This window comes from Vipera ursinii (genome assembly GCF_947247035.1).
Source record: "Vipera ursinii genome assembly, chromosome: 6".
NCBI classification, from domain to species: Eukaryota; Metazoa; Chordata; class Lepidosauria; order Squamata; family Viperidae; genus Vipera; species Vipera ursinii.
This window is the reverse complement of record NC_139515.1, coordinates 25,025,552-25,147,447: the sequence shown is the minus strand read 5'-3', so window position 1 is coordinate 25,147,447 and position 121,896 is coordinate 25,025,552. Positions and strand designations below refer to the sequence as shown.

General features: G+C 40.1%; 1 protein-coding gene across 1 annotated transcript; it reads left to right on the top strand.

Moving 5' to 3' along the window:
• Nucleotides 1-20,131: 20,131 nt before the first annotated feature.
• On the top strand, nt 20,132-79,125 carry LOC310642791 (ankyrin repeat domain-containing protein 26-like). Its single transcript, XM_083366717.1, has 12 exons — nt 20,132-20,144; nt 22,356-22,416; nt 22,517-22,707; nt 25,574-25,667; nt 26,393-26,460; nt 32,251-32,353; nt 38,274-38,326; nt 43,710-43,862; nt 55,456-55,673; nt 57,642-57,864; nt 77,269-77,314; nt 78,744-79,125. Exons 5-12 carry the CDS (start codon nt 26,410-26,412, stop codon nt 78,794-78,796), a joined length of 900 nt encoding a protein of 299 aa, XP_083222843.1. The 5' UTR covers nt 20,132-20,144; nt 22,356-22,416; nt 22,517-22,707; nt 25,574-25,667; nt 26,393-26,409; the 3' UTR covers nt 78,797-79,125.
• Nucleotides 79,126-121,896: the final 42,771 nt, after the last annotated feature.

The window sequence follows — 121,896 nt, the reverse complement described above, 5'->3', positions numbered from 1 at the left end:
AGAGACCTAGGTGTCCACATAATATACCAACAGGATAATTTGAGCCAAGGTTGGTTTGATAGTTTGATTATTTGAGCCGGTTAGTCTAGGTTTATTTGTTTGATGATCCATTAGCTTTGTTTTCTTGTCTGGTATTGGAGGCTTCTCCAATACCAAAGTTAAAAAGTGTCATTACTTTTCTTATCTTGCTTCTTAATAGAGTCGGAATGGATGTTGGAAGTCTTCCAGTCCAAGCACCTGCTTGAGCAGGAGATCCTATATCATTCCAGATAAATGATTGTCGAGCTTCTTTCTGAAATCCTTCAGTGATAGAGCACCCACAACTGTTCTTCAACTTATGAAAGCAGGCTCTTCAAAGTCCAACTTTTACTTCCATAGTAAGTCACAGGAAATACTATGGCTTGCATGATTCTGATTGATATACAGACATTATGGCATTTGAATCTCTTTTCCAAGGCATTCATGGCTGTTTTATCAAGTAGCAAATTTTTTAACTGCTTGTTCCTTTACCACTGCTGGTTAATCAACTATCAACTACTTTTATATCTTTAATGATTCCATGTCTGTGAATCACTGACTGTAAATTACACAAATGATAAAAAAATAAATAAAAGAGCTGATGAATTTGGGTACCCTAGCAGAATGTTTAGTTAAAAGGGGGAAAATATATATTTTTTAAGATGTACCAATGCTGGAAGAAAAATAGTACATGATCTGCTGTGAGGAATGTTATAGAAAAAGCTACCTAGGCAATTTTCGTTCTTTGCCTCACTTCAGTCCTATGGGAAAAAATGCTAGACAGACAAGTGAAGGATGAGTGTCCAAACTCTTATTGTTTAGTTTAACAGCTTGGATACAATATTCAATTATATATCTCATAAAATATCTCTTTATTTTTTGTAAAGAGCCATAGTTCAATAATGAGAAGGAACAAGCTGGACCTACTTATGGACTCTACTGATAAATCCAAGCGAACAGATAATATGGTAGCCCTTCAGAACCAGCTGATCACATGACCCTGGGACACTGCAACTGTCATAAATATGATCCAGTTGCCCAGCATCTGAATTTTGATCACGTGACCACAGGAGTCACGCAATGGTCGTGTGAAAAATGGTAACTATGTGAATGGCTATAAGTCAAGGACTATGTACCTGGGATCCGTAGAAGTTAAAAATATGAAAATCTGAGTTCTTAATTGATAATGATTTCAAAATACTGAAGACAATTATTATATCCTGTGAAACCTAAACTAAGACTTTAAAAGAAAATAAATAATCTCATGAAAAACTTACAGTATTACAGATCTGCAAATTAAAGTACATAGGCAACTCACCAGAAACAATAAAAGGTAAAAGAAAGAAAAACTGCAAGAAAATAAAAATATAAGAATTCCCCTTTAAGAAGATGAATTCCCACACTCACTGTGACAAGTATAAACAATTTCAATCTCTTCACCTCATTTTAATTAATAAATTATAAACTTTTCACCCATAACTCATCTGTTATAAATAGGCAAATCAAAGAAGTAACATCTTTTCCTTATCCAATTATCAGTAAAAGTCCAAACTATTTTATGTGCCCCAATTTTTTAACATCTAATGATTTGTATCCAATTCTGGGAACTAGGCCATTTTTAAAGAGAAACTCTTTTTTATATATTAAACTTTAGTTTTTATTTATATTCAGATGCCATGATTACTTTATAAATGTGAATATTTTAGAGTTGAGATATAGAGTGGGATAAAGTGGTTCTCTCTGAAATTGCTACCATTAGGAATGGAAGAAATGTGTATAGTTTACATTACAAAGCTGACTTTGTAATAATGCCGCTTGGGGTGTGTGTGAAAGCCCTAACAAGCAGGCATATACATAGAATGAAGGCTACTGCTAAGCTTGTAAGCCGCCCTGAGTCTTCGGAGAAGGGCGGGATATAAATGTAATAAAAATAAAATAAAATAAAATAAATTTTGTTTATTAACAGTAGGATATTGGAACCTTTTTATGCTTCGTCTCAATCCTGCCAACTGAGTGGCTGTGCATACCGGCATCTCGGGTTAACCAATCTATTCCATCGTTAACGATGGGGGGTGGGGTGTTACCCCCCGTTGATAGGGCTCGCAACTTGGGCGTCCTCCTGGATTCACGGCTCAGTTTTGAAGACCACATAGGAGCCGTGACCAGAGAGGCTTTTGCCCAGGTTCGCCTGGTGTGCCAGTTGCGACCCTACCTGGACCGAGATGCCCTACGCACAGTCACTCATGCACTGGTGACCTCCCGGTTAGACTACTGCAATGCTCTCTACATGGGGCTGCCCTTGAGGACCGCTCGGAGGCTTCAGCTGGTGCAGAATGCAGCTGCGCAAGTTGTGATGGGGGTTTCCCGATACTCCCATGTAACACCTCTGCTCCGTGAGCTGCATTGGCTTCCGGTTGCCCTCCAGGTGAGATTCAAGGTGCTGGTGATGACCTATAAAGCCCTAAATGGCTTGGGTCCGGGATATTTGAGGGAATACCTGCTGCCGGCATCAAGTTCTCTTCGTCCTGTGCGCTCCCACAGGGAGGGCCTTCTCAGGGTGCCGCCGGTAAAAGACTGCCGGCAGATAACACCCAGGGAGAGGGCCTTCTCTGTGGGTGCGCCTGCCCTTTGGAACCAGCTGCCCGTGGAGCTTAGGACTGCCCCCGACCTTCGCTCATTTCGCTGGGACCTGAAGACCTGGCTCTTCGAGCTTTCTGGCCCAGGCTGAGAGTTTTAATTGGGGTTTTTATATTTCTACTTCAGGGACTGAATTTAATCATTTTTAATTGTTTTTTAATTTTTGTATTGATGTTTTAAACACCTTGTAAACCGCCCTGAGTCCTACGGGAAAAGGGCGGTATATAAATCTAATAAAATCTAAATCTAAAAGGGGCTTGGTTTAGAGCAGGCATGTTAAACGTACGATGTCACATGACATCACGCAACGTATCATGACTTTTTGCGTTTTCAGTATGATGCATCCAGCCCGCGGGCCAGCAGTTTGACACACCTGGTTTACAGTTAAGAATTCTGTGTGGACAATTGAGTTTTAGATGTTAGTTAATGTTAATATTTTAGAGTTCTGTTTGGACTTTTACTGCTAATTAGATAAGGAGAAGATATTATTTCTTTGATTTGCCTATTTATAAGAGATGAGTTATGGATGAAAAGTTTTATAATTTGTTAATTAAAAGGTGAAGAGATTATGAAATTATTTATACTTGTTACAATGAGAGTGGGAATTCATCTTCTTAAAGGGGGATTTCTTTTTATATTTTTATTTTCTTGCATTTTTTTCCTTTTTCCTTTTATTGTTCTTTCTAAAAATCTTAAAATACTGAAAAAATGGAACAAGGAAGCTATTTTTTACGAATTCAGTAATCATCTACCTTTCTCTTGAACAGATCAAAGGATTCATAGACCCTTCTGATGCTACAGAATGAGAGGCTCTATCTTGCATTTTTTTTCTTTTTGTTTCATGTGATAATCTCTATTTTGTTTTTCTTCTGTTCAATTGTTGAAAGAAAAAAACTTCAGGGTCCAGTACAAGCTGGGAATAAGCAAAATGGAGGCTGTTTGGAAAGAAGAATCTGGTTTATTTAGTTGCAGAACCAGAGAGAAATGGTTCTGGGGCAGCTGACCACATGGAGATGGGAGTGATGGGTTTTTATACCTTCTTGAGCTTTTGTGTTTGGAGTTATTCCTATTCCTGTGGCATCAACTTTGACCTGAGTTTCAACGTGCCCTTTTGCTATCCTAATGGTGGTGGGCTAATCCTAATATGCCCTAAAGGTCATGTCCTTCTTCCCTGGGGCTGGGGACTATGTCCTGTGTTGGATTTTTGGGGTGAGGGGTTGCTAGTTCTAGGTGTCTTTGTCTTTCTAATCCCATCAGCTCCAAGTTTCCTGACTCTTTCTGATAGGATTATAAAATCTGCACTTTTTTTTAAATTCCACTTATATCCCGCCCTTCTCCGAAGACTCAGGGTGGCTTACAAGCTTAGCAGTCTTCTACAGACCTGCTTCTGCTTGGGGCAGAGAGATTTGCGATTGGGGGCTCTGTCTAAGATTTTCTATTACAGGGAGTGCAGAATTATTAGGCAAGTTGTATTTTTGAGGATTAATTTTATTATTGAACAACAACCATGTTCTCAATGAACCCAAAAAACTCATTAATATCAAAGCTGAATATTGTTGGAAGTAGTTTTTAGTTTGTTTTTAGTTATAGCTATTTTAGGGGGATATCTGTGTGTGCAGGTGACTATTACTGTGCATAATTATTAGGCAACTTAACAAAAAACAAATATATACCCATTTCAATTATTTATTTTTACCAGTGAAACCAATATAACATCTCAACATTCACAAATATACATTTCTGACATTCAAAAACATAACAAAAACAAATCAGTGACCAATATAGCCACCTTTCTTTGCAAGGACACTCAAAAGCCTGCCATCCATGGATTCTGTCAGTGTTTTGATCTGTTCACCATCAACATTGCGTGCAGCAGCAACCACAGCCTCCCAGACACTGTTCAGAGAGGTGTACTGTTTTCCCTCCTTGTAAATCTCACATTTGATGATGGACAACAGGTTCTCAATGGGGTTCAGATCAGGTGAACAAGGAGGCCATGTCATTAGATTTCCTGCTTTTATACCCTTTCTTGCCAGCCACGCTGTGGAGTACTTGGACGCGTGTGATGGAGCATTGTCCTGCATGCAAATCTTGTTTTTCTTGAAGGATGCAGACTTCTTCCTGTACCACTGCTTGAAGAAGGTGTCTTCCAGAAACTGGCAGTAGGACTGGGAGTTGAGCTTGACTCCATCCTCAACCCGAAAAGGCCCCACAAGCTCATCTTTGATGATACCAGCCCAAACCAGTACTCCACCTCCACCTTGCTGGCGTCTGAGTCGGACTGGAGCTCTCTGCCCTTTACCAATCCAGCCACGGGCCCATCCATCTGGCCCATCAAGACTCACTCTCATTTCATCAGTCCATAAAACCTTAGAAAAATCAGTCTTGAGATATTTCTTGGCCCAGTCTTGACGTTTCAGCTTGTGTGTCTTGTTCAGTGGTGGTCGTCTTTCAGCCTTTCTTACCTTGGCCATGTCTCTGAGTATTGCACACCTTGTGCTTTTGGGCACTCCAGTGATGTTGCAGCTCTGAAATATGGCCAAACTGGTGGCAAGTGGCATCTTGGCAGCTGCACGCTTGACTTTTCTCAGTTCATGGGCAGTTATTTTGCGCCTTGGTTTCTCCACACGCTTCTTGCGACCCTGTTGACTATTTTGAATGAAACGCTTGATTGTTAGATGATCACGCTTCAGAAGCTTTGCAATTTTAAGAGTGCTGCATCCCTCTGCAAGATATCTCACTATTTTTGACTTTTCTGAGCCTGTCAAGTCCTTCTTTTGACCGATTTTGCCAAAGGAAAGGAAGTTGCCTAATAATTATGCACACCTGATACAGGGTGTTGATGTCATTAGACCACACCCCTTCTCATTACAGAGATGCACATCACCTAATATGCTTAATTGGTAGTAGGCTTTCGAGCCTATACAGCTTGGAGTAAGACAACATGCATAAAGAGGATGATGTGGTCAAAATACTCATTTGCCTAATAATTCTGCACTCCCTGTATTCCTGTGGGGAAATATATTCTTTTATATATATATATATCCCCCAAACTATTTCCTTCTCTGGGGGAGCTGACTTCCCACACAATTATGTCTGAGTCTGAGACACTGCCTGGACAAATCCCTGCAGTTTTCTTGGCGAGATTTTTCTAAAGTGGTTTGCCACTGCCTTCTTTCTAGGGCTGAGAAAGACTAGCCCAAGGTCATCCAAATTAGCCTTATGCCTGAGACACGAACTTACAATCTCCTGGTATCTAGCCTGATGCCTTAACCTCTGCACTAATCTGGCTCTACTACACTAGCATAATTTTTATATCTTTATTTCAGAGTTGAAGGCAGCAGTACCCAAGCCAAACCAGTTTAAAATAAAAGTTTAAATTTTTATTTACTTTTTATGTTAGTAGTTAGGGATGGTATTTTCTATCAAATTTAACAATATATGTAATGTTTTTAGGTTAGAAAGGGTAGGAAGAACCTTCCAAAAGCAAAGTAAACAAAGGTATGTTTTGGAGAATTGGACTATTCGTTTTGGAGAACAATTCAAATTTGCAAACTTTATGATGCTAATTTGATTATTAATTCAACAATTATTAAGGAAAATGTTAGTTTTATACAGTACTTGCAAAACTGGATTTGGATAAAAGCGATTGATAGAACATTGAATGCTATGCTGCAACTCTCCCCACGGACAATCGGGCTCTGAGAAATAAACTTTTGGCACTGATCTCTACAAGCTTAGTTTTCTGAGCTGCATGTAAATAAGCTCGAGGACAAGAACGCCACGGGCCAAACTCTCGGGCGCAATCTATTTTAAATTCTCTTCACTAGTTTCACGGCCTAGTAGTTTCTTGCTGACTTTACAACTGCCATAATTACTTTCACCAAATTTCATCTGTGTTTCAGACCTCCGTCGCTGCCAACTTTCCCGGAAAATGAAATTCCAGGAAGCAGAAATGACGGAAGACTGCGCCTGCGCCTTCTTAAGCAACATAGTCCCGCCAAGCAAATATGTTTGAGCACGCATGCGCAATGCCGCCCCGGGAAGCCGTTGCCTTGGCTACCGAGCTCCAGCTTGCCGTCTGCTCTTTCCATGCTCTGACGTCGTCGAATCGATGCCCGCGACTGCTTGCGTGGGACGCCCCGTTTCAACCGTCGTCGCCCGGCTGGAGAGCGCGGCTGACTGGCTGCATCAGGCACGGCTGCTACTCCCCAGCGAGCTCCCGAGCGCAGGAGGAGTGACTTGGTGGCGGCAACTGCCGCGACGCACGTCGTGAGTCCCAAGTCTTCCTCTCCTTCCACCTCCTCGATCAGCAGGATGAAGACCCTGAAGAAAATCCTGGGAGTGGGGAGGAAGAAGAAGAAGGAGCAAGAAAAAGTTTTCAGTTCTGGTATAATCCATACATGGGAATAGGCTCCTGGAAATAATTTAGTTTCTTTTCCCACTTATACCAGACACTCTGTAATTAGGACGCACTGTAGAGGTAGTCATTTGGTGACCATTCAATTTATGTCAGTGAAAAAAAATGACTTATGACCATTTTTCACACTTACAACTGTTGCAGCATCCCAATAATCACGTGATCAAAATTCAGATGCTTGGCAACTGACTCATATTTATGATGGTTGCAGTGTCCTGGGATCATTAGATCACCTTTTGAGACCTTCTGACAACCAAAATCAACGGGGAAACCAGATTCACTTAACAACTGTTATTAACTGCAGTAATTCACTTAACTGTGGCAAGAAAGGTAGTAAAATGGGGCAAAACTCACTTAACAAATGTCTCGCTTAGCAACATAAATTTTGTCTTAGTTGTGGCCATAAGTCGAGTACTACCTGTAACTAGAAGCATATTATGCCTAATACTGTACCTTCAAATGCCTATCTTATAATATATCTCTAATAGAATGTCATACTTCCTGTTAACTCTACTGTTGAAGTATCATTTTTCATATATCACTTTTTTATATGTTGAACTCTGCAGCTAGTTCCTGTATAAGTATTCCTTGAGTTATGATCACAATTGAGTCCAAAATTTCTGTTGCTATAAGTGAAACAATTGTTAAGTGAATTTTGCCCCATTTTACGATCTTTCTTGCCACATGTATTAAGTGAACTGCTGCAGTTGTTAAGTTAGTAACACAGTTGTTAAGTGAATCTGGCTTCCCACTGACTTTATCAGAAGGTTGCAGAAGCTGATCACATGACCCCTGGAGACTGCAACCATCGTAAATATAAGTCAGTTACCAAATGTCTGAATGTTGATCACCTGATCACGGTGATATTGCAATGGTTGTGTGACAGCTGTCATAAGTCACTTTAATGCTGTTGTGGATGGTCAGCAAAAGATTATGCTATGATTAGTGATGATTCCATGTAAGCTGAAACTTTTGTCTTTCCATTGTCACATAACCAAGAAACAAAGCTATCCTATATAAAAATAAAAACCGTAAAACTGGATTAGGATTAGATAATATATTAGTAGGGTGTTAAAGTAGCAGGCAAACAACTAAGTTATTGCTTTTTAGTTGACACTGTTCTTCCAGGTTGAGATTAATTTTGCTTTATTAAAGTATCATCTCAATATTGAATAAAATATTTTTCCTCATAGCCTTAAGCAGTATGTTGCTAAATATTCCAGCTACAAAAATAGACAAGATGGCTCATTTGATGGTCAAAAAGTTTTGTCTATATTAAGCAGTCCAGAAAAAGATGGAGATACTGGTATTACACTTGGTGCTCCTGCTAAAAATGAAGAAGGTACAGTTTTATATAGTACAAATGGCTGGTCAATTAGTACAACTCTAGCTCTTCCCAAATGGAAGTAGACATTATTGCTGTTGTTTGTAAAAATGTTTCTTTTGTGCTATAGGTTTGCAGAATATTTCCAACCCAACAGAAAGGTGACAAGGATAAGAAGCAGGTTGAATTTACGCTGTCCCAAAAGTAAATTCCATGGAAGTTGCCACACTGTAGTGAAATTCTAGTGGCTTGTTATTTAAGAAACTGATTGAACGGAGTTGCTGGTGTATGACATAGCAAAGCAAACAGATGCATTTCCTTGATTGTTGGAAGCTCATGTCCAAAGCAGTTTTGGAATCTAAGCTAAACCTTATGAACACCAAGGAAATCATATTGAACAAGCTATTTTCTTAGAAAACTGGAAAATACTCAGGAGAGGATTTTAATGAAGGTTAAATTTTGGCAGAGTAATGTAAAGTTAGCATAATGCACATTCTAATTGAAGCACATATGTATTAAGAGCTTGTATGCTTCTAAGGGAAGCATCATCAGCACTGATATATCTATTGTGAATAAACTTGCTGGTTGCAAGTTAGTCTTGGCATAGGAGAAGTAACAGGTCACAGCCAGGAAAAAGAGGGTGGAATGTCAACCAGTAGCAACTGGAGTCCAATTCCAGCCATGGATTTTCCTTGGCAACAGGGATGCCAGTCTCCACTTGAGGAATTTTGTCAAGGAAATAGCTTAAATAATACTGAGAAATTCTACCAGCAAGGCAAACAAAGATAGATTTGCTCCTTTTGGGGGGAAGCCAATAACCACTTTTGGTCAGACCTACTAATGGTGATTTGTCACATTTGTATTCTAGTCAGTCTTCTGAGAAACAGGATATTACCTAGGATAGCTAATGTACTGACATCCTGCTGTTTATTTTTTCTTCATTTCTTGATGGAGCCGTGGTATTTTTCAAGACTAATGTCCCCATAATCAGTTTCTCAGCTTGTTCTTAGGAGTTGAATGCCCATTTCTTCCTTTTCAAGGCTATTCCCCTAACAAACATTTTATTGTTGATAAAGTTGCTACTCCTCATCTATCCTGAGGAATGGGCATAGACAAAAAAGCTTGATTTGATGTTGAGTTGGCCTACTCTACGCAATCAGTTGGCTGGATTTAGAAAAAGTCTGCTATCTACTTGGTCTGGAATTGTTGCTGTTTTTAATGTTTTGCTAAGAGAAAATTAAATGTCTTGAATTGTATATATACTGTATGGTCTGTGAGCTTTCTTTTATAGGGAGGCTGCTAAATACAAAAATTGGCTGAGAATCATTGATAAAATATTCTTTGAATTTTAAGTTGAAAATTCTAAAATCTATGTGAGTTGAATTTTTGAATCAGTATGCTCCCAGCTATGGATTCAGTTTTATAGACAAAGTTTGCAAACAAGAAGTGTAATTATTACTTTTGTTGTTAGGGATTATTATGGTTCATTTCACAGTCAGTCAGATGTTTAAACTGGATATGGCATTTTTATCCACCTATTGAATGCTTCTCAGGGATGTGGGATAGGGAGATGTTGTTTGATTGTCAAAAGATATAAGCTATTCCAAGTAAAGCTGCCTTTTACAATTGACTGATTATTATTGTTGTTGTTTTTAATATTTGGTGGCCTGTTTTTGTAGGGACTGAATGGCTGAATATACAAAATAGTACTTTTTTGCTGATTCAAGGAAGAAAAAAATGAGGGAGCAAGAGACGTCATAAATTTTTCCTTGAATTTTAAAAATCAAAATTGGAGGGGGGGGATTGGAAGGAAACAGTTTGAAATATTTCTATAGAATGTTCCAGGTGGACTATACACAGAATAAAACTGTTTTGCTTTTTACATATCTCTATTGCAAATATTAGAAACCAAAAAATGTATGGTTTACATATTTGTAGTAAGTCTAGGAATTTGCAGGAAATTTCTATTTTCTATGACAATTCTGAATATCTGTAGGTAGCCAGTTTGGGCATAAAAATGTGTTGAATCAAATTTGATTCAAAAAATTAGTTTGAATCAAAAGTCAAACAAATAATGATATTCCATGTAAGACTGGATTTGGAGATCTATTTGTTATAGTTCTTAATTTTCAAAGAACAAGGGGAAAATACCACTGGATAGAAAATTTAAATGTATTATTCTTTTTAATGTGATTGCTACAATTACCGTATTTTCCGGCGTATAAGACGACTTTTTAACCCATGAAAATGGTCTCAAAAGTTGGGGGTCGTCTTATACCTCGGAAAATACTATTCACCTCTCTGATCTGCAGTCCCCGGAAACGCGCTCTGAAGCCGCCTCCCAGCCAGCAGGTCACCACCAAACTTCCCATCCCACACCGCGTCTAGGCAATGCAGCCCAGATGGGTCCGGTCCCGGTCAAGGACGCCGCGGAGCCCGCTGGCACCGGGCAACACCCGGCAGAGTTGTCTTGCGCGTGTGCGCGCTGGCCAGCTGCTGGGCGTTGGTGTGTCAATCACTCATCGGATCGGGGGAGGGGACGGAACGGCTTGGAGCTGAGCTGCCGCTGTCGCCGTCGCCACCGGGGTTCGGATGGGAGGGAGAAGCCTCTTCGTGAGCCTCCCCTGCCTCCGAGGCAGGTCGGCGATCGCTGGAGGGACGGGCGCGGCGTTGGACGGTCAGAAGAAGCAGCCGATGCGCGGAAGGCAGGCTCACAATGAGTCGAGGTGGGCCTGCGTCTGTGACGTGCAGGGATGGCGGGGGTGGAACAGCGGTACTTGGTGCCCCTCTTGCCCGCAGACCATGCAGCGGCCGTCGCCAGCCGGCCTCGGCATGGCCGCCCCAAGCCCAGCTCTCTAGCACGTCTTTCAGGCCCGCCTGGCCAACCGTCTCCTAGGCGGGGCTTGGCTCCAGACGCGGTGGCTGCTCCGTCTGCAATTACTATCTCAAAGCCGAATCGCGCTTGGCTGTGCAGGCTGCCGAAAGGCGGGGACTCAGAGTTCCCGCGGTGGTTGCGGCTTCTGGCGTGCTGTGTGCAGAGTCTGGCCTGGAAGAGCACGTGGCTTTGCACCATTTGCATCAGATGGGGCTGAATCTGAATCGGGCTTGTGTCGGACACTTGGCAACTGGCATGTAAGTATTTTCCAGCGTATAAGACGAAAAATCTTGAAAATCTTCTCAAAAGTCAGGGGTCGTCTTATACGCCGGGTCGTCTTATACGCCGGAAAATATGGTAGTACTTTATAAGCTGATGCATGTTTACATTCTGAATTTTTATTATCCCTTACAGGCTTTGTGCTAAATAGAAAAATAGATAGAGAAGTGCAGGAATTGCTCAACAAGTCAGGAAGGGATTCGAGAAAAGGAGTAACAGTCTCTACAGGTCAAATTTGTAATAATTTATTTAAATGTTTAGTTTATAATCTGGATAGCCTGCTTGTTCTGTTCTTGCTGCTTTTAGAAAAGGTACTGATAGAGCAGAAGAATATTTGTAACCAGGGTTGAAATGAGAGGTGGGTACTCTTTCCGCTTGGTTGTTTTCTTGCAGATGTTTCATTACCCAGACTAGATAACATCATCAGTACTGGTAGGGAGTGGGTTTGCTCTCAATATATATGTGGCTTGCTCTGTTAATGTAGGTGGGAGTGATATTTGTAGTTACAGTATTTGGTTAGGTTGTTTACTACTACCTTGTTTGGCAAGACCTCGATTGGGATATTGTTTACTTCTTGATTTTTGATCTGGTGTTAATCTTGGTGTTAATCTCTGCTCATCTGGGTGTTGAATGCTGGTGGAACATTGGACTTTTTGTTGTCTTTTTGGCTTGTCGATTGTCCCTTGAATGGTATGTATATGTTGTTTATGTCTATGTGGGTACTAATGGTCGATTTGTTAGTGTCAAGCTTCCAGAAATTCTTTAGCATTTTTTGGACTTGGCTTGGTCTAGAATGGTCACAATTTCCCAATTAAAACTATAGTTAAGTCTGTCCATGTGTTGTGAAATTAAGGAGTTTTACTCATGTCTTCTGACTGCTAGTTAGTGTTCATGGATTCGTTCTGCTAGTCTTCTGTCTGTTTATCCTACGTAGTGCCTGTTGCAGTCATTACTGTATATTGTATGTTACAGATGACACCTGTTTTTTCTTCTGAGGCTGCTGGATCTTTTGCTTTACTTAGGATGTTTTGGAGGACTTTAGTTGATTACTATGCTATGCGGATGCCACGTAGTTGTAATATTCTGTTGGTGGTTTCTGAGATATTTTTGATGTAATTTATCTTTTTTACAACTTGGGTTGTGCTACATTGAGTTGAGTGGTCAGTTGTGTGGATATCCATTGTGTTAAAAGATATTGTATAGATGATAAGTTTCCTTTTTCAGATGTTCAGGGTTGCTGTAGTGTGATTGTGTTTGTCCAAATAGTGTTTGTTTGCTTCTTTGTTAAATTTATAGGCTGCCCATCTTACCTCAAGGTAATTCTGGGAGACTTACAATAAATAAAAGATAAAAACTATATAAACTATATAAAAACATCGACAGACTTAACCATAGTTTCAACTGGAGAGACTGTGACTATTCTAGACCAAACCAAGTCCAAAAATGATTAATATCAACAATGAAGAAGTAAACAATACCCCAATCAAGGAACTGCCAAAACAAACTGTCAGACTTGCCCTAGCTAGGTCCCTAGGAAAGAAAGGTCCTCGACTCCATTTGGTTGATGTGATAGGTTCTTTTACTAAGGATTAGTGATTGCAGTGAAAGCAGGCTAGAACTAAAGTTCCTTCACAAAAAGTTACAGTATTCCCCCTTCTCCCTGTCCTCCCCCTTAGCCGGTCTGTCTTTGTCCACTGGCGTGCTACTAGGTGTTTTGGGAACTGCTTGGATGTTTGCTGCCACTTGGTGTACTTCGTATTCCTTTCCCAGTCTTCGTGGATTTGAAGACTGGAACAGGCTGGTTCTCACATTTCTGGCTTCTGCCAAACCTGTTACCCACTCCTTTTTACCTCATCTCGACCATGCCAATTACATGCCAATTATCTATTTCCTCTTCCCCCCCAGCCCCCTAACAATTTATAGCAGGATGCCAGCAAAGCGCTAAGCTGAAGATGGCAGATCTGACATTCCCCCCCCCCTTTTCAGAGATGTCAGTTGTGTAGAGGAAAGCAAACGAGGGGAGAGAGAGAGAGAGAAATACAAATGCTAAATTAATTGATATTCAATGAGGTTTGTCCAGGTATTGTTCATGGAACTTTTAAAGTAATTTGGTAGCCCTTATATGTTGTGAATCTGCCCATTCTGTTTCGGAGGGTGGGAAGTCCTTCCACGCCACTAAGTATTGGGTTTTCCCCCAGTGTGTATGTGAATCCAGAATGTCTTTGACCTGAAATGTTGCTCCCCCTCAATCCTAATGAGATCAGTTTAATTGCTGGGCATTTAATAGAGGTGATGGCCGACTTTAGCAAACTGCAGTGGAACATTCGATGAACATGTCTGAAAGTTTTTGGCAATTCAAGTTCAACAGTTACTGGGTTGATGGGCCAATATATTTTGGACCCAACTTTTTTGAAGGTTGTCTGGACTATAAATATTTGGTGGATAGATAGACTTTGTCTCCAATTTTGAATTCTTTTGGTTTGGAGCATTTCTTGTCAGCTTGTTGTTTTTTTTTTGTATGATTCCTTTACCTCCTCGAGTGCTTACTAATTGCAGTTCAGGAATTTTGCAATTGTGTATTCAATTCTTTTAAAGAAGCTGTTTGAGGAGTGGCTGCCTGTAGCCACTTTGAATGGGGTTAATCCAGTGCTATTATGTACCACAATGTTATAAGCCATAGCAAAAGGGAAGAGGTGTGCCAATTGTTTTGCTGGTAATTAAAATAGCATCTGATGTATTGTTCCAGGACTCCATTCACACATTCACCCCCCATTCGTTTCTGGATTGTGGGAGGAGCTATAGTTCCAAGAAAAAGTATGTAAACCCTTTGGGATTACGTGGAGTTTTGCATGAATTGGCCATAAAAAGCGCTCTAAACATCATGTAAGTCACAATAATAGAAAAACACAGTCTGCTTAAAATAATACTATACAAACATTAGCTGTTGTCATGTTTTAATTGAACATAACATGTAAACATTCACAGTGCAGGGTGGAAAAAGTATGTGAACCCCTAGCCTAATGACTTCTCCAAGAGCTAATTGGAGCCAGGAGTGAGCCAACCTTGACTCCAACCAGTGTGATGATATTGGATGTCTTGCTGACAGCTGTCCTGCCCTTTAAAAACACACACCTGTTTTGGGTTTACTGGTCTCAAGAAGCACTGTCTGATGTGAACCATGCCTCGCAGAAAAGAGCTCTCAGAAGACCTACGATCAAGAATTGTTGACTTGCATGAAGCTGGAAAGGGTTACAAAAGTATCTCCAAAAGCCTTGATGTTCATGTGTCCACGGTAAGACAGACTGTCTACAAATGGAGAAAGTTTAGCACTGTTGCTACTCTCCCTAGGCGTGGTCGTCCTGTAAAAATGACTGCAAGAGCACAGCGCATAATGCTTAATGAGGTAAAGAAGAATCCTAGAGTGTCAGCTAAAGACCTACATAAATCTCTGGCACATGCTAACATTTTTGTTGACACATCTACAATAAGGAAAACATTAAACAAAATGGAGTACATGGGAGGACACCACGGAGGAAGCCATTGCTGTCCAAAAAAAATATTGTAGCACGTTTGAAGTTTGCAAAAGAGCACCTGGATGTTCCACAGCACTACTGGCAAAATATACTGTGGACAGATGAAACCAAAATTGAATTGTTTGGGAAAAACACACAACACTATGTGTGGAGAAAAAAAGGCACAGCACACCAACATCAAAACCTCATCCCCACTGTAAAACATGGCGGAGGGAGCATCATGGTTTGGGGCTGCTTTGCTGCCTCAGGGCCTGGACGGATTGTTGTCATTGATGGGAAAATGAATTCCAGAGTTTATCAGGACATTTTGCAGGAAAACGTACGACCATCTGTCAGCCAACTGAAGCTCCGCAGAGGATGGGTGATGCAACAGGACAATGACCCAAAGCGTACAAGTAATTCAACAAAACAGTGGCTTCAACAGAACAGAATACGCCTTCTGGAGTGGCCCAGTCAGAGTCCTGACCTCAACCCGATTGAAATGCTGTGGCATGACCTTAAGAGAGCGATTCACACCAGACATCCCAAGAATATTGCTACACTGAAACAGTTTTGTGCAGAGGAGTGGTCCAAAATTACTCCAGATCGTTGTGCAGGTCTGATCTGCAACTACAGGAAACGTTTGGTTGAGGTTATTGCTGCCAAAGGAGGGTCAGCCAGTTATTAAGTCCAAAGGTTCACATACTTTTTCCACCCTGCACTGTGAATATTTCCATCTTATGTTCAATTAAAACATGACAACAGCTAATGTTTGGGAAAGGAGTCCGGCAAGGCTGTATACTGTCACCCTGCCTATTTAACTTATATGCAGAGCACACCATGAGAAAGGCAGGGCTAGATGAATCAAAAGTTGGAATTACGGTAAGATTTCCGGAAGAAATATCAACAACCTAAGATAGGCAGATGATACCACTCTAATGGCAGAAAGTGAAGAAGAACTAAAGAGCCTCTTGTTGCAGGTGAGGAAGGAGAGTGCAAACCTTGGGTTGAAACTTAACATTAAGAAAACCAAGATCATGGCATCTGCCCCTCTCAATTCCTGGCAAATAGATGGGGAAGAAATGGAGGTAGTGACAGATTTTATTTTCCTGGGCTCCAAGATCACTGCAGATGGGGACTGTAGCCAAGAAATTAAAAGACGCTTGCTCCTTGGGAGGAAAGCCATGGCAAATCTAGACAGCACACTAAAAAGCAGAGACATCACCCTGTCAACAAAAGTGCGTATAGTCAAGGCTATGGTCTTCCCAGTTGCAATGTATGGCAGTGAAAGTTGGACCATAAGAAAGGCTGAGCGCCAAAGAATTGAGGCCTTTGAACTGTGGTGCTGGAGAAGACTCCTGCGAGTTCCTTGGACCGCAAGGCGATCAAACCGGTCAGTCCTAGAGGAGATCAATCCTGACTGCTCTTTAGAAGGCTAGATCCTGAAGCTAAAACTCAAGTACTTTGGCCACCTAATGAGAAGGAAGGACTCATTGGAGAAGAGCCTAATGCTGGGAAAGATCGAGGGCAATAGAAGAAGAGGACGACAGAGAATGAGGTGGCTGGATGGAGTCACTGAAGCAGTAGGCGTGAGCTTAAATGGACTCCAGAAGATGGTAGAGGACAGGAAGGCCTGGAGGAATGTTGTCCATGGGGTCGCGATGGGTCGGACACGACTTCGCAGCTAACAACAACAACAACAATGTTTGTGTAGTATTATTTTAAGCAGACTGTGTTTTTCTATTGTTGTGACTTACATGACGTTTAGAGTGCATTTTATGGCCAATTCATGCAAAACTCCACGTAATCCCAAAGGGTTTACATACTTTTTCTTGCAACTGTAAGTCCCTAGGTGATCCCCAACAGTTTCAAGAACTCTTGCCAGAACCACAATGTAAATTAAGTCCTGCAATCTGATATGATTCTCTCTGGCACCCCGTGAAGTCTCTAAATATGCTGTACGAATAGTTTAGCTAAGGAGTGAGCTCAGGGGACACCTTTTGGCACAGCACAAAGTGCACCTGTTTAGAGAAGAGGTCAGTTATCACCCAAATTATGGATTTCCCTGAATTAAAGTCCATTTAAATTTCTTTCCATGGAGCTTTAGACTCTAGCTTTAGACAGTGGCTGGAGGAGTCCCAGGGTTTTCCCTTGGCACCTTTTTGTGGAGGCATAAATGGGGCAGCTGGCTTCATAGCTCTCTATGTCCTTTTTTTGTGAAGGCAACCAGAATTGGTGCTTCACAAGGTGTAGGGTTTTTATGAAGCCAAAATGCCCAGTCAATTTTAAGTCGGGAATTTTTTGTAGGACCATTACCTGTTGACTCTCTGAGACATACAGTTTACATGCCAGTTGCCTATTTCCTCGTCCTCCCCAGCTCCCTAACAATTTATAGCAGGCTGCCAGAAAAGCACTAAGTTCATGACAGAACTGATGCTAAAAGTAAACAGCCCAATCAAAGAACCATCAAGACTTTCCCACCCACAATGGCAGGGCAAGCCACTAGGGCTTCCTACTAACACTGATGATGTTACCTAGTTAAATGTCTGCAAGAAAACAACTCCACTGAGAGAGCACCAAGGACCCCTCATTTTAGAAAAGGCTTAGTTGCAGATCTATAGCAATTTTTAGTATCTAGCAAGGCTAATTTGAAAATGAGAACCAGCATAATATTGAATCAGTGTGTGAGGACTAAAAATTCTAGATGCAGAATTTCTTTATTCCACAGCCCTAACAGAGCTGCTCCATCTAGTGATATAATTAAAAACAACAACTAGTAATTCTTCTTTCGAGGACTTTACTATATTTAACATGGCCCTGTTAGATCAGAAGGTGACTGATGAAGCTGGACTGATTTCAGAGAAAGGAATTTGGGGAGGGGGCATGAATCTGTTAGTTTGAGTGAAACCCTTAACTCCACTTGGAATTGGCTTGTGACGAGGGTCTTTGAATTGTTCCTATGGAGTATCTTGGTGTTTTTCATCCTATGGGATGAAATAAGATCTGGGGGATGAAATGACAGAAGAATTGCTTAGCCCACCATTGAAGAATGACGGAGAGTAAATCTGACCGAACACATTTAATAACCATATTAGCAATTATATCATGGTGATAAAAGCAGCAAAATATAACAATTTTTCTACTTTTGGGCATCCACAGATACAAACCAGCAGCTTGTTTTAAAATGATCAGTTCCCTCACGCAAGAATATTCATAGGGCTACTGTGAGGAATATTTTAGGCATCTGACAAATAAAGTATCTTGGATTTGCTTTGAGGTGAACTCTGGCTGGGCAGGCCTGAATTTGTTTATTGAGGCATGATCTTTCTTGATAACCTCTGATTGGTGGTTGTGCAACCATCCTAAGTGCTCCTTGGTTTCTTAGTAGCTTTCAATGCCATTGATAGCGATATAGTTCAGGATTGATAACAGGGACTGTGAAGCCTATGTTCTAGTGATACTCTTTTCTCCATGACCTGCTGATGCAAAGAGAGGGGTTGAGTCTGAAGCCTCTAGTTTGCATGGGGCCATAGAGCTCAGTATTCTTGCCCCTTCAGTTTAACATTTATATGAAGCTGTTGGGAAAGATCACTATCAGCTTCAGGTCAGGTATAATCAGTAGATGAATCATACTCAGCTGTATATATAAACCAGTGACTGAACGAGTGATACTGTTAAGGGCTTGTCCCAGTGCCTAGAGCTGTCAAGGCCTGGATGAGAGGAACAACCTTAAACATTAATAGAATCAAGTGACTATAAATTCAGGGTCCAACAGGTTCTAGGGTGTTTTTTAGTTATGGCAGCTGTGGCTAAGAAGGCCTTGCACAGATTTATCTTGTGCATAATATTACCATTTTGTGTGAAAAGAGACAGGTATTGGGGATTAGTACGCAAAGACAGCTGCTAAGAATGATTTGAAAACTATTATAATGTTCCTTCTATTTCTAAGTTCCTAATATTTAAGTCTTTTTAACAAATTCTCAATAAAATAATTCTATGCTCATGTATAACCCTAGACATATGTTTACAGAAATAAAATATTAAAAACAAATAATAACCACTATTGAAGCAGAAAATGATTCTGAATTAAATATATCAAATGTCAGCTTTCTTCTCAATATCTACTTCATAACTATACAGATGTTAGTTCAGAATTTTTCATTTTCTCTATAATCTGAAGAAGTTAGAACTAAATTGAAAGAAGCTTGGAGAGCAAACCACTGCCTAAATTTCATTCAGTCACAAATTGCATCCAATCCTAGGACCCTCTTTTTGAGCAGTTTTACATAAATTTAAGCATGTGATTTTATAAGCCATTACAAGATAGTCAAACATTTGTGCCTCAGTTATTATCACAAGTCAGCAGAGAGTACAGACATATAGTAATAAAGTTGTATATAGACTTTATAGAGTTTGGGTGAAAATTTATAGCAATGGCTGCATATAGTTTTTGATCCCAAGCCTCGGGAACCCTATTGGTTTTATTGTAAGAGTGAACTTGTTATTTATTTTTTATTTATATATCAAATTGGATGCTCTTGGATCACCATAGTAACTTTATGCAGTTTGTTAATCTAATCATATGCTTAGGTCTTATTAGTATAAAAATTGGTCTCATTCTATATGAGATTGCTGAATGCTTATGGGTTTTTTGTGCATACAAGCCCGTTTTCATATTTCACTCTTAGAATAACATATAATGTCATTCTTTTATTGAACCAAATAAAAAATTAATATTGAAATGGAAATTCCATAAAACAAGCAGTAAAATTGTTACATCATGAACTTCTATACAATCTAAGATGCGACGGAATACAAATATTTATACCAAATATAACTTCCAGTTTAAAAATTGGAAGGCCTCACAATAGATACAAAAATCTAGTTAAATAATGTTTGCTAACTGAGGAAGTTGTTTTTTATTTTTAAGGTATTTTTCTTCATTTAAACTGATGTAGTTTGAAGTACCTTAATATCAAATGTTTTTATAATTTTGTCACTTTATTTTCTGCATTTTTATTTTTCTTTGTTTGGGTTTTTTACAGTTATTGACAACCACTCTTCTGGAGATTCAGTAAGGTAGGATTTAAATTTCGATTTAAATTCAGGAAGTTCCAGAAAGAGATAGATTCTTATTTTTGTATATATATGCATTTCTGTTTAAGCAATTCTGAAAAAGCAGATGATGATAGCTGGCTTTCTTCAGAAGAAGAGGATCTAGGCTGCAGTCCCAAGGTAGGATTTTGTACAATGAATACTCAAAACCACTAACAATGACAGTCTTGTTATGATACTAATTAATACTTGTTTGGATGGAAAGAAAATATGAACTACAATTCAGATCCTAAGTTTAATGCAATACATACAGCTTGAGCCGTGGTGACGCAGTGGTTAGAATGCAGGACTACAGGCTACTTCTGCTGACGGCCGACTGCCTTCAGTTTGGCAGTTTGATTCTTACCAGCTCAAGGTTGACTCAGCCTTCCATCCTTTTGAGGTCGGTAAAATGAGGACCCAGATTGTCGGAAGCAATATGCTGACTTTGTGAACCACTTAGAAAGGGCTGTAAAGCACTATGAAACGTTATATAAATCTAAGTGCTATTGCTATTGATTGTTATAGCTAATCAGTATTCAGACTTTACAGATGAGATCCTAAATGAAATTATTGAAAAACTAAAGCAAAAGGTTTTAATCTGAAGAGTGAGTGCAGCCATAGAATAAGGGAACAAGTAGAGCAGTTTGAATACAGTATGCTATCCTAGTTTCAAGAATGTGGATACTACTGAAAAACGCCCAATAAGGGAGCACCTGAATCAGAAAACGTATTTTGACCTGCAATCAGAACAAAACAGATCCTTTTGGGATGGTTCCATCAGAAAGATTCATGTGCCTTGTTTATGATACAGCAACATTCAAAATACTTTTAACTATTTCATGTGAAAGAAAATAATTCATGATGTTCCACTGTGGAGAATGATGAGAATTTAAAACAAATGCTTTGTTTTTTGTTCTAGTTTCACAAAAATAGGAGGCAGAGCAGGCCATTCGAACTCCACTAATACCCATTCTACAGGAAAACAGATTAAAACGTTAAAAATAATTCCTATAGCAAACAATCTAAACAGCAATTAAGTCCATATTTTGCAACCTGGTAGACCTATGGAAGCAGCCACAGAACTGAGCCCAGAGAAGAAATAGACAACAGATGGTAGACTGGGTTCAATAGCAAAAACTTACTCACTTTGTTAAGTTCAATTAAAAAACCAAAGGTTGCATTTAGAACCTCGAAAGCTCAACATCACAGCAATATTTATAATGCAATTTCATACTTTTGCAGTTGGGAAATTGCTGGAAAAAAGGATAGAAATCTCATAAAGATAACATTACATTACCATCCATTAACTGGGACTTCTCTATAATCAATAATTCTGCAATTGTTTCTATTCTCTAAATTTAATTGTTCTTCAGCATTTCTGCCCTTTACTTCCAATGAATAGTAGCAAGAATAGGATGAACTTGCTATTTTATTGGTTGATAATTCTACAAGTCTTCATTATATGTAAGTATTTAAAACTAGCCAGTCACTGGACCTAAAATCGTATAGAACAGAGGTCCCCAACCTTTTGGGCACCAGGAACCATTTCCATGGAGAAAGATTTTTCTGTGGACCAGAGGGTGCGTGGTTTTGTGTGCTGCCTACATCTCATGGATGGGGGTTTGCTTGTTTGTGTGGACCAGTTGCTGGCATGCCGCAGCCCGGTACTAGTCTACGGACCGGGGTGGGGACCCCTGATATAGAACAAAATACCCCAAGCTTAGAACAAAAAGTTTGGTTCTGAATTTGGAACAAAAATATTGGAACAGGATTTTCTAAGCTGAAGCCATTTGAAAAAGCTGTGTTGAGCTCAGGAGTGAGTATGGTTTTGTACTAGTATTTGGATGACTGTCATTTGAAAAATATGCATAGAATCAGAATTGAAAGGGGCCATTTATTCATCAATTCTATCTCCTGCTTAATGCTGTATTCCAAATTAAAGCACCCTAGCCAGGTGGTTAAAATTAAAATAATATGATTTTGTCAGTGTGGGTAGAAGTTTGGACTAGACCAGGAAGACACACTGTTTTAAGTTTCACTTAGCTCATACGTTGGTTACAGAATAAAGTAGGAAAGGGGAGGGTTGATAACATTTATCAATCAAGGTTTTTTGGAAGAAGAGCAAAATGTAAAGATAGTATAGAAATGCTTGTTACAGTGAAAACTTCTGTCTGCTTCAACTTTCATTCTTAGAAACCAGAAAAAACAAGTTTGGCTCAGCTAATCAAAGGTGCACGGGACTTCTTGAAAAATTGTAAGTTGCTTGGAAAAATAAGTTATGATTATACTGCCTATCTACAGAAAACATTAAAAAATTTTTAATCGCTGTGTGTATTTGTATTTTGATGCAGTAGATGAGAAAGATTGCGCCATCCAAACAGAAGTCTTAGGCAGTTCACAGCAAAATAAAGCAGATTGTGAATTTGAAGAATGCAATGAATCCCTTCCTAAGCCTTTGTTCCAAGTCAAAACCTTTCCTCATTCTATCCATTCCTCTCCTGGCTCCTTTTCTAAATGTTCCCAGAGAACCTTGCATTCTAAACAGGTAATAAGTTTAAATTCATCCATTGTATTGTATTATTTATTGTATATTTTTATACCCACATGTGATTTTGTGAAGACAATGAAAACAAAAATCAGTCAAAAGAAATTATTAAAAGAAATATGCAAAAACCCTTCCATCCTTCCGAGGTAGGTAAAATGAGGACCCAGATTGTTTGGGGCAATAAGCTGACTTTGTAATAATGCCGCTGGGGGGGGGGGGGAAAGCCCTAATAATAAGCAGGCATATACATAGAATGAAGGCTACTGCTACGCTTGTAAGCCGCCCTGAGTTTTCGGAGAAGGGCGGGATATAAATGGAATTTTAAAAAAAAGATTAATCCCAATAAGCAAGAATTAAATGATTCTGACAGTTCTTTTGCAAGCAGTAAGGAAGAAGAATTTAATGGGAAGAGGAAAAAAGAGAAGAAAAATGAAAAAGAAGAGGAGGAGAACGAAGAAGAGGAGGAGGAGGAAAAAGTAAAAGAAATGGAGGAGCACTGCAATACAGAAGGGGAGGAAGAAAACATAAAACAAATTTGGAGCAAGGCAGAAAATAAGGAAGAAGAATATGTTGACACATCAGGAGGGAAAGAACATTCCAGAGAAAATGAACACGAGAGGGAAGCAAATCTTTTTAAGTGTAATAATGAAGAATGCAATGTACAAAATGACAAGATGCAAGGTGGTACTAATATTTGTGAAGCTTTTATTTCTGGTCATTCTGAATCTTCACGTGACCATGCAATTACTAACAAGGTAAATAGGAAACTGCCTGAACATTCAATTGAAAAAAGATCTAGTTATGAAAATCAAATTCAGAAGTTACAAAAACCCCAGGACACTGATAATAATAATAAATTGTCATATGAAAATCAAAAACGGTTTTGCAAAAATGTTTTTTCTTTGGAGAATGTTGGAAAAACTACACTCTTTACTTTCTCTACTAACTCCCATGAAAATGGCATGGATTCCCTTCTGGATGATATTGAAAATCGTAATTGTGGATCAGAAGCAGAACTTGGAAAAACCACGAATATACAACAGAATAGGAATCCTGATTTTGCAGGATATCAGAACCCTGGAGAAAAGGAATGTATGGATTCAAAAAAAAACGAAGAAGCAATATATGAGCCAACAATATATAAACATAGTGAGGATGAAAATCTGAAAACTTTCCAATCTGATTTGAAAGTAAGTGAATCTATTGCAAAGGGAAAATGTTTTTAATAAAATTGGATTTCATAAATAAAAAACTGTACTTTAACAAGTTTGTTCATTAATGATACTTTAATGGCACAGCAGAAATAAAATCCATTCCTAATCATTTAGACTAGGGCACACTAGCTCCCGGGCTGCAGCCTGTTCGAAACCGAACCATGGGAGAATGGGCAAGCACACGCATGAAGTTCCACTTTTGAGCAGAGGGCGCTTGGGCTCACATGTGAAGCTCCATTTGCAGGAGTGGAGCTTCATGAGCGCAAGTACTCTCCACTCACGTAAGTAGAGCTTTACTCACAAGCAGAAGTGTTTGCCGCTCACACAAGTGGAGTTTTGCACGTAAGTGCAAGCAACCTCCGCTTGTGCACAATCTCCATTTGTGCAAGTGGAGGGCACGCATATACACCACTGACACAAATGGAGCTGTGCATGTGCCTGCCATTCACAGCCCCCCCCCCATGCTAGGCTGGGCCACCATACTGAAAAGGTTGGGGACCGCTGATTTAGAGTAAAGAATCCAGATTAATGCAGAGATTTGATAATATTCAAATGAAGTGAAAATATCCAAACGGGCTTAATAGTTTAGTTCTACAGTATATACAATTCAAGGTGCTGATTTTATTCTATGAAGCCAAAATTACTTATGGCTAGAATACCCAATGTTCATTCATTCATTCATCAAACAAAAAATATAAATTTGAATAAGCAAAATGAAAAAGCTAAAATGTGACGGACAATAGGCATGTTAGTACACTTACACACACCCCCATACTGCATATCAGTCTTTAAGAATGGCTTCTAATTTTTTCTCAAAATTAATTTTATAATTTTAATTGTAAATTTTTTGGAAGATGCTACAAAGAAAACAAGGCATACAGATTCATACTATAACACAATTATATTTTTTATAGATTGATTAATACTGTAATTGTTTTATTGATTAATAAAATGATAGTAATAACCATTATTTTGTTGATGGTAATAATAACTACATAATATACACAATAAATAAATAAATGTATAATTTATGGTCTTGGTATTATAACATTTTTTTCTGGTATTATAACATGTCATACTTTACATTACACTGAGGATACTTTATAGACATGTCAAACTCGCGACGTCACGTGACGTCTCAAGATGTATCGGGACAGTTTTGCCATTGCCGACGGGTGGGCGTGGCTTCTGGTTGACATGTCCGGCCTGTGGGCCGGCAGTTTGACACCCCTGCTTTAGTAGTTCAGTGTTTCTTAAACTTTTTTCTCTCAGGACCCTTTCCCATTTGTAAAAATTATGGAGGTCCCCAAAAGAGCTTTTGTTTGCATGGGCTATACATATCTATATTTATCATATTAAAAATTAAATTGATGCATTTACTTCTCATGATTGTTTGATAGGAATTTAATATTGTATTTTTAAGCATAGGCTGTTAAATAATTTTAATATTTTGGAGTCCTGGGAGAGTCAGTACATTTGTGATTACCGTATATATTCTTGGCAATATCCCAGACAGTTTATGACTCCCTGATAAAATCACATAGATTAAAATTTTATTCATAAATTCTAAATACTTATTTAAAGTAATAAAAGAACATTACAATTTCCAACTGATATGTACAATAAATACTGAATGTTGTTCTTTCTGTTAGGAGAAATCTTCAAAAGATGATGAACGTGGTGAACAGGATATTGCCAATAAAAAAAGTATTGTTTGTAGGCAGTCTTGGAGTCTTTCACCAAAAGGTATAAGTTTTAGTTATCTTAAGTAATCTGCATCACATGCAAATTAGATCTAATAAAGTCACTTTATATGTTTATCCATTACAGTTTCATTAAGCTAATAGTTTAATAATTAAAATTCATAAAACAAATAATTAATTGGTTATTGCCATTATTTTTAATACAGTTTAATATTAAAAGATTAAAATATATAAACAAAATTGTTTTTGGAAATAGCCTGTTTGTAAGTAAATGCTTTATTATGAACTGGACATCTGTTGGGATGCTATCATGTTACATTTCATTTTTCATGCTCTATGTTTAAAAAATGCTGTGGCTGGTTTCTAAAAATCTGTGTCAGGAGAAGGTTGTTTTCTTTTGTGGAAACTTCTTTTTAATTTGGGGGCTGACCAAGAATACAATTAATTTTGCTTTAACTCCTCAGCAATATTTAGTAAAAGTAGTGTGCATAGCTAATGTCAGAACGACATAGCTATGAGAAACATTTAATTACCGTATTTAAATTAAATAATTGCACTATAATCTAGTTAACTCTTTTGTCTTGCTTTAGCAAGGTGTGACTATAAGAATAGGACTGAGGAATGATAAATTGGCACAACCAAACAAATACGGAGGTGGAGGAATGAACAGCATCTGACAATACTTTTCAAATCTGAATTGCCACAATCTCAGTTTTTGAATAATGAATACTAAGTGTTTTGTAAAGAATTTACTATTTTATTTTACAGCTAAATCAACTTTGGGCATGGACAAAGATGAAGAGGAGAACTGTACAGAATCTCCATGGGATTCAGAAGTAGGTTTTAAAAATTTTCTGTGCTCTATGAGTTCAAAGAAATACTTCCATTTTAAAATCTGTTTTGATATATTGTTTCTTGTATTAATCAGTTTTAGCTTCTAGTGTAAGGGTGTCAAACTGCCGTCCCACAGGCCGGACGCGTCATCAAGAAACTGCGCCCACCCCATTTCCGGCAATGGAGAAAAAGCTCCAATACATCACGTGACATCGCGAGTTTGACATGTCTGTTCTAGTGTTTATGGATATATATAGTTATTTTCCTAAGCACAGAACATTTCTTATTAAATCAGAATAATTTTTGAAGCTCCAAGGAGTTTAGTTTGAGTTCTTTTCCACACAATTACCCATAAGCTTTACCCATTTTGTATTTTGCATTCTCAAAGTGGCCAGTGACAAAAATATTTTTTCTAATTTCAAACCATTTATTTATATACAGAATTCTAGGAACTCATCTCCCTATATAGATATTATATAGGTAAAATTTTCCATGTATTGATCTCTCTCTCTCAATAGATGGAGAAATAGAGATAGATAGAAATTTAATAATAATAATAATAATCTGCAATGAATCAGTCAGTACCTGACAAGGAAGACACAGTGCAGTTCTGGAAGCAGATATGGGATAACCCAAAGAAACACAACAAGGATGCGGCTTTGTTAAAAGAGGTGGATGCAAATAAAACAGAAGTTGAAATGAAAGAACTAGTAATAACGACAAAAATGGTAGAAAAAAGAGCAAGGAATATCAAAAATTGGTCAGCACCAGGTGAAAATGAACTGCGTGGGTTTTGGCTGAAACAAAGTCATTACTAAAAGTCAATATGGGTTTGGCAAAAACAGATCATGACAGACAAATCTTATTGCATTCTTTGACCAAGTGACAAAATTAGTGGATCAGAGGAATGCTGTGGATATAATTTACTTGGACTTCAGTAAGGCATTTGATAAAGTAGATCACAACATACTACTTGATAAGATAGAAAAATGTGGGTTAAACAGCATCACCCCCAGATGGATTTGTAGCTGGCTGACCGGCCGTACCCAGCGTGTGGTCCTCAATGGAACCGCATCTACATGGAGGAAAGTGTGTAGTGGGGTGCCCCAGGGCTCTGTTCTGGGCCCAGTGCTCTTCAACATCTTCATCAACGATTTGGACAAAGGGATAGATGGGGAACTCATCAAATTTGCAGACAGCACCAAGCTGGCAGGAATAGCCAACACTCCAGAAGACAGGCTTAAGATACAGGAGGATCTGGACAGACTTGAACACTGGACGCTACCTAACAAAATGAAATTCAGTGGTGAAAAAAGTAAGGTTCTACATTTAGGCAAGAAAAACCAAATGTACAGGTATAGTATAGGTGGTACCTTGCTCAATAATAGTAACTGAGAGGGATCTCGGAGTCCTAGTGGACAATCACTTAAATATGAGCCAGCAGTGTGCTGCAGCTGCCAAAAAAGCCAACACAGTGCTAGGCTGCAGTAACAGGAATAGAATCAAAATCATGTGAAGTATTAATACCACTTTACAATGCCTTGATAAGGCCACACTTGGAATACTCCATCCAGTTTTGGTCACCACAATGTAAAAAAGATGTTGAGACTCTGGAAAGAGTACAGAGAAGAGCAACAAAAATGATTAGAGCACGGTTACTGGTGGGACCATACTGGAAGAAGGATAGTTTGCCTACTATAGAAGAATGGGTACTTAAAGTATCGAATCTTGCAGAAATGTCTAAGATTTCTGCTTATTTGAAGGATCACTCACAAGAAAGATATATTTCAGTTTGGAGAAGATGGATAGATTATATTCAGAATAAATATGGGACTAAAAAGTTCCACTTAGCTTATGAGTAGATTTTAGAGGGATATTGTTATTAATTTTAGTATTAGTATTGTTTATATTTTTGTTTAAGTTATTATGTTTTTAATAATTTGAATGTATCTATGTTAAAGGGGAGTTAAAGCACATTATGAATTTGGTTAATTTTATAATGGACACTTTTATTTAGAATATGATTATTATTATTATTAATATTATATCTATAACCTCTGGGAAGTGGGGGGAAGGGGGTGGTTTGGGGTGGGTGGGTTTTGGGGATATGTATTGTAAATTTTTTTTGTAAAACTCTTTAATAAAAAAAATGATTAGAGGTTTGGAGGCTAAAACATATAAGGAACGGCTGCTGGAATTGGGTATGTCTAGTTTAATGAAGAGAAGGACTAGGGGAGACATGATAGCAGTGTCCAATATCTCGGGCTGCCACAAAGAAGAGGGAGGCAAGCTATTCTTCAAAGCGCCCGAAGGCAGGAGAAGAAGCAACAGATGGAAACTAATCAAGGAGAGAAGCAACCTAGAACTAAGGAGAAACTTCATGAGAGTTAGAACAATTAACCAGTGGAGCAACCTGCCTCCAGAAGCTCTGAATGCTCCAACACTGGAAGTTTTTAAGAAGAGACTGGACAGCCATTTGCCTGAATTTTTTTAAAATCCCATTTATATCCCGCCCTTCTCCGAAGACTCAGGGCGGCTTACAATATAAAGCACAATGTGCTTAGCAATAGCCTTCATTCTGAGTATATACCTGCTTATTAGGGCTTTCGCCCCCCCCAAGCGGCATTTTTACAAAGTCAGCTTATTACCCCCAACAATCTGGGTCCTCATTTTACCTACCTCGGAAGGATGGAAGGCTGAGTCAACCTTGAGCCTGGTGGGACGCGAACCTGCACTAATTGCAGGCAGCTGGTGTTACTTAAGGAGGCATTAGCCCACTGCTCCACCAAGGGTTTCCTGCCTGAGCAGGGGGTTGGACTAGATGACCTCCAAGGTCCCTTCCAACTTTACTATTATGATTATGATTATATACCCACTCATTGCCAAGCAGTTCAACAATATACTACAAGGAGGAGAAATTGAAAAGTGGCTAACAACTGGGAAAACCTACCTAATAATGAAAAATCCAGCAAAAGGGGCAACGCCAGGCAACTGCAGGCCAATTACCTGCTTATCAACAACTTTCAAATTGCTAACTGGTGTGGTAGCTGATGCAGTACAACAGCATCTAGTTGAAAACAATCTCTTTCCACCCGAATAGAGAGGAAACCGCCCCAATAGCAGAGGAACAAAAGATCAACTCCTAATAGACAAAATGATCTTGGAAAACTGCAAGAAAAGGAAGACCAACCTGAATGTGGCATGGATTGACTACAAAAAGGCATTTGACTCTGCCACATGACTCCATAAACAAATGCCTAGAAATAACAGGAGTCAGTATAAACATCAGAAAATTTGTGCAAAAATTGATGGCACAATGGAAGACACAGTTGCCGGTCAATGGTGAAAGACTGGGAGAGGTTAATATCGAGAGGAATATTTCAAGGAGGTTCATTATCACCACTACTATTTGTTACTGCACTGTTTCCTCTGTCAACAATACTGTATAACTCAGGACATGGCTATCAAACATCAAAAACATATGCCAGACTATATCCCACCTCCTTTACATGGATGATCTGAAGCTGTATGGAAAAAAATCATCTGAAATAGAATCGCTGCTGAACACTGTCCGGATATATAGCCAAGATATTGCAATGGAGTTTGGCTTGGACAAATGTGCCACACTTACTATCAAACAAGAAAAAATAGTGAAAATTGAAGGAATCAAGATGCCCCACGAAAATAACATTAAGAGTCTGTATGAGGAAGATTACTACAAATACTTTGGTATCCTTCAAGCTGACAACATCAAGCACACTGAAGTCAAGAAAAAGATTAGACGTGAATACATCAAGAGAGTAAAGAAGATCTTGAAAGTCCAAACACAATGGGGGAAATACCGTGAAGGAAATTAACACCTGGGCAATTCCAGTCATTAGATACACAGCTGGAACAATGGACTGGACTCAACCAGAACTAAAAGCAATGAATAGGAAGACCAGAAAAATAATGACAATGAATCATGCCTTTCATCCACGCAGTGACATTGACAGACACTTTCTACCAAGGCAAATAGGTGGACGTGGAATGCTGCAAGTACATCAGATGGTTGAAGAAGAAAAAATGGCTTTGGAAGAATATCTGAAGGACAATGATGAAGATGCACTGAAATTATTATATCAGGAAGGCTTACTGACTACTGGAGAGATCAAACTGGCCTACGAGAAAGACTAAATGAAGAACAGAATAGAGGCATGGGAAGACAAAGCACTACATGGCCAGTACATTAAAAAAATAGCTGGGAAAGCAGATAATAACAAGACTTGGCAATGGCTAAGAGCAGGAAAGTTGAAGAAAGAGACCGAGGGACTAATTCTGGCTGCACAAGACCAAGCCTTAAGGACAAATGCATACAAAGTCTAAATTGAGAAGACAGCAACACACAGTAAGTGCCGCCTATGCAAAGAAGCTGAAGAAACAGTGGGCCACTTGGTAAGCTGCTGCAAGAAGATCGCACAGACTGACTACAAGCAGCAGCATGACAAAGTAGAACACCATTGGCATTGACAAATTCCCCATTAGTCGATTGCAAAAGGCAGCCTTACTGGGAACTGCTTCCATCCTGCGACAATATTTGTAATACCATCAAACATCCACATCTGCCTATCCCAGGTACTTGGTAAGGACTCGATAGGTAGACAAAAATGCCAAATCCAGTCTGAACATCTGGCTGACTGTGCGATGATCAATAATAATAATATAATTTACAATAGGTAATGAGAATAAGCCACTTTTTTGAAATACGTTATGTTTGAGGAAACATATAGACATGCTCTGTCTATACATTTGATTCTTAAAATCAAAATGAAATGAAGTCCTTCACTTCAATAAGGATTTAAGTAAATTATCGCTTAAACCTGTATGCATAGCTCTATAGCACCCTTATTATTAAAAGCAACGTGAACTTACTACTTCGCTTTCCTGCAAGTGCTGGTTGATTTAGATAAATCAGCTTAAAGTGCCTCCTTGAGACACATAATTCTGTCTCTTTGTCACCTCCATGATATTTCATTGCTGCGTTGAATTAAGGCTGCCCCACAAGGCACAGTAGGTACAAGTGTGGTCATAGAATTTACCAATGGTGTTTAATATTGCTTAGTTGAAATCCTGCCCACAGAGTTAAATAAAGGAGTAAGTTTCTAATTATATGAAATATAAATCAATATGGTATAGGGTCCATAGTTGGAGCTGTGTTAATATTGAAGGCTTGATCTAACATTCTATAGTTTAGCATTACGAATTGTCTTTATGGTTAAAGGTTACTTTAGTTATAAATACATTCTTTTTGTATTTATTAAAATGTTTTTCTTGTATGAGACTCTAATGGCTTCTCTTATATGGCACATAAGAATAGTGATAATTGATACTTATAATTTTGGAATACTAGCAGTTCACTTTGCTTTTGATCCTGAATTGTAACCAACTCATTCTAGAATGCATTCTTCATTAAACTAGGTGTGAGGTAGTTCAGAAGGGAGATTTGAAATTTAGTGCGTAGCACAGATCATATTTTTTGAATTTTGTTAAAAATGACTTTCCACTTATCTTTTCTACTTTTCTACTCTAATAATTTGAAATGAGAACATTTACAATCTATAATATGAATGTCTGTTCAAACATTTCTTAAAAGCTAAACTTAAACCTTAAATTGCTTTTATGTTCTCTGTAACTAAAAGCTTTCATAATATGTTCAGAAATATCTTTCTTTTCTGTAAAAATATAAAGATAAATAAAATGCGTATATGACTATATTTGTATGTATGTTTCTCACATATGTGTGTTTCCAATAGTGTACTTCAGAAAGCCCCAGGAAACTAACTGTTAATTCTTTGCCTACATCTCCTGCCAAAACTGGAATATACATGCACAGTATTATGGAAGAACCATTTAATGGTAAATTTGTCATAAATTATCTTTTTTGATATATTAACATATATAAATATTGTAAATGTTTTTCAGTCATTTAAATATAGAAAATATAATGGATATATTGCCAGCAAATTTCCATAACTGAGTAAAACTTTATCCTGGGTCTGCCTGATTCAAGTTATGCCTTATTGCACAAGTTACACACACACACACACACACACACACACACACACACACGAGTGTGTGTGTATATGTGTGTGTGTGTGTGTATAACTTTTGCAATAAGTGTGTGTGTGTATATATATATATATGTGTGTGTATGTACAGTCATGGCCGAAATTGTTGGCACCCCAGAAATTTTTCCAGAAAATCAAGTATTTCTCACAGAAAAGTATTACAGGAACACATGTTTTGCTATACACAGGTTTATTCCCTTTGTGTGTATTGGAACACAACAAAAAAAGGGAGGAAAAAAAGCAAATTGGACATAATGTCAAACAAAACTCCAAAAATGGGCCGGATAAAATTTTTGGCACCCTTTCAAAATTGTGGGTAAACAAGATTGTTTCAAGCATGTGATGCTCCTTTAAACACACCTGGGGCAAGTAACTGTTGTGGGCAATATAAAAATCACACCTGAAAGCAGATAAAAAGGAGAGAAGTTCACTTAGTCTTTGCATTGTGTGTCTGTGTGTGCCACACTAAGCATGGACAACAGAAAGGAGAAGAGAACTGTCTGAGGACTTGAGAACCAAAATTGTGGACAAATATCAACAATCTCAAGGTTACAAGTCCATCTCCAGAGATCTAGATTTGCCTTTGTCCACAGTGCGCAACATTATCAAGAAGTTTGCAACCCATGGCACTGTAGCAAATCTCCCTGGTCGTGGACAGAAGAGAAAAATTGATGAAAGGTTGCAACGCAGGATAGTCCGGATGGTGGATAAGCAGCCCCAAACAAGTTCCAAAGGAATGCAAGCTGTCCTGCAGGTTCAGGGAGCATCAGTGTCAGCGCGAACTATCCGTCAACATTTAAATGAAATGAAATGCTGTGGCAGGAGACCCAGGAGGACCCCACTGCTGACAAAGAGACATAAAAAAGCATGATTACAGTTTGCAAAAATGTACTTGAGTAAGCCAAAATCCTTCTGGGAAAACGTCTTGTGGACAGATGAGACCAAGATAGAGCTTTTTGGTAAAGCACATCATTCTCCTGTTTACCGAAAACAAAATGAGGCCTACAAAGAAAAGAACACAGTACCTACAGTGAAATGTGGTGGAGGTTCAATGATGTTTTGGGGTTGTTTTGCTGCCTCTGGTACTGGGTGCCTTGAATGTGTGCAAGGCATCATGAAATCTGAGGATTACCAAAGGATTTTGGGTCGCACTGTAGAGCCCAGTGTCAGAAAGCTGGGTTTGCGTCCGAGATCTTGGGTCTTCCAGCAGGACAATGACCCCAAACATACGTCAAAAAGCACCCAGAAATGGATGGCAAGAAAGCACTGGAGAGTTCTGAAGTGGCCAGCAATGAGTCCAGATCTGAATCCCATTGAACACCTGTGGAGAGATCTTAAAATTGCTGTTGGGAAAAGGCGCCCTTTCAATAAGAGAGACCTGGAGCAGTTTGCAAAGGAAGAGTGGTCCAAAATTCTTGGTGAGAGGTGTAAGAAGCTTATTGATGGTTATAGGAAGCGACTGATTTCAGTTATTTTTTCCAAAGGGTGTGCAACCAAATATTAAGTTAAGGGTGCCAGTAATTTTGTCCAGCCCATTTTTGGAGTTTTGTTTGACATTATGTCCAATTTGCTTTCTTTCCTCCCTTTTTTGTTGTGTTCCAATACACACAAAGGGAATAAACCTGTGTATAGCAAAACATGTGTTCGTGCAATGCTTTTTTGTGAGAAATACTTGATTTTCTGGAAAAAGTTCTGGGGTACCAACAATTTCGGCCATGACTCTGTGTGTGTGTGTGTGTGTGTGTGTGTGTGTGTGTGTGTGTGTATGTATATATATATATGTTAAATGTTTGTTAAGTATTTAGAATGCACTTGCTTAAGTCCCAAACACGGGACAGATCTTATTTCCGGTTTCAGCCTAACCCAGACATGTCAAACACAAGGCCCGGGGGGCGGATCCAGCCCGCGAAGTGGTTTCAGGTGGCCCGCGAAGCCATTCTGGAAACAATGAGGGAACGGCCCCTGCTGCCTTTGCCCTGGCCCAGGCCAGCTGGGAGCCAATGTACAATTTCATGGTGGTCATCTATGCTGAAATACATTCAGTCTTAGCTTCACAAGGCCATCTGGAAACAGTGAGGGACCTGCCCATGCCGCATCGGCACTGCCCCCTGGGCGCAAGCTGGGGAGGTATCACCCTTTGTGAGGAATGAAGAAATGCACCATCGCCTGGAAGTGGCCAACATGTGACCGTGCCTACTTTGGGCAGGCTAGGGCCTGGGCAGCGTTGTGCTTCTCTTCAGATTCGTGCCATTCGGCTCAGCCTCTCGGCACTGTCAGGAAAGTGCCCCACTGCCTGCCAAAACCGGGCAGGCTGGGGGCTGGGCAGCACTGTGCAGGTAACATCGACTCTCATGCTGCTCATGGCATCCCCTCCCCCAGAGCCCACCAAGATGGATATGTGAAGTAGGCGAGGGCCATGTGCTGGCCACTTCCAGGCAGTGGTGCATTTCTTCATTCCTCATGAAGGATGACACTTCCCCAGCTGCGTTTCTTGCCTGTTTTTCTCCCTGCCTCATCTCAAATAGGAAAAAATCAAAATTTTGTGCAAGAGGAGGGAGAATAATTCTGATCACAATTTAGATAACCCTAATCCGAAACAAATAATTCATTGTTTCTTCCACTCTTCTACTGGAAACATTCTGACATCCCGAAGTGACTCAGAATGATAGTTTATTATAATGTTTTGCTAATTAGAAAGCAAGTTTTTTTTCTTTTTCTGTAGAAAAAAAATTCCTTCCTAGAGAAGATTGAAATCTAATAAAGCCTTCCATTGCCTACAGATAGAGGATGAAATTTTATTGATTTTTTCTTCTTATATTTCATTAATACATTAGTCCACAGGCAATAGTAACTGAAAGAAAAAAACAAAGCAGTATGTCCTTTCCTGGGTAGAATTCTGCAGTTGTTTCAGTCATTTGTTTCTTCATTCCATAGTGAATGGATGACCCAGCACCCATAAGATTGTATAGCTAAAATCTAGTGACAAAATATTTATATTTGAATTTAATTTCAATAAAGGTTTAAGTGCAGGTTTCCTTTGAAGCTGCTTTCCAAATCAAGTGATCACCTCTGCATATCCTCTAATTTTTGTTCAGATGTACCAGTCAGATTTGGCATATGTTACTGGAAGACACTTCCTCCAGTAAGCTCACCAAAATTTTGGGAACTTGTGCCCAAGAATATACCTTTCTGTTTACTATCGCATACTCTCACAAAAAGCCACTTTGGGTTTTTCTTACCCAAAATTCTTGTGAATAAGATTCTTCTGACTTTGGCTTGTTACAGGGATACTTTTGTTTTAAAACAATACAAAGCAAATTCCATTGCATTTTTCCTTTGATGGGAAGATTCAACATTTGTCTTCATTCACAAATCTGTTTGTGAAGATTAATCTGAATTGCTTTGCATAAACCTAATGGATAACCATGTAAACCTGGAAGCTGTCTAAAAATGAAATCGGACCTTGTGCTCCATTAAGAAATAGAGAAATCAAAATTTGGGGTTTTGAATTGCTCGTAATTATATTCTAAGTTATAGATACTTTGACTGAAAAAAACTGCAATAATATTTAAAATACTCCATATTAAATTCCCTTATGTGTACAAAAGAATGGACCCAAATAGAATGAACTACAAGACCTCAGACTGAAAATGCATATCAGGAGCTACATACATGAAACTAAGTTGGTGAAACTGTCGTTTCTGCCTTTTTACATATCTATTTTTCAGTATCCTAAAATGATATTCAGAAGTACAGTGTATTCAGAAAGTATTCAGACCCTCTTGACTTTTGTCAATTTTGTTATGCTGCAGCCTGATTCCACAGTTGTTGAAATTCAATTCTTTTTTTAATCCGCACTGAGTACCCTATAATGACAAAGTAAAAACAAAATTTTAGAAATGTCTGGAAATTTATTAAAAAGAACTGAAATATCACATTGGCGTACGTATTCAGACTCTTCACTCATTACTTTGTTGAAGCAGCTTTGGTAGCAATTACAGTCTGGAGTCTTTTTGGATAACACACAACAATCTTTGCACACCTGGTTTGGGGGATTTTCTGCCATTCTTCCTTGCAAATCTTCTCAAGCTCTGTCAGGTTGGATGCTGACTGTTGGTGGACAGCCATTTTCAGGTCCCTCTAGAGATGTTCAATAGGGTTCAAGCCAGGGCTCTGGCAGGGCCACTCTAGGACATTCACAGAGTTGTTCCTCAGCTACTCCTGTGTTGTCTTGGCTATGTGCTAGGATCATTGTCATGTTGAAAAGTGAACCTTCAGCCCAGTCTGAGCTCCTGAGTGCTGTGGAACAGGTTTTCATTGAGGATATCCCTGTACTTTGCTCCATTCAGCTTTCCCTCAACCCTGACCAGTCTCCCAGTCCCTATTGCTGAAAAATACCCTCACAGTATGATGCTGCCACCACCATGCTTCGCTGTTGGGATGATATTAGGCAGGAGTTGAGCGATGCCTGGTTTCTTTCAGACATAACGTCAAGAATTGAGGCCAAACAGTTCAATCTTGGTTTAATCAGACCAGAGAATTTTGCTCCTTGTAGTCTGAAAATCCTTCAGGTGCTTTTTTGCAAGCTCCAAGCAGATTTTTGTGTGTTTTGCACTGAAGAATTCTAGCCATTCTGCCATAAAGCCAGATTGGTGGAGGGCTGCAGTGATGGTGGTTCTTCTAGAACTCTGTCCCATCTCCACACAGGATCTTTGGAGCTCAGTCAGAGTGACTATCAGGTTCTTTGGTCACCTCTCTTACCAAGACCCTTCTCCCATGATTGCTCAGTTTGACCAGGCAATCTGTTAGAAAAGTCCTGGTTGTGCCAAATTTCTTCCATTTGAGAATTATGTAGGCCACTGTGCTTTTAGGAATCTTCAGTGCAGCAGAAATTTTATTGTAGCCTTCCCTAGATCCATGCCTTGCAATAATCCTGACTCTGAGCTCTACAGGCAGTTCCTTTGACCTCATGGCTTTTGCTCTGCTACACTATGCCTTGTCAGCTGGGAGGCCTTCTATAGAGAGTTGTGTGCCTTTCCAAATCATATCCAATCAATTTAATTTACCTTAGGTCGACTCCAAGCAAGGTGTAGGAACATGTCAGCAATGATCAAGAGTTGTTGCAAAGGGTCTGAATACTTATGCCAATGTAATCTTTCAGGTTTTTTTCTTTTTAATAAATTTACCGGCATTTCTAAAATTCTGTTTTCACTTTGTCATTATGGGGTATTGAGTTTAATGAGTAAAAAATGAATTTCAACAACTGTAGAATCTGGTTGCAGTATAACAAATTGACAAAAGTGAAGGGGGTCTGAAACTTTCTGAATACACTGTATATATGAGAAGCTACTCATTTCTTATAAATATATACCGTATGCTCATGGTATATGAGGACAACATGGAATAGCAGAATTAGGCAAAAATAAGTTGTACTACATTTTATGCTTTTCTTTATAGAACAAACAAATTTGAGTAGGAAATTAACAGATAAAAGCTATTGAGTACAACTTTATTCTTTATGTACAAGGTTCACTTGCTATGCCTGGAATTTTTTATTTGGTAATATTCAAAATTCACCTTCACTGTGAAACAATTATCTATATTCAACCTCATCTTAAGACAAACATATCTCGGAAAGGTTTTCAGAGTGCAGTGCAACTAACAAATTATAATAATTACAAGTATGTTATCCAACATTTTTATTATAGGTCAGCAATATAGTGAACACAAAATCATCAAAGAATTTAAAAGTAAAGGCAAGGTAAGTATGCAAAGTTCATTTTAATATTGATATTTGTTTGTATTATATGGCTGAAACAAATTTTAACATTTAGTTCTGAAATTAAAGGCACGTTTAATACTAGCTAGCTATCATTAAAATGAAATGAAGGAATATTTATCCTGTATCATTAACTGTTTATTTTGTAGTTGTGAATTATGGAACTCAATGGTGTATACAGTCATGGCCGAAATTGTTGGCACCCCAGAAATTTTTCCAGAAAATCAAGTATTTCTCACAGAAAAGTATTGCAGGAACACATGTTTTACTATACACAGGTTTATTCCCTTTGTGTGTATTGGAACACAACAAAAAAAGGGAGGAAAAAAAGCAAATTGGACATAATGTCAAACAAAACTCCAAAAATGGGCCGGTTAAAATTATTGGCACCCTTTCAAAATTGTGGGTAAACAAGATTGTTTCAAGCATGTGATGCTCCTTTAAGCTCACCTGGGGCAAGTAACTGTTGTGGGCAATATAAAAAATACACCTGAAAGCAGATAAAAAGGAGAGAAGTTCACTTAGTCTTTGCATTGTGTGTCACACTAAGCATGGACAACAGAAAGAGGAGAAGAGAACTGTCTGAGGACTTGAGAACCAAAATTGTGGACAAATATCAACAATCTCAAGGTTACAAGTCCATCTCCAGAGATCTAGATTTGCCTTTGTCCACAGTGTGCAACATTATCAAGAAGTTTGCAACCCATGGCACTGTAGCAAATCTCCCTGGTCGTGGACAGAAGAGAAAAATTGATGAAAGGTTGCAACGCAGGATAGTCCGGATGGTGGATAAGCAGCCCCAAACAAGTTCCAAAGGAATGCAAGCTGTCCTGCAGGCTCAGGGAGCATCAGTGTCAGCGCGAACTATCCATCGACATTTAAATGAAATGAAACGCTATGGCAGGAGACCCAGGAGGACCCCACTGCTGACAAAGAGACATAAAAAAGCAAGATTACAGTTTGCAAAAATGTACTTGAGTAAGCCAAAATCCTTCTGGGAAAACGTCTTGTGGACAGATGAGACCAAGATAGAGCTTTTTGGTAAAGCACATCATTCTCCTGTTTACCGAAAACGAAATGAGGCCTACAAAGAAAAGAACACAGTACCTACAGTGAAATGTGGTGGAGGTTCAATGATGTTTTGGGGTTGTTTTGCTGCCTCTGGCACTGGGTGCCTTGAATGTGTGCAAGGCATCATGAAATCTGAGGATTACCAAAGGATTTTGGGTTGCACTGTAGAGCCCAGTGTCAGAAAGCTGGGTTTGCGTCCGAGATCTTGGGTCTTCCAGCAGGACAATGACCCCAAACATACATCAAAAAGCACCCAGAAATGGATGGCAAGAAAGCACTGGAGAGTTCTGAAGTGGCCAGCAATGAGTCCAGATCTGAATCCCATTGAACACCTGTGGAGAGATCTTAAAATTGCTGTTGGGAAAAGGCGCCCTTCCAATAAGAGAGACCTGGAGCAGTTTGCAAAGGAAGAGTGGTCCAAAATTCCGGGTGAGAGGTGTAAGAAGCTTATTGATGGTTATAGGAAGCGACTGATTTCAGTTATTTTTTCCAAAGGGTGTGCAACTAAATATTAAGTTACGGGTGCCAATAATTTTGTCCGGCCCATTTTTGGAGTTTTGTTTGACATTATGTCCAATTTGCTTTTTTTCCTCCCTTTTTTGTTGTGTTCCAATACACACAAAGGGAATAAACCTGTGTATAGCAAAACATGTGTTCCTGCAATACTTTTCTGTGAGAAATACGGTACTTGATTTTCTTGAAAAATTTCTGGGGTACCAACAATTTCGGCCATGACTGTATATAAAGGAAAAACTAAACGCTCTGTTTTTGGGACAAAAATGGTACCAGAAAGGCTTTCTGATTCTGTGTAGTAATTAAATTTATGGAGCTTTAACTCACATTTATATGATTCCCTGTAAGTTAAACCATCAAGACATACTATTTTCTTATATGTTTCCTGACATATATCTTGGCACCAAAGCACAAAGTTTTAATTTTGTTATTCTAATCTGTTTTTTCCAATCTATGATTCATTATATAAAAACAAATTTAATAAAATTTATTATACAAATAAGTATAAGATTACGGTATATATCTCTCCTGTCCTTTGTCTGTCCACACCCAATTTTAATATTAAAAATTCCTTCCTAGCATGATAGGTTGCCTTCCTCAGTCTTAATATTCCAAATTCATGGACTTAATTCTTAGATTCCTTAGCAATGGGGAATTGGTAAAATCCTGAGAGTGAAAGTCTATACATCTGTAGTGTATTCAAATTAGTAAATATTATAATGAACTGTTACTTGTTTAGAAATTATAGAATCTATTAGAACCAATGAATTGTTTTTAATCATGTACACATATTCTTGAGCTAACAGATACCTCTGGGAGCTTTATTCATAATGATGTTCCTGGAGAGAACCTGTTAGTCACGTGACCTGAAAATACCCTACTTAAACCAGGCAGATTGTAGCTTGCAGATTAAATTTAGGAGTTTCCACTGGAGCTGTTTCCATGGGGTAACTTTGCAACTGTGCAATTCAACTGAACTAACTTCTCTTCCAGCAGAACAACAGAATTGTGAAATTGGCACCTTGTAAGGTTTTTACAAATACTATGAAATTATATTAGATTAAGTTGTGCTTTGTTGTACTGTATAACAGCACTGCTAAAAGAAGTGTACCGTAGGTATCAATTTGACACCAGACTAGAATCAGAAATTAACAATTCCAAATTCAAAAATTTAAATAACTTATTGCATTGATACTTGAGAATGGTAATTGAAAGAAAATCATTGTTCCTGCTTGATCGGGTCACTACTATGGACATTAATTTGATACCAGCTTTGGAAAAAAAATTGTCATCCATTCTCTGGAGTACCTTCCTACCCCACTTCAGATGTGCTGTACCTTATTCAGTCTCAAAATAGTATTTTTATTTGTATCTGTATTTAAAGATTTGGTAGAATTATGGTCCTTTTAATCAGTAATGCTGATTATGACACATGATTATGCTTGGTATTTATGGTCCATATTGGTGATAGCGGTTTTGTTACACACTGGCAAGAAATAATAATGTATACCTGATAGGTCATATCAAAATAACTTGTAAATATAAATTTAATAAAATTTCTATGGGAGATATGTTCTGCAGTTGCAAAAGATGACTTTCATAAAGTTCTAGTAATTGGTACCACTTCTAGACCATTTGCACAGGATTGTTTTCAATTTGGGAGGGCCATCAGTGAGATATTGACTGAGTTGAGAAGAGGCTACGTATTATTGGACACTCCTATCCCATAGAGCACGGGTCGGCAACCCACGGCTCCGGAGCCGCATGCGGCTCTTTAAGCCATCTGCTGCGGCTCCCTGTCCTGCTCTGCCATTCTGGAAAAAAAGTGGGAGTAAAAAAGTCCCATTGAGAGAATGGGGTGGCGGAGGTTTGGGGAGCTGCGTGCGCGCAGCTCTCCAAACCACCGCCGTCCGTTTGGAGAGCTGATGCCTTCGTCCATGTTTGACAAGGCAACAGCTCTCCAAACGGGGCAGTGGAGGTTTGGAGAGCGACGGGTTGGAGAGCTGCAAGCGCAGCTCTCCAAACCTCCACTGCCCTGTTTAGAGAGCTGCTGCCTTCATCCATGTTTGACAAGGCAGCAGCTCTCCAAACAGGCGGCGACGGTTTGGAGAGCTGCGTGCGCAGCTCCACCGCCACCTCTGCAAGCCTCCACCGAGAGAATGGGGCGGTGGAGCACTCCACCGAGAGAATGGGGCGGTGGAGGCTTGCCACCCATTCTCTCGGCAGAGACTTCTTTCGGGGATCCAGCTTCTGCCGCGCCGCATCGAGAGAACAGCGCTCCACCGAGAGAATGGGGCGGTGGAGGCTTGCCACCCATTCTCTCGGCGGTGACTTCTTTTGGGGGATCCAGCCTCTGCCGCGCCGAGAACAGCAAGCCGCCCCATTCTCTTGGCGGAGCGCTCCATCGCCCCATTCTCGGCAGCTTGCCACCCCAAAAGAAGTCTCCACCAAGACGAGAGAACGGGGCGGCAAGCCGCCAAGAGAATGGGGCGGTGGAGCGCTCCGCCGAGAGAACGGGGCGGCTTGCTGTTCTCTCGGTGCGGTGCGGCAGAAGCTGGATCCCCCGAAAGAAGTCTCTGCCGAGAGAATGGGCGGCAAGCTTCCACCGCTCCATTCTCTCGTTTTGGCAGAGACTTCTTTCGGGGGATCCAGCCTCTGCCACCCCCTTCTCTCAGCTGCCTCCCAAATAAATGTATCAAAAACTGAGGTTGCAATGGTAGCATCCAAATTGGAACATATCAAGGAAAATAAAGAAAGATTGGGAATAGAACTTGATTCACTACGCTCTCGTTTGACTTCTGCTCTTCAGGAACTTGATCGTTGTCAGGTATCAAAAAGTGATCTTGAACGATTGCTTCAGCGAGAGAGGGATGAATGGCTCCACTTAAAAGACAAATTGAATCATGATGTATGTACTCTACGAGAAACAAACAGTAGCTTGTCTCAACAGTTAGGGAAAGCTGAAAGTAAAGCTAATAGTCTAGAAAATGAGCTTCACCATGCAACTCACAATCTCCGGGAAAAGAATTTGCTGTTAGATAGTATTCAAAGAGATGTAAACCAGTTACAGTGCCAAGTGAAAGAACTTGAAAATGCACAACAAGTTGCAAAGGATCAAATAAGCAAATTTGTAATAAAACAGGAATCTTTGCAAGAACGTTTAGCACAGGTCCAAAGTGAAAATCTCTTACTTCGACAACAGCTTGAAGATTTTCAGAACAAAGGCATTATCAAAGAAAAAGCAGTGACTGATGTTCAAGATAAATTCTGTGATATTTTTAATAAACTTAGAGCTGATACTGAAAAGCAAGTTCAGATGATGGAAGAGAGAAATAAAGAATTAATCACAAAATGTAATAATTTAAAGGACCAAGTCATTAAATATGAATCTGAGAAAATAGATAGAGAGGTAAGCATGATTTATGTTCTGTCAATTTCATAAATACAATCATTTTTCAGGATACAGATTTCTAAATTAAGCTTGATTTTTCTTCAGAGACACTATATTATTTGAATATGGTAATGATGGACTTTATTTTAAATAATTTATATTTGCCTTCCTTCTGCTAGTAAATGGTTGTTCATTGCTTCGGTTGATATTGGTCAGGAAGGAAAACTATACTTGCATATTGAGTACATATAAACATAGACATACATACACACACAAACTCAAAAATATATGTAATTGAACATTCTTGTACCTATTATAAATATTAGATGAATTAAAATGCAATCCTTTCAGTCTATTTTGTATTAATTATTTCATTAAAAATCTTTTTAGAGTACAATAAGGCAATTGCAGCAAGAGCTTGCAGATTCCCTCAAAAAGCAATCCATGACAGAAGCTTCATTGGAAGTTTCAACACGTTATCGTATTGACTTGGAGGAGGATAAACAGCAACTTCTGAAGGAAATAGAAAGGATGAAATGTAAGGTATGCTTGCAACAGTTTTTTAAATGCTTTATATCTTCTACTGTGGGAGCAGAAGAGATGACATCTAACACTTTCTGATGCATTAGGTTTTAAAATAGTTTTGCCATGATTCTGTTCCTACATTGAGAATACCTTCCAGAAAATAGAATACCATTCAGCTCTCTGGCATTTATACTGTGGGATGAATAAAGGTTATGGTGTCCCCCAGGCTACTCAACCTCTGTATGTAATCAGTGCAATAGTGACAAACCAGCAAAGTAATAGAATTGAGATACTTCAAAAAGACCTACAGGATAGTGTTTCTGTAAGTCAACCATAATATTTTGGGGAAATAAGATTTCATGTTTAATTGCTTTGCTGTATTTTATAATTTTTAAAAATGTAATATTTCAGACAACTAATATAGCATAGTGAATTAGTTTTCTTATTTTCAGAAGTCATAAATTAATTAAAATTATTGAAATCATGAATAACAATAGTAAGGAATATAAATAAAAAAATATTTTTAGAGAATTTTTGAAGACTGAAGACATTTGTAACTTGCATAATAACTCTCGATTTCTTTTGTGGAAATCTAGGTTCATAATCGTTTTGAGGAATTGATAACCAGCTTACAGGTAGCAAAAATTAGTTGGGAAAGCCCCGATAGATGCAGGCTTGGAGTAAGTTGTGGTCTAGCCCCTGATTGAAGTAATTGATCAACAATCATTCCGGCCACTGCCCCAGCCAACCAGCAACTCTTCTGAATTCACGAACTTGTTCCTTAGCGGAGCAGCCTTTTTGCTTCAGACAATGGATCTCCTTCTCGGCCAGCAGGGTTTGAGGTTCATCTTCAAAATGGCCTCTCAGTTGCTCCATGTATAGGTTAGCATCCTGCAGTTCAGGAGGCCTTTCATCATGGTTACCCAGTCGGCTGCTTCCCCCTCTAAATTGGCCGCCACAGCATTCACTATCATGGCATCATCCTGGTAGGCATAAGCATAGCGATCTAGATGAGTCCACACCTGATTTAGGAAGGTTAGATTCTTGGGGTCCCCATCAAAGGTGGGCTTGATGGGAGGCGGCTCAAACCTCGTCAGGGCTGCCTGCACCTGCTGCTGGGCTGCTTGTTGGTCTTGGGGACGGGGCGAACCACTCTGCATTTCCCTTTGCCAGGCTCCTGGACTGGCAGCCTGAGGTTGCGACAGTGGGCTTGGCTGGAATACAGGGCTTGACAGCACAGCTGGCTGGGGAACATGTGAGGGGGGGAAGATATGGGTAGCCCTTGGCATTCCCCCCCCCACAGCACACACATCCTGGCGACGGGACCCATCTCTTTTACCTGCAACCTGCCTAACTTCTCCTTCAGCTGCTTGAGCGAGAGGCTGTGGACTGCAGACTGGAACTTCCAGTCTCCAGAGTCGTCCCCTCTGATCGATCCCTTTCCCTTATGGCAGGGGTCAGCAACCCACGGCTCCGGAGCCACATGCTCCACCATGTGCAGTCCAAAAAAAAAGTGGGACGAAAAACGTTCAGCCAATCAATTCAAACTTCTCAGGGGGAAAAAAACTTGTGAAGTTTGAATTGATTGTTTGAAGTTCTTTGGTTTGTGGGACTGCCCACAAATCTCTTCTTCTTCAGACTACACATGGCGGCAGCAGAGGAAGAGACGGGAGGACTGCTGGAAAGGTTAGTGGGTCGGTCAGATGGGGCGTGCGGGTATGGTGATGGTGTTTCTGAGCAGCATATGGAGTCTCAGGTGCTGCCAGACCCCCTCCTTATTTTCCCCATTCCCACTCTCTGTCTCTCACTCCCTTTATGTCTGTGTGTGTGTGTCGGACCCGTGGGGAATGGCTGGTAGGCAGGCAGCAGTCTGGCATTTTTTCCCCCTCATTTGTGTGTGTGTGTTGGACCCGCGGGGAATGGCTGGTAGAGAGGCGGCAGTCTGACATGTTTTTCCCCTCGTTTATGTGTGTGTGTGTGTGTGTGTGTCAGACCCGTGGGGAACGGCTGGTAGGGAGGCGGCAGTCCGGCATTACCCCCCCCCTTGTGTGTGTGTGTGTGTGTGTGTGTGTGTCAGGCCTGTGGGGAACGGCTGGTAGGGAGGCGGGAGTCCAGCATTTTTCCCCCCTCTCCTTTGTGTGTGTGTGTGTGTGTGTGTGTGTGTGTGTGTGTGTGTGTCTGTCAGACCCACAGGAAATGGCTGGTAGGGAGGCGGGAGTCTGGCATTTTTCCCCCCTCTCGTTTGTGTGTGTGTGTGTGTGTGTGCGTGTCGGACCCACGGGAACAGCTTTTAGGGAGGTGGGAGTCTGGCCTTTTTTCCCCTCTTGTTTGTGTGTTTCGGACCCGTGGGGAATGGCAGGTAGGGAGGCGGCAGTCCAGCGCTTCCCCCCCTTCTGTGTGTGTGTGTCGGGCCCATGGGGCTCGACACACAGAGAGACGCAAACACCGGACTGCCGCCACCTCTACTAGCCGTTCCCCACGGGTCCGACACACACAGGAGGGAGGTAAACAATGCCGGACCACCGCCTCCCCTGCAGGATGTGCCGTCAGGAAGCCAGGCTGCCCAATGAGCGGACCGTGGCCCAACAGCCGAGGCTGGGCAAGCTCCAGCATGCCACCAGAATTTTGTTTACTTTGCCCAGACATACCGCTGGTCCTGCCGCCACAGCCGCCAAAGATGGCAAGTACGGTGGCTCCCCGCTGGGGGGGTTCCCATATTCTGTGATCTCTTGGCAGTCAGACATAATAGCATGCAAGCACGGCGCTACCAGTCCCGGTAGCAAGCCGGGAGGGACGGAAGCGGGGGCAGGGAAAGTTGCTAGCTGCGCCATGCAGTTCCCACTCGGCCCGGGAGTTTGTGTGGGACTGGCGGAGCCGGGAGCCGAGGCGCGAGAGATAGGTAAGCTGATGCCGTCTGGGCAAATGCAGCGCACGGTCCGGGACGAAGGGCTCTTGCATCCACGCCTTTCCTTGGCTGAACTTTGCAGGCTGAAGCCTCTCCTCAGAGTCCTTGCCCTCCCAGCCCAGAAGGCAGAGTGACGAGTCCGGTCTCCCGTCAAGTCCCAGGTTGAATCAGCTTCCCCCAGCTTACACCCGCTTGAAGGGGTGGGGAGGGATGCCTGGCCCGACGGTTCTACCGTGCGCAGCTTTCCCTGGAAATGCCATCCCTGGAGCTGGTGGGCTTCGCCTTCCTAATATGGAAAGTAGCCGGCATAGGGCGAAGTGGGGGGGGGAGTTTGGAAGCGTTGAAGCGCCAGAACCTAGGCATAGAGCTTGTTTTTAGGGTGTGGCGGGGAGCTGTTCGTTGGAAAAGTTGGAAGTGGAGAGGATGATTAAGGAAAACGAGGGCTTGCCATCTTTGGCGGCTTTGGTGGCAGGAGCAGCAACAGGAAGGCGGTGGCAGCTGCTGTTGGGGCAGCCTAGTGCCCTTCCTGTGCCCGGTAGGCAGTACTCGGCTAGCGGGCGTGGGTGATGCGCAGGCAGCTCCCACCCCTCCAAGTACCAGGCGGTGCTGCCCGGACACACCGCTGATCCTGCTGCCATAGCCACCAAAGATGGCAAGCCCTCGCTTTCCTTAATCATCCGCTCAGCAGTGCTGCCCAGACACACTGCTGCTCCTGCTGGCGCAGCTGCCAAAGACGGCAAGCGCGGATGCTCCCACACCAGGCCTGGAGCACCTGCAGCATTTCTCGACGAGGGCACTAGGCCGCCCCAACTATCGCCGCCGCTGCCACCTTCCTGTTGTTACTGCCCGGCAGGCAGGCGGTGCTGCCCAGACACACCACAGCTCCTGTCGCCAAAGAGAGCAAGCGCGGTGGTTCCCAATCTTTGCTTCTTTCATTCTTCAATTCAGTCCCCTGTTCTGCACATGCGCGAGTGCATGCGTGCGTGCTTTTTATGGCTCCCATTTTTTTGCTTTTGTGAAAGAACCGGTTCCGAGTGGCTCTTTGACCCATTCAGGTTGTCGACCCCTGCCTTATGCCGCGGATGAAAACCCCTGGGACGGCAGCAACAAGAGTTCCTCTTCAGCAGCTACAGGAGTGCTCCTGCACTGAGAGGCAGCCTTGGCTTGATAGATGTCCGCCAGGATTGTAGTTCCCCCTCCAGTACCAGCTTTCCAGGTTGTATCAACCTGGACTTCGGCTGAGCCCCTGCCAGTGACACCTCCTCAGCTAGAGTGGCTGCTTGCGCTCCGTCAGCTGGAGTTCCCTTGCAGCCAGCAATGGCTCCATTCTTTTCCTCAATCTTCAAATCTTCACCGAGTCTTTATGGTTCTGACAGACAAGAGTCAAACAAAGCAGAACTCCGAGGCTTGAAAATTCCTCAAAGAACATGTTTATTAGTTACAAATATTGGCACGGTCAAAAGTGAAACCAAGTCTGAATACACAAGTAACAATTACCCAATTAGTATAATCTTCCACTCACAAAACTATGCAAGCAACTACGTTCTCCAATGTTTTCATCTGGCAGGCTTCTTTATGCAACACCCAATTCCTAGTCGCGGGAGCAATAGATGACCTTGGTTCCCACAGGACAAAAGATTATTTTGACTAACAAAGCACCTGGGCAACTCCCCTCCCTCCGTTCTATGTGGCAACCTAGAATGAGAGGGAAAAATGGCTGCAGCTACACTCATTGTAGAGTTGACAGTTATTTTATTATTATTGTTTTAATTGTGATTATTAATTAAATATTCTTCTAGGACTCGCTTTACTATTTGGACCTTTTAAAAAAAATTTTAGGACTTTTTAAACTTCTTAAACATTCTTGCCAACTTTTAAATTTTATTTTTCATTTCATTTTTTACTTTTGAAAGCAAGTCAAAGTGGAAAAATAGTGACATGTGAAACAGTTTCTTAATTGTTTTATTTTGTATTCACTAAGACTTATAGCCTAGGAATATTGAGATGTAAATTCTCTTTTAAATTGTTATTAGCTTTGGAGATTTTATGGGTATGTCCATATAAATGTTTGCGGCATTAAAATACAGTTTGTCATTGCCTTCTTTCAGGATGTTTTTCAGTTTCGTATTCTAGCCTACACAGGTAGTCCTCAACCTACAACCACAATTGAGCCCAAAATTTATGTTACTAAGTGAGAAATTTGTTAAGTAGGTTTTGCCCCATTTTACAACTTTTCTCCCCACATTTGTTAAATGAATCACTGCAGTTCTTAAATTAGTAACATGGTTGTTAAGTGGACTTGGTTTCTCCCTTGACTTTGCTTGTCCAAAGGTTGCAAAAGGGAATCACGTGACTCTGGGACACTCCAACCATCATAAATGTGAGTATGTTGTCAAGCATCCGAATGTAAAACACATGAGTATGGGGATGCTGCAATGGTCATAAGTGTGAAAAATGGTCATGAGTCATTTTTTTCAGTGCCATTGTAACTTTGAACGGACACTAAATGAACTTTTCTAAGTTAAAGACTACCAGTACAGATAGTCTTTGAATTATGAATGCAGTTTAGATTGGAATTTTGGGTTTAAGTCTTGATGGTCATAAGTCAAGTTACCACGTGCCCAAACCCAATTTTACAACCATTTTTATGGCATTCATTAAGCAAATCATTGGGTCATTAAGCAAGTCATGCAGTTGGAAGTCCGAATTCATTGTACTGTATGGAAACTGGCAAAAGACATCACAAATCATTGGGCCATAAACACCCATTCTGGATGTGAGAGCAATCTGGGTGCGATATCTGATCACTAGTGTTGATTTGGCTGATCTGTCTGGATAGTCGAGTATCCTCTTCCTCCCTCACTGCTCCATGTGCATCCCTCCTGAGCTTGGTAGAAGAGGACAGCCATCCCAGATAAAACAAGTATACCGATCTTTGGTGAAAATTATATGATAGCTGCACTCTCCTGCTAGAACCACCAAACTAGCGCCCATTCTGAGGCTGTCATAACTCTGAATGGTCATTAAACAACCAGTCATAAATCAAGGACTACCTGTAATTCAGGGATTTTTCTGTGAACTCCCATTCCAAATACTAACGAGGTCTGACCCTATTTACTTGATGGCCAAAAAATAAAAAATATGAGTGGAGGCTTGGTAGTATTATTGATAATTTGCCAAAATGTATTCACTTTGAGGGTTATTAGTGTTCTGAACCTAGTTGTGACTAATAGAATATTTTGCAAAATTAGAATATAATTGTTACTATTAGATATACATTTATCGTTTTTTATCATAACTAGACTGTAGCATAGCCAAATGAAAAATTTTAAGCAGTGTGAATTGCTGCAAGATCCAATCTGGGACCAGAGGTTTAGTCTTCTGAGCTTCGGACTTGTGCTAGAGCCCATCTTCAGAGAACTTCTTTCTGCCAGAATGTATGCTTTGGGCTATTCGATGCATCATATTTATGTGGTGCCTTCCTATTGGTTGATGGGTGTGTGGATAGCCGGTGATTGGCTATTGTTTTCTTGTGCTGCCATGTTCCCACAGGGAGGGTCTGCTCAGGGTTCCGCCGGTGAGAGATTGCCGGCGGGTGACACCCAGGGATAGGGCCTTCTCAGTGGGAGCGCCTGCCCTCTGGAACCAGCTGCCGGTGGAGCTGAGAACTGCCCCCGACCTCCGATCATTCCGCCGGGGCCTGAAGACCTGGCTCTTTGAGCTCTCGGGCCCAGGCTGAGGAGAAATTTTTTAATTGGGTTTTAAATTGTGTACAGGGTTAATTTAATATTTTTTAATATGGTTTTAACTTTTGTATGTTGGATTTTTTAATTCCCTGTAAACCGCCCTGAGTCCTCAGGGAAAGGGCGGTATACAAATGCAACTAAATAAATAAATAAATAAATAAATGTTCTCAGCTCCTAAGTCCCTGATAAGCTGGTGGTAAATCAGCACTTCTGTTGACTGACAAGGTGCCCATTTCCCAAGCTTCAATCATTTCCCTGGCTATCTTTGTACCTGCATGGCCAACAATCTTAGTAGCTATGAAATTGAATGTATGGCCTTATTTGTTGCAATGTGAAGCTACCAATGAGTTTGGTCTCCTCGTCTGACCACTTGCTTGTGTTCTTGCAGTCTGGTGCTTCCTCCCAATCTGTCCTACATAGTCACATTGGCAATCCATGCAGGGGTCCAGTAGATTACACTAGAAGTATTACCACTTCTAAGTAATCTTTGCAATGCATGATTTGCCCTTGTATGGTAGCCTCTGGGTGGTGTGCGATTGCCCACTTGCAGATGTCGGAAGCTGCATTCTACTGCTTCCATAATGTTTCTGATGTATGGCAGGGTGTGCCATATAGTTGGTCCTATACCTTCTATCTTCATTTCCTTGCATGTTGCGCATGCATCTTGTAATAGGTGGTTGTGGGTACCCTTTCTGCCTGAATTGTTCATATAGATATCTTCTCTCCAGTTGCTTAGATTGCTGGGTACTATAGTGGGTTCTCACCCTGTCAAATAGTATTCTTGTGCAACTTTTTTTGGGTGACAGTGGATGGTTACTAAGAAGGCGTGCAGTGTTGTGGCCTTGCAATAAACGGTGATTTCTAGGCTTCCTTTTTTCTGCCTGTTGACAAGCACATCCAAAAATGATAAATATCCAGCCGTTTCTTCCTCCATTGTGAATTGTATGGCTGGGAAGATGGAGTTTAATAGGATATGAAAGTCTTTCATTGCATTTCTTTTGATGATGACAAATGTGTTGTCCACATAGCAGCGCCAAAATTTAGGTGTGTAGTTTTGAAATGTACAGTCTTCTAGTTCCCTTTTGAATGTGAAGTAGGTATGTTGGCAGTACTCTGGAGTAGCTTCATGATTTGTGTCCTGATTAGGTTGTGCTGATCTGTGTTGAATTCTTCTAGTTTTTTATCATTACTTTGTATGCTAAGTGAGGAGAGATAGATGTAAATAGGGATACTATGTCAGAAGAGACCATGATCTTGTCAGCCACATTAAAGACTTGTAGTTTTGTCAAAAATGTGAATTTGCCAAAAAGTGTGAATTACTTTCTAATGACTTTAAATGGCAGTTGGTACTGGATAAAGATTAATTCTAAGCAGGGTTTAATATTAAATATACTCAAACACAGCCTTGTACTGTGCTTTGTGGACACATTTTATAAAATTATATATAAACTTTATTTATGATAATATTTACAGAAATGTAACAGTAATATATAAAATAAAAATATATAAAAACTAGAAAGATTAATGCTCATCGAGAACTAAAGCTAAGTACAAGAATTAAAATGTTAGACATATGCTAGAATTTGAAACAGAACCTAAAAAGTCTGTGAGAACATTAAATGAATTGCTAAAAAAATAATATTGAAGTCAGGCACAAAGATGGTGAAAATGACAAAATGACAAATTACTTTTAGTGTTACCCTGTTGTAAGACAAGGTCTGTCACTTTAGTATGTGTTGTGACCTTGTGGGGATACAAAAGAAGCAGAGTTTATGATATGATATTGCTTTTATTATTTTAATGAAAATCTGATTCTGTGGATGTCTTTGGATAGGCATGCATGCTTAATGTATGGATTTTCTTAAGAGCCTATTATTATATCTGCTTAATATTGTTCTCTTCTGAGAATAACTGTAGGAATCTATTTCAAATAAAAACACTCAATCATTTATACTATACCTAGAGGGGCATGACCTGCAGATTGGCTGGCATGCCTTTCTGTGGTATGGTAAGAATAAAGCACATAGATATTTCCAAAACCATGCTATAAGAAACTCACTTCTCTTAGAATGGGAAAAACTAAAAGAAAAAAAATTATATTAAGATACCTGAATGGCTTACAACAATGGAAGCCTTTGCTTACCCAAACTTAATTAACTATGATAAACTTGTAACATATAAAGACTTACTGGACAATGAAGGAAGATTGAAATCTAGACAAGACTTACAACAACAAGGTGTTGACCTATCATGGTGGCCATACCTACAAATCCAATCAAGATATGAAAAAGATGTGAAAACGACGGGGCTCTATAAAGAACAGACAGAACTTGATCTTACATTGCTAAAAACAGATGAAAAGCTGATTAAAAAACTTTATAGATTACTGCTTAACTTAAGGTGGAGGATGAACAAATTAAAGAAACAATGATAATATGGGCAAAAAATGTTGGACATACCATAGAGCTTGAAGAATGGGAAAAGTTATGGGACAGAAATATTAGATTAACCAAAGCTGTACCATATAAAGAAAATTTGTATAAAATGTTTTATAGATGGCACATGACACCAGTGAGACTAGCCAAAATGTTTAAAAATACTTCAAATGTCTGATGGAAATGTAATCAAAGACCAGGTACTTATTATCATGTACGGTGGTCATGTCCTAAAGCAAAAAGGTTTTGGCTTAAGATACATCTATGGTTGGAGAAGATGATTAAAAAAAATAGAATTTAAACCAGAAGTGTTTCTGTTAGGAATGATAGGCCCCAACTATGACAAGGAGAGTGGATACTTAATGTTACATGTATTGACAGCAGCGAGAATTATGTATGCTGAATATTGGAAAAATGAAAAGTTACCAACTGAAGAAGTATTAATCAAGAAAATATTGGATTGTGCAGAAATGGATAGCAATTTAGAGATTAAAGAGAAAGAACTTTCAATTTACTATAGAACTTGGAACAAATTCTATCAATGGCTAGATAAGTGAGTTAGAGAGAAAGGAATGTGATATTTATTTATTTATTTATTTATTTATTTATTTATTATTTTAATTCCATTTATATCCCGCCCTTCTCCGAAGACTCAGGGCGGCTTACAAGCTTAGCAGTAGCCTTCATTCTATGTATATGCCTGCTTATTAGGGCTTTCGCCCCCCCTCCAGCGGCATTATTACAAAGTCAGCTTAATTGCCCCCGACAATCTGGGTCCTCATTTTACCTACCTCGGAAGGATGGAAGGCTGAGTCAACCTTGAGCCTGGTGGGATGCGAACCTGCACTAATTGCAGGCACCTGGTGTTACTTAAGGAGGCATTAGCCCACTGCTCCACCAAGGCTCTTATGCAGTTTTGAATTTATTTGAGGAAGAAAAATACTATACATTGAAAACTTAATATTGTTTATGGTAATCTACTATAACTACCATTGTTATTATTAGCTTTACTACTTTTCCTTTCGACCCCAAACCACCCCAGTGATGCCCTCAACGTGATGTCCCGTTGCCTGGAGGCGGTTCGGGTCTGGATGGGGAGGAACAGACTTCAACTCAACCCCGACAAGACCGAGTGGCTTTGCATACCTTCATCCCGGGTTTATTCGGACATTCCACCTCTCGCTATGGGGGGTGAACTATTACCCCCCGTAGATAGGGCTCGCAACTTGGGAGTCCTCCTAGATTCACGGCTCACCCTGGAAGATCACATAGGAGCTGTGACTAGGGGGGCTTTCGCCCAGGTTCGCCTGGTGCGCCAGTTGCGGCCCTATCTAAGCCGGGATGATCTATGCACGGTCACTCATGCGCTCGTGACCTCTCGACTAGACTACTGCAACGCTCTCTACATGGGGCTGCCCTTGACCACCCAGAAGCTCCAACTGGTGCAGAATGCAGCCGCGAGAGTTGTGTTGGGAGTCTCCCGATACTCCCACGTTACACCTCTGCTCCGTGAGCTGCATTGGTTACCAGTTGCCTTCCGGGTGAGATTCAAGGTACTAGTAATGGTATTCAAAGCCCTACATGGCAGGGGTCCGGAGTACCTGAAGGAACACCTGCTGCCGGCATCGACTTCCCTCCGCCCTGTGCGTTCCCACAGAGAGGGCCTCCTCAGGGTGCCACCGGTCAGAGAATGTCGATTGGTGGCCCCCAGGGGGAGATCCTTCTCTGTGGGCGCCCCGGAGCTATGGAACCAGCTACCGGTTGAGCTCCGGACGGCGCCCGACCTTCGCTCCTTTCGCCGCGAGCTAAAAACATACTTTTTTGAACAAGCTGGCCTGGCCTGATGAGGGGATTGGGGGGGGGGGTTGCTACTGTTTTTTATTAGGTTTTAATGATGTATTTTAGTATGTGGGCATTTATTTAATCTTGTTTTAACTTTTGTAATTTGTATTTTTATTATTGCCCTGTTCACTCCAAAAGAATCATGCAAAATTAGAAAAAAGCAAATTGCAACTAGAAGAAGAAGTAGCTAACCCCAAACGCCAAGTACAGGGTAACTTAATAGATCTCAGCCAAGTGGAACAATACAAGAGAGAGATCGAAGAATGAGCTAGGAACGACATAAGACAAAAATTGGAAGAAGTCAATTTCTTTTTACAGGTTACTTACTTATTTCCTGTCTTTATTATTGTTATAAATAATTCAAGACAGACAACATATCTGCTATTCCTTTTTCCTCCTATTTTCCTCACAACCACAAATCACTGGCCCAAACTCACCTAGCTGGCTTTGACATACCTAAGGCAGGGCTATAATTCACAGTCTCCTGGTTTCTAGTTTGGTGAATTAATCATTAGACCAGACTGGTTCTTTTAAATAATTGACAAATATTAACTAAGTTATATTGTTGACAAAATTGCTTAATATTTTCATTAAATCAGGTTGCTATACTCAGACAATATATCAATGATTTAATTAAGTGTACAGAAAGGACTTCTTCTAAATTAATACATTTTGTGTCTTAGATACAGGCTGCTTCTCAAAAAACTTTGGAACAGATAAGAGCTACTAATAATGCTTCTTTGAGAAATCAACTGGAAAATAAAATTAAAGAATTAGAATCAGAGTTGGCCAAACTTAAAAACAACCAGCAAGAATCTATACATACAGAATTGGAAAGATACAAAGGACTGTATTCAGAAGAACGAAAAATACGGAAATCTTTGGGGAGCAAATTGGATAGGTAAGTAAAAAAGTTTCAATTCTTGTAAACTTGTATTTTTTCTTAGTAAATCTGCTACCCATTTTACTACCAAGCAACTCTGGGTGGCTTACAATCCCATAAATAACAGAATAAAATAAATTATAACACTGGGCATTAAAAATTGAATTATTACAATTAATATTAAAATAGAATATATAATTAAATATAATATTTAATATTTACTATTAAATATAATAGTAAAGGGGAAAATATTTTTTCAGATTAGTGTTTAAATACATTAAAAAATAACCTTTCTGTTTATACTTCTGTTTGTATTCTGAGAATATAATTCTGCAAATAAAGTTCTTTTTCACATATTTCATTATGAATTATGAATTCCAATAAGCCTGTCGTTTGTGTTACCCATTTTAATGCTAAATCGGTGGTTCTGAATTATCATCTGAATAACAGTGAAGGAAACACAAGATTTTCCAGTTACATACAAAAATATGTATAATATGTCTAAGCTTATGAAAAGAAAACAAATATGATGAAGACTTATATATTCTGGGGTTTAGCTTATAGAAATATAAAATATGTTCAGATGGATTTTACCCACATATTGGATTAGAACTGGGCGATGCACTCTATCAGGCTTGTATCTTTCAGATGTACTGTTTTCTCCAAAGCAAGGGTAATTCTTTTAAACTCCTGACAGCTTTGAGGGAGAAGGGGTTGATAAAATTAGAATTAGAGATAAGGTATTTTTGCTAATCCTAATTAATGTATGAAATGAACAGAACCTTGCTGCTTGCATGCTGTGAATGAGAGAAAGGTAAATAGATTTCATCTACCTTATAAAGTGATGGTTAGGTTTGATTTAGTATAAATTATATCACCCACCCTCCCAAGTAATCTTCTGCTAACTTTGTTTCCCTTTCCACTTGATTTTGTACCATTACATAAATTATTGATTAGTGCATACTTAAAATTTGCACAGAGTATTTTGTTTTGCAAATTAAATGTAACATGAAAAATTGAACATTAATTGAAAAAGAAAAAATTAGAAGGAAAAACAATTACTATGTTAAGGACTCCCAATACATTTTGATTAATATTTTGTGGCAGGAGATACATTCCATTAAGAATAAAAATGTCTCTCCTTGTCTTTATTGATATATATTTTTAGATATATATCCTGCCTTTTCTCCAGGAACTCAAAAGGCAATGTACATATCACTATCTCTCTCTTTTTCTCTCTCCATGATTTTGGGATAGATTGAGCTGTGTGAGAGTGATGCCCTGTCAACATCCAGCTCGAGAATCCAAATAAAACTCCAGGTTCATTCCATTTCCAAAAATCTTATTGTTTATTGAATACACTGCATAGTTATGTCAAAGCAAAACTAACCCTGAGGTTCCAACACCAATTTGTAGACTTAAACAATTTTCCCAGCCAAACCCCTAACGTCTTACATAATTCATATCAACAAGTTCACTTTGTTATGGGAACTGTCTTCTTCAAATCCACACCTGTTCTGGTGTCCTTGACAAAGTTTCAGGGTGTTTTTAAGCATGTTTACCAAGTCAGCCCAACTCCAGTCTTTTGGGATCTGTCCAGTCCAATCATCCTATTGAGGCTTCAAATCAAGGAAAAGAAAGACTTCATATTCTGCTTTCCAAAATCCTCCAACTATGATTTTAAATGTTACAGGGTGCTAACTATGCCTGGGCATACAGCTTACTTTAGCACAGGAGGATAGAGAAAACTGTCAGGAGAATAGAGGAAAAAAACAAATATTGATTTTTAATTACCATTCCAGAACTCGGAACAGAATAATGAGGCCTCTATTTAGACTTGTTAAGGCCCTGGATAGATACATTTCTGGAACAGGTTAGAGATACATTACATTTTGCCTGGAGTTCTGACTTTTTATGAAATAAAGTGTATCATTATTCTAAGATGATATCTTGTTTAACTACTGATTTGTTTCAAACCTTTTGCAGAGCTAATGCAAAACTAGCAGAAGCCAACACTCAACTCTATCATGAGCGTCAGAAAAACAAATCTTTACTCGCCAACAGCTTTTTAAGTGGAAGCCTTTCTTCAAGTCCTGTCCTGGAAACAGTTCACATGGGAAATAAATCTCTTAACCTTGGAGGAGGATTTCTGAACACAAATGGAACTGCATTAGCATCAAAAAGCAGAAAGGTTTTTAAGGTTTTAAAGGTTAGTAATTGCGAATGTCATTCTAAACTGTAATTTCTGTTCAAACTTTAGGTTATATTTAAGTGAATAGTTATTTCATTTTGCAAACAATCTTTAACTCCTTACCTTGTCTTAGGCATAGCGCTTTTCTGAGAAAAACAATGAAAGCCCCAAATACTTGACAACTTAATTTCTATTGTTCTTTTATGGAAGTTTAACAATAAAATTATGCATAGATAGGCTCTATGGAATGCTTAAAATACTGGTTGAAATTTTGAATATTATTTAAAAGTCAAATTTGATTGTTTTGTGGTTAATCAGTTAAATTTAGAGCCAAATGTGTAGCAAAGTTTAGAAACATGATACCATATTTTTCCGTCTATAAGATGCACCCTTGTATAAGACAGCCCCCAATTTTCTAAACAAAAATTCAGAAATCAACATTTTAAATATTAAACAAACCACACCTTTAGTTTTGCACATATTTTCTATTTTATTGGTAATCAAAACAGTGAAAACAGAACACATTTTTAGTGGCAATAAAACAAGTGGCCATGCCATCACACAAGGGAGGCGACTTTCTCCAATCAGATGGCGCTCTGTGGGCTTAGTCCCGCTCACCCCCTCGGCTGTCAATCACTGTACTGAGGCGGCTTCCCGGGGCCTTTTGCAGCTTTAGCCCGAGCTTTGCCAGTGAAAAACGGGTCATAGAAGGTGGCTTCAGTGGGACCGGCGGCATCCTTGGGGCAGCACGATCCTCCAGCACCAGGCGGCATCTCGGGCCGGCTTTCTCCCCATCCAGGCAGCATCTCGGGCCAGCGATATCCTCCTGCACCAGGTGGCATGGCAGCGGCATGTAAAGAACCCACACAGGCATGTCCTGGGCTGTGGAGGTTACCATTATTATTTTGTGTATAAGACACTGCACTTGTATAAGATGCACTTGATTTTTGAACAGGGTGTTTGCAGGAAAAAAATAGCATCTTATACACGGAAAAATACAGTACTCGCCCCAGCTTTAGAGAATTTACAAATAGCTGCAAAAAGTAAGGTTTGCAACTTAATAGACCAGATGATATCTAAAGTCCATCACAAAGGCACAAAATGCCTGCCTTTTTAAAAAAGCATGGAATTCTTATGTTTGCATATATAATAGCACTTTTGATAGAAATAAAGACTCCAACTTTGATACAAACATTTCTGTGAAAGTTCAGTGTTTGCTGCTGTTTCTTCCTATAAATACTACATTCTGACTTTTGTAGCCTATGTTGCTTTTCAGTTTGTTTGTTTAAAATATTTAGATAACCTCCCATCATAAATCAATTATGGGAGGCTTACAACCAGTTAAACAATATAAAAACAAAAAAGCTGGCGCCATAGCCACATTCTCATCCTAGCTTTATTTTGCCCTATTCCAATGTTTGGGAGAACAGTTAGGTTTTAAGGGCTTTCCTGAAAGACAGAAGGCGTGGGACCTGTCAAGTTTCAGGGGAAAAGCCATACCATAGGGCAGAGGCTTCAGCATAAAAGGTGTACTTCCAAAGACTCCAAGATGGCAATGCTTAAGGAATAGGACATGAAATGAGCCTACCCTATTCCTTCTGTTGGGATGGGCAGATAGGGAGAGATGTTTCACAGTTATACAATTGTACTTTAATGATGCTGGATGGTGATGATGATGATGAAGATTATAGCAGCAACAATTCTCTCCATTGGTTTGCCATCACTAGAAACTGGTAATAAGTTGTACTGTAATTTAACACTTCATTTAACAATAAGAAAGGAACAATGAAACAAAATAGAGAAGTGTATAATAAATTGCTAAGACATAATGAATTAAAGAATGAACAGAATATGTGAATTTGAAACTTCCTACAACAAGTTCAGTACTGAACAAATTAGTCCAAAATGAAAGGGGAAGAAAAGGAAGTAGCAGTAATAAAAAGTCTAAAAAGGAATCTGAATGTAAATTAATGGAATTTCAAGAAAAAATGAAAGATAGCATAAAAAGAACTTGGAAGTTGAATAAGAGTGGTTGAAAAGGTAAGGGAACAAGGGAATTGTATGCAAATCACAGCTTTTTCATTCCCATGGTGTTTTTTAGATATTACTGTTTAATTAAAATAGAAATAATAGCAGAAAACAACACAACGCATTTTATAAAGCGTTTTTCCTAAAAGCATTCTAATCAGAAACCCCTAAGTAAAGTATTGATCTTTCTGACCATGATACTTTCAAATTAAAAAAAAGAATAGGGGCTTTTGCAAGTTGTTTTCTGCAGTCTTCTCAAGCATTCAGTTTCTCAAATTATTTCATATAAGTCTGAATTCAGTTCTAGTTTATGTGTTATGAACTCACAAAATCTCTCCAAAGCACACACATTGATGTTATTAGCCTGTTGCTATCTAAGGTCTATTTGTGTTAAAGTGACTGCTGAATTAATTACCCTTCCCTGCTCTCCCTCTTCCCTCACCCAATATACAAAAATATTACACAACACCACTAAAACAAACTTTATTTAAAAATTGGGGGCTTTTAGAGCAGACTGGACAAATGCATTGAAATTTTTGAATGATGTTGTCTCTTAAATCAAGATGTTAAAGATACTAAAGACCATAATGACCACCAGTTCTATGTGGTTATTCTTTTTTTTATTGAAAAGTTTTATAAAAGTTACAATATAATCCCCAAAACCAACCCACCCTAAACCCCCCTCTCCCTCCCCCACTTTCCAGAGCTGAGTACAGGGTTACAAATATAATAATCATAATCTAACTAACATTAACCAACTATATAAATAACCAAGTTCATAATGCGCTTTAACTCCCCTTTAACATAAATACAAGCAAAATAAAAGTAAACATAATAATAGTAAAAACATAAACAAATTAATATCCAAGTTATTAAACAATACAATATAAAAATAATAGTAATAACATGTAATTAAAACTAATAAGAATTCCACTATAATAAACTATTAATAATAATAACAATCTAAAATTTACTCATAAGCTAAATGGAACTTTTTAGTGCCATATTTATTCTGAATATAGTCTATCCATCTTCTCCAGACCGAAATGTATTTTTCTTGTGAATGATCCTTCAGATAAGCAGAAATCTTAGCCATTTCTGCTAAATTTGACACTTTAAGCGTCCATTGTTCTATAGTAGGCAAGCTATCCTTCTTCCAATATTGCCCTACCAATAACCTTGCAGCTGTTATCAAGTTCAACAACAGGTTAGTTTCTTTAATATCACAATCTGTAATAACACCCAATAAAAATAATTGTGGAGTAAACTTTATCTTTCTCTTGAAAATCTTTTGAATGTTCCACCAAATTTTATTCCAAAAAGCTTTTATATTTCTACAAGTCCACCAGATATGAAAATAAGTAGCATCCAAACTGCCACATCTCCAACATTTGGGCTGTAAATTAGGATACATACAAGACAACTTTTTAGGATCCAGATGCCATCTATGAAACATTTTATAAAAGTTTTCTCTTAAATTTTGGGCCTGAGTAAATTTTACATTTCTAACCCAAATTACCTCCCATATATCCAATGGGATTGGTTCTTGAATATTTTGGGCCCACTTTACCATACAATCTTTAACTAATTCCATTTCCGAATCCAATTCTATTAAAGCATTATAAATTCTCTTTATATGCGCTGGATTTTGTTCTTTAATCTGTTTTACCAAATTTTCATCCATTAATGTAATACCAACCTTCTGATCTAACTTCCACCTAGCTTGCAATTGACTATACTGGAACCAGGACTGTACAATATTTTCTTGTTTTAACTCAGCTAACGACTTTAATTGCCAATCATTCCCTACCAATCTAAGTAATTCCTTATAAGAAATCCTATCCAAATTCACACCCATAAATACACCCTCTATCGCGTGTCCAGGAATCTCCCAGATTGGTATTTTATAATTTAACTTATAATAATACTTTTTCCAGACACGCAATAAAGCACTTCTTAAAATATGAGATTTAAAAGCCTTATCAAATTTTTTATCATAAATTAAATATGCATGCCACCCATATAATAAGTCCCATCCCTCAAGATAAAGTGTTCTTTTATTTGTTGCATCATAGTATAATTTCAAATTAGGCACCTCCTCTTTCCCGTGCGTCTTGTAAAATCTTAAGTTTAACTCTTGGTTTTTTCCCCGCCCAGATAAATTTATTAATACCCTTCTGCCATTCATCCAAATTAGCATCTTTTTTTCAAAATAGGTATCATTTGAAACAAAAAGAGAAACTTTGGTAAAACATTCATTTTAACAGCTGCAATTTTCCCCAGCAAAGATAATTGTAGTTTTTTCCAATTATTTAAGTCCTTTTGTACTTTTAACCATAATGTCTCATAATTATTCTTATATAATTTCACATTAGAGGCTGTAATATATACTCCCAAATATTTAACCTTTTTCACTATTTCATAACTTGTCAATTTAACTAACATTTCCTTTTCATTCATGGTCATGTTTTTAGATAATATTTAGTCTTACTATTATTTACCTGAAAACCAGAAACTTTCCCATATTGAGTTATAATTTCCATCAAGTCTATAACCGATTGAATCGGTTGAGATAATGTCACAACCAAGTCATCTGCAAAGGCTCTTAACCTATAATCATTCTGTTTTATTTTTATTCCCTTTATTATAATTGATTCACGAATTTTAATCAGTAAAATCTCCAATGTTAAAACAAACAACAATGGTGATAGTGGACATCCCTGTCTTGTGCCTTTTTCAATTTTAAATGCCTCTGTTAATCCCCCATTAATTATAATTTGTGCCGATTGTTGTTGATATATAGCCCTAAGTGAATGTAAAAATTTATCCCCAAAATTCATTTTATCAAGAACTTTCAATAAAAATTGCCAATTCAACTGATCAAAAGCTTTTTCAGCATCCAAAAATATCAATGCCGCAGGGACTTGGTTGTTCTTATCCAAATACTCAATTAAATTAACAATTTGTCTTACATTATATTTCATATATCTTCCAGTTATAAATCCAGACTGATCACTATGAAACATTTGCTTCAAAACTTGCATTAATCTATTTGCCAATATTTTTGAAAAAATCTTATAATCTGTATTCAAAAGCGATATAGGTCTATAATTCTTAGGCTGGGTAAGGTCTTGGTCCTCCTTTGGAATCAGCGATATAAAAGCCCTTCTCCAAGACGGAGGCACTTCTCCTCCAATCTGGATATTATTAAAGAGTTCCTTTAATGGTTCTATCATCTCTGCAGATAATATTTTATAATAAATTGCTGATAATCCATCTGTACCAGGAGCCTTACCCACTTTTAACTGCTTGATTGCTAAAATAATTTCCTCAGAAGTAATTAAACAATTCATCTCCTTTTGTTGTTCATTTGAAAGTCTAGGGAAATGTGCTGCCTGTAGGTACTTATCTATATCTAAGGCTTGTATATTTTCACTAGCATATAATTTTGTATAAAAATCTAAAAAACACTTTTTAATCAACTTTTGTTGATATACCTCTTTACCTTTATATTCTATTTTCTCTATAATACGTGATTTCTGTTTCTTCTGTAATTGATAAGCCAACCACCTACCAGGCTTATTTGCATTACAAAATGTATTATGTTTCGCATAACGCAAATTAATTGCAACCTGATCAGCCATTAGCATATTAAATTGCTCTTTCAACAAATTTATGGAAACCCTTAATCTATTCTCTGATGGGTTCAAAATAAAAGCTTTCTCCTTCGATTTAATCTCTTCTTCAAGCTGTTTACGTTTTTGCATCTGCTTATGCCTATATCCATTATTCATATACATGGCTTAGGCCCGGGATACTTGCAGGACCATCTGCTGCTGGGAACGATCTCCCATCGCCTAGTACGCTCACACAGAGAGGGCCTCCTCAGGGTGCCATTGGCTAGACAATGTCGGCTGGTGACCCCCAGGGGGAGGGCCTTCTCTGTGGGAGCGCCAGCCCTATGGAACCAACTTCCCCTTGAGCTCCGGATGGCCCCGGATCTCCAGTCCTTTCGCCGCGGCCTCAAAACACTTCTTTTCCATCAGGCTGACCTGGACTGACAGGGATTTTAAAATGTTTTTTAATTTTTAACTTTAATTTTAGCTTATTCTATTGGGGCTATTAATTTAATTTCTTTTTTAACTTTTGTATCATTGTATTTTATTGTTGTTAGCCGCCCTGAGTCCTTCGGGAGATAGGGCGGCATATAAGTCCCAATAATAAATAAATAAATATGAATCAAAACCCCTCTCATATAAGCTTTACTAGCATCCCAAACCATTGCCATCGATGTGCCTTTATGCATATTCAAAACAAAAAATTCTTTAAAATGTTCTCTACATTTCTGCGAAAGCACCTCATATCTGAATAAATTTTCGTTCAATCTCCAAGATCTATTCCCATCTTCAACAAATAACTCCAACCATACAGGGCTATGATCCGACAATGTTCTAGGAAAGATCTTAACATTCCTGACCCTGGAGAAACGATCAGTAGTAATTTTAAAAAAGTCAATTCTGGAAAACGATTGGTGCCTATCTGAAAAAAAAAGTAAAGTCTCTATCTTCCACATTCCGTTCCCACCAAATATCTCTTAATTCCAACTCATATTTCAAATCAAAAAAAGCTTTAGGCAATTTAGAATGATTAGGAGAATTTTTGAAAGATCCCTTCTTGTCTTTACTTGAATCCAAAACACCATTCCAGTCACCCATCGTAATAACAGATTTGTAATCCAATTGAATTAGTTTGTGATGTAAAAACTTATAAAACTTTTTTTGCTGTTGATTAGGGGCATATAATCCAATAATAAGAACTTTCTTGCCTTGTAGCACTAATTCAATAAATAACATATCTTCTTTGTATATCAGATTCAATTAATCTAGCCGATAAATCTCTTCTTACATAAATAACCACTCCCCCCTTTTTATTTGGGGCAGAAGCTATAAAATGTGATCCCAACTGAGAACTAGTCAAATACTTTTGATCTTTTGCAGCAATATGAGTCTCCTGTAAGCAAACAATGTCATTTTTATGTTGTTTCAGGTAGTGAAATACTTTCTTTCTTTTCTGTGGTGAATTCAGGCCATTAACATTCCATGTCAGAAGCTTTGCCATCCTTAGTGGCCTGGAGCCTCTGGAACACTGCCTGAAGATCAGTCGATCTCTTCGGTCGTTCCTCTCCCACAGGCTCTGTAGTAATTGGGCCTTGTGTTATTGATCCAGAATTAGCCTTCTGCTTCTGCTCCTTTTCTTTACGTCTATACGCAGCCCGAGACATCCTCTGTTCCTTTGGATCATCCTTTAACACCAAACTCTGTTCAATAGGCTCCGCCTGCGGTAAATCTCCAACAGCAAGTGACATTGCACCTTCAACTGGTTGTTTATCTTCCAGCCTTTCTTCTATTCTCTTAAGTTGTAGAGATGGTGGTGAACCTGCTTTCAGGACATAAGTATAAAAATCTTTTGCCTTTGAAATTGTATTAAGTCTATATCGTGTCCCTGCATAATTCACCACTATTCCAATAGGTATCTCCCATCTAAACTGGACCTGCCGGCTTTTAAGCTCCATATGCTCACAGAAAGAAGCATTTTTCTCTGTTCTGTTCTGAACTTTACTTATATTGTTAAAAGTTTTGCTTCCGTTGCATTTAGTAAAACAGTTTAATACCAGCTTCAAAGGCAGTATACATTTCCATCTCCATTGTGCTCCACACTGATTACAAATGAAGATGTTGGTGTTGACCATTAAAACCTTAAATGGCTTAGACTTAGGCATCATTATCTGAGGGCCTTTCCTAGAATTAAGTTGCCCAGTTGCTGAAGATCTTTTATCCTTTGGAAGGTCCCCATTTGGCTTCCCTTTCTTGTAGTATTGATAGTTAGTATTTTTCTGTTCACTTCATAATATACAAGGAAACATTTGTTTACAAAGGTGATTTGTAATGAAACATTTAGCAAAATACTAGGTTGCTGCAAGAATTACTTAATTTTTGGATTATTATTTTTTTATAAATTTCTCATGATACTACTCAGTAACAGTTACTGTATAGCATGCATTATGTCAATCAATCAATTTTTATTATGGTCAAAGACCAGCATTATATGTTTTTCACCATTTGTACAAGGAAAGAAAATCTTATATTTCAGATTCCCACTACCATTTAGCATATGTGGGTATATCATAATGATGTTAAAATATATTTTATTCAGATTGTAAACAGATTATTTCAGATTCAAACTACTCCTTTTTCAAATTAAAAACAGCCATTCAAAATATAGGTGGATTTTTCAGAACATTTTGCAAGAGGGTAGTTTTTTATTTCAAAGCAACCTTCAGTTGATAACCACATGTTACTGAATGCTTCAGATGAATTTTATTTAGTACCTGTTTAATAGAAATGTGACAGATGAAGTTTGTTACAGATTGGTTGAATACTAATTAATTAAAATACAGGCAGTCCTTGACTTAAAACTACAATTGAGCCCAAAATTTCTGTTGCTAAGTGAGACATTTGTTAAATGAGTTTTGCTCCATTTTACAACCTTTCTTGCCACAATTGTTAAGTGCATCATTGCACTTGTTAAATTAGTAACATGGTTGTTAAGTGAATCTGGATTCTCACTGACATTGCTTGTCACAAGATTGCAAAAGATGATCACATAATCCTGGGACACTGCAACTGCCATTAATGCGAGTCAGTTGCCAAGCATCTGAATTTGATCATAGGACCATGGGGATGCTGTAATGGCTGTAAATGTGAAAAATGGCCATAAGTCACTTTTTTCAGTGATGTTGTAACTTCAAATGGTCACGAAATGAACTGTTGTAAATTGAGGACTACTTAAATAATAAAATAGATTATTAAGCTATTTTTATGGTAGTTTTGAACAATTCTTTTTAATTATTGTGCTAGAATTTTATCAGATGATCTCTTGAATATCAAGGAATAGTTTTTAATTTTTTCCAGTGTCAAATCTTTCTGAAGAACAGAAATAATACAGGTAGTCCTCGAATCACATGGAGCCCGCTCATTACGGTCAGAGGTTGTGATGGCTGTTAAGTGAAGCACCCCTGTGATCAACTCATTTAAAGCCCTCCATCCCTGCTTTCCCAGTGCGGTCATTAAATTAACTTGTGAGTCATTAAGCGTAGCATGGGATGCCTTGAGCCCCAGGGGAAGCTATGGGAAGCTGAATACAGCTCTGCCCTGGATCTCCCAAGGCCTTCACCACCCTCTGGATCACTCAGTACTCTTTGGGGTCCTATAGGCCTTGTGTCCGCCTCCCACCCACTGAACCCCACACGCTCCTCCAATCACATCAATGATCTCCAGAGCTCCAGAATTTGATTAGGGGAAAAAGGCAGCTGCTTTGTTGCTGAGCCATGGAGTGTGATCCTAGAAGTGGCCACCACTTTCCCAAAGGCCACAGTTCAACATGTCTATTTGTAAAATGGCTGCTTCTGGAATCCCTCTGTGCAGCTCAGCAACAAAGCAGCTTGCTATGCTTCCCTAACCCAAGCTAGGGAAGGATGTGGAATATTGTGGAGCTCGCATTAGGAAAACATGACAAGCCACTTAGTTGCTGGGCTATGTGGCATGATCCCAGAAGTGTCTTCAATTTTCCACAATTCAGTGCAATTGCTCAGAAAATGGGATCGCGTCACATGGTCCAGAAACAAGGCAGCCTGTCCTTCCAGAGATCTTTGAAAGGTAAGTGGGGAAGAAGGCGTGGGCCCAGTGGGGTGGGAAGCCGGCCTAAGACCTGTAGAGCTCTAGAGGGGAGATAGGTGGGGGAAGCCACAATGTCCCTGCAGTTGGTCATAAAGGGGAACAATTACAAAGATGCTGCAGCGGCTATAACCTCAGGACCAAGCTGAAAATAGCTTTTGGCCGGCCACTTTAATTTTGAACAGCTGCTAAGGACTAAATCATGTCAAGGACTACCTATATTATACTCTTGGAGAAGCTGTCTACATTTGGGATGCCAGGCTAATTTGGTAGGATTTCCAATGGAGAAAAAAGGAAAATACTGTTTACTGGAAAAGATTCCGGAAGTGGTATAGAGTAAAATTACATCATGTATGAGTTTCTTCCTATAGCATAAAAATAATTTATTACCATAATGTAATCTGGTAATTATATCATTTTATGAATAAAATGTAAGTAGCCAATGAAAGGATATATGTGTTCAAGCAAAACCAACAAAAGTAATTCAAAAATAAATATACTTTATCAATGTTTATTGTTTATGGGGAAGGAAAATTATATTAAATTATATTTTAGATTCAGTGATCTCTGAAAATGATCACAGATACATTAATGTAATTCAAAGATAGTAGAGGTTTTTTCAGTTCCATCTTGAATTTGCTAAGAATTTAGTTTGGCGCCTGGGCCTGGAGCTCTGGGCTTATAAACAGAGCCCATTTGCTGGCCTTGTAGTTAATTAGTTGGATGATGCCTGGTGTGGCTGGGTTTTTTTAATCTCTTTATTATAAACGACCCAGTGTCACATGTTATGTGGGGTTATATAATAAATATAAATACTTGTAATGTTTTAAATATAATAAATATACAAATAAATATTATAGAATATGTCTGAAATTTACATACAGTTTTCTGATATATACTTCATAATACAGTTGCATATTTTTAATATAAATAGATTCTTAAACTAAGCTTCTCAACATATAGTTAATGTCCATCACTTCCCATAGATAAGAAATCAAATAAAAATCCATGTGATGGTTATTGAGCAGCATAATGCAATATATCCTTTGAGATTTATGATCATTCCAATGTAAACAATCTAGTTACAGGTTTTTTGAAATGCGTTTTTCTGGATTTTTTTGTTGTTATTCTGTCTCTCACTGTTAAAATAAACCTACCATTAAAATTATAGACTGATCATTTCTTTGTCAGTGGGCAAACGTACAAAATCAGCAAGGGATCAAATAATTTTTTCCCTCACTATAAATTATATTTCCAGTTTTCTTATAGGTTTCATTTCCTGGTTTATCCATAACATTTTTGTCAGAATGCAGATCTTAATAAATAATGAAAAACTACCATAAACATTAATACATTGCAAACTATGTATTACTTATATAAGTTATTTTGCTTTTTATACCATTTAAATAATTTAGAAAAAGTTTTGTTTTTTTCCTCTTTTCCTAACTGTAACCTTGTATCAACTTATAGCAAATTATTGCTGAACTGTTGCCATTTTAAAGATAACAAAATATTCAAACAAAGAGTTTAGAGTTATCTAGTTTATTGTTGCATATTTCTAGGTAGAAATTCTTGCTAGAATCTAGAAGAGGTTAGCCATGTTTTAATCTCATTTAAGTTTCAAATAGTTAGCAATGATCTTGACTAACATATCTGATTAATTTTAATTAGGACCAGTATGAATAATGTCTTGTGAAGTCAGCTTTCTAGGTAGACCAGACAGATGATATACTTTATGTATTTATTTAGAAATAAGTCAAATTGAATTCTCTTGGACTTAATTAAATGTGCATGATTGCCTCCTCCAAAGTAGTTTACCATTTCTGTTCATATAGTAGAGAATGTTTGTTTCTCTTTTCTGATACTCCTTTGTAGATTAGTCACTTTAATTTTTGTCATCAAAAACCATACACTTATGGCTTGCCCTTTACTTCTTCAGCTCCTTGATCAAAAATCTAATTCTCCCTTCTCTTCTCTGCAACCAGAGACTTAACAAGGTGTGTAGTCAGTATTGCTGAATACCATGTAATTTCTTGTGCTGAGCTATTATTTGTTCTGTGTCTGATTCGTTAAATATGCACATTACATGGTAAGAAAATAATACTGAAAATTACAGATATGAGGAAAATAATAATAAATAACCCATTACAACATATTTATGTATTTAATGTGTTTTACTGTATTTAAAGATTATTGAAAATTACAGTCATTTTAGTAATTCAATATGGTTCATATTTAACTTTCTAATTAGAAATTCCCTTGTTCATAGTTCCACAGTAATCTAAATTGCAAATCAATCTGATTTGAGAATATAGCTGTTCGGGGTGGAGATCTATAGAACTATGTTCCTGATTAATTTTCATGGCTAATTTCCTATGCAAATTAACCAAAACTAAAATTAGTTTAGTGAAATAATCTCTGTTATAGAAATATCACAGACAACTTCAACCTTTATGGACTTTCAGCTATTTTCATAATTCAGTTTTCTCTGCCACACTTACAAATTTCAGAGCAATTAAATAACTTCGACTTTGTCTCATGACTCAGCAGCTGAAAGGATGTTTATTTTAATCATGAGCATCTACAGGGCAAGCAGTTATACTCTTTTATCTCCCTTGAAGCACAAATAGCAATTTTCCCAGATTTACAACTTTCCACATTTATTTTCATTCTAGGTAAAAGTTTTTTTAAAAACTTAGCAAAAAGCAATGACTCAAAATTAGGATTCTAGAAAGGATTTTAATAGAGATGTAACAGCACTATTAGCATGTCTGCTATGCTTCCTCCACTATGTTCTGTTCTCACTATCCTCATAGAAATAACTATGTTGTTGTTAGTTGTGAAGTCGTGTCCGACCCATCGCGACCCCATGAACAACATTCCTCCAGGCCTTCCTGTCCTCTACCATCTTCTGGAGTTCATTTAAGCTCATGCCTACTGCTTCAGTGAATCCATTAAGCCACCTCATTCTCTGTCGTCCCATTCTTCTATTGCCCTCAATCTTTCCCAGCATTAGGCTCTTCTCCAGTGAGTCCTTCCTTCTCATTAGATGGCCAAAGTATTTGAGTTTCAACTTCAGGATCTGGCCTTCTAAAGAGCAGTCAGGGTTGATCTCCTCTAGGACTGACCGGTTTGATCGTCTTGCAGTCCAAGGGACTCGCAAGAGTCTTCTCCAGCACCATAGTTCAAAGGCCTCAATTCTTTGGAGCTCAGCCTTTCTTATGGTCCAACTTTCACAGCCATACATTGCAACTGGGAAGACCATAGTCTTGACTATACACACTTTTGTTGACAGGGTGATGTCTCTGCTTTTTAGTGTGCTGTCTAGATTTGCCATTGCTTTCCTCCCCAGGAGCAAGCGTCTTTTAATTTCTTGGCTACAGTTCCCATCTGCGGTTGTCTTGGAGTCCAGGAAAATAAAATCTGTCACTACCTCCATTTTTCCCCATCTATTTGCCAGGAATTGAGAGGGCCAGATGCCATGATCTTGGTTTTCTTAATGTTAAGTTTCAAGCCAACTTTTGCACTCTCCTTCTTCACCCGCAACAAGAGGCTCTTTAGTTCTTCTTCACTTTCTGCCATTAGAGTGGTATCATCTGCATATCTTAGGTTGTTGATATTTCTCCCGGCAATCTTAATTCCAACTTTTGATTCATCTAGCCCTGCCTTTCTCATGATGTGCTCTGCATATAAGTTAAATAGGCAGGGCGACAGTATACAGCCTTGCCGGACTCCTTTCCCAATTTTGAACCAATCAGTGGTTCCATGTCCAGTTCTCACTGTTGCTTCTTGACCCGCATATAGGTTTCTCAAGAGACAAATAAGATGGTCTGGTACTCCCATCTCTTTAAGGACTTGCCACAGTTTGTTGTGATCCACACAATCAAAAGCTTTAGCATAGTCAATGAAGCAGAAGTAGATGTTTTTCTGGAACTCTCTAGCTTTTTCCATGATCCAGCGTGTGTTGGGAATTTGATCTCTAGTTCCTCTGCCTCTTCGAAATCCTGCCTGTACTTCTGGTAATTCTCGATCCACATACTGCTGGAGTCTAGCTTTTAGGATTTTAAGCATAACTTTACTAGCATTTGAAATGAGTGCAATGATGCGATAGTTTGAACATTCTTTGCCACTGCCTTTCTTTGGAATTGGAATGTAAACTGATCTTTTCCAATCCTGTGGCCACTGTTGTTTTTTCCAAATTTGCTGGCAAATTGAATGTACCACTTCTACTGCATCGTCTTTTAAGATTTTGAATAGCTCAGCTGGAATACTGTCACCTCCACTAGCTTTGTTGTTGCTCAGTTTTTCTAACGCCCACTTCACTTCACATACTAGGATGTCTGGCTCGAGGTCAGTGACCACCTCATCGTGGTTATCAGGGACGAGCAGTTAAGCTCATTCTTGTATAGTTCTTCTGTGTAATTTTGCCACCTCTTCTTAATCTCTTCTGCCTCTGTTACGTCCCTGCCATTTTGATGCTTTAAAAGGTAAAGGTTCACCCGCACATGCGTGCTAGTCGTTTCCAACTCTAGGGGCCGGTGCTCATCTCCGTTTCAAAGCTGAAGAGCCAGCGCTTGTCCGAGGACATCTCTCTGGTCATGTGGCTGGCATGACTAGACGCCAAAGGTGCACGGAACACTGTTACCTTCCCACCATAGTGGTCCCTATTTTTCTACTTGCATTTTTACGTGCTTTTGAACTGCTAGGTTGGCAGAAGCTGGGACGAGTAACAGGCGCTCACTCTGTTACGCAGCACTTGGGATTCGACCCGCCAAACTGCCGACCTTCTGATCGACTAGCTCAGCGTCCTAACCCACTGAGCCACCGCGTCCCTTTTGGTCCTTTATCATGCCCATTTTTGCATAAAACGTTCCCTTCATCTCCAATTTTCTTGAAGAGATCTCTCGTCCTCCCTATTCTATTGTTTTCTTCTATTTCTTTGCACTGTTCATTTAAGAAGGCATTCTTATCTCTTCTAGCTATTCTCTGGAATTCTGCATTCAATTGGGTGTATCTTTCTTTTTCTCCCTTGCCTTTCGCTTCCCTTTCCTCAGCTATTTGCAAAGCTTCCTCGGACAGCCATTTTGCTTTCTTGCATTTCTTTTTCTTTGGGATGGTTTTAGTTGCTACCTCTTGCACAGTGTTGCGAACCTCTGTCCATAGTTCTTCAGGCACTCTGTCTATCAGATCTAATTCCTTAAATCTATTTGTCACCTCTACTGTATATTCAACAGGGATATGATATACCGTATATACTTGAGTATAAGCCGAATTTTTCAGCCCACTTTTTGGGCTGAAAAATTCCACTTCGGCTTATACTCCAGTCAACAAAAAAACTTACCGAGGACTTGTGCGCGGCCGAGGCTTTGGAGCTTCCGGGATCGCGCTCACCTCTCCCAAGCCACCGCCGTCCGGAGACCTGCCGAAGTTTGGGGAGGTTTGGGGAGGTGCGCGCGCACCTCCCCAAACCTCCCCAAACGAAGCCGGGTCTCCGTTCCTCTGCGCCCTGCCTGCCTGCTTCTTTCCACAGCGGAAAGAAGCAGGCAGGCAGGGGGCGGAGGAACGGAGACCCGGTGACGTTTGGGGAGGTTTGGGCGCCTCTCCAAATATCCCCAAACGTCGCCGGGTCTCCGTTCCTCTGTGCCCTGCCTGCCTGCTTCTTTCCACAGCGGAAAGAAGCAGGCAGGCAGGGGGCGGAGGAACGGAGACCCGGCGACGTTTGGGGAGGTTTGGGCGCCTCTCCAAATATCCCCAAACGTCGCCGGGTCTCCGTTCCTCTGTGCCCTGCCTGCCTGCTTCTTTCCACAGCGGAAAGAAGCAGGCAGGCAGGGGGCGGAGGAACGGAGACCCGGCGACGTTTGGGGAGGTTTGGGCGCCTCTCCAAATATCCCCAAACGTCGCCGGGTCTCCGTTCCTCTGTGCCCTGCCTGCCTGCTTCTTTCCACAGCGGAAAGAAGCAGGCAGGCAGGGGGCGGAGGAACGGAGACCCGGCGACGTTTGGGGAGGTTTGGGCGCCTCTCCAAATATCCCCAAACGTCGCCGGGTCTCCGTTCCTCTGTGCCCTGCCTGCCTGCTTCTTTCCACAGCGGAAAGAAGCAGGCAGGCAGGGGGCGGAGGAACGGAGACCCGGCGACGTTTGGGGAGGTTTGGGCGCCTCTCCAAATATCCCCAAACGTCGCCGGGTCTCCGTTCCTCTGTGCCCTGCCTGCCTGCTTCTTTCCACAGCGGAAAGAAGCAGGCAGGCAGGGGGCGGAGGAACGGAGACCCGGCGACGTTTGGGGAGGTTTGGGCACCTCTCCAAATATCCCCAAACGTCGCCGGGTCTCCATTCCCCTGTGCCCTGCCTGCCTGCTTCTTTCCACAGCGGAAAGAAGCAGGCAGGCAGGGGGCGGAGGAACGGAGACCCGGCGACGTTTGGGGAGGTTTGGGCGCCTCTCCAAATATCCCCAAACGTCGCCGGGTCTCCGTTCCTCTGTGCCCTGCCTGCCTGCTTCTTTCCACAGCGGAAAGAAGCAGGCAGGCAGGGGGCGGAGGAACGGAGACCCGGCGACGTTTGGGGAGGTTTGGGCGCCTCTCCAAATATCCCCAAACGTCGCCGGGTCTCCGTTCCTCTGTGCCCTGCCTGCCTGCTTCTTTCCACAGCGGAAAGAAGCAGGCAGGCAGGGGGCGGAGGAACGGAGACCCGGCGACGTTTGGGGAGGTTTGGGCGCCTCTCCAAATATCCCCAAACGTCGCCGGGTCTCCGTTCCTCTGTGCCCTGCCTGCCTGCTTCTTTCCACAGCGGAAAGAAGCAGGCAGGCAGGGGGCGGAGGAACGGAGACCCGGTGACGTTTGGGGAGGTTTCGGCGCCCAAACCTCCCCAAACGTCGCCGGGTCTCCGTTCCTCCGCCCCCTGCCTGCCTGCTTCTTTCCGCTGTGGAAAGAAGCAGGCAGGCAGGGCACAGAGGAACGGAGACCCGGCGACGTTTGGGGATATTTGGAGAGGCGCCCAAACCTCCCCAAACGTCGGCGGGTCTCCGTTCCTCCGCCCCCTGCCTGCCTGCTTCTTTCCGCTGTGGAACGAAGCAGCCTGAACGAAGCAGGCTGCTTCTTTCCACTGCGGAACGAAGCAGCCTGCCTGCTTCTTTCCGCTGCGGAACGAAGCAGCCGGCGGCGGAGGCTTGCAGAACGGCGGATCGGCTTATACTCAAGTCACCAACTTTTTCCAGTTTTTGGGGGTGAAATTGGGGGTCTCGGCTTATACTCGAGTCGGCTTATACTCAAGTATATACGGTAATTCATACCTGAGTGGCCTAGTGCTTTTCCCTACTTTCTTTAGTTTAAGCCTAAACTTTGCAACGAGAAGGTCATGGTCTGAGCCACAGTCAGCTCCTGGTCTTGTTTTTACTGACTGTATAGAGCTTCTCCATAGTCAATCTGATTTCTGTGTTGACTGTTTGGTGATGTCCATGTGTAGAGCCGTCTCTTGGGTTGTTGGAAAAGAGTGTTTGCTATGACCATCATATTCTCTTGACAAAATTCTATCAGCCTGTGCCCTGCTTCATTTTGTATTCCAAGGCCAAACTTGCCTGTTATTCCAGTTATCTTTTGGCTTCCTACTTTAGCATTCCAATCCCCCATGATGATAAGGACATCATTTTTTGGTGTTAGTTCTATAAGGTACTGTAGGGCTTCATAGAACCGGTCAATTTCATCCTCTTCAGCACCAGGGGTTGGGGCATAGACTTGGACTACTGTGATATTGAATGGTTTGCCTTGGATTCGAACTGAGATCATTCTGTCATTTGGGGGATTTTATCCCAGTATTGCTTTTCCTATTCTTTTATTGACTATGAAGGCTGCTCCATTTCTTCTGAGGGATTCTTGCCCACAGTAGTATACGTTATGGACATCTGAATTAAATTCACCCATTCCTGTCCATTTTAGTTCGCTAATTCCTAAGATGTCAATGTTCAGTCTTGTCATCTCTTGTTTGACCACGTCCAGCTTTCCTTGATTCATGGATATTACATTTCAGGTTCCTATGGAGAAAAAATCGGACTTTCCTTTCACCACCAGATACATCCACAGCTGAGCATCCTTTCAGCTTTGGCCCAGTTGCTTCATTTTTTTCTGGCGCTACTAGTACTAGCCCTCTGGTCTTCCCCAGTAGCATATTGGACACCTTCCGACCCGAGGGGCTCATCTTTCAGCGTCATATCATTTTGCCTTTTGGTACTGTCCATAGGGTTTTCATGGCAAAGATACTGGAGTGGGTTGCCATTTCCTTCTCCAGTGGATCACGTTTTGTCAGAACTCTCTGCTATGACCTGTCCGTCTTGGGTGGCCCTGCACAGCATAGCTCATAGCTTCATTGAATTACGCAAGCCCCTTCGCCACGACAAGGCAGTAATCTATGAAGGGGAGAAATAACTATAAAGGGTCATAAAGATTTTTATTTTTACTTTCCAAATAGTTCAAAGTTTTTGGGAATTGGGTGGCATATAAATGTAATATATTATTATTATTTGTAAAGTTCCTTTTTATAGATATATTTCAGAAGGTAAGCATAATGACTGAGTAGACAACACTGAGCAGATGAATTTATTAAGAACTGAAGCAGAATTGTAGGTAACACAAGTTAGATTACAAATTTTGGTTTCTTTCTCTTTCTGGACAGTCTTTCTCAGAAGTTGTGCTGGATGTTTGCCACGTTCAGTTATTTGTAAAAATAATAAAGGCAGGATACAAATAAATAAAAATAAAAATTAAATTGGAGAAAAGACAGGGAAAGTATTTAATGATGATGATAATAATAATAATAATAATAATAATAATAATAATAATAATAATAATAATAATAATAATAATAATAATATAGTTGAAGGGACATTGGAGGTCATCTAGTCCAATCCCTGCTAAGGGAGGAAATCCTATACCATTTCAGACAAATGGCTGTCTAGTATCTTCTTAAAAACTTCCAGTGTTGGAACATTCACAGCTTCTGGAGGCAGGTTGTTTCACTGATTAATTGTTCTAATTATGAGAAAATTTCTCCTTAGTTCTAGGTGGCTTCTCTCTTTGGTTAGTTTCCATCCGTTGGTCCTTGTCCTGCCTTCAGGTGCTTTGGAGAATAGCTTGACTCCCTCTTCTTTGTGGCAGCCCCTGAGATATTGGAACACTGCTATCATGTCACCCCTTGTTTTTTGTTTGCTTGATTCTTTTTGAGATTCGATTGGCTATTAAAACAAGACTCATTATTTATAAGGTGTGTGTCCAAAACACTGTATGAACTTTAGCCATGTCTTCTTGAAAACTTCCATTTGCCTAATTTGTTTTTCCCTTTGAAACACAGACAATGCTTGCTACATTATACGTCCATCAATATTTATAGCTGAAGATCTGGAGTTGTTTAGTTAAAACATTTTGATTTTGCATTTGAAGCTATCTATGAAGTACCTTTGATTGGATATTATCATATTATCAGCAAGCGTTGATCCATCAATGCTAATTCATGATATATAGTTTTGATCAATGATAGTTGAAAACTGGGATATATTTTTTAAAAAACTAAAATATTAGGCTATGTGAAATTTGCTAAAATATCTTATTAAGTGATACTGTGTTAATATATTTTTATTTTATACTTAGTGTTTCAATCATAATCTAAATATAATTTCAGATGCGGATGGAATTAGAAAAAAGTATCATCAAAGAACTGGAGCAAGGTAAATAGCAAATTATAGGCTGACAATCTGATATGCATTCTGCTGTTTGCATCATTTCCCTCCCCCAAAGAAAATGATACTAATACTGCGATTTTGAGACACTGCACCTCATCAATTACATTTTAGAACGTAAATGTGGCCACAGTAAAACTTTAGCGACTTATTTTTAGAATATAAAAATATAAAACCCATTATTACCTGTTGAAAATAATCTACATCATAGAAATATACTTCTAATGTATAATATACAATGTAAATAAGGAAGCAGTCTAATATCTAATATTTTAGATATACTATTAGATCATAGAAATATTATAAGCAATTGCTTTAGAGCCTCAATCAGAACTATGTATTCAATAGATGAAAGGTAAAGCTCCACTGAGACTAATGAAATTTAAGTGAGGTGTAACTTATTCCATTGATTTTAAACATGGTAGCATGCCAATTTATAATGGATGAATTGCTTTAATAAAGTCATACAGTCTCAATTTTGAGATGGAATTTGAACCAAAGTTACAAATTGCTTATATTACTCACATTATGTACTTTATTGCATATTGGAAAGATTTTCTAAATCTATATGCACATTTCATTTTGGATTATCCAAATGAAATAGAAAAAATAACATATAGATAGAATTAAACTAAAAATGTGAAAATGATACTTTAAATGATACTTTAATGATACATTCCTACAAGGCATGTAAACGTTAGTACTTTCATCAAATAACCATGCTGATTTTTGGACCACAGAAAATTCTCCATTGTGGAGTCTGTGGTGTTCTCTGGGCTTGTTTGTTTGCTTGCAGACATTTCATTACCCAACTATGTAAGACCAGTGCTATTGAGTGTGGAGCTTTGTTCTCTCTCTCTCTCTCTCTCTCTCTCTCTGTGTGTGTGTGTGTGTGTGTGTGTGTATGTGTGTGTGTGTGCTCACACACACGCTGCCTGTATATAAATGTAGCAAATCACTCACTAGCAGTGATGTTGTTCCCTTGTTGGTTGATGAAATGTTTGCAAGTAAACAGGCACTAAGAATTCCACAATTCAATCCTGAGCTACATACTGTATATTCTCTTCTGTCGGAATGCCTCAATTAAAAGCATTCAAGCAAGCCTACATTATTGGGTTTATTGCAGTTTGTAGCCTGATTTCTGCTATATATAACCTCAAAGCATTCCCTTTGACTGTTCCATTATTATTTATTCTGCATAGAACACATTGGTAATTTGGAGTAAAACTGTTATCCTTATTTCTAAAATGTGCATAATGTTTGCAAAGGTATATACCGTGGCTAGAAAGTTTTTTTTTCTTTCAGAGCAAAATAAACTTAAAAATAGTGTTGATGTCCAACAAAATTGGTATTCTGATACCATTGTCACTATCATCAGATATTATGAAACCTGTAAAAAATACTTCTTGTTTTTCAGCTGAAGCTGAATTTGATGCTGAATCTGCTAGTCTCCTCTCTAGGCTCACTTGATGGATCTTCAAAAAAATCAAATATAGACCAAGATCAAGTTTCCAAGGCAAGACAGCAGTATCTAGATGTTTTAAAGAAAAACTATATGATTTGAATAGTCTGCAAACTTGTAGATGTGCCTTGATTACATAACTTTTCAATAGAATGCATATCCAGCACTATGCACTTATATGTAGAGAAAATAGTTCATAGTCCTGTGGCCCCCCCTTACTTTTATGTTCTCTTCACTACCCCCATTTTTCTTTAGTAAATTCACACTAGCCTATGACTTATAAAACTGCCTGTTAAGTTTGTAGTTATATGTACAGTATAAACATGTCTTTCCTAGATCTGCTCTTGCCTTTTAATTTGTATGTTGTCAGGTAACATTTTCTGATGCATTTACTTTATGCCCTCAAATGCATTCCATATACATGCAATTTCTACTTGTGTTATTAATCACTTTTGCATAGGTACAGCATTAGGCATCCCATACTGATAATACGCTATTCCTGCAGTAGTGCCAAGAGACTTCTGATCTGTATTTTTACGTAGTGCTGAAAATGCACTGAAGATTTGATTATAACAAAATCTTAAGCATTTTCTATATCTTGAACTAATGGTTCAGGCTATTGTATATTTTTTAGTTTTTCAAGGGTATCAGGTACCATTGAGATAGAATATGTTCAAGTGATAGTGTGTCCTAAATTTATAATTTCTGGAAATTCTATTAATTTTGAATGTTAGCACATAGGAAGCTTCCACACATATACAAAAGCCCTAAGATATTAGAAATCAGGGACCAGCACATATTAAACGGATATATCTTGCATTGATAGAGATTGACTCAGAAACAGAACTTGTTAAGGAGTGTATGATAAAATGGGCTCAAAACATCCAAGAAGTTATTACAATGGATACGTGGGAAAAGATTTGGGTGAGGAACGTAAAATTTACACAAGCTCAAAATTTAAGAGAGAACTTTTATAAAATGTTTTATAGATGGCATCTAGATCCTAAAAAGCTTGCAAGTATGTATCCGAATTATCAGCCAAAATGCTGGAGGTGTGGTGATGAAGATGCAACATATTTTCACGTATGGTGGACTTGCAAAAAGGTTAAGGCCTTCTGGATTAAAATTTGGTGGAATATGCAGAAGATTTTCAAGCAAAGGATAAAGTTTTGTCCGCAACTCTTCTTGTTGGGAATAATTACAGATGCTACGGTTGTGGACACTAAGCTGATGTTGAATTTAATTACGGCAGCAAGACTCTTAATAGGTCAGTATTGGAAGAAAGAGGAACTGCCGACCATAGAAGAATGGACTTTAAAGGTTTCTGACCTGGCAGAGATGGCAAAGATTTTGGCTTATTTGAAAGATCACTCGCAAGAACGTTATATTATGGAATGGAGAAAATGGATTGAGTATATCCAGAACAAATATAGGACTAAAAAGTTTCATGTAGCATTTGAATAAGTCTTCCTTTTCTTTTTCTTTTTCTTTTTTCTTGTTTTTTCTATATATATTTAATATTAATAGTGTTTGTATTATCCTATATGAGCCAGAGAGTGATAGATTTTAGAGTTTATGGTTGTTAGCATATGGATGTTTATGATTGTTTTTTTCTTTGTTTTTATACCTTGTACTTAGCTCTGGGAAGTCGGGGGGGGGGAGGGGGAGAGGGGTAGGGAGGGAGGGAGAGGGGAGGGGGAGGGGGGATTGTTAAAGAGAAAATGTATGTTAAAACTTTTCAATTAAAAAAAAAAAAGCCCAAAGATGTATCACAACTTTTAGCGACTCCATTCATTAGAAGAATGATAGCTGGTAGTAGAATTCTGTTTCCTAATCTGTATCTGTATATGCTGTAAAATAAAAAATAAAATATTTTTATTATTATACATCCTAATACATTCAATGATTTAAAATGGCATAATAAATTACAATGGCATAAATCACCCAACCACTTTTAAAGAAATTAAAAATATTTTTATTATTTATGCAGTGTATTTAATGTGATTTATTTAATAAAATTTAAAAATCATTGCAATTTCTGAATTTTTTCCCAGGAAAATATTCCTTTTGTGTCAACAGTTTAGAATTTTCTTTTCCCTATGTTGTAAGCTATAACACTTAGATAACAGCTTTTAAAGTTGCTTTTTCCCATTGCTATGTTGGGGTTCTAAATACATGAGTCAGTAATAAAATGTATACTTTAATTTACATAAAGCTATAACAGTAAAAATAAGTATAAATGATCCAAATTATATAATTTTTAAAAAGAAGTCATGCCATTGTATAAATAATTCTGTACAGCAGTCATTATTTTGTCTTTCAATGTACAACTGAGTTCAAAGGTTCTGCTCAAATATTTCCCAAGTCAAGGGCTGAATCTGTTTCTTCATCTATTTCTCCAATTACAGCTCTGAAAAAGAAATTTTGATTGCTCTAGTTAAACATATATTTTAAATTAAATACCAACAGAACCTGCGTGCCATTTTATTACAAAAATAGTTATTTCTACTTAACATTCTTTTCATACTTCACAGCAAACTGAAAAGTATTAATCAAATTCTACAAAAGGATATAATATCTAGCCCAAGGGTGTGGATTGTACTGAAAGTTACCACATAAAAAACCCTTGCCCCAACAATATAGAAAAGTATTTTATGCAAAAATAATTTTAAAAAGAAAATAAGCAATTATTTTTCTCTCTTAGAATGCAGTCATATACATGTACAGAAAAATAAGTTCAAGAAAATGTACAGAAGGTTCAGAGGGAATATCAAACTTTGGCATAACCTGGCTGCTTAAGAAATAATACCTGGTTATGAATGTTAGATAAGATATGCTATTAATGAACACAGGAATAAAGAAAGCATATGGGTTGGGTTATAAAAGAAATTCTATATAAATATTCGTATCAAATAGTTGGAAGGGGCAAAGGAAAGTGAATTTTCATTAATGAGTAATAGCATGAAAAGTTTTAAAGCAGACTTTTCAAACTGTGAGGTACCTTTCTTGGGGAGGTGTCGACAGAGTCCAGGGGAGGTGTGAAGGCCTTTTAATTACATTGCTACAATATATCGACCTTTTCCAAAGTTTCAATGTACTGTGTTAATTGTTCATTTGATGAATAATTTGGTGTTTAGATTTTTAAGAAAGGGTGTATACCTTAAGCTTATACTAAAGGGAGATGTGATGGGGGGAAAAACTTTTAAGAACCACAGCTTAGAGCAGGTGTCAAACTGCCGACCCGTGGACCGGACGCATCACCAGGAAACCGCGCCCACCCTATTGCCGGCAATGGGGAAAAAGCTCTGATACATCACACAATGTCACGTGATGTTGCGAGTTTGACATGTCTGGCTTAGAGGGACACCAATAATCTTGTTTCCAGATAGGCTCTCAAAAAACAGGTGATTTCATGTTAACTGCATCTGGGATTATCTTCAAAATGATAAAACTTACACATTATCTCCTCTTACAATGTATAATCCTAAAACTACTTGTTCCACTCCTTGTGAAGAACTGAATACTCTTTCATGGCTCTCATCCAAAATCAAATTGATTGTCTGATCAAAGCCCTTGAGAGTTCCCTAAAATAAATACATAAGTGCAATCAAATTTTCATTCGTAAAGTATATTTGTTACATTTCTTTATTTCTTAACTTTTTAAAATCTGAACAGCAATTCATATTTAAATGATATGGATAACAATAAATTATACATTGACATCAAACCAGGTCTGGACTATTGTTCTTTTTTTCCCCTCACCAGTGAGTTTTTCTGCACCAATCAATTTAAAAGGTAAAAGATTTCTCCTATCCAGTCAAGTCTGACTCTAGAGGACAGCGCTCAGAGCCAGCATTGTCTGAAGACACTTCCATGATCATGTGGCCAGCCTGACTATACAGTGAGGCACACGGAACACTGTTACCTTCCCTTTGAAATGGTACCTGCATTTATATGCTTTCAAACTGCTAGGTTGGGCGGGTGCTGGATCAAGAACAGAAGCTCATAGCACTACCCGGTACTTGGGTCTCAAGCTGCCAACATTCTAGTCAACAAACCCAATGTCTTACCTGCTAGGCCACCATGACCAATCAATTATATCCACTTATTTCTCCCACCAACTCTGCAAATCTAGATATCTATGCTGTAATAACAAGGACGTCACACCCAATTATTTCCACAATGGACAAAAAATTCCTGAATAAGACTTTAACACTAGTGGCAGGCAAAACAGCACAACAGCCCACTTTTGATTCAAGTCAAACATTTTAGAAAATAAATGAGTTTATGAGGAAATCTCACCACAATCATTCGACCATCTGAAGTAATCACAGCAACAGTACCTAAAATTCATGTCAAAGAATGACCTTAAGTTGTGTGTCTTTGTGTACATATTTATATTAGCGTGTGTATGCTCCTCTTGTTCCTGCCAAATGAAAAGGATAAGCTCACACTTGCTAATGCTACATATAGAGCCCTTTAAGAGTGTGTGTTTGTGTGTGTGTGTGTGTGTGTGTGTGTGTGTTGAATGCATCGAAATAATTGGATAGCATTGCAGGTTTTTCCAAAATCTCAGAGTTTATATTTGGCTGCAAGATGCCATCCTGCATTATATTATTGTTTATGGGACTGAAAAACTTCAGTTCTAAGCAGTTGTAACATAATTTAGGAGGAATGAGTGGCAATTAACTTTATAGGTACATGTATCCAAATAGTTAAATTTTCAAGTGTAGGAAATAAACTCAGGAAGCAATAAGCAGCCTATACTGGCAATGGGCCAAATACAAGTAGTCCTCAACTTACAACTCTAATGAAGCCACCCACATGACCCACCTGATTTTTGCAGTGATCGTTAAGCAAATGTCATAGTCATTACATGAACCAATTGTTTGCTATGGGTCAGTTTTGCCAAAAACCGGAAGTAAATGCCAGGCTTTGGCAAAAAAAAAAGTTGTAAAACATGGTCACATGATCACAGGACTTTGCAAACAGCCACAAATATGGGCTAGTTGCTGAGCATCTTAAATGTGATCACATGATTGCAGGGAGCCGTTGGAACTATAATGTGTCCTAAAGGCCCACCCTATGTAAATCATAGTGTTAATAGAATAAATAGTGCTATTGTCCCTATCCCCAAGGATTTTTGCTAACAAGACCCAGGTGACTGGTGCACTTATTCTCAGTTTTGATATAATGGGAGAAAATGAAGATGGATGTTATATTCATCACTATTAGCTCCTTGACAATAGGTGAGATAGTAACTAAACTAATTGCAGGTTACTTCCTATATTTCCTCAGCAGTTCTGTTTACTCTTCATTATATACACATGCATGTTGATTTTATTGGTCTTTTTGTAATGCTGTGATCTTCAACATTCACTGAAATGTAATAAAAATAATTTAGCAGCTTCTTGGTGAGTTGATCTGTAATGACTTAATCTTACTTATTGCCCTGGAAGCAGAGTTTACAAATTAAATGTTGCTGTCAACTTAAATAAGGAACCCCCAAGTAGCAATTATTTTATAGCACAAGTCTCTGAGGATGACAAGTATATTGATCTGGTGTGCCTGATAACCTGGTGCTGCCAGCATGCATGTTATCTGCCAGCTGTTAGTCAAAATGAATAATCAGGAACCAATGCAATGTCCAGAAGTTGCATTTATGCAAAATAGTCCAATGAGCTTAGAAACCATTGCAAGATGCAATGGTCCTATGATTGCTTTCTGCCAATTGCTTTCTGAAAATAGTTTAAAACATCTTTATTTACATTTTATTCTATATATCTAATTTAGAAACTGTCCATCTCACTCACAGAACAACTCTGTGTGGTATACCATTAAATGCATTTGAGTCAATATAAAAGGGGTGGGGGAATGACACTGCCATAGGTGTATATTATATAGGCCACCCAACCAAACAGAGGAAATAGATGAACTTTTTGCTAGTCGGCTAACTAAAATATGTAGGGAGCACATCACAATAGTAATGGGGGACTTTAATTATCCTGACATCAACTGGGAGACAAACTGCACTAAGTGGAAGATCAAACAGATTCCTGACAAACCTAGCAGACAACTTTGTCTCCCAAAAAGTAGAGAAGGGAACTAGGGGATTAACCATATTGGATCTAATTCTCACTAACAGAGATGAAATGATAGAAGGTGTTGAAGCCACAGGAACCTTAGGGGGACGTGATCGTGCCATATTGGAATTCAACATTATGGAAGCATGAGCATTAGAACAGAGTCAAACTAGAGTCTTGGACTTTAAGAGAGATAATTTCAATAAACTTAGTGAGGGCTTGGGAAGTATTCCATGGATGAGAATCCTCAAGGGGAAAACAACTCAAGAAGCTTGGGAAATTTTGAAAAGTGAGATAATAAAAGCCCAGTCTAGCACAATACCAGCAAAGAAGAAAAATAACAGCTCTCAAAAGAAACCAGCATGGCTTCATAAAGAACTCTCTGATAAATTGAAAGATAAAAAGTACAAGCATAAAAAGTGGAAAGAGGGGCACATAACTAAATGGCCTTAGCCTGCAAAGATGAAGTGAGCAAAGCTAAGGCTCAAAATGAACTAAGGCTTGTGACCAAAGTCAAAAATAACAAAAAAAGCTTCTTTCAACATATAAAAAACAAGAAAAAAGTTAAGGAAATGATTGGTCCATTAGTGGAGGAAAGTGGTAAGAAGGTGACAAGCAACAGGGAGAAAGCAGAACTATTTAACTCATTTTTTTGCATCTGTCTTTACACAAAGGCAGACAACAGTCCAACCTATCAAAAACATTGCCATAAAAAACAGAATAGAAATCCAAGTTAAGATAGGCAAGAAAATGGTAAGTGAGCACCTGTCCAGCCTAGATGAGTTCAAATCACCAGGACCAGATGGACTACACCCCAAGGTTCTCAAGGAACTGGCAGATGTGATCTCAGAACCATTGAAATATATTTTTCAAAGATCCTGGAGCACTGGGAAAACCAGAGGACTGGAAAAGAGCTAATGTAGTTCCCATCTTCAAAAAAGGAAAAAAATGGATCTAGGAAATTACAGACTTATCAGCCTGACCTCAATACCTGGGAAGATTCTGGGAAAGATAATCAAACAACAAATGAGCGAACACCTAGAGGCAAACAAAGTCACTACTAAAAGCCATCATGGATATGTCAAAAACACATCATGTCAGACAAATCTTATTGCATTCTTTGACTAAGTGACAAAATTAGTGGACCAGAGGAATGCTGTGGATATAATTTATGTGGACTTCAGTAAGGCATTTGATAAAGTAGATCACAACCTACTACTTGATAAGATAGAAAAATGTGGGTTAGACAGCATCACCACCAGATGGATTCGAAGCTGGCTGACTGGCCATACTCAGTGTGTGGTCCTCAATGAAACTGCATCTACATGGAGGAAAGTGTGTAGTGGGGTGCCCCAGGGCTGTGTTCTAGGCCCAGTGCTCTTCAACATCTTCATCAACGATTTGGACAAGTGGGTAGATGGGGAACTCATCAAATTTGCAGATGACATCAAGCTAGCAGGAATAGCCAACACTCTAGAAGACAGGCTTAAGATACAGGAGGATCTGGACAGACTTGAACACTGGGCGCTACCTAACAAAATGAAATTCAATGGTGAAAAAAGTAAGGTTCTACACTTAGGCAAGAAAAACCAAATGGACAGGTATAGTAGGTGGTACCTTGCTCAATAGTAGTAACTGTGAGAGGGATCTCAGAGTCCTAGTGGACAATCAGTTAAATATAAGCCAGCAATGTGCTGCAGCTGCCAAAAAAGCCAACACAGTGCTAGGCTGCATTAACAGAGTGATAGAATCAAGATCACGTGAAATATTAATACCAATTGACAATGCCTTGGTAAGGTCACACTTGGAATACTGCATCCAGTGTTGGTCACCACAATGTAAAAAAGATGTTGAGACTCTAGAAAGAATACAGAGAAGAGCAACAAAGATGATTAAGGGACTGAAGTTAAAACATATAAGGTGTCAACGCTGCAAAATTGGATGTTTTTGCTCTGACAATATAAGAGGCAGCCTTTTCTTTAAACTGTTTTGCTCTGAATAAAATGAAGCTGGGGGGAGGAGAATGCTAACCCGGTTGTTTAAATAAGATAAGGAATGGCGCATATAACAGAAATGAAGCTTGCATATTAAGCTAATTGGAGAATGTGATTTATGACGTTTAAATTAAGGGAGGGAATTGTGTTTGATACAATGTGTTCAGGGGAGGAGAAATCAGATTTTGGCATCCATCCATGAGTGCCGATGCTTCGTTCTCATTATTACAGACTTTTTAGAACAAACAATGCCTGAATGTTCTTTGAACTATCTCATTAGCCGGAACCATGACATAAGAAACGGTTGCTGGAATTGGGTATGTCTAGTTTAATATATCAGAGGCTGCCACAAAGAAGAGGGAGTCAAGCTATTCTCCAAAGCACCTGAAGGCAGGACAAGAAGCAATGGATGGAAACTAACCAAAAAGAGAAGCAACCTGGAACTAAAGACAAACCTCCTGACTGTTAGAACAGTTAACCAGTGGAACAACCTGCCTCCAGAAGCAGTGAATGCTCCAACACTGGAAGTTTTTAAGAAGAGGCTGGACAGCCATTTGTCTGAAATGGTATAGGGTTTCGTGCCTGAGCAGGGGGTTGGGCTAGATGACCTCCAAGGTCCCTTCCAACTTTATTGTTGTTGTTGTTGTTGTTAAAAATATAAAAAACCATATAAAATATTGTATTTCAGAAAAAAGAAGGCAGTTAAAACGAGGATAGAATAAAGTTAAAAAGGGAGGGCAGTTCCTTCAAGGCTCTAATCAGTCCTGAAGTTGTGTGTTCCTCTGCCCCATGAAGCCTTCAAAATTGTCCAGAAGGCCAGGAGAGTGAATCTTTAATGCTCTGAATATGTTCTGTCCGAGGGACTTTTCTCCTATTACTTGTCTGACCATTAAGGTCTTTAAGAAAAAGAATTCGGTCTCTGAGGTCTATTTATCCAGCAGTAGAAAATAGCCTTGCACATTGTTGCCCTTGGAGGGTTGTGTTTAAATCTTACTTCCTCTGCATTTAGAATAGTAGCCAAGATGCACAGCTTTGGGCGGATTTTAAATGTAATGTTTGCATTTGATTTACTATTTAAAATGTTTTCATATTTGCTGCTGTAAATACTTGACTAAGTTGAAAGTTGGTGGTAGACCAAATAAAATCGTCACTGTCATCATATTGTCGTCGTCATCATCATCATCATCATCATCATCATCATCATCATCATCATCATCATCATCATCTACTTATGCTTCTCAGTGCCAAAAGGCTGTTTTACATCTTTGTTGTGGACGATTGAAAGTAATGTCCTCACAAATTAAAACTACATAAGAAAGCAAGTAAATAATCTGAACTGTATTTATAGCTGTTGGCTATTCATTAAAATAACTATACCCTTGCAGTATTGATCAATACTCCAGATGCTGTTATTCAGTTATGTGTCATGGTTCCAACAGACAGAGACAAATAAAGCAGAACTCTGAGGCTTGCAAAGTCCTGAAAGAACTTTGTACTAAGTTTATTAGTAGAAAGTATCAGCACAATCAAGAGTGAAACCAAGTCTGGATACACAAGTAACAATTTTCCAATACATATTTCCAATACAATTTTTCACCCATAAAAGCTATGCAAGCAATTATGTTCCCCAATATGATTATTTGACGGCCTTTTTATGCAACGCCCAGTCCCTAGTCTTGGGAGCAGAAATGACCTTGGATCCCATGGGACAAAAGATTATTTTGACTAGCAAAGCACTTGGGCAACCCCCCTCCCTCCATTCTCTGTGGCAACCTAGAATGAGAAGGAAAATGGCTGCAGCCATGCTCATTTGTAGAGTTGACATTATGTATGTTAGTTATGTTTTCCCTACCCTTCCATTGCTTGTTTTAAATTATTTTGACAATAATGATATAATAAACAGAAAAAATGAGTTTGCCAATCCTGCTTTTTTTTAAAAAAATGTAACTGATTAAAACTTAGTTTGTTATTTTAAATTCCAATCATAGTTCCACTATAACTACAGAATAAAATAGAATTTGCTTTTACTGCCCTGGGAATGCAGAACATTTAACTAGGAATAAGGATTTTTTAGCAGTACAAGGAAATATGTTTTTAAAATCACAATATTGATGAGTATTTATATTCCTTGCTGGATGTGATGACTCCCTCAGACACTTTCCCAGATACCTCTTCAGATGTCAGATCAGGGGAGGATGAACCAGCTTCTGGCACGTCAGGAGGGGAGTTGGCCAATGGTTCCAAGCAGCTGTCTGAGAGTGATTTGGCTAAAGTGCAGCTGCAGCAGGACAGCCCTGAGGATGTCTGATGGGGAAAGCATGCAGCTGCAGCCAGTCAGGGATGAGAAAGAGGAACCATCTTCTGCACTTGATCCAAGAGCATGTAGGGCAGAGAAAAGGCAGGAGCAGCAAAGGACAGCCAGATTACCATGAGGAGAAAGCCTCACCCTTCTTGATGGGCTACACCAGAAGCTGGCTATTTAGCACAGCAGACAGACGGAGGTGATGCTGGGAATGTGTTCATTTCCTAGCTGTGTGTTTTCTGGTTGTTGTGATTCCTGCATTGTTTTGGATTGACACCGTGGCTTGACTTGGACCATGCCTTGTGAACACTCTTGTATTGTGGATTTAATTTTGCATGGTAGATTTATTTTGATTGGGAAACTTTCAAGTGCCTTCTTTATCTTTATCTTTATTAGACATATACCGCCCTTCTCCCATAGGACTCAGGGCGGTTCACAAGGTTTTTAAAATAACAATACAACAATTACAAAAATTAAGAACAGTTAAAATGATTACATTTAGACCTTGAATAAATATAAAACCCCAATTAAAATCCAATTAAAACCCCAATTAATACTCTCAGTCCAGGCCAGAAAGCTCAAAGAGCCAAGTCTTCAGGTCCCGGTGGAATGAGCAAAGGTCAGGGGCAGTCCTAAGCTCTACGGGCAGCTGGTTCCAAAGGGCAGGCGCTTCCACAGAGAAGGCCTTCCCCCTGGGTATTATCCGCCGGCAATCTTTTACCGGCGGTAGCCTGAGAAGACCCTCCCTGTGGGAGCGCACAGGACGAAGGGAGCTTGATGCCGGCAGCAGGTGTTCCCTCAGATATCCCGGACCCAAGCCATTTAGGGCTTTATAGGTCATCACCAGCACCTTGAATCTCACTCGGAGGGCAACCGGAAGCCAGTGCATGATGATACCCCACCCCGAAACCATGAATGATGTCGCCCAGAGGCTTCATATAGATGTTGAACAGGAGGGGAGAGAGAACCGACCCCTGAGGAACTCCACAAGCAAGAGGCCTCGCGGTGGACCTCTGCCCTCCCGTCAACACCGACTGCGAGCGGCCCAGGAGATAGGAGGAGAACCACTGCAAAACAGTGCCTCCCACTCCCAACCCCCTGAGACACTGCAGTAGGATACCATGGTCAATGGTATCAAAAGCCGCTGAGAGATCTAATAGAACTAGGAGAGAGGAACAACTCCTGTCCCGAGCCCGCCAGAGATCATTCACCAGTGCGACCAATGCCATCTCCGTGCTGTACCCGGGCCTGAAACCCAATTGGTACGGGTCCAGATAATCAGTTTCCTCCAGGAACAGAGGAAGCTGATGCGCCACCACACTCTCAACAACCTTCGCCAAAAAGCGAAGGTTGGAGACCAGACTATAGTTGTTTAAAATCGCTGGGTCCAGGGCAGGCTTCATGAGAAGGGGCCTCACCACTGCCTTCTTCAAAGCGGCAAGGAAGACACCCTCACTCAAAGAGGCAGATATTACTGCCTGGAACCAGCTCCGTGTCTCCTCCAGAGCCGCATAAATCAGCCATGAGGGACACAGGTCCAATAAACAGGTGGTAGAACTCAGACTCCCCATAATCCTGTTCACATCATCAGGGGAAACAGGATCGAACTCAGTCCAGATAGCATACTCAAGACCGTCCGATTCCTCCACATCAGACTCTGCCCAGTTAGAGTCCAAACCGTCCTGGATCTGAGCAATTTTGTCCGTCAGATGATGACTAAACTCCTCGGCCCACCCCTGCAAGGGCTCCTCCCTCACCTCTTATTAAAGAGGGAGAGAGTCACCCTAAACAGGGTGGCCGGGCAGTTATCTGCGGACACGATGAGGGCAACGAAGTAATTAGCCTTCGCTGTCCTCATCGCCGCAAGATAAGACCTTATAAAGGTTCTTAACTGCAATCGGTCAGATTTGGAACAACTGGACCTCCAACCGCTCTCTAGACCCCGTCTCCGATGCTTCATCTCCCAGAGCTCCACAGAAAACCATGGAGCCCAACGGGATCTGCACCGGGTCAGGGGTCTTAAGGGTACAACACGGTTGAGTGCCTCAGTGGCCACCTTTTCCCAGGCACCCACCAAGGCATCACCTGGGCTGTGAGTGAGGGCGATGGGTAAACACTCAAGCGCCATCTGGAGCCGTTCTGGGTCCATTAGGCCCCTGGGGTGGAACCACCTAGTCGGTTCCGCAGCCCAGCAGCGGGGGATGGCATAACGGAAGACCAGCCGCAGGAGATGATGATCGGACCATGACAGGGGAACAATGACTGGCGAACCCCCTCCCAGATCATCCAACCACTGTCCAGACAGGAACACCAGGTCGAGAGTGTGACCCCCCACATGAGTCAGGCCTTGAATTACCTGGGTCAGGTCCATGGCCATCATGGAAGCCATGAACTCCTGGGCTAACTCCGACGACCCTCCCAGGGAAGGCAGGTTGAAGTCACCCAGAACTATAAGCCTGGGAAACTTCACCGCCAACCCTGAGAGGGTGTTGAGCAGCCCGGGCAGGGCTGTTGCCACACAGCTGGGCGCCAGGTATGTGAGCAACAAGCCCATCTGAGCCCAGGGGCCGCATCTCAGGAGGAGGGACTCACTCCCGCCAATCTGGACAATGGTAGTCTCCCACGGACATAAAGTCTCCCGAATAACCACCGCCACTCCTCCACCCCTACGCTGAGCCCGTGGCCGGTGTAGCACACGGAATCCTGGGGGGTATAACTCGGTCAGAGGGACCCCTACTTCCGAGCCCAATCAAGTTTCCGTAATGCATGCCAGATCCGCGCATGCATGCGTTGTGGAATCATTGGCCATTACTCTTTGGACTAGCATTGATCTGCTTGTGACTGGACTTAATTGAGACAGTTCTGAGTTTTTGATGAAGGGAATAGCTGGGGAATATTAATAAACCCACTAAACCACAGTTACTTGTGTGATTGAGTAGGACAGCACACTGGATATCCCTCTTTCTTTCAATCTCTGTGTGTGTGTGTGTGTGTATGTGTGTCAAACCAAATTATTCCTAATCTGGCATGCCTGAACCAGCCCAAAGTATGGAAGCCATCCCTATCCCTTTAATGCTGGTCTCAGGTGTTTATATAATCTCCTGGAACATAAACCCAGAAAGTGAGATTTGCTTCCATCTTGAGTAAAATATCACTGCTGCCCATTGTAATTAGTAACAGTACCTTTTTTTAAAAAAACAAAATGCTGTATTAAAAATATACTCTAATAATGGAGATTGTTTGCAAAGGCTGCTATGGGGGTTAGTAAATCTTTATTTGTTCTATTTTGAGTGCTAATTTCACACCTTTGCTCCATTTTAAATGAGGATTCAATTATAAGAATTAAACAAAAAATAAATGAGCAGGCATATGTACTTGTAACAAAACAAGTAATTTCTGAAATGGTTTCTATATAATATATTAAGAAAATATTTTCTCTCTTGTCCTTGTTGAAATATGATAAATAAACCTGGGATGAGTATAGATTGGATATACCAGAACCTCTGGCCTAACATTTGAAATCTCATGAAATTAAATTCTGTCCCAACATCTACTAGTCATATTTGAGCAGCAAACTATGTCCTTAAGCCCAGTGGGAATCTAAAGCAGTCTCTGCAATTCTGTTCAGATCCAGTAACAGCTAGATGGTAGCTGCTAATGCACAGAAAATACTCAAAACTTTCTTTCTCAGCAATGTTTTTTTTTTCTTTTTAACAATTGGCTCAGTAATGAGAAACCCCTACACAACAGCAGGACTACTATGCACCAACAAAAATGTGTTCAATATAAATTGACTTTTTAAAAATGGTAGTCTTACTCTTTTTTTAAAACTACAATGATTTCTGAAGGTTTTAATTGCCTACCATATGAGGTTGGCGGTGACTGCATTGTAGCTGTTAAATTGCATCTATAAACCCATTCATATGTGTTAATGTCCTTCATTATCTTGCTTATCCTCACAACAGTAGTCTTATTTTTAAAGGACCATGCCAAGAACTAGTAATTGATCAAAATCAGAAAATGGTAGAATACCAGATAAAAAAGTTAGCTCATTTATGTAACATTCCATTTTAATCTTTGCCATCTTTTGTTTCATCAAGATCTAATAGCGAAACTGCGCCCACCCCATTGCTGGCAGTGGCAAAAAAGTCGTGATACGTTGTGACACTTCACGTGACGTTGGAGTTTGACATCCCTGATCTACCTCCTCAGTGGATATTGCAATCAATCAATCAGTCAAACCTTTATTATGACCATAAAGCCACCAAAGTAAAACAGATAAAAAGAAACAAACAGGCTAAAAATATATAGAACACATTTCAGACCCAAGGAGAAGTGGAGAATCCCTATAGTGGTTGAGACCTGAGCAAAACAAAAAAGATCTTCCAGAACGATATTTAATCGGAAGAAGTCACATTCTCTGCCAGGGAATTTTTTTCATGATAGGATAAATAAAAGTCATCCAAAATTGTCAGACCCATGCCAAGAGAAGAGACAATGAGATCCAATGGAATCTAATTATTTGCTTACAGCTAATAACATCTTGACAAACTAAACCTGTAAGTTTATATTGAAACAAACTTGGAGAACAAACCACAGCCTAAACCTTTAAGTTTCTAAACTAGTAGATATACCTTGAGAGATTCTAGGGTGTGGTTACCCTGAACATCTTCCCCCTTCTTTCCTTACCCCTTAGTTTGCGATTGTGCAGTCTCTTGATTCAGGTCTCTTTCTGAGAAAACTCTGGAGTTGGTCCCCTCCTGCTGCTGCAAGTGCATTTTCCATCCGATAAATTCCCTGCAGAGAAGGCATCAAAAGAACATTTAAAGTCTGTGAGCAAGTCTCCTTAAGGCGTGTATGCTGGTATAGTGAAATATTACTGGAGCACTCCAAAAGGACAGTGGAAGGCAATCCAAGCTGAACAAACTGAAAGGCCTGGTAGAATTTCAGAACTGTGAGATAGAAGAGTTAAAAGGCTAGCACGTACTTATTTACAAAAATCCCACATGCTTCAAGGTTATGAACCAGACTGATTTGAAAAACCAATGTCCTCGATATGTTGTCTAAAATTGCTTCTCATGTTTCCAAGGCCTAATGAGCAAGAAGAATCCAACATATCCTACAGAATGATGCTTGCCAATGTATTTTTTTAATCGTGGACTTAATGTGGTCTTTAAGAACTTGTAGGCCTAGTTGCTTTCAGAAAAAAGATAACTCTTGCTTTGATAAGCCTCTATTTCAGAATGGGAACAAAAGCAGCAGACAACAGAAAATTGAATTAATCCTATTTTCTTTCTGTGTTAAATACTCCTGAATTTACTTAAATAATTTTCCTCGTGTAATTTTGAGTTAAGAATGGATACATGTGGACTGAGGTATTATGGCAGTTAATTTCATTTTACAGTTTTATGAATGAGATTATTTATGCAAATATATTCCAGTATTATAGCAGTATATGTAACAAATTAAGGCAAAGCATATACATGTTTAAAACAAAAGCATTTTCAGATTCCTGAATTACTATTAATAGATAGAAAGATGCATAGATCACATGTTTTCTTCTTTGATGTCAACTGTCAATAGGAACACTCAAACCATGCAATTCTAGCTTGTTCTACTCTTAAATCACAGCTAGAAGTTACACTTTGTTTTTCTGTTAACGTTTCTGGTTTCTTGGAATTACTGACTTCTTAGTTTGAACATCACCATAAATCATATAAAAAGATATTTGTTTAAGAATCAAGCAGAGATAACTGAAACATTATTTCACAGAACTTCAAGAACACATCATGCTATATATTAAAATCCATAGTCTTTTAAGATGCTGTGAATTAAAATGAAACACAAAGTACTAGAATCCATTAGTTCTCCATTGTGCTGATGTTTCAAAGAACAACTAGTAATGAATCAAGTATGCTAAAGTGATGTAGGTGCTGAATCGTCCTACTCAAAGCTATTTTTGAGTGTATGAGTCAATGCTTGTGACAAATGCTTTCTCAATTGCTTTTAAAATACGGATAGCAAAAGAGTTTATTAGAATTATATATAAGTAGAAAAGCTGTAAGTTTATAGAACTGATTTATAACATGATTAAAAAATCCTTGGTTGATGAACTTTTGATTATGTACACGTATATTCTATAATCTTGACAGCAGATAAAATGTTCTGATCTTTGATATAAAACAATACTGGAATTTCAGAAAATCTATAGGGAAAAAAAGTTTCAGATGTAAATATATACCATCTGATATGGACACAGTTTCTTCCCTGAAGATGTTGCTACCAAATGATTCATCTCATAATGGAAAACATATAGAAATTACTTGCTGAATGTCAAGGGGAAGGAAGGGAGGGAGGGAGCGAGGGAGGAAAGAAGGAAGGAAAAAGAAATTTAGACTGGTGTACTGGTTAGGCCCCCTTCATGGATTACTGCCTTGTCGTGGCGAAGGGGCTTGCTTAATTCAGTGAAGCTATGAGCTATGCCATGCAGGGCCACCCAAGACGGACAGGTCATACCAGAGAGTTCTAACAAAATGTGATCCATTGGAGAAGGAAATGGCAACCCACTCCAGTATCTTTGCCATGAAAACCCTATGGACAGTACCAAAAGGCAAAACGATATGACGCTGGAAGATGAGCCCCTCAGGTCGGAAGATGTCCAATATGCTACTGGGGAAGAGCAGAGGACTAGTACTAGTAGCGCCAGAAAAAATGAAGCGACTGGGCCAAAGCTGAAAGGATGCTCAGCTGTGGATGTATCTGGTGGTGAAAGGAAAGTCCAATGCTGTAAAGATTTTTTCTCCATAGGAACCTGGAATGTAAAATCTATGAATCAAGGCAAGCTGGACGTGGTCAAACAAGAAATGACAAGACTGAACATCGACATCTTAGGAATCAGCGAACTAAAATGGACAGGAATGGGTGAATTTAATTCAGATGTCCATCACGTACTGTATACTACTGCGGGCAAGAATCCCTCAGAAGAAATGGAGTAGCCTTCATAGTCAATAAAACAGTAGGAAAAGCAATACTGGGATACAATCCCCAAAATGACAGAATGATCTCAGTTTGAATCCAAGGCAAACCATTCAATATCACAGTAGCCCAAGTCTATGCCCCAACCACTGGTGCTGAAGAGGATGAAATTGACCGGTTCTATGAAGCCCTACAGCACCTTATAGAACTAACAGCAAAAAATGATGTCCTTTTCATCTTGGGGGATTGGAATGCTAAAGTAGGAAGCCAAAAGATAACCGGAATAACAGGCAAGTTTGGCCTTGGAGTACAAAATGAAGCAGGGCACAGGCTGATAGAATTTTGTCAAGAGAATACGATGGTCATAGCAAACACTCTTTTCCAACAACCCAAGAGACGGCTCTACACATGGACATCACCAGACAGTCAACACAGAAATCAGATTGACGATGTGCTCTGCAGTCAAAGATGGAGAAGCTCTATACCAGGGGTAGGCAATCTGAATCGGTGAAAGAGCCACTTGGAACCGGTTCTCTCACTAAAAAAAACCCTGGGAGCCGCAAAATACGCATGCGCATGCGCATGCGCACGTGCACGCACGTGTGCAGAACAGGATTTGATTAAAGTGGAGCTTACCAAAGCAAGACATACACCAGAGAGGAGGCCGAGCAAATTTCCCCTGCCTTGCCAGGCAGGCAAACGGAAGCTTCAAACACACACACACAGACACACACACACACAAACACGAGGAAAAGGTGCAGAGTAAATTTCCCCCTCCATCCCCAGAGGCGGAACAAAGCAGAGAGGCAAAGAATGTGGAAGGAAAGGAAGGAAAGAAGATATAACCTTCAGCAAAGCAGCTTCCATGCAGAAGAAACACATTTGCACTTATGTGAGCAGGCATGTCCCCCCCACAAGCAGCTCCCCCTCCCCCCAGCCTCCCCTGAGCCAGAAAACTCACCCTGCCTTAATTGCAGGCAAAACCTGCAGAAAGCCCAACCAGCCCGTGCAGATGCGCTGCCTGCTTGCCTTTCCAAGGCACTCCAGCCCAGATTCTTTGCTCCCTTTTAGCTGGACAACCTTTAAAATTGGCTCCTCCCTCTTTCTCCAAGGCAAGCTGCCCTCCTCTCCATCCTGCGCCCCCACTCCCAAAGAGTTTGGTTGGCAGTTTGTCAATCACAGCTCTTCCTCCTCATCATCCCCCTCCCCTGTCACGGAACAATTAACAGTCTGACCAGAGGTGGATGGACCGTGGTTCATTTGCATGGTCAATATCAAAGAAAGAAATCCAAGGCATATTCTATAGTAAAACTTTTAATGAGAAAACAAAAGACCTAGACTGACCACATTCTTTCATCAGGCAGAAGAAGAAAATAAAACTGAAACTGAACTTTTTTAGGTCTGCGCACAAAACAGTTTAAAACCAAAACATTGGCTGGACATAGCTGGAGTTACTATGGTTACAAGATAAGATAATACACAGTTGCAGAGCAGAAAAAGATGCACACTTAGGAATGAGCGAAGCTGGCAAAACTAAAAAAACACGCAGTGACATCCCCTTCTTTTGTCAGCGAAGCAGAAAATCAGATAAGACACATTTTCTTGCGCAGATACTCGTGTTGGGCTGTAGGAAGTGGTTTGTTCAGCATATCAGCAATTTGGCCATGTGTAGGCACATACTGCAATTTGACAAAACCTTGTTTGACTGCTTGTCTTATATTTTGGTAACGGATATCAATGTGTCTAGACCTGGAACCTGTAAAGCGATTCTCAGGTACATAGACCACAGATTCGTTGTCCTCCATCACAGTGATTGGTTGAACCGGAGGTGTCCAGATATCTGTGACTAAAGCATCAAACCACGTTAGAGAATTACATGCATCTGAAACACAAGCATACTCAGCTTCTGTAGAAGAACAAGAAACAAAATTCTGTTTATGCACATGCCAGTAAACAGGACATCCATTCAAAAACATCATATAACCTGAAGTACTTTTACGTGATTTCTTATCACTTGCCCAATCTGAATCTGCATAACAACATAACTCTGCAGTCAGTATGTGTGGGTTCTAACAATAACTTCATGTCTTTGGTGTGTTTTAGATATCTCAATAATTTCTTAACACATGTCCAATGAAACTGTTTTGCCTTTCCTACATGTCATGATAGGAGATTAACACTAAGTGCAATGTCAGGTCTAGTCCAACTACTAATATATAGCAGCGACCCAATGACTGAGCGATAAAGTGTTTGATCCTCGAACTCAGGACTCGGTTCATGTGTCAATTTGTGAAAGTCAGTTTTCATGGGTATACTCACAGGTTTAGCATCCTTCATGTTGCAGTGATGCAATAGTTGTTCAATTTTATCTTCCTGTGTAAGACTGAACCCCTTCTGAGTTTTGGTAACTTGAACACCTAAATAAGTGTTAATATGTCCTAAAAACCTCAATGTGAAAAACTGTTGTAAAGCGTTAGCAAAACATTCACTCATCTGCTTATTTGGACCAATATAAACAATATCATCAACATAAACAAGAATTATCTCATACCTATTATCGGATCTTTTTGTAAACACGCATTCATCTGTTTCGGACTTAATAAAGCCCATTGAATTTAGTTTGTCAGAAAGACATAAATACCACATTAAACCAGACTGTTTCAGACCATAAAGACTTTTGTGTAGAAACCAAGTATCCCCTTCTTGCTGTCGGAAACCTGGAGGACCTTTGACATAAATTTCTTCATCAAGATCAGTGTGTAGATAAGCTGTTTCAACATCAAACTGGAAAACTTCTAGGCCAAGGATAGTTGCAGTGGCTAAGGCGATTTTCACACTCTCAGTCCGCACTGTGGGTGAATAGGTATTTGTATAGTCTTCAGGATAACGTTGAGCGAAACCCTGGGCTACAAGTCTGGCCTTCTACAGCGATTCACCATTCGGCTTCTTTTTAATTCTGTAGACCCATCGAGAGCCAATAACTTTCTTGTTTGCTGGAGGGCTTGCAGGCGTAAACACCTGAAGTTTCTTTAGACTGTCCATTTCAGCCTGCATTGCCTCAAACCATTTATCTTGCTCTGCTTCAGGAAGATGTTTGATTTGTGTGAACTTCTCAGGAGGAAGTGTAACATTACAGATCAAAGGTAAAGGTGCTTTCGTTACTTGCCACGAATACCGTTTTGGTGGAATTCCCTTTGTTGTCCTCTTGGAACGTCTCGGACCAACCGTCCATTCTTCTTCCATTTCGTCCTCGTCTTCATCGCCAGCAGCATTGGCGTCTTGCGGAGACGGAACAGTAGGTTGAGAAGAACTCGTGGAAGGAACATTCGCCTGTACATCTTGACCATCAGGCTGCGTGGCATCAGCAGCATCATCTCTAGGAAAATAAACTCCAGGATCGTTAGAATGAATCCTGGACCAGTCAGCATCTTCCTCAAAAATAGCAGATTGTGAAATCACTACGACGTGATGAGAGTCAATATATTTGCTCCATTTTGAATTATCATCAATGCCCATAAATCTCATCCTTTTTGCTGCAGGACCCCCTTTCTTTCTTTGGGCTAAAGGAATATTGACCATAGCATAGGAACCAAAAATATGGAGACGTGAGAGGTCAGGCTTGTGTCCATATAACATGAAATAAGGGGTCTGATTTATCACACTACTCCAAGTGCGGTTGATGATATGGTTAGCATGTTTGATAGCTTCACCCCAGTATGGAAGACTGAGGTTAGCATCTTCAAGAAGGCAAACGTATCATGGTTTGCAGAACTCCATTTCTGCGTTCTGCCACTCCATTCTGAGCTGGAGTGTAAGGAGCTGAGGTCTGGTGTAGTATCCCACTCTTACGCATCCAGTCCTGGAAACGCTGAGACATGAATTCAGCACCACGATCACTCTGAATTCTGGCAATGCTGACTTCGAATTGGGTATAGACAAGATTGGCAAAGTCTTTAAAGATCTGAAAGGTCTCAGATTTTTCTCTCATAGGAAATACATAACCATATCTAGAGTAATTATCAACAATTGTCAAGAAATATCTTTTACCACCAATTGTTGATGCAAAAGGACCCACTATGTTGGTGTGTACCAAATCAAAAATGCGTGTTGACAGGCGTGTAGCGCATTTTGGAATTGCTGCTGCTTTGGATTTGGCTTTCTTGCAGACAGCACAGTCCAAGAACACCTTACACCCCTTTAGATCCAAACCTCTTGCGAACTCTGGCATCTTCTTCAGAACACGGAAACTGGCATGACCCAATCTTCTATGCCACTTATGGATACACCTAGAATGCAAAGGTTTACCTGTTAGTGAATTCTCAACATTAGCATTTTTATTAGGAACCTCAGGCTTGCTGTGAGCAACCTGTGTCTTAATTGTCCTTTTATTGGCCTTAGGAGCCTTTGAATTAGCAACAGGATCTCTCTCTGGGACATCGCTCACTGGGCCTGTGCTCTCCCTTTTTGGAGCTTGTATACTTGCCTGCTCTTGCGGCTTAGACTTTGGTTTTAAGTAATAAACACCACCAATCAACATGGTTTCAGCAACAATATCTCCATCTTTAACGACATAACTTGCTTTTTCGAGATGGTGTACCTGGAATTTTGACACCCTAGACAAGTGACTCTGACTAAGCAAACTATTATTAGCTGATGGTACGTAGTAAACATCAGGAATAAATGCACCGAGCTCTTCAATGTAGACAGTTCCTTTTCCCATGACCTGAACAGGATGATTTGAAAAAGAGTACAGTTCACGAAGTTCAGGTTCAGGCTCGTGCATCTCTGTGTAAAGCTCTTTTCTGTAGGTAACATGTAATGCTGCTCCGCTGTCCAAAGTCCAAAGTAGGCGTCTGTCATACTCTGGTTGAGGCTGTGGATCGTTGGTTACAACCAATGTGGCAAGTGGAGCTTGAGGATCATGCCTGGGACCACGACCATGACCTTGTCATCCGCCTCTACCTCTGCCTTCTCTGGAATCTGTTCCTCTGGGCTGGTACATGGCGGGCGCTGGAAACCGTTGGGGACAATCCTGGGTGGCATGTCCCACACGATTGCAGATGTAGCATCTTGGCATCCTTGGAACGTAGGCCCTTCCATGGAAAAAACGCCTCGCTGAAGCTTTTGATGCAGGTGGTTCCCTTAAATGTGGCGCGGCTTGCATAAGTGCCTCTTCTTCAGTTAAAATTCTGCATACATGATCCACTGTGCGTTGAGCAATAGGCACTTGATTAATCTTAGAAATAGCATCTTTCCAGTCATAATTAAAAGAGTTAATGATAATGCTGATCATTTGAAAGTCATCAATAGGATAGCCTCTTTCACCCAGTTCTTTTCTTATTCCTTTCATTTTAGTTAAGTGTTCTCCAATATGCTCACCAGGTTTTAATCTAGAACTATGGAACTCAGACAAAAGCAAACATGTAGACTCAATGGACGTAGGCCGGTAGCATGCTTCTAATTGAGCCCAAATTTGTTGGGCAGTTGCATCTTGTGAAAATGTGAGCTGCAATTCAGTGTCCATGGACATCAATAACGTTGTGCATGCTCTATTATTCAAGTCCCATATGTCAGGAGGCCATGGCTGGGCAGGAGGATTAAAAACCATCACATGGGTACCTTCTCTACGAAGCAAAAGTCCAACTTGACTGACCCATGCCCTGTAATTCTGTCCTGACTGCTTCAGTTTTAAATCACCAGCCAGTGGTACAATAGAGGGTGCCTGTTGAGGAACATGCAATTGGGGTACTGGCTGTGCAGGTTGTGCAATTGGGACTTGGCCTGCCGGAGGCGCTGGTTGTGCAGGCTGTGCCATCCGGACATAACCAGCAGGGGGCACCAGTGGCACCTGTGCCAAGGCCTGTGGCAGTTGCATTGAAGCTGCTACAGGTACTGGTGCTGGGGGTGGCTGTACTTGAGTTGCAATGCCACCCTGGCCAGCAGAAGATGCTGGTGCATGAGATGCTACATTAAGTTGGCCTGCAGTTAGCACTGGCCTTTGTATTTGAGGAACCAGTGGAGGCTGCAGTTGGGGTAAAGGCTGCTGTGCTCCATCTGAGACAGGAACTTTAATAGTAGCAGTATTAATAGGCATTCTAACTGAAGCTCCCAATGAATGAGGAGGTGTGGCAGCTTGGAGCGATGCCTGCTGAAGGGATATCTGTGAAACTGCATTCTGCATTCTTTGAAACAGAAAACAGTCAGGCTCCCATTCGTCTGACACAAGATTCCACTGTGGGCGTGCCTCTGTCTTTGAGGGAGAAGGCAAAATGGCGATCCCTTGTGGGTGTGGCTTTGCTTCTGAAGAGGGAGGCAATCTGAAAACTGAATGCCAGCAGAGGCTCTCCCATGCTTTTCATACCATGCTGCACACAACCTTGCGTTTAGCAGATCCTTCTCTAAAATTTCAATTTGTTCATAATAACTGTGCAAAGTCTTCTCATGCACAGTTTGCTCAGGGCTTGAAGGATAATGGCTCACCTCCTTCCCTAGTGAAGCCTTAGGTCTAGCACCAAATCTCTCATAATCAGCCTGATCCCCATGAGCAGAGGTTACAACTGGGGCATCAGCTTGAGAGTCTGTAAAAACAGAAAATGGTGAAACTGACCTTGGCTCAGAGGCTGCTTCTCCAAGATGTGTAGCCGATGCCAATGGAGTCTGTAAACTTGAAGGAAGATCTCTCTGTGGAACGGCTGCCTCCTCCTCAGCAGAGGGATAAACGGCCTTTTTCTTTCTCCTGTTCCTTGGCATATTAATCACAGCCTCCTCAGTGCTGGACTGCCTGGCTAAGCACATTGATTTGTGCTTTAGACTGTAAGCCGCTCTGAGTCTTTGGAGAAGGGCGGGATATAAATGGGATTAAAATAAATAAATAAAAATAAATAATAAATCTTGAAAATAAAAATAAACCATCCTCGGGGACCAAATGTCACGGAACAATTAACAGTCCGACCAGAGGTGGATGGACCGTGGTTCATTTGCATGGTCAATATCAAAGAAAGAAATCCAAGGCATATTCTATAGTAAAACTTTTAATGAGAAAACAAAAGACCTAGACTGACCACATTCTTTCATCAGGCAGAAGAAGAAAATAAAACTGAAACTGAACTTTTTTAGGCCTGCGCACAAAACAGTTTAAAACCAAAACATTGGCTGGACATAGCTGGAGTTACTATGGTTACAAGATAAGATAATACACAGTTGCAGAGCAGAAAAAGATGTACACTTAGGAATGAGCGAAGCTGGCAAAACTAAAAAAACGCAGTGACATCCCCAATCTGGCTTCAGCACAGAGTTTTTGCCTGAAGAAGAAACGGGGCGCTCCCCCCCTTTTCCCATCACTTCTTTGGTGCGTGTTTGCTGGGAGCCCACCCAGATTTGAACACCCTGGCGTCCCCGTTTCTCACCAAAAACAAAACATTGGGAGCTGCAAAATTTATGAAATCAATGAACTTCTACAAAGAATTTTTTTTATTTCTGTATACATCAAAAACATTTTGAACTTCCAAAAAAAGTCGCTGGGTCGAAGGTTTACTTTCAAATAAAATACTCAATGTCCATTTGAGTCCTCCTCATATTTATTAAATAAAAAGACAAACTTAACTTTTCCCCATGCAGCAAACCCAAAATGCTGTCTGCTTGTCATTCTGTCCGTCCGCCCATCTGCCCACCCACCCATCTGCCTGTCTGCCAGTCCATCTGCCCATCGTCCTCTTGTCTGTCCATCCGCGCATCCGCCCGCCAGTCCATCTGCCATCTGTCCACCAGTCCATCTGCCTGCTCATCCGTCCATCTGCCCGTCCGTCCATCTGTCCATCCGTCTGCCCATCCACCTGTCCATCTGCCCATCTGCCAGTCCATATGTCTGTACTGTAGTGTCCAGTCAGCTGACAATGAATAAAAAAGGTCTGTTTCAGTGAACATCAAATAAATATTTGCAAAATAATAGCCAATTTTTATTTCAGCATGCAACAGAAAGATTTTGAACTCCAAAAAAAGACACTGGGTTAAATGTTAATTTCAAATATAATACTCAATGTCTATTTGAGTCCTCATATTTATGAAATAAAAATCCAAACTTAACTTATCCGCCTGCAGCAAACCCAAAATGCTGTCTGCTTCTGTCGTTTTGTCCATCTGTCCACCCGTCTGCCTGCCAGTCCATCTGCCCATGCGTCTGCTTGTCTGTCCGTCTGCTCGTCCACCAGTCCATGTGCCCATCTGCCAGTCCATCTACCCATGTGTCCGCTTCTCTGTCCGTCTGCTCGTCCACCAGTCCATGTGCCCGTCTGCCAGTCCATCTACCCATGTGTCCGCTTGTCCGTCCGTCTGCTTGTCCACCAGTCCATGCCCGTCTGCCAGTCCATCTGCCCATGCGTCCGCTTGTCCGTCCGTCTGCTTGTCCACCAGTCCGTGCCCGTCTGCCAGTCCATCTGCCCATGCGTCCGCTTGTCCGTCCGTCTGCTTGTCCACCAGTCCATGTGCCCATCTGCCAGTCCATCTGTAGTGGAGTGTGCAGTCAGGTGGCAAGGAATAAAAAAAGCACTCTTTCACTGAAGAACATCAAATATATATTTGCAAAATAATAGCAAATTAAAATAATTATTTTACCTGGTTAATGTGATTTTTGCTTCTCAACATCAGCACACAGCACCTGCATATCAGGGCTGTAAGACGTCACCTTCATTTTTAAACAAGATTGCAGGCTGTTGTCTGTGAGGCGTGAGCGATATTTGTTTTTAATGTAGTTCATATTGGAGAAGACCTGTTCACATACATACGTGGATCCGAAGATTGACAGGACTCCAAATGCATATTTCTTCATATTTCTGTACGTGCTGGGGAGGGCATTCCATGTATCAAATATAAGCTTGTCCTGTTTGGGAAGGTTTTCAATATCACTCCATTTGTGATTCAGTGCAAGACTGGCCTTCTGACGGGCAACATCTTCAAGAGCATCTGTCAAGCATTGGAACTTTGATGCCCATATCTCTTTGACGGCTATGTCTGCAAGTTCCATCTCCAGATCAGGTTGACTTACACCTGCAAATGCAGTCATAATGCAGTCATAAAGATAATGTATTTTTTTCCTCTCTGAACTCACAAAATCGCTTCCCAAACGATGTTTGCATTGCAGTGATTGCAGACTGCAAATACTCTGAATTTATCACATTGCTACCGGCGACGAGAGGGAACGGGGGGGCGAAGCGCGCCTTCTGGCTGCTAGCCCCGGCGACGAGAGGGAACGGGGGGGACGAAGCGCGCCTTCTGGCTGCTAGCCCCAGCGACGAGAGGGAACGGGGGGGCGAAGCGCGCCTTCTTGCTGCTAGCCCCGGCGACGAGAGGGAACGGGGGGGCGAAGCGCGCCTTCTTGCTGCTAGCCCCGGCGACGAGAGGGAACGGGGGGGCGAAGCGTGCCTTCTTGCTGCTAGCCCCGGCGACGAGAGGGAACGGGGTGGCGAAGCGCGCCTTCTGGCTGCTAGCCCCGGCGACGAGAGGGAACGGGGGGGCGAAGCGCGCCTTCTGGCTGCTAGCCCCGGCGACGAGAGGGAACGGGGGGGGGGTAAGGAAGCAGAAGGAAGCAGATCTACTTACATTTTAGTTCTCCCGTCTCTTCCTCCACTCTGCCAAGTGCAGTAAAAAAACAAAAGAGGTTTGTGGGTAGCCCACAAACGGTTTGTGGGCGGTCCCACAAACCAACCAATCAATTTAAACTTTTCAAGTTTTTTTGTGAGAAGTTTAAATTAAGTTTTTTTAGTGCCACTTTTTTTTCAAGAGGGAGGAGGCCTGGGAGCCGCATGGGATGGCTCAAAGAGCCGCACGCGGCTCCGGAGCTGCGGGTTGCCGACCTGTGCTCTGTACAGTCAGTAAAAACAAGACCAGGAGCTGACTGTGGCTCAGACCATGAGCTTCTCATTGCAAAGTTTTGGCTTAAACTGAAGAAAGTAGGGGAAAGCACTAGGCCACTCAGGTATGAACTAAATCATATCCCTGACGAATATACAGTAGAGGTGACAAATAGATTTAAGGAATTAGATCTGATAGATAGAGTTCCTGAAGAACTATGGACAGAGGTTTGCAACATTGTACAAGAGGTAGCAACTAAAACCATCCCAAAGAAAAAGAAATGCAAGAAAGCAAAATGGCTGTCTGAGGAAGCTTTGCAAATAGCTGAGGACAGGAGGGAAATGAAAGGCAAGGGAGAAAAAGAAAGATACTCCCAATTGAATGCAGAATTCCAGAGAATAGCTAGAAGAGATAAGAATGCCTTCTTAAATGAACAGTGTAAAGAAATAGAAGAAAACAATAGAATAGGGAGGACCAGAGATGTCTTCAAGAAAATTGGAGAGATGAAGGGAACGGTTAATGCAAAAATGGGCATGATAAAAGACAGAGACAGAGGCATATATTTCACAGAAACCATTTTATTTTTCAGGAAAGACTTAGAAACCACTGCTCTATGCCAGATATTAAGACATTATTTTTTGTTTTTACTGGGATTTCTGTATAGGGATAGGCCAGTTATGAGGAAGCAAATGTTATTTCAGTAGCATTCATGCCCAGGGTTGCATTATCAGGGAGATGACAGTATATAATTTAATAAAGAAAGAAACAAATACAGTTAGTTTTCGACTTACAACCACAAGTGAGCTCAAAATTTCCATTGCTAAGAAAGGCAATTGTTAAGTGAGTTTTGCCCCATTTTACGACCATTCTTGCCATAGTTGTTAAGTGAATCATTGAAGTTATTAAGTTAGTAATATGGTTGTTAAGTGAATCTGGTTTCCCCATTGACTTTGCTTGACAGAAAGTCACAAAAGTTGCTCACCTGACCCCGAGACACCGCAACCATCATAAATATGAGTCAGTTGCCAAGAGCCTGAATTTTGATCAGATGAGCATGGGGATGCTGCAATAGTTATAAGTATGAAAAATGATCATAAGTCACTTTTTCCAATGCTGTGGTAACTTCAAACAGTCACTAAATGCACTGTTGAAAGTTGAGGACTACCTGTAAATAAATAAAATATTTTGTGTTTTTGCTGGATTTTTTTTTTAATTCCATTTATATCCCGCCCTTCTCCGAAGACTCAGGGCGGCTTACAATCTAAGCACAAATCAATGTGCTTAGCAATAGCCTTCATTCTATGTATATGCCTGCTTATTAGGGCTTTTGCCCCCCCCCAGCGGCATTATTACAAAGTCAGCTTATTGCCCCCAACAATCTGGGTCCTCATTTTCCCTACCTCGGAAGGATGGAAGGCTGAGTCAACCTTGAGCCTGGTGGGATGCGAACCTGCACTAATTGCAGGCAGCTGGTGTTACTTAAGGAGGCATTAGCCCACTGCTCCACCAAGGCTCTTTCTGTTTATAGATCCTGCAAGAGTAAAATATTGTGAGGAGAAACTCTGTTCTGTGTCAGACTATCTCTGACTTAATCAGTGAAGCTTCACAATAAAAGAAGGTAGGATTTAAAAACTTAAAACAGACTGATACAATCATACCACTACTGTCCTTTTATCATCCCTTCTCCTATCACTAGTGAAGCCAGTGAGGCATCAATGCTCTTACCAAGGTGTCTCTGAAATGTTTAGATTTTTTTAAAATCCCCAGTTGATGGAAATTTAACACCTGAAAAGTAAGATACATCTGAGAAAATCCAGACATATTGTAACCCTACTCTCATTGTAATGTTACCTTTCTTAAATATAAAACAATCCTCAGGACTAAATAGGTATTGATTTTTTAATTATTTTTTAATTTTATTCTGATTTCAGTCTTTTTGTGCCATTTTAAACATGAATCCTGGTAGTGTCTGAATCATGTTCAGGTTTTGCTATAAATAGCTAATATGAGCATTAGTTGCCTCAGATGTTTTACCAAAAGCTGTTTTTTTTTCTTCTTGTGGTTCACCAGTCTTGCTTCTTTTCTGCAGTATAATATATTTCTCCTGAGAAATAGGCCCAATAAGAGGAACCAGTAAACATTCTGTTCAGTGGCATCCACAACAAACTATAATGACACCAATATGGAGATATGCATGTAGTGACATCATAAAACATATTTCATCACTCCTATCTATCTATCTATCTATCTATCTATCTATCTATCTATCTATCTATCTATCTATCTATCAAATTTATATGGCTGCCATTTCTCACAGAAAGTGACTCTGCATGCTGTACAACATTGCCTGCTTTTGCCACCTCCTACCCATGATTGGCCTGTTACAAAACATTAATTTGCCATATTGCTTTCTCACTGACAATATTTCTGCTCAATGTGATAGAAATAGTTTGGGGCAACATAGTAACCACTGAATTGATTTTAACAAATAGCACAGGACTCATAGAGCTAACTAATAATTGTAGAGCTGGAGCATTCTCTTTGACTGCTTGTAAGACAGATGATATGTAAGTAATGTAGATACAGGTAGCCTTAGACTTATGAGCCCAAAATTTTTGTTGTTAAGTGAGACATTTGTTAAGTGAGTTTTGCCCCATTTAATGACTTTTCTTGCCATAGTTGTTAAGTGAATGACTGCAGTTGATTAGTAAGTGGCAAAACGGAAGACCAGCCGCAGGAGATGATGATCGGTCCATGACAGGGGCATAACAATTGGGGAGCCCCCACCAATATCATCTAATCACTGACCAGATAAGAAAACCAAGTCAAGGGTGTGGCCTCCCTGATGAGTCGGTCCATGAATTACCTGCGTCAGGTCCATGGCCGTCATGGAAGCCATGAACTCCCGAGCTAACTCAGATGCTCCTCCCAGGGATGGTAGATTGAAGTCTCCCAAAACCATAAGTTTGGGAAACTCAATCACCAGCCCTGAGAGGATATCGAGAAGCTCAGGCAGGGCTGCTGCTGCGCGACTAGGCGAAAGGTACACCAGGAGCAAGCCCAACTGCGCCCTAGGACCAAACCTCAATAAGAGAGATTCACACCCGACTATCTGAGGAACGGTGGCCTCCTGCGGACATAAGGTCTCCCTCATAACCACAGCCACTCCCCCACCCCTACCCTGAGTCCGAGGCCGGTGTAGCACCCGGAAGCCTGGTGGGCAAAGATCAACCAGGGGGATACCACCCTCTGGGCCCAACCAGGTTTCCGTGTTGCAGGCCAGGTCCGCATGCTCACCCTCGACCAGATCCCGGACGAGAGGAGCCTTGTTAGCAACGGACCTGGCATTCAGGTACACCAGCCGGAGCTCAGGTGGCTGCACATCCCCGCTCCCAGAACCTTGGGTCGAAGACAGAGGGTTGGAGTGCCTCACCGCTTGTAAATAGCGGAGAAGCCCTCCCGGAGGTCGATACGGCCCTCTGATCTTACACCTGCTGCCATTCCCTATCGTCGTGGGAATTGGTAATCCCACGACCCGCTCCAGAGCTCCGGAGATGACCGACCCCGGCTCCCCCTCAACGCGATCTATCCTGGGCCTTGCCTGAACAACAGTTGGCGGATTACCCCCCATCTCCAACCAACCACAACCCTCCCCCCTCCCTAACCCTACAAAAAATTTGGCTAAAAAAGTAATCAGGGGCCTCTTATTAAATTTATATCTTAGGCCCCTGTTCCTGCCTGGCCATCTCTCAGGGTCCCAGCAATCGGGCCCGTCATCAAGAGGCAAATTAAAAGGTAAGGCGGGTCGCACCCAGGATGGGGGGGGCACCCCTGAGGGCGAGTAAAACCGTGCTGGAGTACCTCAAAACCATGATAATAATTGGGTAATACAGCAAAAACAGACCCAGATCAAAATAAATAAATAAAATGGGAGGATCTTAAAATGGAAGGAGAATATCCAGACTGCAAACCCAGCTCTTCTGCCACTAGAGCTGGGTAACCCCGGGACAATCCCCGTTCTCTCACAACGGTCAGAACCCGGGAGCAGCCTGAGATATACAGCAGGGGAGAGAGATACCGCCTAGAGCTCTCACCTCTAAGACGGAACAGATGGAAACTCTTAACTCTTAACCACTCTCTCACAGTGGTTATACACCCGGCACCTTCCACAACCCAGGGGGAAAGGAAAAAGGGAGGACAATAGGGCAAACCATTTATGGTTCCCCTGATTACCATAAAAATAAAATCAAAATTAAAGCCTCTGAGAAGGCTTTAATTTTAGCTTGACTAGAACCCAGGTGAAGAGTGCAGATCACATTTTGGCACCAGAACATCATCTTTTCAGTGTTTAGGTATGGATATTCTAGCAGCAGTCACCAAAAATATTACTAATTCTTTGGAGTATATATTTGTATTAATATATTCACCAAAACAAGTTGCGGACACATATTAATTCTTTGATTTATAACATTGCCAATCTCCAAAATCATCTCATACCAGAAGGAAAAGACATGGATATAACTTTCACAAAAAATAAAATCAACAATAATTTTAAATCCTTTTTTTTGCTATGAGTATCCATGATCAAACTTATATTTAAGTCACATCTCTGGATCAAGCAGACATTTTTCAATGCAATACTTAGCAATCACCATTCTTATTGTTTGCTATGTCTCAAAATGGTCATGGCATTAATATTTCTCTACTGTTTTCTTTCATTCATATTTATCCATTCACCTAACCTACATGACTTTAACTCCTTAATTTTTTATGTTAAAAAAGGCCCATATGTGTTTTTTTCAACTGACATCTAAAATTGGAGTTAGATCTAGCTGGACTTCTCTAAAGAGACTATTCCACATAGATTGTGCCATCAGTGAAAAGTTCTTCCAAATTCAAGGTGGTGCACATTGATTTATTGATCTGGGTACAAATGTCCTATTGTTTAAGCCAGGGTAGGAGGTCTTTTTTTTGTTCTCCCTGAAAAGCTTTATTTATAGGGGAAAAAACCCCTCAAAATTGCTATTCCAATGTGGGAGTGTCAACTTTCCTTAAGGCTGAAAATTTACAACAGATTGCTGTTCTAAACCCATCATATTTAGAACAAAAACCTTACTTGGACAGGTTTTTGTTTCAAGTTGCTTGGCAATTATGAGCAGGTGGGTGTTTAATTTTTCCCATGTTCACCTTTTAAATATTAATTGATTTAATTTTCCACTTTTACCTTCCTTAATATTTTTACCTACATTTGACTATCTTTGTTATGCTCATTGTCTCTGAAGGTGTGTGCAATATTTATAACATAGAAAATTTATTGGCATGAACATTCATACATTTGATATATTTTTACTGAAAAGAAGCATGCTTGTTTTTAAAAAGATAATAACTCTATTAGGCATAATCAAAACATCACAAATGGATATTCTAAGAATTAGTATCTTCTTCTAGCTATTGTCATGGCCAACCAATTTAAATTCTCCCATGTTTATCTCTCTGTGCATATGTACATAAAAGATTAGAGTTCAATGGGACTGATAATTGAATATCTTCAAGATTAGATTTCAAAAGAGCAACCATAGCTTGCTTATATTACAGAATTTACAGGGGTGATTTATGCATCTTCCAAACACCAGAAATAGAGGCCTGAAACATAAAGAACTACCTTACTATTCAGACCACCCTACATTACACAGCATTATGTAGCTCTTTAAAAAAAACAGGTGGGCATTTTATATCTGTTTTTTTCCATGCATTAATGCTTACTAATTACCCAATTCTTAGATGTGTTCTTCATTTGAAACAAGTGGCAAATACATACACACTGCCACATTTCAAATAGGAAATTTCTGATGGATTGACTGCTAGGAAGTGGCAATAAGGAAATACTCTTGGTTCTTGATAGAATTTCACAGCATGATTTTTCATGAACACCCATTAATCAAATTAATGAAGAACTGATTGATTGCAAGCTGGAGCCTGATCAATCCTTTCTAAAGTGCAGATCCCTATCAGTGATTCAGTGTCATGTGATGAAAATAGGAAGACGGCAGGCACCCAAGGAAAACGACTGTGGGAAGAATCCAGAGAAAGAAATATTTTGTGAAATATTAAAAAGGCAGAATATATTTCCCCAAAGGAATAATGGAGAAGATCTTTTAAAAAGACAGAAACCAGCCCCAGAAACTAGCCCCAGCCCTTCTCCCCCAAGCAGACACTAGGCAGAGGCCAGCTTTTAGAAATACAGATGTAATAATCCATTCAGGAAGGCTGGAGCCAGGAAGCTATTAGGAAGACCAAGACACCTAAAATCTACATACATCACCCCCGCCCCCCAAATTCTAAGGACAGGAGACATAATAAGATTAACCCACCACTACCAAAAGGGCACACTCAGACTCAGGTCAAAGTACATGACACAGGAAATACAAAGCCTCAAACAGGAACAGGAAACAACCTCAAGAGCCCCAGAAGGTGTAAAAAACCACCATTCCATACTACATGTAGTCACTTTTTCCAGATCCATCTTTCTATCTGGCTCTTCTCTTCAATAAAGTACAACCTTCTTTCTAAAGCAGTCTCCATTTTGATTATTCCCGGCTGGATTGGACCCTGGTGAAGATTCTTCTTTCCACATGACATTAGATCCAGATGGTATAGGAAGATGCTGTTCCATAGAAACTCTGGCAAGGTGGTTTAGTAGTACACATCTTACAAAGTGATACATGTGACAGCACTAAAAACAATTTTTGTTTAATCACCTGGAAATATTCTTTCTCTCTCTCTCTCTCTCTCTCTCTTTTTTTTTTAAGGAAGGAACTATTTATACCATGCTGATAGACAGTGGACTAGATTAAGGTTCTTCAGTGTTGGCAGTTTTAAGATGAGTGGACTACATCTCCCAGAATTCCCAGGGTATTTTGAGAGTTGAAATCCACATATCTTAAAGTTACACAGGTTGAGAAACACTGTGCTAGATTAACTCAGAAAACTGTGTCAGGGCCTGCTTATTTGTGGCCAGCACATATTTAAACACACAAGTGTAGAACTGATTTTTTTTACATCTTGTCAGTTTGATTATTGCTGTTTTTTAGCTGTTTTGTTTCTGCATTTTATTTAAACAGGAGGGCTATTTTTAATTGTTAAATTACTGTAAAAACAACAAAGTTCTGGGAAATAAGGTGGAATAAGAATTAAAAAAAACAATAAATAAGTCAGCAAACACACAATATTCATCTACTTTACATAATAAACTCTAGAGTCCCAAACTATATAATATTTGTAACACTACTTACTGGGGCAAAAATTAAATATGATGGTTTTAAAAATCTAGTATAAAGAAAATCTACATTGGGAACTTTCATGCATTAATTAACAGGAAAAGAAATAGATGAACATTGAATCTCCCTAGTAATTCATTTATCCAAATTAGTCCCAACAGGAAACTAAATAATTTCCTTATTAGTATTGAAGCTTATCTATCTGTGCTAATGATGGGATGATTTATAGGATTTTATTAAATTATGCAAATTAGTAAAAAAGCAAGCAACACCACTAAGGAAAAACAAATAGCAATTATAAAATATAACATGATATAAGAAAATGCATTTTTATTTCTAATAAAATGGAAAGGCCTGCTACATCCAACAACTCACATATCAGGAACATTAAGATAATGCAGTACACTAATGGAAATTTAAGGAGTGGAACTAAGTAAAAGAAGTTGCTGTGTTAATACTCACTGGTTGAACAGATGATTCAAGCATCCATAAATTATGCTAGATTGATTTCTGTATAGCTTTATGTTGTTTATCCAAAGTTCAGCAGTTCAAGAAAATCAACTCAACTTTCTATTAAATAAATACAGTGGTATAGCTAGGTTAGTTTTAAATTTAAATTTATGTACACACACACACACACACACACACACAGAGAGAGAGAGAGAGAGAGAGAGAGAGAGAGAGAGAGAGAGAGAGAGAGAGAGAACAATATTCCACTGCAGTATCAACATTAGAAAAAATTTCTGATCTCTCAGAAAAAACTCCTTCCTTCCTCCCTCCCACCCTCTCTGTCTTCTCTTCAGCCTTCAAGAATCAAAGCAACAATTAGATGAAGTTGAAGATATTCACAAATACTATTTTTGCTGCCATCCAATGATCATATGGGTTTTTGTTGCTCAGTTCTTTAACCCATCTTATTAAAACTCAACTCACGAAGTTTTAGCAATGAAATTTACAGCATTCAATCTACCTACCGTACTTTACTAAATAGTCCATTTAAGGAACTGTGGTGGTGCAGTGGTTAGAATGCAGTATTGCAGGCTAATTCTGCTGAATGCCAGCAGTTTGATTCTCACTAGCTTAGGGTTGATTCAGCCTTCCATCCTTCCGAGGTCAGTAAAATGAGGACCCAGATTGTTTGGGGGGGGGGCAATATGCTGACACTGTAAACTGCTTAGAGAGGGCTGTGAAGTACTTTGAAGCAGTATATAAGTCTAAGTGATATTATTAGCTAGACCATTTAGTTAATATCTTTTTCCTGCAAAAGTCCTCAGTTAATTTCAGTGCACCTAATTCATTATAAAGGAGGGGGAGGGAGGAAGATTTAGAATAGAATAGAGCTGGAAGGAAACTTAAAGTTCTTCTAGTCCAGCCCCCTGCTCAAGCAGGAGAATCTATACCATCTCAGACAAATGACTGTCTAGCATCATCTTAAAAATCTCCAGTGATGGAGCGCTCATGATTTCTGGAGGCAAGCTGTTCCATTAGTTAATTGTCCTCACTGTCAGGAAGTTCCTCCTTAATTCTAGGTTGCTTGTCTCTTTGATCAGTTTCCAACCATTGTTTCTTGTCTTGCCCTCTGGTGCTTTGGTGAATAACTTGACCCCCTCTTCTTTGTGGCAGCCTCTCAAATACTGGAATACTGCTATCATGTCTCCCCTATTTCTTCTTTTCTTTAGACTAGTCAAACCAAGTCCTGCAGCCGTTCTTCATATGTTTTAGTTTCCAGGTCTTTGATCATCTTAGTTGCTATTCTCTGAATTTTTTCCAAACTCTCAACATCTTTTTTATGACATAGTGACCAAAATTGGCTGCAGTATTCCAGGTGTGGTCTTACTAAGGTTTTATAAAGCAGTACTAATACCTCACGTAATCTTGATTCTATACCTTTGTTTATACAATCCAGGATTGTATTGGCTTTTTTGGCTGCTGCTGCACATTGCTGGCTCATGGTTAAGTGATCATCCACTAGGACTCAACAATACCTCTCCATCCTTCCTTAACAACCAATGCCTAAATCAATACAAATGCCATTTCTAGAAGTCATAAAAAGCTAGTACAGGCAGCCACTGCATTGGTATCTGAGCAAATTTAGCAGAGACAATGAAACAGAAGATAAATTAGTATGTTTTGGAATCCAGTTTGATGTTGCAGCAAGGCAGATGCAGGAAGATGGGGCTTCATCTTTCGTGTTCGATTTTACCCTGCTGGGGACTCTGGAAAGGGTTGAAAGTCACCCATAGAGACAGTAAGCAAGGACGGGACCCTCATTGATTGTGGGAAGGCAGCAACCTTTATGTTTGATCCGAGGAAGCTTTCCAAACCGACGGGGTAAAGACTGGCCACATTCATGTAGCCAGTCAGAAGCTGCTGACAAAGGAAGACAATAAGCACTTATAAGCAATGTTGAATGAAACTGGGTGAGACTCTATCCTCTCTTTATGACATTAAGACTTCTTCCTGGAAAAAATTGCCCAAAGCACCCTCCCACCCTCCCTTAGGAAAAGAAAAGCGGCGAACTAATTACTTGTGAGAAACAGAGAAAATTACAAGATTAATTTGGAATTAATACACATATATGGTTTTGAAATTTGGGGGCTAAAAGTACTTTTGAGACTTTTTTTAAAAAAAAAAGATTTCAAAAGCTTGTAATATAAGTTTGGATTTTAAAAGCTGGAAAATGGTGCTGACATCTAGTGGTGAGTTATGGCACTACAATTTGTTATGCCTAAAGGACATTTAGCTTGAAGCTTAAATAAGTCTCTTACTGTCCTTGGAAACTTTCACTTTTGAAGACTGCAGCTGGGAAAAGGGGGAAAAACACTTTTGGGCTGCTTATTGGGTGGCAGAGATGATGAACTACTTTGAAACTGGTCTGCCTGAACTACAAATATAAATATTAACTGACTTTCAAAGCTGTGTTGTGGAACTATTTCCCTGCAGGAGAAACACACATCATTGCTTGAGATGATGGAATATTTTGGATTACAAATCTTTGATTAATGAACAATTTTTATTATAAAGATCACCTACAAAAAATGAAATGGATGTCCCATACTCAGCTTTAAATGGTAAAAAACCATCTCTAAATCTTCAGTTTGATATACCACCAACAAAATATGAAGATCAGAAAGAAATTCTCTCCATGTTGAAATCAATACAAGAGACTATTGTTTTAGCTCATGATGAGATTAGAAATAAGATAAAGGAGATAAAAGAACAATTTCCAATCTAAATTTACAAACCCAGAAGATGACTACAAAGAAGGAACTAGCAACCCAGAAAATAGAAGGAAATCTAGAAGAAGCAGATCTAAAGATGGAGGACCTAAAAGAAGGAACTAACAGACAGATTCAGACAACTGAAGAACTAGAAGATGGAGCGATAATATCAGAAATGGAAAAGACATCTTACTAATCAAGAATTCAGAACACATTTGAAGAAAAGGAAGAACAACTGACTGAATGGAAGATAGAGTTGTTAGGAGAACTTTGGGGTACTGGAGAAGGAGGGAGGCTGTTTAATGAATATCAATGGGTTCGTTCTTCCAAAAATACTTTAATCAAATGGTCTTTCTTAGTCCACACAATATACACTAAACAGAGGAAAAATTACTTGATGATTCAAATGCATTGACTTGGAAAGTTAGTTGACAAAGGAAGAAAGCTAGATTAGGACTGAAGAAAATAGAGGTTTTGATCCATTAGATGGGATATTATATTATTAACTAGATGTCTGAATATGGTGGAGAATAGATAATTGCTAGAAATAGAAGTACTATTATGACTATTTGACTGTAAATATATATATGTGTGTGTGTGTGTATGTATGTATTTTTTTTTGGCTTGCTAACAAAGCTAGGGTGGGCTAGGCTGAAACAGGAAATAAGATTTGTATTATATGTATGTATAATATGTATGTATATATAAAGAAGATAAATTAGTATCTTTTCAAGCTTCAGGCATACAAAGGAAGCTCAAATGGTAAGTTCTGTTATCTGAAACCTTCTCCTAACTTGTTTTTTAAGCATTATACATTCCATAAAGTGTTTAGAATAACCTTACAACTCCCTAGTACTTTTTTTTTTAAAGGGGGATTATCCTGTCCCTAAGTACAGCCATCTATCTGCCATATGTACAGGCACAAAGCCATGGTTTCTAATACTTTTGTTCTAATTAGATATTAAAAATATTAGTACCAAGAATATTCTCAGGTTACTGAATGGGCCATCCAACGAAATGATTTGTTTTGCTGCATGTATGATACATGGCGAATTTTAGCCCAGAAGTAGGCAATGATTTGTGGCTAATGAGCAGTTACAGAATATTAAGAGTAGATTGTGGGTTACATGACATGACTTCACCTTAATGCTCCCATTTCACAAAATAGTTGCCACCATGGGTGTGGCTAGCTACTTAGTTGCCATTTAGCACAATGGAACTAAGTAGTTTAGAATAGTACAGAACAGAACAGAATAGAATAGAGCTGGAAGGGATCTTGGAGGCCTTATAGTCCAGCCCCCCGCTCAAGCAGGAGAACCTATACAATCTCAGACAAGTGACTGTCCAGTCTCTTCTTAAAAACTTCCAGTGATGGAGCACCCATGATTTCTGAAGGCAAGCTATTCCACTGGTTAATTTCTAGTTATTTCTAGTTAGCTTACTTTGTACTGTCTCCCCAACAATACCAGCTGTTTCCAATTTGATTCTTTCCAAATATAGTGCGCTCCCCAAAACCTCAGCCTGCACAATATTTGAATGTTTACAGAGATTCTCAGTCATCTAGGTCATGGTTGTCCCAAAGCTGCTTTTTCAAAAGGTAACGGACTTTGTTTTTTCTTGAAGACTTTATTCTTTTCATCCAAGAAGCATGATTCAGGTGACCTTGAGGGCACAGATAAACCCCCAAGGAGCCTCAATGACTAACCAGATGACTGCATGGAATATAAATCCTTTCATTCCCCAGCATTCAGTCAGAAATGAGGATGCTTCTTGGATGAGACGTGAAATATCTTCAAGAAAAAACAAAGAACGTCCAGTTGCCTTTTGAAAAGCACCTTTGGGACATTATATTTGAAGAACACCAATTCAGGACCATTGTTTCAGCAGAGCTGTCTAATCTGGATTACAAAAACCCAGATGGCCATTCAATGGCAGCAAAAATATGCTGAAAAGTCTTGATGTTGTGCTGCCATCTAGTGACCATGTGGATTTGTGCAGACTAATAGCTTTACATGTATTTTGTCAACACAGTTTGGGTCTACAATAGATTTCAAGCTAGATATTTTTATTAATTCACTTAAATTAAACTATAAAGCACAAAAAACTGTATATAATATACATGCCAAATATGTTTAGAGACTTTTTTTATTAAAAAAAAACCCTTTCTGACTGACATCAAAGGTAGAACTAAGTTCAAACTAGTATCTGATTTCTATGGTAAGAAAAAGGATTATTATTACAATATATAGCATAGGATTTATTTGTCAGGGTTCCGACATATGAACTCTTTAAAGAACTCTGAGGCATCCGCTATGCTACTCAAATAAGAGAAAATGGCTGCATCTTCATATATTAAGTTTAGGTTTAAGTTTATTATATTTGTATACCGCCCTTCTCCCGAAGGACTCAGAGCGGTGAACAGGGCACATATAAAAATACAGAGTACAAAAATTAAAAGAGAATTAAATAGGAGCCCGAACTAAAACAATAGATAATAGTATAAAAATCCACAATAAAAACCCCAACACATCCCCCATCAGGCAAGGCCGGCTTGTTCAAATAGATAGGTCGGAAGGAGCGAAGGTCAGGCGCTGTCCGGAGCTCAACCGGCAACTGATTCCATAAGGCCAGGGCGCCCACAGAGAAGGCCCTCTCCCTGGGGGCCACCAGCCAACATTCTCTGACCGGTGGCACCCTGAGGAGGCCCCCTCTGTGGGAACGCATAGGGCGGAGGGAAGTTGACACCGGCAGCAGGTGATCCCCCAGGTACTCCTGACCCATGCCATGTAGGGCCTTGAAAGCCATTACCAAAACCTTGAATCTCACCCGGAAGACAACTGGTAACCAATGCAGCTCGCGGAGCAAAGGTGTAACATGGGAATATCGGGAAACTCCCAGGACAACTCTCGCAGCTGCATTCTGTACCAGCTGGAGCCTCCGAGTGGTCTTCAAGGAAAGCCCCATGTAGAGAGCATTGCAGTAGTCCAGACGAGAGGTCACGAGCGCATGAGTGACCGTACACAGGGCATCCTGGTCTAGATAGGGCCGCAACTGGCACACCAGGCGAACCTGGGCGAAAGCCCCCCTAGTCACAGCTACTATATGATCTTCCAAAGTAAGCCGCAAATCTAGGAGGACTCCCACGTTGCGATCCCTATCTACGGGGGGCAAAAGCTCACCCCCCATGGAAAGAGGTGGAATATTCTGAATATCCCAGGATGCTGGTATGCACAGCCACTCAGTCTTGTCGGGGTTGAGTTGAAGTCTGTTCCTCCCCATCCAGACCCGAATCGCCTCCAGGCAACGGGACATCACGTCGAGGGCATCACTTGGGTGGTTTGGGGTTGAAATGAAAAGCTGGGTATCATCAGCATATTGATGATACCCAACTCCAAAACCACGAATGATCTCACGCAGCGGTTTCATGTAGATGTTGAACAGGAGAGGCGAGAGGACCGACCCCTGAGGAACTCCACAAACGAGAGACCTCGGGGTCAACCTCTGCCCCCCTGCCAACACCGACTGCGAACGTCCCAGGAGATAGGAGAACCACTAAAGAACTGTGCCTCCCACTCCCAATCCCCTGAGACGCCGCAGCAGGATACCATGGCCGATGGTATCGAAAGCCGCTGAGAGGTCTAATAGGACTAGGACAGAGGAATATCCCCTGTCCCGGGCCCTCCAGAGATCATTCACCAGAGCGACCAATGCCGTCTCCGTGCTGTACCGGGGCCTGAAACCCGATTGGCACGGGTCTAGATAATCCGCTTCATCCAGGACCAGAGGGAGCTGATGCGCCACCACACTCTCAACAACCTTCGCAAGAAAGCGAAGATTGGAGACCGGACGAAAGTTATTTAACACAGCTGGGTCCAAGGCAGGCTTCTTGAGGAGAGGTCTCACCACCGCCTCTTTCAAGACGGCAGGGAAACTACCCTCACTCAAAGAGGCAGATATAACCGCCTGGAACCAGCCTCGTGTCCCCTCCCGAGCTGCATAAACCAGCCAGGAAGGGCACGGGTCCAATAAACATGTGGTGGAGCTCAACCTCCCCATAATCCTGTCCACTTCCTCAGGGGTCACAGAATCAAACTCCTCCCAGATAACATCGACAAGACCGCCCGTGTCCTGATCGTCAGACTCTGCCCAGTTGGAGTCCAGACAGGTCCGAATCCGAGCGATTTTGTCCGACAGATGTTGACTAAACTCCTCGGCATGACAATGCAAGGGTTCCTCCCTCACCTCCTGATTAAGGAGGGAGCGAGTCACCCTAAACAGGGCAGCCGGGTGGTTATCTGCGGACGCGATAAGGGCGGAGAAGTAATTAGACCTCGCCGCCCTCATCGCTGCGAGATAAGACCTAATGTGGGTTCTTAGTCACAATCGGTCGGATTCGGATCGGCTGGACCTCCAACAGCTCTCTAGGCCCCGTCTCCGACGCTTCATCTCCCGAAGCTCCACGGAGAACCATGGAGCTCGCTGGGATCTGCACCGGGTCAGGGGCCGCAAGGGTACAACTCGGTCAAGTGCCTCCATGGCTGCCCTTTCCCAGGCTTCCACTAAGGCATCCGCCGAGTTGTGAGCAACGGAGGCAGGTGGGGACCCCAGCGCTGCCTGGAACCTATCAGGATCCATTAAGCGCCTGGGGCGGTACCATCTAGTTGGCTCCATACACCCACGGTGGGGGGTGGCAAAACGGAAGACCAGCCACAGGAGGTGATGATCGGACCATGACAGGGGTATAACAATTGGGAAGCCCCCACCAAGATCATCTAACCACCGTCCAGATAAGAAAACCAAGTCAAGGGTGTGGCCTCCCTCATGAGTCGGTCCAAGAATTACTTGCGTCAGGTCCATGGCCAAAGCAAGAACATCCTATGTTAGCAAAGCAAGAACATCCTATGTTAGCAGCATTGACATTATCCAATAAATGGAGAAAAGTGAAGTAGATGGCTTAGTTCTAAGATGTTGGGCATAAACCACATAATATATGAACCCCAGATCTAACTATGCTCAGGTTTGTTGACTGTTAAAATTGGAAACAGGCATGAAATCACAAAAACAGCTTCTTTTTTAAGAAAAAAATTGCCAACATTAATGAAACCTAAAGAATTTCACTTCTAATCAGCATTAATAAAATTCAGACTTCCCATGATTATGTACTCTTAATTACAGGCTCCATCCACAAAATGGCATATAGATGGCCATTCTGGTTTCTACTGTTCTATATTCAGCCAACATAATATATAAGCTGACATTTTTTATATTGATTTATTTTGGTTCTTAGGTTTTGCACAGCACATCCATGTTAACTAAACCATAAAATGCAATATAACTTCCAGAATGCAATATTAGAATATATAACAATACAACAACAACTGTAATCCATAATAAAACATCAAAATATAAT

Coding starts and splice junctions, on each gene's coding strand:
- LOC310642791 (XM_083366717.1), top strand. CDS start 26,410: ATGGACAAAGATGAAGAGGAGAACTGTACAGAATCTCCATGGGATTCA. Junction 38,327..43,709: donor AATTTAAAAGTAAAGGCAAG/GTAAGTATGCAA, acceptor AAATCTTTTTAG/AGTACAATAAGGCAATTGCA. Junction 55,674..57,641: donor TTGGGGAGCAAATTGGATAG/GTAAGTAAAAAA, acceptor AACCTTTTGCAG/AGCTAATGCAAAACTAGCAG.